Raw genomic sequence first — 121896 nt, 5'->3', positions numbered from 1 at the left:
ACAAAAGTATTAAAGTATTTCAAAACAAGCACGGTATGTAATTCCATGTTACTCTTTAGATTATTGTGAAATGGAACACAAAGATGTGCATAAAAACAATGGATAATATGTTCTTTCTGGAATAGCCATGGACATGAGCAGCTGTTTATTTCTTCTCCATCCTTTAAATGGATGAAAAATAAACATTCCCATAGCATCTCACTTATTTTACTCTCAGCCTGGAGGCAAAGTTCTGAATGTAGACCTAGGAGATGCTGTTGCATGGAACACCAATCCATAATGCTTGCAGGTATCAACAACACCCTTCTGGATGAGTAGCCCAGACATGGGATCTTCCCGATATCTATGAAATCTGTCTTGTCATGTTTTGATCATCAGCCAAGCTTATTAAAGGCTGTTTACTGCCCACCATGCTCAGCAAGAACATTTCACAACAAGACAAACACAGTTCAAGAGCTTTAGCTAGGGAGAACATCTCCACACATTAGGATGCCGCTCAGCTGCTTTTGTCAGAGACATAATTTATTTTTCAGACTCATAAAAAGAAATACTTCTGAAGAGCAAAAGAATTTTAGGAATGAAGCCAGTTATGCAAAAAGAAAGTGAGGAACAAATTGCCGCAGAGAAAACAATTTCCTACTATGAAAACTACAGTATCTTCATTTCTGGCAATTGGGGCAAAATGACTCGATAATAACCTTGGCCCTGCTCTGCTCCCCTGTAAAGATTTTTATGTATGCATCCTGCTAAAACGCTTTAGAACGTCTATTGTCCAAACTGAAAGAAAATAAGGTACAAAATGTAATTTTGAAAAGAGCCAAATAAATTATTTGCAAAAAGGGAAATGATCCCTTCTTCAACCAGCCTCCAGCTTCTGTGCTATTCTTAATAGATCGTTCAATTGCCCTGCTTTAATCCAAAAATTCTCTAGTGATAAATATATTCCCACCGACCTCTTATGATTCTAAAATACAGTAACAAAAAACAGAATAGTTACTATATGCAGTGTAGGAAGAAGTAAAATCAAAAAGATCAACTAACTATGATCAGTTAAATAAAGTTTTAATCTGGGGTGGAAAACAGTAGGAAATTAGTTCCAACCAGTGGTGGGTTGTCCCCAGTTGGGACCTGTTCGCAAGAACCGGTAGTAAAACCGACGGGAGGCCCCACCCACCACCCCGGATGTCATCATTGGCGATCTGTGTGTGCGCAAAAGCAAGGCGAGTGAGCGAAGCAAGCGTGCGCATGCAATCCCATTGCGAACCGGTAGTAAAGATAAGTAGAACCCATCCCTGGTCCCAACTGCACTTCAATGGAGATGGATTTCTTCCATAGAGAATGTTCTCTCTCTCTTCTTAACTCATAATCTTTCTGTCCTAATGACATACCAAATACTGAACTCTTGAGCCATATTTTGGCCTAAGTAGTCATATAACCCTAGCCCATATGGTCAATATATGGTTCAATGTGGTTTGCAAATCCAGAAAACATTTACTATTCAGCAACAACTTTACTACAACTATTTGCATCTTTGTTAGATCTCACCTTTTCTCCAGGAATTTAGGATGGCTTATTTAGAACACCCTCCTCAATTTTCCCCAGATTAACAACTCTGTGGGGTAGGTGGGGCTGTGAAAGAGGGCCTATTCCAAAATCAGCCAATGAGCTTCCATGGCTGAAGGAACAGGAGAACCCGGGTCTCTTTACTCCTAGCCCCAATACCTTAATCAGTGCATTGCCTCTGAGTAACCATGCCAGGCAAGTACAACTTGGACGTCCAAAGAAAAATCGAGGAGAGCATACCCAGGAAGTTTTGTGGCTTGAGGAAACTGTTGTAAAAGTTGCACTTATTTTAAATCAGTTGTTCTGGGCTGCCATGATATATTAATAATCTGTAAAGCCAAACATTTTTAACTACACTAACATGAATAATATTTATTTTTATTTATTTATTTATTTTATTATTCATATTTCTATGCCTCCCACTCTCTGAGGACTCTGGGCGTCTTACACCAAAGACAGTATACTAAATAGCATATTGCCCCCAACAATCTGGGTCCTCGTTTTACCCACCTCGGAAGGATGGAAGGCTGAGTCAACCTTGAGCCGGTGAGATTTGATCTGCTGATCTGCTGAACTAGCAGTCAGCTGAAGTAGCTGCAGTACTGCACTCTAACCACTGCGCCACCTCGGCTAATATAATTTAGCAATCAACATGAATCTCATATTTTTCATACATTCTCCTTCAGTACCATTTTTGTATAAATATAGGAATTACAGACACCATCTACTGTAGATATTGGCAGCTTTGGGAATTTTTATGTGGCTAACATCTTTCCCTTAATATTTGTATTCCCCACCCCCAATGGATTTATTTTTCTTGCATTGCAATCCTATTAGATCTTTGCTCCATTACAGGAGGAAAAAATAGTAGACTCCTCCAGATCTTGGAAGATACTGTGTCTTACTGAATTTAAGCTTGAATGTGGTTAGAGGTGGGAAAAGTACAAATTTGTGCAAATGGCCAGGGACTTGGCTTTGCTTTGTCATTATACTTTTCATCAGTGTTCTTAAGCTGCACTAGCTTTTCTCATCTTGAAGTCTGCATTATATATATTTTTAATAATGTAATAGTTTTGTTTTATCATTTTATATGATGAGACTAAATGATGTTTTTAATTAAAATCTGTTCCTTATCATGGTTGTGTATGGTAGCTTTCCTAGTGTACATTAATAAATATGAAACTTCTGGATGATGAACTCAAAACTATTACCTTCAATGGAAATAAATCTCAGAACACACTGAACACACCTGCCATATTTATATGAACCCAGCCCATTTATGCATTTATTACTCAGTGTACAATATGAACCTAGGAAGATGGGTCCTACTCCCAAAAAAAGGTGCATGGCATCATAGCATGTACAATAAAAATCCTAGGCATATTTGGTAAAATTTGAAGCTGTACTCTTCCTCCTCTTCTTTCTCTTTCACATACTCACTCGGAGTGAATGAAAATGAAATTAAATGGTGAAAAAAGTAAGGTTCTACATTTAGGGAAGAAAAACAAAATGCATGGGTACAGTATAGGTGGTATCTTGCTCAATAGTGGTAACTGTGAGAGGGATCTTGGAGTCCTAGTGGATAATCATTTAGATATGAGCCAGCAGTGTGCTGCAGCTGCCAAAAAAGCCAACACAGTTCTAGGCTGGATAAACAGAGGGATAGAATCAAGATCACGTGAAGTGTTAATACCACTTTATAATGCCTTGGTAAGGCCACACTTGGAATACTGCATCCAGTTTTGTTCGCCACGATGTAAAAAAGATGTGGAGACTCTAAAAAGACTGCAGAGAAGAGCAACAAAGATGATTAGGGGACTGGAGGCTAAAACATATAAAGAATGGTTGCTGGAATTGGGTATGTCTAGTCTGATGAACAGAAAGACTAGGGGTGACATGATAGCAGTGTTCCAATATCTCGGAGGCTGCCACAAAGAAGAGGGAGTCAAGCTATTTTCCAAAGCACCTGAGGGCAGGACAAGAAGCAATGGGTGGAAACAAATTAAGGAGAGAAGCAATTTAGAACTAAGGAGAAATTTCCTGACAGTTAGAACAATTAATCAGTGGAACAACTTGCCTCCAGAAGTTGTAAATCCTCCAACACTGGAATTTTTCAGGAGATTGGATAACCATTTGTCTGAAGTGGTGTAGGGTTTCCTGCCTTAGCAGGGGGTTGGACTATAAGACCGCCTAGGTCCCTTCCAACTCTGTTATTCTAATTCTAAAGGAGTCAGTATTTGGGGCAAATCAGCAGGACGGCTAAATATTGCATCCAAACTTTGCAAGAAACAATAGGCAAAAATTACTCTTCTTTCTTCTGTGTCAACTAAGAAATTGTCTGTTGTCTCCATAACATTCTAGGCAATGGAAGGGGGAACATGTCATCAAGAAGAGGATTGTCTGCACACTCATGTCTTGTAGTTTTCAGCATAATTGAGGGTTTCAGTAGCTTCCAGGCTTATGGCAGTTTCCTTGGTGTGCTCCTTAACCGAATTATCTAACAATCAGAAAGGAGTAATTGCTTATAATAGAAAAGAGAGGATTTGGGCAGGTGCATCTTATTTAAGCAGATTTGGAAAAAAAATGCACCTCTTGCAACTTTGTAAAGGAGCCCTGTTCCTTTCACAACTCATTCATCTTAATTACACACATTTGTGAATTCAGAAAATATTTGCACCTACTTGTTTAACTTGTGGGAGTCTTTCCATTTGGGCAGTCTGCCTCCAAGAACAGTAATTCTAATAGGAGGAAGTAGTCTTCTCTATCTTTCTGGCAAAGGAATGAAGTGTAGAAATTCTGTATGAAGCTCCTGCCCTGCCCTACCCTCCCTCTCTCCTTCCCTAGGCAGGTGATAGCAGGGGAATAACGCTGTGGGATTAGCCAATCTGCACTACATCTGGGGCCAGGACAGGTAGAGATATCCTGAACATTTAGGATTACACCATGAGACTAAGGCGGAAGTTTCCTACATCATCCCAACTCTTCCTCCTAGGCTTTTTGTTCCTCATTCTGTCATTTGCTGCTTACATTGGCTTTGTTGAAAAATATCCATACAGGTAAGAAGAAATTTAACTTCTCAAATGAAAATTATATACTGCATGCTCTAACATGATCAGCTGGTCTTTGATTGGGTACTGAGATGCACTATATGTTGTACTTATCTATATCTTCTCTTTTGTGGATATGGCAATATGTTCTCCAGGCAAGTATTTGTGACTTGTCACAATAGATAGTTATAAAATATAATAGATAGTTATAAAATATCTTCCATTATTTATCCATTATTCCTATAGCTTTGGGATGGGGTCAGGTTTTGTTTTGTTTTTTGCAAGATACGTCTTTTGCATTATCAGGATAGGTCCCAGCAATGTGACTAATTTTGCTCCCAAGGTTAAAAACCAACTTTTGCAATCCTTCCTTCCTTCCTTCCTTCCTTCCTTCCTTCCTTCCTTCCTTCCTTCCTTCCTTCCTTCCTTCCTTCCTTCCTTTCTCTTTCTTTCTTTCTTTCTTTCTTTCTTTCTTTCTTTCTTTCTTTCTTTCTTTCTTTCTTTCCTTTCTTTCTTGGTTCGATTTATATGCCGCCCTTCTCTGGAGAGCGGCTTACAATGTGTTAAGCAATAGCCTTCATAGTTTTGTATATACCTGCTTAGTAGGGCTTTCGGCCCCCCCTAAGTGGTGTTCTTTTTTTATACAAAGTCAGTTTATTGCCTCCACAATCCAGGTCCTCATTTTACCTACCTCGAAAGGATGGAAGGCTGAGTCAACCTTGAGCCTGGTGAGATTTGAACTTGCAGTAATTGCAGGCAGCTGGTGTTACTTAACAGCACTTTAGTCTGCTGCACCACCAAGGCTCTTTCCCCAAATTTGTGCATAATTATAGATAAAACATCAATAAAAATAATGCTGCTCCCAGAGGAGCAGCATTATTATCAACCTCATCCTTGTCTCTTTCAGCCCATGAAAGTCCCTGAAAATCATGCTGTTTTGCTCATAGACTGAGCATGGGCATCTTCCAATCAGTAATATCACTGTGATCATTTTTAAGGGGATTTGGAGAGATTCAGTTCTTGCTTTGCTCTTCTATGTCCAGCCTGAAATTTCTTTTATTGGAACAGAAATAAAAGCAAAGTGATTATGATTCTAGAGAAAGCAGAAATCTAAAAATTTATTAAAATATGTACGTGTCTATGGGTATACACATACCTACCAATTTGTATATGAATGATTAAGTCTAGAAACATATCAGTGTCTGTCCTTTGTGTGTGTTTGCATGTTTAATTGAAAAGTTTCCATCCATTTATAACATATTCCTTAAACAATAGTGACAGGGTAGAATTTATGTAGTTTACCAGATTGCCGAGGTAAATAACTGGTGTAAGTTTTGTTTCAAAAAAGAATGGATAATGGAGTGCAACAAGTATAATTTTCTAAAAATATGTTCTGCAGCGATGAAATGAAAGATCATTTAATTTTCCTAGACTGTTGGTAGTGAACTCTTGTTACATCCCAATATTTTTTTAAAAATAGTATTGGCTCACAAAACAAAAGATGCAGTTTCCTAACTATAAAAGGATAGCACTTTCAGGTGTGCCTATTTTCACTCAAAAATTAGTAAGGAACATGAGTTTAACTCTTCTAAGTAATGACCTGGGTTTTGGTTGTTAGATAAAAAGCAGGAAAATCTTTTAATGTTCCTATTAAGTCAAGAATTATGAACCTGGGAGCAATTCTAGTCCTGCTTTAGCCATGAAAGCTGTCTGACTCTAGTCATTCTCTCTCTAGTAACCCCTCTCAGAGGGTGGTTGTTGTGGGGAAAATAGGAGGAGGAAGTAATGTTGGATATGTTCACTGCCTGGAGTTATTTGTAGGACTAGGAATAATAAGAATAAGAATAGGAATAGAATTTTTTGGCAAGTGTGATTGGACACATAAAGAATTTGTCTCTGGTGCATAGTTCTCAGTGTACATATAAGCAACAAAATCATAAATCGTAAGATACAACAACAAAGTGATAATCATAAGATATCAATAGGAGTAGGTAATAGAAAAGATGAGAAGGATAATAGTAATGCAGCTCTACTATATGGTTAGATATTCTTAAGCATAAGACAGTGCTGTGGGAATTAGGTATTTAGCAGAGTGTCTTTTTTGTCTAGTTGTTTTGTACAGGAGCCCTGTAGTGGCATCCTGAAGGGAGAAGTTGAAATAGTTCATGTCCAGGATGTTAAAGATTAAATAATTGTTTATTGGCCAAGTGTGATTGGTAAAAGAAAAGATACGTTCATCAACAATCATAAGGTACAACAGTTAATGATAGTCATAGGGTACAAATAAGCAATCAAATCATACTAGGAAACAATATAAATCGTAAGAATACAAGCAACAAAGTTCAGTGATACAATCATAAGTGGGAGGAGATGGGTGATAGGAACGATGAGAAGATTAATAGTAATGCAGACTTAGTGAATAGTTTGACAGTGTTAAGGGAATTATTTGTTTAGCAGGATGATGGTGTTCGGGAAAAAACTGTTGTTCTGTCTAGTTCAATGGTAGGTTTCAAAAATTTTTACTATCGGTTCTGTGGGTGTGACTTGATGGGCGTGGCAGGGGAAGGAGCCTCTAAAATCTCCATTTCCATCCCACTCCAGGGGAAGGTTACTGCAAAATCCCCATTTCCTCCCGATCAGCTGGGACTTGGGAGGCAGAGAATAGATGAGGGTGGGACCAGTCAGAATTTTTACTACCAGTTCTCCGAACTACTCAAAATTTCCATTACCGGTTCTCCAGAACTGGTCAGAACCTGCTTAAACCCATCTCCGGTTTTGTTGTTCTGCAGTGCTCTATAGTTCTGGTGTGTTCTGGTGTGCAGTGCTCTATAGTGTCATTTTGAGGGTAGGAGTTGAAACAATTTATGTCCAGGATGCAAGGGGTCTGTAAATATTTTCAGAGCCCTCTTTTTGACTTGTGCAGGATACAGGTCCTCAATGGAAGGCGGGTTGGTAGTAATTGTTTTTTCTGCAGTTCTGTCTTGTTGGGTTGCAGAACCAAACCAGACAGTTATAGAGATGCAGATGACAGACTCAATAATTCCTCTGTAGAACTGTATCAGCAACTCCTTGGGCAGTTTCAGCTTCCTGAGTTGGTGAAGAAAGAACATTCTTTGTTGTGCTTTTTTGATGACCTTTTTGATGTTAGGTTTCCATTTTAGATCTTAAGATATGATAGAACCTAGAAATGTGAGGGGTAAAAGTGTAATATAGTTATAGAGATAGCGATATGGATATTGCAACACTCAGTGATGCCAGAAAATACAGGACTTAAAGCATACAGAAAACCTTTTCCTCCTCCTCTTGGTTCTTCTTCCATTGGTGTAAGAAGACAACAACAAATTTTTTAGCCTCCACAGGAGGAAGAAGTGTTATTCATGCCTGTTATTTCTTGCAAAGTTGGACTGCAATATTTGCTACTTTACCTGACTGGCACAGAGAATAAATTGTATATTCCTTGAATTTATTTGTGTTACTTATATGATGCTTCAATATTTACTAAATGTTCTAAACGTGTTTAACAATTGAAGGCATGCCTATGTAACTGTGTGACTAGAAGCCCTTATATAACCTGTATCCTGTTTTTAAAAGTTGGCATCTTTTTAAGTTTGAAGTTGGTTAATAATATGTCTAAGATTCTCTATTCATTTAGAAAGACTTTATATGTGATCTAAATGTGTGCTCTTAAGCATAAGAAGGGTAGAATAATATTCAGAGAGTGAAGAAATAATACTTCTTTATAAATCAAAGTCTTATGACTACAGCTTGATTATTATTTACAGCAGTGTTTCTCAACTTTGTCAACTTTAATACATGTGGATTTCAGCTCCCAGAATTCCCCACTCAGCATGCTGGCTGGGGAATTCTGGAAGTTGAAGTCTACATGTTTTAAATTTGGCAAGGTTGGGAAACACTGTTCTAGAGTTTAGCCTCTAGAGAATTTGCCACAAAATACAAAGGAAATGCTCTTGGATTAAAGTAGCATTTCCACCATTACTGCACTATCTTGGCATGAAAATAGTACTCTCTGTAATATTAATCTTGGGATGGACCATGTCCAAGAAGAACTGAAAACAAAAGAAAGCAATAACATTGCTTTCAGAATACTTTTCTTTTAGAAAACAATGGGATGGCATTTCTGAACTCAGAAGCAAATTGCCAAGAAAAGTAAAACTGAAGCTGTGGTCCCAGCAGTCAGTTTCCATCCATTGCTTGCAGATGTAGGAGGAAAACATCACATGAAAATTTCCTCTGTTTTGCATATTTGGGTTCTATAAGCCTACTTGTAAATTCACTACTCTGTGAAAGCTAAAGCTACCACGAATGGATTTTTCTGTCCCATAGCATTAGATTCTTGTATTATCAAGGCAGTTTTTCTGCAGCAAAGCAATGGAGGTAAAAAAAATCATGGTAGGCCGGCGTAGGATTGTGAGTCAGAGAGAGGCCAACAATTCTCACAGAGATCATTTTTTAAAAGGCTGGCACCTCAGCAGTGTATTTCCATTGCACTTCCATGAATGATAAATGGGTATATCATCATAATCCTGTTTTTCAAAACTATGGCAAGTTGATGCATATAAAGACTGTTGTAGACTGGATTTTCTTTGATTTCATATCAATATGTCAATCATTGCAGACTATTTTCCACCAAGATCTGGTTTTGTTCCTTTGCCTACCTAATAAATATTTTCATATGTAATTTATGAGCTGAAATGGCAACCCTAGTCATAATTATAAAAGAAGGAAAAACTGCTTTTATAAATCATAACCATCCACTAGACAGTATCTGTACACTGGGGATTTTTTTTCCTTTTGTTAATTTACTGCATTATATCTAAATATATTTATATAAACATATCTGGAGAGGTGAACTGATTATGTTTTCTTACCATCTGAGATACTAATGGATACATATCCTCGTGGATATATGCCCACCAGGCTTCCGTGCATTTCATCAGCCGAGAGCTCAGGGCAGGGGCGGAGGGGTAGTGGTCATTCTAAGAGAAGGTCTTGATCCAAGGGAGACCACTGTACCTCAGATAGCCGGATGTGAGTCTCTTTTTGTGAAGTGGGGTCATGGGGTGCAGATGGGTTTATTGATCACGTACCTGGCTCCCTGCCCAAACTCCTCAATGTCATAGCCGAGGTGGCGGCTGATACTCCCAGACTTGTGGTCATGGAGGATTTCAACCTGCCATCTATTGGTGAAACGTCTGAGGTAGCTCGGGAGTTCATGGCTTCCATGGCGGCCATGGACCTGACCCAAGTAATTCATGGCCCTACTCACATAGGTGGACACACTCTGGACTTAGTTTTTATCTCTGGTCAGTGGTTGAGTGGCCTTGATACAGGGGATATAGACATTGAACCCTTGTCATGGTCTGACCACTCGTTCCTTTGACTTGACTTTCTGACCGCTGCACCCCATCGCAGGGAGGCAGAGCCGACCAGGTGGTTCCGCCCTAGGCGCCTGATGGATCCTGATAGGTTCCAGATGGAGCTTGGGCCACTTCCTGAGATCTGGCTCACGGCTCAGCTGAAGACCTGGTGGCTGCCTGGGACAGTGCGGCCGCCGGGGCTTTGGACCGTGTCGTGCCTTTGCGGCCTCTGACCTGGCACCGAACTCACTTAGCTCCTTGGTTCTCCGAGGAGCTGAGGGAGATGAAGCGCCGGAAAAGACGCCTAGAGAGTGGTTGGAGGGCCAGCCGATCCGAATCTGACTTGACACTGGTAAGGTCTCACATTAAGACCTACCTAGTGGCGATAAAAACGGCAAAATCTAGCTATTTTGCCACTCTTATCGCGTCATCAGATAACTGCCCAGCCGCCCTGTTTAGGGTGACCCGCTCCCTTCTCCATCTGGGAGCGCGGGATGACCCCTTGCAGGGCCGAGCTGAGGATTTTGTACAGTATCTGTATGATAAAATAACTCAGATTCGGGAAGACTTGGCCGCTGACTGGGTTAGTTCAGACGAGATGACTGAGGCAGACCTTGAGAGTGTTATCTGGGAGGAGTTCGATCCTGTGGTTCCCGAGGACGTGGACAGGATCTTGGGACAGCTGAATGCGACCACATGTTTATTGGACCCGTGTCCCTCCTGGTTGGTGCTGGCTTCCCGTGAGGTTACACGAGGCTGGCTCCAGGGGATTATTAACGCTTCTTTGAGTGAGGGTGTCCTGCCGGCCGCTTTGAAAGAGGCGATTGTGAGGCCCCTCCTCAAGAGGCCTTCCCTGGATCCGGCTGTTTTGGCTAACTATCGTCCAGTTTCCAACCTTCATTTTATTGCGAAGGTTGTTGAGAGTGTGGTGGTGTGACAGCTTCCCCGGTACCTGGATAAAGCTGTCTATTTAGATCCGCTCCAGTCCGGCTTCAGACCTAGGTACAGCACGGAAACAGCATTGGTCGCATTGGTGGATGATCTCTGGAGGGCTCGGGGTAGGGGTTATTCCTCTATCCTGGTCCTGTTAGATCTCTCAGCGGCTTTTGATACCATCGACCATGGTATCATGTTGCGCCGGCTGGAGAGACTGGGAGTGGGGGGGCACCGTCTTGCGGTGGTTCTCCTCCTATCTCTCCGACTGGTCGCAATCTGTGTTGACAGGGGGGCAGCGGTCGACCCCGAGGCGCCTTGTTTGTGGGGTGCCACAAGGGTCGGTCCTCTCGCCCCTCCTGTTCAACATTTATGTGAAGCCGCTGGGCGAGATCATCCATGGTTTTGGGGGGGAGTTCCATCAGTATGCTGATGATACTCAGCTGTACATCTCCACCCCAGGCCACCCCAACAATGCCTTGGAAGTGATGTCCCAGTGCCTGGAGACTGTGCAGGTCTGGATGGGGAGAAACAGGCTTCGACTCAACCCTTCCAAGACCAAGTGGCTGTGGCTGCCGATGTCCCAGTATAGCCAGCTGGTGCCATCGCTGGTTATTGGGGGCGAATCATTGGCAACAACAGATCACACAAGCCATTTAATGGGCTCCACCTGGGTTCCCCACGCCCATTGGCAGAACCAGGTCTTCAGCACCTTCCGGAAGATTATTGGATTGCAAAGCATTTCCAATGAACAGAAAGTGTAGTCCGATTTTCTTCATTGTTATCCTTATTCATCTGGTTTGTAAATGCTTTCAACAAATTACTACTTCTGACTAAGTGTGAATTGTGTATTCCATAACTGGGCTTTGGGCTGATAGCCATGAACTGGCCCTAGTTTCTTCTGCTGTGGTGAGAGAAATGGGAACATGTCCAGCAGTAGATGTGCGGTATAAAGTCAATCTGGCAGATACACACAAAAATATTCCTCCCCGGTGCACTCCAGCTTAAATAAGTCCTATGCCATATCTTAAGAGAGACAATTAGGTCTGATTATAATCAAGTCTAGAGGGCAAGATTAATAAGGTAATCCAAATTCTTATAGTTGAAGAAACGGTCAGAATAAGAATGAAGAAAAACTTTTGTATGTTGTGGTCCACCAGCAGTCCGTGGAGCTAGCAGCAGAGTCAGACAGTGAGGAGGCTGGGGAGGACCATGGCCCAGTCCTGGGGAAGGTCCGGACAAGGGCTCTGTGTCAGAGGCAAAGATGGGACCAGGGCCATTTGGGAGTGATGTGCGGACTCTGGAGCCTCCAGAGTCGGACAGCAGAGAGGCAGAGAACAGGAGGAGCCTGTTCCTAGAGCTGCCAGAGGGCAAGAGCAGCTAAAGCAGAAAGGACGACTTGGGAATAAGGTGAGGAGATGATTGGCCCCTCCCATAAGGCTTAAAAGAGCAGCAAAGGCTCTTGGGCTCTTTGTAGGAAAGCAATGTTGCTAAATCTGTTTTCCAGTCAGCGTCTCTTGTTTCTGAACTTTGTGGGGCTTTGCCAAGAAAGGCCTTTGGCAGGGTGCCAAAGAAGATAAAGTTTTGTGATAAGCCCAAAGGACTTTTTCTGAAGGACTTGCTTTAGAATTAATTTGGACTAAGCTGGGAATGAAGTAATTCTCAGCTGTTATAATAAAATAGCTTTGTTTGAGACTAATTGTGTCCTGTAATGACTAAGTGAGCCTAGGTCACAACATTGTAGTCCTCTTCTTGTCTCATCTTTATTATCATATATATGTCTCTGTGTGTGTCTTTCCAGCCTTCCTAAGTCAGTAGGATGAGGCCCCAGATTGTTGGGGGTAAAATGCTGACATTGTAAACTGTCATAGACTGCTGTAAAGCACTGTGGAGCAGCATAAAAGTGCTATCACTATTAGTGACTATTACTTATATAGCTGCCATGTACCAAGGCTGAGGTATGTTGGAATGATCAGGAGGAAGAGCAGCATCCTACAGAGTGGTCTGATAGATGAAATCCGAGTTTGAAGAAAGGGTGGAAAAGACATTTCAGAAGGGATCCTCCTTAGTTTTCAGGAGAGGAAAAGTAAGGGAGGGGAGAGGTACTTTCAGACTTACAAGATTCTATTAATGGAACCTTACAATAAATGTTGAGTAAGTAGTCATTGTTGGTGTTTTTTGTCTGGATTGCCTCAAAGGGCTGACAGTTGGGTATTTATTTCCTTATTGTGGGGTCATGTTTAGTCTTGTCCAACATGTTGAGATAGGTACAAGTACTCAAAATACGAACATAGCCAGGAAAGAAGTAGGTGAAGTCAGAACAAAAGATGGAAGAACAATTAATATTTAATCAATAAATACCAAGATATTCTGCCTCTGAAGGAGATACCCAAGTGCTTCCAAGTGACCTAAAAAGAGAATGTAAAATTTATCAGCCAAGATAGTTTGCTTTATATGCTATATATCACCCATCAGTATTTTTTCTTAAAGAATTTTTCTTGAATTAACTAGATAATAATAAAATATACCTTTAGCAATTTGTAATCAGGTGCAGCATTTAAAAAGATAAAAAGGGATGGTTTAAAAGGCAAACATTTCGGAATAGGAAGTCTGCAATCCAGGTGGGTTCAGGATATTTACTTAGGTTTTTGATTTTTTATCATATGTAGGCACCTGAATTCTAAATGTCATACATATGGACTACTTTAAATAAACACATTTTGAATACAATTATCTTTTTAACTGCATTTCAGCCATTTGTTTAGTTTTCAATATGTCAAAATAGTGCCTCTGTTTGACATCCAAAACAATGTTCAAGAAGTTGTAGCTACCAATCCAAAGATGTTAGAGCTTCCAGATACAAGAGTGGGACCAGGCAGTTCCTCACTGGAGAAAGATCCTGTGAAGAGACCGGCAAACTATAATGCCCATGGAAGGCATGCGGAGTTCCAAGATGCATTAGCATCACTTCAAAAGCAAACCAGGAGTAGGCTTGTCATAGTGGAAACCGGTCAAAAATCAGCCGTGAAGAAAGAAACTCCTTCGTTAAACAAAACTCAAGCCAAAGAGACTAAGGCGATACCAGCAGCAAACCAAAACCATGCCAAAACTTTGGTTGAAATACGATCATTTACTAAAGATGGGAAAAATAATTCACCAGCCTCCAACAAAAAGGAAGAAACAAATAAAGGCATGGCACCAGGAAATGAAGAAAATGAGAAAGCAAAGGCTAAACAGGTGACACCAGTACCCCCAAGAAAGCAGACTACAGGAAAAGCAGCCAGACAACAACAGTTTCTTGGTGAAAATGCCACACTGCCCTCTAGAGCAAATCAAACTCACCTGAGAAAGCAATCCAACAAAACAAACCTAATTAAAGAACACTCTGCCAAGGCATCAATATCTGATGTTCAACAAGTCACACATCCGGCTCCTTTAGCAACAACCCCTAAAAGATTAAAAGCAGCTGACTTTAAATCTGAGCCCCGTTGGGAGTTTGATGACATTTACGTCTTGGATAATTCAACGCCACCGTCGGTAAGTACCATAGCGCGATCTTACCATAAATTTCCTAAAAATGCCTGTGCTTGCTGCAACACACACACATATTAATAATTATATTCTGCGATATAATCAAACAAGGGGTGTCCTTATTGCGATGTATAATGCTTCCTGTTCTCTTTACTTAATGGCACTTAATTTTTCTTGGAAACCATATATTATGAAGGCCCATCCTGGGCTGCAATATCTGCTTAATTTCACTTCTAGCAGAACTCAGTGAGAGTAAATATTATCCTTGCCTGCATGGTTCTTCCAACTTTCAGACAGTTTTGGAATTGAACTCTCCAACCACATCATCCTAATTTACTTATTTTTATTTACTTATCAAATTTAGGCACTGCCCCTCTAGCTATCTAAGTGACTATAGATAGGATTACACAGGACCTTATGGAATGAGAGAAGAGCAATATTTCTTAAAGATACATCGCAACAATCTCTATAGAAGATGATTTTGAAGACTAGTTTGTGTTGTGATTGTGCTGTTGTACCATGTTGGGGAGAAGTAGAAATTCAGTGATTTTTCATCTACAGACATGAATATTAAGTATTCTTCTAATCTAGCATCTACATTAGACTTCCTTACACACATTTAGGGATTCACACTATTAATGTTCTCAAATATTTCACTGACTCTTGTTGATGCCTAACCAAGAATGTTTCCAGACAGATGGTTTCTAGTACAGATAGTCCTCGACTTACGACCTCAATTAAGCTCAAAATTTCTATTGTTAAGCAAAATATTTGTTAAATGAGTTTTGCTCCATTTTATGGCCTTTCTTGCCACAAATGTTAAGTGAATAACTGAAGCTATTAATTAGTAACACAGTTGTTAAGTGAATCTTGTTTTCCCATTGACTTTGCTTGCCAGAAGTTCGCAAAACGGGAATCACATGACTCTGGGACACTGCAACTATCATAAATATGAATCAGTTGCCAATAGTCTGAATTTTGATCATGTGACCATGGGGATGCTGCAAAACAGCATCCTGTGAAAAACAGTCATAAATCACCTTTTTCAGTACTATTTTATTTATTATTTATTTATTAATCAAATTTCTATACCGCCCTACTCCCGAAGGACTCAGGGCGGTGAACAGCCAAGATAAAATACAGACAATACAAATATTAAAAATCCCTTAAAATTATTAAATATTTCGGCCGAAACACAGATTAAAACACCCAATTTATAAAATCACGAATTAAAAAATTTAAAATTTAAGAATTTAAAAGAGGGGAGTTAGGCCAGGCCAGCTTGCTGAAATAGAAAAGTTTTGAGAGCACGGCGAAACGTGCGCAGGTCCGGGATCTTCCGTATCTCTGGGGGGAGCTCGTTCCAGATGGTAGGTGCCCCCACAGAGAAGGCTCTCCCCCTGGGGGCCGCCAGTCGACACTGTTTGGCCGACGGCACCCTGAGGAGCCCCTCTCTATGGGAGCGTACTGGTCGGTGAGAGGCTATTGGTAGCAGAAGGCGGTCTCGTAGATACGCCAGTCCGATGCCATGGAGCGCTCTAAAGGTGGTAACCAAAACCTTGAAGCGCACCCGGAAGACCACCGGGAGCCAGTGCAGCTCGCGCAGGAGGGGGGTCACATGGGAGCGCCACGTCGCTCCCATAACCACCCGCGCGGCCGCATTTCAAATTTTAACTTTGAATGGTCACTAAATGAACTGTTGTAAGAACAGGACTACCTCAGAGGTGGGTTTCAGCAGGTTCTGACCAGTTCTGGAGAACCGATAGCGGAAATTTTGAGTAGTTCGGAGAACCAGTAGTAAAAATTCTGACTGCCACCCCCATCTATTCTCTGCCTCCCAAATCCCAGCTGATTGGGAGGAAATGGGGATTTTGCAGTAACCTTCCCCTGGATTGGGGACGGAATGGAGATTTTGCAGTAACCTTCCCCTGGATTGGGGACGGAATGGAGATTTTACAGTATCCTTCCCCTGCCATGCCCACCAAGCCACACCACACCCACCAAGCCACACCCACAGAACCAGTAGTAAAAAATTTTGAAATCCACCACTGGACTACCTATATTACTAATCTCAAGGAATTTTGCTACTTTTAACAGATAAATTTTTGGTACGAGAAGAGTAGGAAAATATTACAACTGGAGAGCAGTACCTGGACCCCACATAAAATTCTTTGAAGAAAACTTAGTATATGGAGGTATTCTACAGCCATCACCAAAAAGAAAAAGAAAAGGAACACTCCATAGCGGAGAAAAATAAGCAAGAGTACATTTACTTTTTATAAAAAAAAATCACAGCTTTAGGATTATTTATTAGAATACCTGACAGTGTGCAGATCATATTTACTTTGAAATCTCATTCGTATCAATTATTGTCAGAACTCTGTAAAATAGTCAACAAGGATGGAAAGCTGCTGTGATTAGGCAATAGTGTTTTTTTCAAACAGTTGTCTTGTAACTTTTCTTCCCTTCCTTCTCCACTTCTTAGACCTGCCCAGATTCTCTGAAGAACAAGGCTGCTAAATCTGATTGGTTACATGATATTTTCCTACCCAACATCACAGTCTTCATGGACAGGAGTCACTTCAGTGACAGTGAATGGAAGCGTATGGACCATTTTCCTCCACCATTTGGCTTTATGGAGCTAAACTTCTCATGTGAGCATCTCTATTATTGGGTGCATAGTATGGGTTAAAAGCAAGACTACTTCTTCTGGTATAAGGTATTAGAAGTCATATACATTAGAAGTCAGTAATCAATCCACCCAAAACCTGTTCCATGTTTCCCCATCTTGTGATAATGGAAAAGTCCATATTCTCAGCGTGATCCTAAGAAAAGAAGAAACAAAAGTCACTAGATTATTGACATGTGATTCAGGGGTGGGTTCTACTTACCTTTACTACCGGTTCACATCACGCCCACACGCTCTTCTGCGCATGGGCAGAAGCTTCTGCGCATGCGCAGATCATCTATGATGACGTCCGGGTCAGTGGGCGGAGCCTCCCACCGGTTTTACTACCGGTTCTTGTGAACCGGTCCGAACCGAGGACAACCCACCACTGATGTGATTGCATTAATATCTACTACAAAATGTATTGGCAGTAATAGGGTTGGCTTATTATGCACCATAGGATGATACCAACAATTATAGAGGGCGATGCCAACAATTATAGCCTTATTCTATGTCTTAAATTGTCTTATCTCCCAGTGGTGTTCTGCTTCAAAACCTGAGTGCAATATTACTGATCCTCAGAGTACAATGCCATTAAACACACAAGTGGAAAAGGATCCTTCATACAGAAAAATAGTGGGGAAAGACAATGAGAGCAGATAGTAGTCTCTCCTCTGATGACTAAAGCAAGGCATAGGGTCATATGATTATAGCACAGAACCAAGCTATTTGTGGGGGCCCTTATCTCCAATTATTTCTGCCCATCCCACCTGATCTGACATTGCAGGCATGCTCCAGATCTCTTCTGTGAAACAGAGGAATGGGGTCCCAAAAGTATGCCTTCTCTGTCATGGTCCCTACTTTATGGAAACACCCCATCTCTTGGTCTTCCATAAGGCCTTTAAGATCTGGCTATTTCTCCCAACCTTAAGTGAATGTGATTCATATAATTTCAATGTTGGGAGATTTTTTTTTCAGTTAAACCCCAATGAATTGTGCTGTATTGATGGATATTACCTGTACCATTATTTTATTTATTATCATTATTGTTGCTGCTTTAAATTGTTGTTAGTTGCCCAGACTCATATGCTGAGAAAGATGGACATAAATAAAATTCTGCTGAAAGATTTGCCCTGGCTACAATTTATCTACTAGGTATAATTTAATTTTTAAAACACTTAAATGTCTTAGGACACAATTATCTGCAGGAGCACCTCTCCTGCTATGAACCTATCAGGTTACTTAGATTAGCTGGAAAAAAACTCATCTGAAGATGGTTCTGCTGCTAGAAAGTAAACTTTTGGGACTATGGAAAAGGATGTTCTCCTACATGGTTACCAGGCTAAGAAACATGTTCCATAGGAATCATGTTAATGAAGGTGTTTGGCTTTCATTCAGAGTAGAGCAATACCTCCGTGCAATAGAATAGGCATGCAAGGGACCAAATTCCATTACAATGTAATGATATAATTATATGCACATTATAATATTAGGCAAATGATTCACTTTTTGCTATTGCATCTGTGGGCAAATACTACAGAATGCAGGCGGAGGGATTGCTAGAAGGGGATGCATGCTAGGATGTTCAAGTCTCCTGGAATCTTGTACACCATAGCCAAGCTCCTTGGGAGAAAAAGCAGTGGGAGTGATTTACGATCTTCTCTGCCAGCTTCCCCATTGACTTTTCTTATGGGAAGCTAGCAGGGAAGGTTACAAATGACAATCATATGACCATGGAACACTGCAACCATCTTACGTGTGAGCTGGTTGACAGGTGCTTAGATCACAATCCCATGACCGGATGGGTTTGGTCAGAATTTCAAGGATCAGTCATAAGTACCCTTCAGGCAGCACCACTGTAATTTTGAATGGCTGCTGAAAAATCATAAACTGAAGACTGCCTGTATAATAATAGAACAATAGAACAATAGAATAGAAGAATAGAGGAAAAATAGTTTATTTCTCCTTCCTATATATACTCCAGTGATTTTAGGAAAACATTTTAGCTTTTTATTTCCTAGTCAGGGTTATGAGATGGCACCGACAATTCCAGATTCAATTTGTATCAGGGAAGATCACAAGCTCTATGCACAACTGAGCTTTCAATGCCAAGACAAGATGGTCAATGTAATATATTCTAATTTAGTTTTCCGGCTACGCCTGAATTGTTTGTTGTGTCCTTCCCAGTTTGGACCTGTCTGATTTTATGTAACCTGCTAGCCTCTTCCAATGAATAATTGTGTCTCTTTTTTTTTCCAGTGGTAAAAGAAGTGATATCCATGCTTCCCTCTAAACCCTACCATCACATTCTCTTTGCGCACAACAACAGTCAGACCTCCAAGTGCATCACTTGTGCAGTAGTAGGAAATGGAGGGATACTGAATAATTCCAGAATGGGCAAGGAAATTGACTCTCATGATTATGTGTTCCGGTAAGAGGAACTGTAGTTCTGCAGAAGGCCTGAAGTTGTATGCAGCTTTACCTATTAAGATGCCACCTGCACAGTCACAATTCTTCTGCTGTCATCCCTGAAGCATAGCTACCTCCTCCCCTCCACCTTAGCTGCTGCATCATCTATGTTACAGCACGAACTCTTTAGCCAGGTAGCCAGTCACTTTTCAGAAGACTGCTGGAGGCAGAAATAAAAAGTAGCCCCCGAAGTGTACTGGAGTAGCCAAATGTATTGGCCCTCTTTGTATTCTGTGCTACAGCAAGGTTTGCAGGTGCTGGCTATTTCCAGCCCACTTTTCTTACCTCTACGTGGAGGAACAGAACTGGAAAATGGCTCTTCAGCTGCCACTCCATGGGGAGAAGTAAGCTTCTCTGGGAATAGGAGAACTGGCACCAAATATACTTACTTGCCTCCTCCTCTTGCTCCTTTTCTTGTCACCTATTGATTACTAAAAGAGATGGGGGAGGTTTTTTTTTTAATTAAGAGAAATGAGAGAGATGGGGTTTTTTTTAAACACAGAGTGGAAGTTCTGATTTCCCCAGTGCCAGAAAGCAGATGGAGCTAAAAATCAAAGACCAGAGAAAGGTCTGTAGCAGCTTCAGTTGGCCAGTGGACCCTACTTCTAATCTTACCTTAGTCTGATGCTCAGTCTGTCAGTCCAGATCCATAGCTACTGCTGGAGGAAGCTGGAAAATATAACCTTGAAGCAATTGCAGAAGAGACAGGCAGTAGTTACCTTTACAGCAGGGGCAAAATCTAATTTTTTTTGCTACCGGTTCTGTGGGCGTGGCTTAATTAGTGGATGGGGCTTGGTGGTAAGGTGACTGGGAGGGCGTGGCTTGTTGGTCAGGTGGGCGTGGCCACGTCTTTGCCCTTTTTTAACCTACAAAACACAACACAACACAACTGGCTCACCCACAATATAAAAGCAGCTGTGCTAGACCCAAAATGGCCCCTGCAACAAGTAGGAACCTCATACAGCCAAGAAAAGCCCAAAAAAACAACTTTCACATTTTACACACACACAACACAACACAACACAACACAACTGGCTCACCCACAATGTAAAAGCAGCTGTGCTAGACCCAAAATGGCCCCTGCAACAAGCAGGAACCTCACACAGCCACAAAAAGCCCAAAAAAACCAACTTTCACACTTTACACACACAAAATTCCACAAACAGCTTTGTGAGATTTTGTGTGTTTGTGTAGTTAAAGTGACACACTACAGAAACACACTAAATCTCAGAAAGCTGCACAAATATTATTTTATTTTATTTTTATATAAAAGCAGCTAAATTTAAAACTTCATAAACTTTAAATGGCTAGATCTAAAAAAAGAACAACTAAAAAACCCCCCAATTACTGTAACTATTTTTTTAAAGCTCCCAAAGGGGAAAAAGCCTTACCCAATAGCACAGGGGTCTCCAACCTTGGCAATTTTAAGACTTGTAGACTTCAACTCCCAGAATTCCTCAGCCAGCTTTGCTTTGCTGGCTGAGGAATTCTGGGAGTTGAAGTCCACAACTCTCTGCCTGCTTCATTGCAGGCAGGGAGATTCAGTTGCTTGCTGATGCAATGGATTGCAGGCATTACAGCAAGGCGTTGCGACCAGCAGCTAAGGTAAGCAAGCTGAGGGGGGAGGAGAGGGATTTTTGCTACGATTAGCAGGCAACAGCTGAGATTGTCAGAGCTGGGATCGTCAGAGCCATTTAAAAGAAAAAAAAGGCTCTGATGATCACGCGGTTCAGCTGGGCATGGGGGGCAGGGGCAGGGATTTTTGCTACCGGTTCTCCGAACTGGCTGCCGCCATCGCTACCTACTCGCCCGAGCCGGTCCAAACTCGGAGCATTTCACCCCTGCTTTACAGGTGGGACAGAATAGATAGCAGCAGGGGTGGACTGCTGGGGGTTCGCTGGGGTTTGGGAGAACCTCTACCTAAGATTCTGTGCAGTTTGGAGAACCATAAATCCCACTCCTGGCTGGCCCCTCCCACCCCTCTCCTCCCCTCCCAGGGGTCCCCACGTGGCCCATTTTAGATGCAGGTAAGTGCAGGGTGTACATGGAGGGTCGAGAAGGGTGAAAAACAGGCCTACCGGAAGTTCGGGACCTGTCTCTGGCCTCCACAGGGCCTCCAGAGCCTGGGGAGGCCATTTTCATCCTCCCAAAGGCTCAAGGAAAGCCTCTGGAGCCTGGGGAGGGCAATCCCCCCCCGCCCTGGTACAGGAGGCCCACTAGGCTGCGCCCACCATGGCCACACCCGCCCAGCAATTGGGCAGAGAACCCCTAGCTAAAATTTTTGAAGCCCACCCCTGGATAGAGGATAATATTATGTGTTCACATTCTTTACAACCAGTGAGCTATCTTCATGCCATGGCAAGCAGAATGTCAGAATGATTCTTTAGTTTACCCAAACAGGAGCCAAGAATAGCCAGCTTTAGCTCCATTCTGCCAGTACCAATATAATTTTTTGAAAAACAAAGTGACTATTACTCTGATTGTCATATTTGATAGGCTGAGGTTTATTTCATATCTATGCCTGTGGGCAAGGACCTTGGGAAACTGAGCTGATTACCATATTTTTTGGACTATAAGACGCACCGGAGTATAAGACGCACCTTAATTTTGGGGGAGGAAAATAAGAAAAAAGCTGATTGGGGGTGGATCAGCCTACCGGAATACCCCCAATCAGCTGTTCCTGGAGGTGAACTTTAGCAACAGGTTCGTTGGTTGTGAGTTCTGCGCCTTGCTTTTTTTTCAGCCTCTCAAACGGAGGTTTTAGAGGCTTTTTTCAGCCTCTTGAAACCTCTGTTTGGGCTACATTCGGTGTATAAGACTCATCCAAATTTTCACCCTCTTTTAGGGGGGGAAAAGGTGTGTCTTATACTCTGAAAAATATGGTAACTATCAGCTCAGTTCTTCTTCTATATGAGGGCAGTGTTGCAAGTTTCCTTCTAGAGCAGCAAGGAAGATGTGTTCCCATTGATAGAAACTTTCATCTTGTTCCACCTCCTGGTCCCTATAAGTTCTTCCTGCTTCCTAAGATTTTCTGGCACATCTTCCCAGACAACTTCTCCACAGTGACTGGCTGGGTTTGATTTTTTTTTTTCCTTCTTCACATGAAAGAACAGCTGTCTAGCTCCTTTTTTGTACTTTGCCATTGGCCAGCTGGAGGCACCGGAGGATGACTTATTGGAAGTCAGTAATCAGCGCTGTGGAAATTAGACAGCAGGAAAAACTGTTGCTACTGATTGGACACACAAAAAAGCCCACAGTGGTGCTCTGTGAAAGCTTAAAGCTAAGACATTCCCTAAATCCAGCTGGAATTATGAAAGCAATTCTCACTCATCAACCGATGGGTATGCATGTATGGAATGTATCTTAATATTCCTGGAATCTTGCAAATTATGCATATGTATCTGAAGTAGCTCCACTTAGCTAACTTGGTGACTTTATATGATCTCTTTTACCAGAGTGAGCGGAGCTGTGATCAAGGGTTATGAAAAAGATGTGGGAACAAGAACTTCTTTCTATGGATTCACAGCCTTCTCCTTAATGGCTTCAGTTATGATTCTGGGGAATCGTGGATTCAAGAAGATCCCTGCAGGAAAAGTAAGACAGATATCCTTATATTTCTCCTCCTCCTAGTGTGAACAGTAGTTGTGAGAACAACTTAGATTAGAAAACTTTAAACCTTCTTCAAAGTTTCACAAGCCAACTCAGGTTTATCCCTTTCTCACCCAAGTCTAGCAGAAAGTGCCCCGCCCTATTTTTTATGCTGTGGCACTCCATCTGCTGCGCCCCCTCCCAGTGTATTTGTGGCATGTTTCCTAGGAGATCAAGTATCTGCACTTCCTGGAAGGGACAAGAGATTATGAATGGCTGAAAGCTCTTCTGCTGAACACCAATGTCAGGAAGGGATTTTTGGACTATTATGGGTGAGTAGTGCTGTGCTTTCTGGATAAGGACTCCCACAATGGATGGCAAGAGGGGTCAGTTGACAAGACATGCAGTGAGCAAGGTCATCATGCAAATGTTGTGATTTGCATAATCTCAAAAGTTCAGGTGTTGGGATGCAAGTACATAATGGTATTGGAGATGTCTGATGACATTGCCGTGTCATTGTGTGGTTTGCTATGGACGTTGCTGAGGAGGAAAACGCAGAAATGAATATGTATGAATAGAATATGGGCATAAAAATGCCTATTTGAAATGCATAAAAATAATGTAGCATAATATACATCTTCAATTGAAAGCAGGTCCAGATGCAGAGGTTTATCTGTACTGTACTACAGGGAAGGGGCCGGAGAGAATGCCGTTAAATATCTTGACAGCTCAGCGTCATTCCCTGGGGATGGGCAGCCGAAGCGGTGACCGATAGGGGAGGAAGCAACAGGAGCTAAACCTCCATCAATTAACAGGTCTGAAGTAAAAACGACAGAGCTAATTATAGATGGGAGGTGGGTGGAGGGGCCTATCATGCGCGCAATGGCCAAATTGATCAATGATGCATAAAGGCGAATATCTCTTCAATGGTGGTTTTTATACTCTGACGATGTTAGCAGAAGCTAACAAAAGCTAAGTAGATAATATATTTTAAGTTCTGGAGATCGCAATGTCTGTCTCTTATAGCTACACCTGAAACTCGTATTTTTAGGATAGTTCGCAATATATCTCTATCTCTATCATCTCTATATCTATCTATATCTATATTGCTCTATCTCTCTATCTCTATCTATCATCTATCTATCTATCTATCTATCTATCTATCTATCTATCTATCATCTATCTATCTATCTATCTATCTATCTATCTATCTATCATCTATCTATCATCTATCATCTATCATCTATCTATCATATTATCCAGGTTAAGTTCAGATCATCCCCAAAGTATATCTGGATCAGGACAAAGTAGTCCTTTCAGTCTTTATTATCTTGCAATTTTTCTGCCTTGGCAGTGTGGAGAGATTTTCTTGACCTTAGATTGCTGACTCCTTGCAAACATTTTGAAGATCTTTCTCCAGTGTGTAAAACGTTAATGAATAAGGATGGCTGCATTTTCATAATTTATTAACATTTTGGCACACTGTGCCCACATCTCATTTGGCATAACAGAAAAATAACATTCTGAAGTAAGAACTCTGAAAACATTCCCCCACCCTCAGTATTTTAATGAATAATCAGGAGATGAACCAGACAAAATTTAGATTAATTTTGTGTGAGTTCTGCTTTCAAGAATCTCTGGTGGCCCATCAGTTTCCTGTTAATGAAAATAAATGGCAAAGAGCAGTGGTGAAATCCTCCGCAGGTTGCCACCGGTTTGCTGTCCGCGCATGCGTGCTGCATGCTAAATGCACGCTGTGTGCGTGCATGTGCAGTGCATGCCAAACACATGCTGCACGTGTCCGCATGCAGTGTGCACCAAACGCATGCAGTGCACGCATGCACAATGCATGCGAAACGCACACTGGATGCAAGTGCATGCACAGCGCACACCAAATGTGCACTTTGCGCAGAAAAAGGAGCCTTTTGAAGGTAAGTAGAACAGCGAGGGGGGGACCAGCTGTGCCGCGTGATTTAGATTTGCTAGAAATTCCTGCTTTCTAGCGAATATAAATCGTGCGGCACAGATGATCACCGGAAATACCAATTCAGACAAATTGGTAGCTTTTATTACTACTGGTTCACCCGAACCAGTGCAAACCGGTAGCATTTCACCCCGGCAAAGAGATAAAAAATTTTTTTGAGTATAACAATTTCTATTGACTTTTTCGTAGGGCTTATGCCTTCAGCCTTGTTGTGATGTGCTTTCTCCTGTTCTTACAATGGGAGTGAAGCAGTGGTGGGTTGCTCCCGGTTCGCAAGAACCGGTAGTAAAGATTTGTAGTAGTTCGGAGAACCGGTAATAACATTGGCTGGCCAGCCCCCAAACCGATCCCCTGCCCGGTCACCGCTCACTTACCCCGCCCACCTCATCAGAGGCTTTTTTTTTACTTTTAAAAGCATTTTTTCTACAACCTCTTCAGCCGAAGAGATTGTAGGGGGAAAAATGCCTTTAAAAGCCTCTGGCGATCCCAGCTGAGTTGCCTGATCATCAGAGGCTTCTAAAAGCATTTTTTTCTGCAACCTCCTAAGGTTGTAGAAAAAATGCTTTTAAAAGTTAAAAAAAAAAAAAGTTGGCCTCGCCCACCCAGTCACATTATCTCCCCACCAAGCCACGCCCACAAAATAAACCACACCCACAGAACCAGTAGTAAAAAATTTTACTGGAGTGAAGTGTGTTGTTTTGAAACCCACTGTCCAATTTCTCGCCCTCTAGTGCCCTTTCCCTCCCTCACTGGGAATTTACATGGCACTTTGAACAACAACTTTAAGACAGTGGTCTTAAAGTTCCCCTACTGGTTCTGTGGGCATGGCTTGTTGGGGAGAGGTCATGTGACTGGGTCGGCATGGCCAACTCGTCATCACTCACATCGAGGGGCTCCTCACCGGTCCCTCCCTTCCTAGCCACTTGTCTGAGATTGAGGAATGGATGACAGAGAGGAAAATCCCCTTCACCATTTTCCTACCTTTCACGAAAACAGGTCCATTCCAGCTGCTTCCCCCCCCCGGTTCCGCTCCCTCCTGGGGACTATCTTAAAAGGGACAGGCTGCAGCAGTTCCGTTCTGAATGGAGAGAGAAAAGTTAGCATTCTCTCTGCTGCATTTAACATTGAATTCTGTGGCAGAGAGAATGCTAACTTTTCTCCCTCCATTCAGAATGGAGCTGCTGCTCCCTTTATGGTTCCCTCCCGGCCCTCTCCCTCCTGGGGACTACCTTAAAGGGACAGGCTGCAGCAGCTCCGTTCTGAATGGAGGAAGAAAAGTTAGCATTCTCTATGCTGCATTTAATATTGAATTCTGTGGAATATCGAGTGGCCGGAAGAGGTGAGCAGCGACCGGCCAGGCGTGGGTGGGGCCAAGGAGGGCTAATTACTACCGGTTCGGTGAATTGATGCCTATAATCCCTAGTGGTTCGCCCAAACCGGTCGGAACCAGTAGGATTTCACCCCTGCTTTAAGAGCATTCTGATGTTGGTGGCCTAGCTGACTTTCACCATTGCAGTGGCCCTCCCCATTTCTTGCTAAAGACTCATGTTGTGAAATGCCTGGAAATGAATACTTGCAGAGTTAAGGAAGATAAAAGACTGGGATTGCTCCTGTTATTCAATTGTCCATTTCTATTTTGCTGAACGGCCCACTTCCTTTGCCTACAATTTTCAGTTCCCCCACAATTCTGTCAAAAATCAAGTAACATCAAATAACATTCACCATCACAGTAACATTTTAATAATTCCAAAAAGGAGGGGGGGGAAAGCACACAAACACATAAATAAAGGTTGTTGAACAGGTTGACATATTTCTTGTGCACTCCTGCAATGTTCCTTTCATGATTGACTAAGATGGAGGACCAAAGAAGAGAAGGACGAGCAAAGTAACTTTTTGTATCATTGCCCACTTCACAAAGGCCTTCATTGTAGAAGATGCTACAGCAACAGAAAGTCTCAGAAAAGAAAGGTCATTCACAAGGTCAATATTCCCTGAGTTGAAAAAAGAGAAGATTTTAGTGAAGTTTTGTTATTTCTGGCAACCAAAGAAGGAATGACTTTTCCCAATGATAGAGCAAGGTCTTATCATTTGGAGCCCTGAAGGCTGCCAATGTTTCCTAGGAATACAGAATGTTTACACGAATGGTTTTGTTCCATTTTCTGATGGAAAACGTTACTTTCCTTGACCTAATCTCAGCCTACCTCAGGAATGGGATGGCAATATAGAGTAAACTCTGAGGGAAAGAAAAATCCTCCAAAAAGGATAAATGAACATCTCAGAGCCATGCAGATGAACCCACAGTTAGGCTGGGTAGAGTCCTAAGCAAATCAGAGGGAAGCCTGACATATGTTTTATATCACACACATTTTGCCATATGCCTCTGGCCCCTTTTTAAACAATCACATTCCTTAAAATGTTTGCCACCTTCTTTCTTTTCAAAAATAAGACTGTTTTTTTCTCATTTTTCCTTTTAATAATAGCTGTTATTTTATGTCGATGTGACTTTAATCGAATAATACAGTACAAAAATATACACACACTTTGTTTTCCCCATTCTGATCTTAGATACAGTGCGAAAAGATAAGACCTTGCATCATCACTCTAATTTATAGAAAAGCTGGCCAAACCAGCTTTGACTTGAACTGTACATAGTTTGCCTAAAGATATATTTTGTTTTTATAGACCAAGGCCCCGGGATAAATTTGACAATTTCAATTTGGATCAATACTTTGTGATTCATCCAGACTTTCTCAGATACACTAAAAACAGGTAAGACATAAGTGAAGTGAATTTCAAACCTCAAGTACAGTTTCAAGATTTTAAATAAGCAGCATTGGCAGTATGGATAGATGTACAAAACAATGTCTTGTTTCAAATTTGCAACAAAGTACAAAACATTCCATCAGAATTATTACAAGCTGGCTGTATGCTATTGGAATGAAACATAAAACAGGTTGAACATTCAATATCTGGTCAAAAAATATCCCAAAATATTTTGTGTTCTGACTATATAGGAAACAATGAGAACTTGAAGCCAGCTGCTACTGCCTTCTTTTCATTCTAGGATTATAAGAATTAGATGGTGTTGGTAGCATTTTATTGATTTATTTAAACTACAGGTAGTCCTCAACTTACGACCAGAATTGAGCCCCAAATTTTTGTTGCTAAGTGAAACATTCGTTAAGTGAATTTTGCCTTGTTTTATTACCTTTTCTGGCACAGTTGTTAAGTGGATCACTGCAGTTGTTAAATTAATAACACGGTTATGAAATTAATCTGGTTTTCCCATTGATTTTGTTTGTCAGAAGCTCACAAAAGATAATCATATGACCCCAGGACACTGCAACAGTCATAAATGTGAGTCAGTTGCAAAGTGTCAGAATTTTGATCACATGACCATGGGGATGCTACAGTGGTCACAAGTGAAAAACGTTCACAAATCACTTTTTTCAGTGCCATTGTAACTTCAAACAGTCACTAAGTCAACAGTTGTAAATCAGGACTACCTGTATTTATATGGTTACCTGCTTGCTAAATGACTCTGGGTGGCTAACAAGGATCACAAATATCTAGGACAAGGAAAATGATAAAATATAAAATATAATGTGAAACACACTATACCATCAACCAGATACGTAATATATGTTGCACAGCAGGCTCCTCTAACTTCCTGGTCCAGTGCCTGTGTGGGAAGAACTACTCTGTCATTAGGACGACAAACCAGATTGGGGAAGGCTGTTCCACAGGGCAGATGCTGCAACACAGAATGCCACAAAGCTCAAATGGAAGAAAGTATAGAAACAAGTTTTGAAAGCATCTGAAAGTTATATTTAGATTAGCATCTGTTATCAGCTCTTTTTCCATTCCCCTACCTCAGTGATGGTGAACCTTTTAGACACTGAGTGCCCAAACTGCACATGCGCGCATGCCCAAACTGAAAGGTGCATGTGCGCGGACATCAGTAGTGGGTTTCAATTTAGTTTGCTACTGGTTTTCTCATGCACGCTTGCGTGCATACGCAATGCTTCTGCGCATGTGCAGAAGTGTCCGGGCAGGTGAGTGGAGCCTCCCGCCATTGCCGCCGCTACCGCTTCACCAATCTGGGGCGAACCGGTAGCAACTCACCACTGGTGTGTGATGCGCGCATGTGCAATCAAGACCAGCTGGCTGGCAGGAGGCGGGGCATCCCAACAGCAGCAATGCGGCAAGAGGTAAAATCTTTTTCTTTCGTGAGCTTTTGTTTCGTTGTTTGCAGGGAAAAAGCAGCTCACGAAAGAAACGCCACGGAGATCTGACCTGGGGTGACGGTGCACGTGCCACCTCTGGCACACATGCCATAGATTTGCCATCATGGCCCTTCCTCATTCTCAACAGAAAGGACAGATAATGTTTCTTTAAGTTAACCTTCAGGTTCACTTACCCAACACATTAGGAGACAAAGAAAGCAACTAAATTCTCTAGCATTTCTTTCAGTCTTTAGTGATTAATTTGTTTTCTTAACATTTGTTTATGTTTTTGTTTACATTTCCTTAGCTAATTTTCAGAAGGCACAGTTTTTTTATTTTATTTTTCAGCCTGTTTGCCAGGTGCAACCCTAACAAAAGCAACATTATCATTCTGGGATGAACCAGCAGGTTGTTGATTCTTCCTAACTGAAAGAATAATTCATTAATGTTATGATCAGATATGAAAGAGCATGCACAGGACAAAGTTCAGCATGCCAATCCTGTATTATTAATCTTTGTATTTGAATCTCAGGAGCAGTAAATTAAGAACTCTTGTGGAGATGACACAAACCTCTGAATCTTCCCTTTGCATTATTTCCTGGGGGGGGAGGGAATCTCTGTTCTCATAGGATGCAATGCATCCACCCACCCACATGAACTCCAGCTTTCCCAGAACAAAGTTTCTTTAAAAACCAACTAACCACACTAACCTGGAAGGCAAGCAGGCAACTCTGGGCAGCCATTTTCTTCTGCTATGTATTTACCTGCATTTTTTCCCTTTCCCTCTTGATGTTCCACTCTCACATTGCTCCATCCACTCTCTGACAACGGTAGCAGGAACATGAGTAGTTCAAGCTTCTGAACTAGTCAGTATGAAACTTTGAAGGAAGAAGGCCAAACACAAACCACAAAACAGCAGCTCCATCCCAGTATTTGTAAGGTGACCAGACGTCCCGCTTTTGGCGGGACAGTCCCGCTTTTGAGCAATTTGTCCCGCGTCCCGCGGCGTTTTAAAAAAGTCCCAATTTTTCATTCTGCCTCCTGAGTCCCGGCTGCCTCCTGAATCCCCGCTGATGGCTAGAGGGAAAAAAAACTCTTTAAACTCTTGCCGCGGGGCTTCAAAGGGCCGACCTACAGCTGATCAGTGTTAAAAAAAAATGAATAGACCCATGCCTGCAAAAATAGAAAAAACAGCCCCTGTTAACAGCTTCCGCTAGGTTAATTAGCTGCAAAAAGCTGCAAAAAGTTCCTGGAGCAGATTTTTTTCCCCCTAGCTATACTGAAAACAAAGGCGAAAGCGAAACTAAACCTGCAACGTGACAAAATGAGGCAGAGAGAGATTTCTTTCTTTTTCTTTTTCTTTTTCCTCACCAAAAAAGGTAGGTACAAAACTGCAAACAATGGGAAATTTTGGGCAAAAGAGGAGAGTTCAAGATTTTAAAACACAAAAGAAAAAAAGCTCTATTTAACTAGGGAATTGTAATAATTGAGATACTATTAATAATTGTATATTGTGTTGAAAGCAGAAATGGTTAAGTTGTGGTTTGGAGGAATATATGGGGGAAATTATTTGGTTTATTATTATTGGTAAATATAATTAATTGATTTGTAAGAAATTGGATTGCATGGAAATAATTGGAATATTCATGTTCATATTGATTAATATACAAAAAAGATAGTTATATAACTAATTGATTTATATTAAAATGTTGAATTTGTATTAAACAACTGTATTACATAATTACATAATTAACCAATGTGAGGATGGATATAAAAATAGATGACAATGGGAAGGGGTATAATATAGAATAGAAGGGAAAAATTGAATTTGATTAAGATTAGAGATGAGGATGAAGGGTAATATTGTTTTTTTAAAAAAAAATAGATGAGGAATAAATATGGCAAAAAGGAAATATAGAAATTGTAAATTTAATTGAAATGACTAAACGCTGTTTAAATTTGTGAACCAGCCAAATATTCTGTTCAAAGAAAATACATTGTATGTTTGTATGTGTGTTTCTAATTATTGCCATTTATTCATATTTGTTCTCTTTTATTCTTTAAAGTTTAACAATTCATTCTTAATCTTAATATCTTTATATTTGCTTGGGGTTGGCTTTCTTCCCTTTCATCTTTTTTATTGTACAGCAATCTTTCTCCTCAAACCTACCACCACTCTCTTTTCTTTCCTTCTTACTTTCTCTTCCCCCCACCCTCTTTTTCTCCTCCCTACTTCCTCTTCCTTTCTCCTTCTCCTCCTCTCTTCCTCCCTCTCTTACCCTCACTCCTACTCTAATTTCCATTCCTTCATCCCTCTCTATTGCTGTATCCTTTAATGCATATGGACTACTCAGAGGGCTGAAAAAGTTATTTTTGACTGGTCCTCACACTTTTGACCAGTCCTTGAACTTATGACTGTCCTCACATTTTACATTTTTGCCCTATCTTGTCATCATGGTGAAGAGAAGCAGTTGTGAAATGAGTGACATGGTTGTTAAGAATGCTGCATGGGCATAAATATGAGGATGGTCATAAGTGTGAGGACCAGTCAAAAGTGCGAGGACCTGTCAGAAATGACTTTTTTCAGCCCTCTGGTTAGTCCTTTTGTGCATATGGACTACTCAGAGGGCTGAACAAGTTATTTTTGACTGGTCCTCACACTTTTGACCAGTCCTCGAACTTACGACTGTCCTCACATTTTACATTTTTGCCCTATCTTGTCACCATGATGAAGAGAAGCAGTTGTGAAATGAGTGACATGGTTGTTAAGAATACTGCACGGGCATAAATATGAGGATGGTCATAAGTGTGAGGACCAGTCAAAAGTGCGAGGACCTGTCAGAAATGACTTTTTTCAGCCCTCTGGTTAGTCCTTTTGTGCATATGGACTACTCAGAGGGCTGAAAAAGTTATTTTTGACTGGTCCTCACACTTTTGACCAGTCCTCGAACTTACGACTGTCCTCACATTTTACATTTTTGCCCTATCTTGTCACCATGGTGAAGAGAAGCAGTTGTGAAATGAGTGACATGGTTGTTAAGAATACTGCACGGGCATAAATGTGAGGATGGTCATAAGTGTGAGGACCAGTCAAAAGTGTGAGGACCTGTCAGAAATGACTTTTCAGCCCTCTTGAGTAGTCCCTATACACACAGCCATGGCCACCCGGTCACATGACCAGCTAGCCACGCCCACCCAGTCACATGGCCTCCAAGCCACGCCCACACAATAAGTCACGCCCACAATGGTGTCCTTCTTACCAATGTTAAAATCTGTTCACCTTACCCTATACACATAGCCATGGCCACCCGGTCACATGACCAGCTAGCCACGCCCACCCAGTCACATGACCAGCTAGCCACGCCCACCCAGTCACACGACCAGATATCCACGCCCACAAAATAAGCCACGCCCACAATGTCCCTCTTTACCAATGTTAAAATCTGGTCACCTTAAGTATTTGGAGCAGTCAGAACCCTCAAAACTAGGCCACTGCTGAAATTTTCTTTCTCACTTGGAATAAAATAATGGGAGTTTTATTTCATATGCAGAATAAAATTTCTGAAAAGCACCTGCACTCAGAACATTGAAACGGATCTTTTGTGCTTGGCATGTTCCAAGGTTGGAACTTTTTACCATCCCCAGCTGCCAGATTCAGTTCGGGATGGGATTCCTGGAGTTTGAGTAATCAGGCTGGAATTAAGCAAGATTTGTCTAGAATGTAGCTGTGAAAAACTAGTGTGTCTCCTGAAACTATTCCTCCTTCACAGTCTTAAAGGTAGAGGACCCCTGATCAGATTGAACCCAAGACAATTTTAAAAACAAACACCATTCATTGTGAGCATATGTCTATGATCACTTTTAAGAATGCCTTATAAATGCCTTGCAACCTGCTTGTTGAGAGCTGAACAGCAGCTCATTCTCTGAGAAGGCCTCAAGGAGAGGACCTGCTCAGCTTTCATTGTCTCCCAGTGCTACCTTTTTAAATCTCCTTTTGTAACTCACCCCAGGTTTTTGAAATCCAAAACTCTAGAAAAGCCCTACTGGCGGATTTATAGACCTACAACAGGAGCCTTCCTTCTTTTGACTGCACTCCATCTCTGCGATCAGGTAAGGGTTCAAAGATGCTGCATAGAATTTAAAGGTGAGCCACAAAGTTAACAGAGACATTTGTCTCTTGCACCATCCTTTAGGAAAAACGTATTTAGCAATCAGTGGATCTGCTGCTATTTCAACATTTGGGCTTTTTTCTCTCTACTTCACTAGAGAAATGCCTCAGGGCAGGGATATATGCTTTTAGCCCTTGTCCCCCTGCATGACCATTTCTGTGCTGCTGTTCCTTTAATCATATTCTTTCAACCCTTCCTTTTTTTATTTAAAACAACAGAAACCTCAAATTAAAACCCTTTCTGCCTGAGTGAGTTATCCTGGCACTGATTTACTTCATGAACGTCACATCTGCATGCCAGCCACATAATGCAGTTCAAATGCTTAACTTGTGGTTAAACCTTTTCTATTGCATGTCTTTCTTATTGATCGGTAAAAAAATGTTTGAAGGGACTCTGAAAGTCCCGACATCCCCAAGGCTTCCTAAAGAGTAGATTTCAATGAGATAAGCTCATGTCTTTCCTCAACTTCCTCTACAGCTTTCCGAATTCTTGGATTCCTTTGACATCTCCACAGTTAATTCACCATATCCATAGAGGGGCAAAGTCATTTCCCACTCTTCCAAAAGGCTTTGAATTAATCTTGCTTTCTTCCTCTTTCCCTTTCTCTTTCAAATTTCAACTGTTAAGCACCCTTCCCAAGGTTATGTGCTACCCTTCTCCCTCATCTTCCAAAGCCACAATCCTCAGTTGCAGAAGAATGCTGTACTAGCACAGATTTTTCTCCTCATTTGCTTTGCATAGCTAGTTTGAAGTTGCCCGTTTCCCCATCACTCTTGGAAATGTTCTCAGAGGAAGGACAAGGTGTGGATTACCATAGTTTTTGGAGTATAAGATGCACTCCCCCCCCCAAAAGAGGGTGGAAATGTTGGTGTGTCTTATACACCGAATACAGCCATTTTTTGCCTCCCGAAGCCCTGCCCCGTGTGTCCTGTTTTTGTGAAAAACAGGTCCGTTTTTTGCAAAAACAGGGCATGCAGAGGGTTTGGGAGGCCTGCAGAGTGTTCCTGGGGGCCGGGGAGGGCAAAAACCTTTTTTCTTGCTTACCCCTTCGAAATCTTGGTGCGTCTTATATACCTGTGCATCTTATAGTCCGAAAAATATGGCAGTTAATCTTTGAGCAACCACGATCTAAGCTTTACAGGCATTTACTTACTTGAGTGTTAATCAAATTTAAGAATATGTAAGTCAACATCTTAATGGTCACAGCTTTTTGGGCCCAGCTCCTAGTTCTTGTTATTTAAGGAATGCACGTTTTATCTAGATAACAAACATTCATACTTATATGTATGTCTTCATCCATTTGAATTGCCTTTAAACAGCAAGTAGTTCTCCATTTTCTCAAATCAAAGCTCTATAGTCTGTGGATAATGTGTGCCATACTTGGTTAGGTCTGTTGTCTCTTTACTATCTCCTGCAATTTATTCATTGCATTATAAAAGCTGCTTTTAAGATTGGGGAGTCAGTGCTCTGGAGAGGATTGATCCTCCCCCCCCCTCCATAAGAGTAGCGTTTAATGTAGTTTTGCCTTTTCTCCTCCATCTTTCCCTGGGGGAAAGAGCAAATTGCCACTATCCCAGCCTTCCAACAAGCTTCCCATGGAACTATGTCAATAAATCCAATCAGCTCATGTATTTATTTATTAAATATTTCTCATGTATCTAACTAGGCTTTTTTTTTCCCCAAACCAACCACATTTATTTCCCTTGATAATCCTTTGCTTTCCCAGGTAAGCGCTTATGGGTACATCACCGAAGGCTACCAAAAGTATTCAGATCACTATTATGATAAAGAACGGAAGCGTTTAATCTTTTATACCAACCATGACTTCGATCTGGAACGGAAGGTATGGAAACGACTTCATGACGCAAATATTATGAAGCTCTATCAACGAACCTGATGGAAGCAGATTATGAACTCCTGACTGGAGTTGGTTATTTTGCTATAGTGCAGAAACTCTTAAAACAGAGGTGTTATTTGAACATGCTGTTATTAAGATGCACTAGTATTTTTTTTTCTGAATGGTTCCATAACACTTAAGGTATTTCCAAAAATATACATGCCATGAACCATTATTATCCATCTAGGACAAAAAGATTATGCAATTTAAGAGCATAATTTAATGTAGGAATAATTAAATCCTGAGTATTTGATTACACTTAGGAGAGAGGTAGTGTCACAGGCAATTTATGATGTCTGACCACTTTTTTCCAAATGTTCAAAGAGATTCTTGATACTTGAGATTAGAACGAATAAACTTGAATCCAAATAACTACTAAATGGGAGCAAAGGGATACAGATAACTCAGGTGCTACCTAGCAGCCCTCCCTATAATTGGAGCCCTGATACTTGTCCTACCTGAAATACTAGTTTTGAATCCTATCTGCATAAATGTGAACATTTTTTTCTTCTTCACCGGTAGAGAAACAAGAACCATGATTGCTTAGTTTTAATGTGATGCCATTACCTTTTAATATGAAAATGGATTTGGTTTAACAGTAAAAAATGTTTTTCATATGTAGATTGTGAGGAGTGTTCTTTCTTTGCTCTAGAATCAAGTTAGAAAAAATGGTGAAGCTGATATTTTATTTTATTTATTTATTTATTTATTTATATAAATCAAACTTATCAATTGCTCATCTCCCTCACAGATGGGTTCTCATATTTTGCACCTAAAAGGGTCTCATCAGTGGTGGGATTCAAATAATTTAATAACCAGTTCTCTGCCCTAATGACCAGCTGGAAAGGCGTGGCTCGGTGGCCATGTGACCATGTGGGCATGGCCAACTCACGTTTTAATGCCTCAACTGTTACAATGTAGTAAGGGTTAGCCAGAGAGGCAGTTTCTGTAAGCAGGGCAATAAAGATTAGGCTAGAAACAACACCAGAATGTTTCCTTCCTGCCTTCATTACAGGAGTAGCCCTATAAAGTGGAAAAAAACAAAATAAGATTTCTTCCAATAACCGGTTCTTTGAACTGCTTAGAAAGTTAACAACTGGTTCTCCCAAATAGGTGCGAACTGGCTGAATCCCATTACTAAGTCTCATTGAGTCCCTGGAGTTTTAAGAGACCATGAAAAATTACCTTATGACTCCCTGCAAAGCTGCTGGCTAACGGAGTAGGCACAACTAAGCAAGATGACCTAAATTAAGGGACCCTCCTATGTTGGAAAGGAGTAAAATTTATTTCTCTCTTCTTGCTACTGGGAAATTAATGTAACTTTCTAGATTTGCTTAACTTTTTGATTTCCAGCGGAGAACTGCAAATAACAACAGGAATGCCTTTCTTCCTGATATTTGGGGGTGTGAAGTGGGAATTTGCAAAACCATTTGTTACATTTGCCATCTCTCTAATAAAGACTGTTCTCTAGAGAGAGGTTTCCCCATCCTTCACATTTGCTTGCTTGCTCTCAAGAGTAGAGCCTCAAGCTTTTGAGTTCTCAGTAGGGTAGCAAGGAGTTATTGTTCGCCTTCCCACTCTGGAATCCAAATCATGCCACATTGCTCCAGGTTGCTAAGTGACAACTCTGTCCTGGTATTCTTCAAGCCTGAATAGGACCTTTACAATTCCCAATAAGTTTTGTTTTTCAAATGTTTTTCTCTGTAGAGGCCCCTTTCTCCCTTGTATTTTTCTGTTGCAGAGAGGGCATTAATCTTAGTCTCCTTCACAACATGGAAGATGGCGGAAAAGTCCTTTAGAAAATAATTTACAAACCTTGGAATAAATAAGGATATAGAAACATGAAGAAAGTTTATTTGAATGGCCCAGACCATCTCTATATTATTTCATACAAGATCACATAAATGGTTTGAGATCAATAATACTTCTAATGGAATGGAATAGAAATCATGATTTCATAGGATCCAGAAACAGTTAAAATATCACATAAATTTCATCTTTATAGTAAAATTGGAAATTGGATCAACTCTGAAAATTTTATATCAGAAACAGTCTGATGATATTAGGGTGGGTTGGATTCTATTTTATAATTAGAGAGGTACTGAATTTACCAATAACCCAAACATGTAATTGCACGTCATAGTAACAAATGGGTACAGTTGGTGCAGAGATTTTCAATCAGGATTTTTTACACTTCCTATTGGTTGTTCATCTGCTGCAGTCTAGTGTAAGAGATCCCTGTTTCAGGTATCTGGGATATACTGCATATGCTTACTGGCCTTCAATTATGCACAGATAGAAATAAGTGCAGCACAAATCACTTGCTATTGAAGATACATTATTAAATTTCAGTCCTTCCAGGTTCCCATGCTCAAGAAACAAGCAGTGGAGATTCTAAAAATGCTATTTTGTTGTTGTAGGGTATAATCACCGAATCTTGAAGTCTGACAGAGTTTCTCTCTGCCCCATGAAACAGAATCAAAGTGGGGTTATTTTGAATTTCTATCTCATGCATTTTCTTGCGATTAAACTTCTGTTTCTTCTCCATTTATGTTTCATTGCTCTCTTCCCCCTTTCCAAGGCCAGATCCCCATTTTTTTTACAATCAGCAAAAATATATATTCTATTCATATTCTAGGCTAATCTATATAGCTATTACCCAGTTATAGGTAATCTAGCACATAACAAAGAACATTTGTCTACCTGGAGCTTTACTCAGAGCAGAGAGCATGGAAGCTAAGGAGAACTGTTCTCCAGTCTGAAAAGTTTTCTTATATCTGACATGTTTTCCTCTTAAGGATTCTATATCCTAAATTTCACTTTTTGTCAGCATGTTTCAGGAAGCATACACCCATTAAAATTCAAACATGGACAATAGAACAAACCATAGTGAAACCCAACATGCCTTGGCATGATGCATGAAACTAGCTACTGTCCAGGGAGATGATGAATTCTCATCAGAGTTTCAAGCAAAGGCTGACTCACTAAGATTCTATAGCAGCAGACTGCCTGCACTACTGTATGTTTGATATAGATGATCTTTGATGACCTTTCTGATTCTGGATATTTTACTAGAGCTTATTATGAAAATGCAGGAAAAACGGGTTTTATAAATAGCAACGAGTACATGACTAAATTGGACAGAAAGGCAGGGAAGGAAGACAAAGAGAAAATAATAAATCTGATTCTAAAGAAATTTCTTTAGAAACTGGACAGCAGAGCTAAACTCAACAAAGAAATCAATAAGGTTGTTATAATTTGTTTGTATTGTTTATAGTCAAGGCTCTTAATGCTGCTGCACCAGCACCGGGAGCATCACAGATTCCCTACACTTGAAAGGTGGAGAAAACTGGAAAATAGGGCATGATTTTCTGAAATACTCAAATAGGTATTTTTGAATTTGAACATCGAAGGTACAAATAAACATTACTCGGTGGCCAGTTCCCCATCTGACCCTCACATGCCTATTATTTGCCATTTCCACAAGTCTCTTGCTAGTAGTTTAAAACTACTGAACGTAGTTTGGATTTCCTTTGGAATTCATAAAATGGATCAAGATATATGTGTCGGCCACATCTAAAATGAAGGTTAGTGGTATGTTTTCTCCTACTTTTTCACTATTCAGAGGAACTAGTCACTTTTATGAATTCCAAAGGAAACCCAAACTATTGTTTATATATTTTGTCAAAGGTTTTTTCGGCAACTAATGATAAAATTACAAATTGTTCTATTCAAATCTCTTATGTCTATAATTAACCTCATGTTGTCTGCTGCTTGCTGAGTTTTTATAAACCCTGCTTGATCATTCCTAATAACAAACAATATCACTTGTTATATTTGCTAACACTGCTATTAATATTTTTGAATCAATATTAATCAATGAGATTGGATGATAATTAGCACTTGGAGTGTAATCTTTACCTGAGTGTGATCTTTGGTATAACTGTAATATAAGCCTGGTTATATGCTGCTGATAAAATTCCCTTATCAAATATCTCATAATACAATTAACTAAGTTTTGGCACCAAAAGATCTATAAATGTTTTATACCACTGAATAGGGAATGCATCCAATCCTGGTGTTTTACCACTTGCCATGATTAAAATTATTTGTTTACTCTTTACCTTAGTCAGAGGAGCAAATAAAAGTTGTTTTTGTGCAGAATTAAGTGAGGTAAATTAACTTATTTAAAAAAGTTAATATTTTCAATATATTCAATATATTCTCTGGTTTGCTATATAATTCTAAATAGAATTTTAAAAATTGTCAATTTATATCCACTGAAGTTTTATATATTTTCATCTCCAATAAGTGGAATCAGTACACTATTTTTTATTTATTTTTGGTTTAAGTAATTAGCCATAATCTTACTCTTCTCCCAATATCTTTGTCATAAACATATCGGCATAAATTCTGTCTTTGTGATATTATAGTATATTTTGCAATATCCTATACTTATTAGGTTTTGGGGGGGAAATGTGGATTATATAAATATGGTTGTGTAACAAGAGCTAAAACTTTCAGAGGATAACGTTCTTCTGAAATTATATATCTAGTACTTGGAATTTGACAACCAGACAATATACATGGATTCTATGTGCCCTTACTATGGCCAAGACTGATATTGCAGCATTGGAAAGATAAATGTATTGCTCCATTCATTCAATGGAGTGAAGATATGATTCCACTTGCCACCTATGAGCAGATTGCCTATAGACATAGGCTTTGTATGGAAAAGTAAAATGAAATATGGGACATATTTATACAAAATACAGATAGGTTATAAAAAGAGTTATACAGGTGTACTATAAATATATATATATACATGATTAATATTTGCATTGGATAAGTATATATAGCATTGTAAATGTTTACTGTTATATCATACTATTTTCTTGTAATTTTTCACTTTTTTGTTAAAGCACCTTCTGTTTCTTTTTGTCAGTGTATGTATCACAGTTATCTTCATGTTCTTTTTTTTCTTACTTTAAAAGCAATAAATAAATAAAATATATCTGAAACTTACATGTTTTATATTTATTTTTATTAAACTCACTGAGTTTGCCATTTTAATCATAGCAAATCTGAAGATATTATTTTATTTTATTATTATTTGGAGGATTTATATTGCCACTCAATTCAGACGACAGAATTCTGGATTCTTCTTTACAAAATTCTTTTGATTAATTTCTCCTATATAATTTGGTGTTGTCAGTATTCCTGGCTATCTGTCATCCCTAACAAAATTAGTTCCAATGCTGATTTCATGCCACTGTTTGCATTTCTTTGTGAGGGCCTATCTTCTGTTCCAGTTCATGAACAAGTCACTAGTCCATATGAGGGCTTCTCCATTCTTCCCAAGGCTTTTTCAGGGTGACTTTCAATGTAGAATTTCACCAAAAGGTTATTGAAAATGGAAGTAATCATCTGCAAGTATAGTTGTGCACACATGTTGGTTCAGTCTCTCACAAGAACTTTAAATGGTGACTGACTGAGGCAGAGGTTTCCTTTACAGTAGTAGTATGAATTTTATTTTGGTAAGACTGATCATGGCTCTGAGGGATTCTTTTCTCTTTAATAATGTTTTGACCAATTTATAGTAATTTATGTACTATTTAATAATTTATGAGCTAATTAGCCTTTAAAACTTTTCTAAAAATTCTGCTGTAACCAATCAAATGAGGGACAGATTTGCAAAACATAAAAATAAAAATCAGGTGGGACGTTTAACTAAACTCTTGGATAGTTTCTGAACTAGAAATCTTAGGTCAGTTACGTTTCGCTGGAATGGAGATTTTTACCTGACAAACGATGATACGGATGAAGAAAAGGTTTTTATTTATTTGGGAAAGAGATATGGCCACTCATCTTAAGCAAATAATTCTGGATGGATAACAATACAAGCTAATATAAAGCAATAAAAATACAATTTAAAACCACCATAATGCATAGAAAATATACCAGATTATTAGAGGAGCTCACTGAAATGATTTTTTCACCCTATGTCAGCTACTAAAATAAACAGCCCTAGGACAAAATATTAACTTTGGTAGAGATTTATAGAATTATCTCTTGAGACACAAAGAAATTATTTATTCAATCTTAATTGTCGCTCTACAGGGAACTGTTTCACTATCTGGATCTTACACTGGTTTCCCTTACTGTGGTAAGCAATTACACTGTTTATAAAGTTTGGTTTTCTTGTATTGTGTAAACTCAGCTATTATTTATATCCTACTTTTGTTTTATATAACTGAAGGCTGAAAGCCCAGCTTCAATTTTGCCCATAGCAGTGAGGTGGGTGGGGATGAGAGTGGTCCAAAGTCGTCCAGCTGACTTTTATGCCTAAGAGAGGACTTGAACTCACAATCTTCTGGTTTCTAATCTCGGCCTGAACTACTGCACCAAATAAATGTGACAAATTCTTTTCACATTTCATCGTTATGCAAGACTAACCATGGCTTATTCGATAAACATAACTGAACAACATCTGAATTTACTGAGAAAATCAGGAATGGAACAGAACTCAAATCAAATGGAACTAAATTCAGCCAGGTAGCAGACTTCTTGCTAATGTTGACATTTTGATCAATTAGGCTGTGTAAGCTTTGCAAAGAGAGGTCTAAAAGGCTTATAGATATGAAGGTATAGCTGGGCCCAGAATCTTAAAGAGAGAGATAACATCATCTGGTTAAAAAGGTTTTGAATTTGAATTCTCTCAGCCTAGACTACTTCATAGAGTTGTTACAAGGATAAAATTAAGGGAGAACTACATGAGAACTACTGTCAGGTACAAGCAATCACAACAGTTTCAGTAGGTTTCTTTATTGTTGATTGCCAGTTTATAAAAATCTCACCAGATTGTCCGTCTTCCCTTGGGGAAGCCTGAGATGGACATAAGTTTCCTCCCCTGCATGGCCTCTAAGCTGGAGTATCTTTTAACCCTAGATATCTTTTAATATCTTTTAACATTGGGGCTTCATCTCCTTCAACCAATGGTTCCATCAAAACTACCTTGAAGTTGTTGAAAAAGAGCAGAATATAATATGTCCAGCAAAAGCATGATTTTTTTTAAAAAAGCCAAATGTTATCCAGGCAGCTTTATTTGCTATATTTATACCCAGCTCTGGAAAGTACAGGATATTCCAGAAAATAGAATAATAGCTGACTGCAGAATTATCAAAACTAAACATGGGGGCACCCTATTTCCAGACCTATACTGCCTGCTCAGTGGTGGATTTCAAATTTTTTTACTACCAGTTCTATGAGTGTGGCTTGGTGGGCGTGGCATGGCTTGGTGGGTGTGGCAGGGAAGGATACTGTAAAACCTCCATTCCCACCCCACTCCAGGGAAAGGTTACTGCAAAATCCCAATTTCCTCCCGATCAGCTGGGATTTGGGAGGCAGAGAATAGATGGGGGCGGGGCCAGTCAGAATTTTTACTACCAGTTCTCCAAACTACTCAAAATTTCAGCTACAGCTGCTGAAACCCACCTCTGTGCCTGCCCCATATTGTAAAAAGTTAGCACCCACCCCTTTCCTAGAAAAATGAAATGGTTTGAGAAAATTTTTAAAAAGGCAGAATATTATATTTTCCTGGATGAGAAATTGAGAAACATGCTTTTAGAGGGAGAAAGCAGCCCCCACCTTTCTTAATAGCCCACAGCAGATGTCAGCACTTAAGAGATAGAGATAGGTAGCTCTATTCATAGGCAAAGCAAATACTGCAGGCAAAAATCCATTCAAGACAGGATATTTTAAAATTCCCTGCAGCAAGGTCTGAACAAAGATAGAATTAGCCCTCAGCCACAATAGGAATTGCCCAATGCCCCTTTATTGCATCAGCAGTCCAAACCTCAACCAAAAGTAGCTCAGACAAACACGTAGGATTTGTACTTTGCCTATAGAACCAGCTATGACCCCTACATAACCCCTACATGGCCCCATGGGAGCCTGACAACAGCCAATAGAATACATGTTCTTGCACAGGAACAGGAAGCTCAAGTGCAAAGCCCAAGAGAAGGTATAAAAAAAAACCCTCTCTCAACTCCATGTGGTCACCTGCCCAGAACCCATGTGGTTCTGCTTCATCATTAAACCCTCTTTTCAATCAGCCTCCAGCCTGCATTTTGTCTCCAGTGCCTTTCTTCCAGCTTGGAACTGAACCAGATGGATATTTCTTCCAACAATATGAAAATCCCCCCCATCCCCCCCCCCATTTTACTGTTTCATAGTCCTTTTAATCAATATTTATCTTAATTCTGTATGTTCTAGCTATAACTAGCTCTACAGTTGCTTATTTCTGTCAAATTGAGAAAGACTATTTTGCCATTAACTTCTTGACAAATTTATATTCTGACTCCATGCTTTACTATAGTTGAGAACATCAGCAATTCTTACCATCAAATAGAAGGTGAAGAACTCAGTTTTCCTCAGGATGAATTGAAGGGTGGATTTAATCCTTAGAGCGCTGGAAGCTTCCCTCCCCATAATATATACTAGGAATACTCTACCTGTTTTTATCTGCCTGACCTATCCAATAGGGTTGTGGTGGGAAAAACCTGGAAGAGAGGGTCTTATATATACTACCTTATCATATATATACACATACATACATACATACATGCATGCATACATACACACACACAAACACACACTTTTTATCTTGCCCTAATTTTTGGAAGTGACTTTATTTGAAGGTGCAAACATGGTATTTAGAAGCAAAGAAACAAAACAACCCTATAATGGTATCAGTTCTGTTGTTAGAATCACCCAGAGTTGTTGGGAGTCAGGCGGCACACAAGTTTAATAAATTATTATGATTATTATGTTACTGGAATAGCTCTAAATGCAAGACTGGTAGAACTAAAATAAAAATGCTCATCTGGAGGGCTGTGTCATCAGCAATCTGATCTCTGATTGAGGATAGAACATACCCCTCGGCTCCAGTTTAAGATTCAACCCCTTAGGCAGTATTAAGAACACCTCCATACCATATCCTTGGCACGGGTTTGGAACCAACTCTGTACAATTACACAGCAATTTTCGAAAGGTGGGGGATCTACTGAAGTTTTATTTGAAATAGTTCATTGGTGTTTTTTTTGTAATGTGCTGGCTCTGCTGATCTTCTGTAATGTACAGTATTACCATCTAACGATCTACCAAACACGTGCAGAATCTCACATCTCCAGAAATGTGTTTTGCATATCTCTCCTGTTTTCCTAATTGGTGGGAACTGTTGGCTTCATTCTGTCTCTTGATCCTTGGATTTTAATCATTTATTATTTATTGATTATATTTATACCTGTGATGGAATGTAGTGAAGAGATGGATCCCCAGGAGAGAAGAGGTGCATTCGGAGAAGTAAGAAATACTGTAACTCAGTCCGAATATCATGTATGAGAGTAAGAAGGTAACAGCAGCTCCTCTTTAATAGTTCAGAGTATATTGTAGATTCAGTCTTTAATCTCAGACAATTTTGTCTATAGGTGTCAACAATAAAGCATTCAACTTGGAAGAATTTCATTCTTGCTTTTGTGTCTGACAACATCTCCTTGCAGAGATTCACCTCCTCCGCCTGCTGTTTATAAGATATTCTTCTTCTCTATCAACTCAGAACGACAATAGCTATAGCAATAGAACATGCACCCATTTGCAAAATGGTTACCATGCCTTCATTTCCTTGCAGACGGTTTATAAATGCACAAAGAAACTTTTACACCCAGTTTCCACTCTAATCAATTTGGGGTGGCATTTTTGTTTTTGCAACCAGCCAAATACACCCATGAAATAAAAACAGGGTTGGAAACGAGGACTTGAGCAGGGGATATATATTTCCTTTCCTGGAACTGGGATTTTTCTTGCTCCAAAATAGGTGACAACTCCAACTGGGGCAATTTGAATGATGTTCTTTGCACTCTCCTATTGATCACTTGTGTAGGGTACTGGTTGGTTCATAGGGTGTTTAAGCATGTTGGCAGAAAATCCCTCAATTTCCCTGTTCGACGTTAGGCCTTCCCTATGCGACCGCCGTTCGCTGTTGGTTTCTAATGACTGCTCTTTTGGGCAAGCCAAGCCGGCATTATAGTATCGGATCACTCGCTAAATGACTGCCACTAAGCACACTATCAAAGAAGTTTCTTTCCGCTGTCCTTCCCCCCCCCTCCCCCGCCATCTCACTTTTATGCATTGTAGTAGAGAAGTTGGGTGAATTCACGGCGCAGCTTTTCTTTTCCGGATGTACCCCAGCCTTGCGTTTTGCATCGATCCGTGCAAATTGCAAAGTGTGGGTAAACGGGTGACTCTAGAAAAACCGACCGGTTTATATCTCAGTGAACTATCTTATTGGACTACTTCTTTTCAAGGTCGACGTGAAAGAAGAGAAGGGACGTCGAAGGGAATGATTTAAGGCAGCTCCCAGAAGCGTCGCCCCCCTCCACCATTGCAAACGAGTCCGAACCAGTTACCCTGGCGCGGCATTTCTCTCCCCCCCCCTCCGCCCCCCATTTTCTTGCTCTCTTAGCTAACCGGCTGAAGGTGCGTCAAGCAGCGAGCAACAGATGGAAAAGCAGGGAGAAACCAGGCGAGCCCAAAGTCTTTATTGCGGCGCGGCAAGGCACAACACCCGGGCTCTGGAGGAAGACCTTTCTGCTCTGAGCTCCGTAACTTTTCCAAAGAGCGAGGAGGAGGAGGGAGGAGGAGATAAAGCCTCCGCTGTTTAAAGCTTTGGGAGGGGGGGGGGGAAGAGAGAAGGCGTCGCTGGAGAGTGGAGGTGATTTGATTTCTTCCCTAGTCAGAGTTAGGGTGCTCCAGCCTAGTAAGCTAGTAAGAAGAGTCCCCGCGGCGCTGGCGGCGCGTTTCCCCTCAGCGCGCCCTCCTTTTCCTGAATGGGGTCTCCGCGGAGGAAGAGGCTCTGCCTTTTGTTCCTGGTAGGATTAGGGCTCTCTGTCATTTTCCTCGGACATTACTACACGGCGGATTCGCCCCTCTGCGCCGGGACTGCGGCCAGGTAAGAAGACTTGGGGACAGGCTCGAAAGGGAATCTTTCAAAATCAAAGGCTTGGCGGGGGGGACGGGGACTGACTCTTAACGCTGTTGGTGGCTAGGAATAGGAGACTTGCTCGGAAACCTGGGTAGCCACCCTTGTGCTGGATAAGATGAGTGACGGTGGGGAGACAAAATGTAACTCATTTTTATTTTTTTACCTTTTTTTTTTTTTTGGTGAAAACCAACAAATGCACAAGCGTGCCATTGAAGTACCACTTTGCAACCCTGTGGAAGAACAAAGCGCTCAAAGCAGCCAGAAAGGCGGTGGAGCTACTACTTCACCACGTTCTTCACCAGCCTCCCAAGGAAGGTGTTAAAAAGTTTCAAAGTAGGCAGACCCAAAATTCAGAGGACCCGTTTCGTATTTTTCTTTTAAGCCGAAGGGTTTTGAATATATTGTAACGGTAATCGGCTTTCCCCTAACTCTGCGTCCTGCAGATTTGTGTGGACTACAGCTCCCAGAATGCCCAGCCACCGTGGTTAACAGCCCATGCTGGCTAGCAACTGTAATCCCAACATATCTGGGAGCAGCAGGTAAAGGAAAGCTGTGGTAAGGGTTAGAATTGTATTACCTCATATTTGTGGTCTAGCCTTGAGCAAGTAGTACATTCTATGGTTTCTTTGCTTGTAATCAAGAATCCATGTAGGTAGAGAAGTTGCAAATGAACTTAACACTAAAAAAAACCCTTCACTTCGGTATTGGGAAAAAGATGCAGAAATTTAATAGGATGTGGCTCATGATATTTCAAAAGATATGGTCAAGGAGAAATCACACAGTGTATTATCGATTATTTTAGAAATATACTTTTGGGGGAAGGGTGCCTATTTTATAAACCAAGAAGAGTTTAAACATTTAGTTCAGTGCTTCCCAAACCTAGATAAATTACCCCAAATTGGGTAAAAGAGGTGTGTGCTTTTGGGTAATGACACACAAACCCATTAACCAATCACAACAGGGATATTTAAATGGCCTTAAAGTGTTTTGCCTACATTGGGTAAAAAGGACTTTCTGATAAGGAGTTTTGGGCAATGAAAGAAAATGTTTGGGAAGGTTCCGTTTCCTCTAAGATTATTGCAATGTGTATCCTCTTTATACGTGCCTTCCTAGATTTTGAGCTTTTGGAGTTTTAAAATGAATGAAATAGTTGATCCAGCATATTTGGAGATCATTAAGGGGAAAAAAAAAAAGCCTGAATGGTCTGTGGAGGTTCCTTGTGGACAATATAGTCATGTCAGTTGGGTTTTTTAAACTTTGTAAATGACAGTGGCCATTTCTTTACCTATTCTCCATATCACACACACTCAATTTTTTTTTTGCGAAATTAAGAAATAATTAAAATGTTATATCCACATAAAGATGTATGAACTAATACTTCCTTCTTTCCTGCCAAGATAGCATTTGGGAGCAGTGTCCACTCTGTTTCTTACGACATTTTAAAGAAGGATATAATTCTGAAGTGTTATTTTTAAAAATGAAAAGTTCTTGCTTGCTCTGATAGGCACTATATACATAAATGAATAAAACCACAAGTAAACCTTCATTGAGCCTTTTATTTCCTAGATCTCAGAAAAACTTTCTGCACTTGTTTGGTGGCTCCTGAAAATACATTCAGAGAGGAAAGAATGTTCCCATTCTGACAAAATATGCTTATAGCATAACCTATCTCAGATCCATCCTGGCTGTACTCCAATTGTGCCAATTGCTCATATTGGTTTCAACCTATCTAATGGAAGGAAATAACTACAAAAACCACAATAGCACAAAACAATCTAATCCTAGAAAAACTTGCAAAACAGTATCTCTGAGTGGATTCTGAACGAAAAATGCATGAGCTGTATGAGAGAAAATCAGTTAGTGTAATTTTATGTAGGCCTAAAGATAGCTGGGAAACATCTACCTTTGAGAGCAATTGAACTTTCAGACTTTGTCATGCTTATTATGTACAGTCTCCCATTGGAGACTATACATGATAAGTCCCCCATTTTATAACCCTTGTCATAAAATACAGGATAACAGTTTGGAGGGACCTTGCAGATTTTCTAGTCCAACCGCCCTGTCAAGCAGGAGATCCTATACTGTTCCAGAGAAATGGCTGCCCAGTTTCTTTTTAAAAATCTCTAATGATGGAGCACCCAGAACTTTTGGAGGCAAGCAGTCCCACTCAGGAAATTAATCCTTAGTTCTAGGTTGCATCTGTCCTTGATAAATGTCCACCATAAAGTCTTTTGTCTTAAAGACCACTGTTGTCTCCTTACTTGAATGGACTTATCCTTGTGGTTCAGAAGAAATTGAAATCATTCATGTAATGTTGTAACTTTTATAGGTATTTAAGGAACCAATTTATTTTACCTATCTTGCAACAACATCCCAGATAGACAGATCTTTGGCACACACCAGTTCTATGTTCTGATTCTAATGATAGCATCTGTAATTGTGGTCAAATTTTCTGTGGAAGCAATCAAGAAGTCATCAAATAATGTGACCCTGGTTATCATAAATGTAACTTTTTATATTGTATATGCTAATGGGTATGGATTGCTGATTCTAATAAGAATGTAAAATGAAGTGCACTTTTGCAGGACTTCAAAAGAATTTTGGAGATTTACTGGCTGTTCAATTACATCTAGGAAAGATGTGTGTATTCTATAAAAACTCAAAGTCATACTAGGAAACATTATTCCATTAATACTTTGATAATGATTGTATACAGAATCTGTAGTATCAAAAAATACTTTATAATCTTGTCTGAATGGATCAGACATGAATGACTATACTATATAAACTCTGTGAAACTGAAGAGAATGAAGAAATTGTTTCTTTATCTAGATCATCATAGTTTGATAGAACCGAAAGGAATTCATGATTCTTTTTTCAATGTAAAATGAAAGTTATAGTTTAAAAGGTCATACAAGTTCATAATATATTGGAAGCTATGGTTCACTCTTCTACCATTCCATTTTTAAAAACTGTTCTTAACTTTTAATAGTAAACAAGCTATTGGGGGGGTATGGGAATTCAAGGCTGTATTACATAATCTCCTTATCAAAAAGTTACAAAGAAGCCTCATCGCATGTCTCAGAACAGTGGTAAAGTCAGACACAGTATTTATGAGCAACCTTGCTTTTATTAAGCTTAAAGTATGCTTCTTTAAATGTGGGAAAATGAGAGAAAATGATAGTTTGCAGATCTCTGTTAGAATCTGCTGCAAGACTAATGCTTGTTTATTTTCTCCAGGAAAATGAAAAACTTGAAGCTAAGAGTAAGGCTGGACAACTAATCCAGCATATAAAGTGGGAACATTACATATGAAATGCAAATTGCGCAGGCAGGTTCATTTATAGGGCTGAAATGCTGCTAAATATTCCATGTTCAAGCCCTACTTAATTTAATAGTCTTCTCATTTTGTTAGTGGTCATAGTAATTGTCATTTTTGGATTACAATCTTAATTCCACTAAAACAACTTGCAAAATAAGTCAGGCTGAATGATAGTGACTGGCTCAAACTCACCACTGACTTTCCCTAGTTAAGTATGGGCTTGGACCTTCCTCATCTTATTCCCAATCTTACATGACAGAGGACCTGGATATATTTACAGGACCATCTGTCTCCAATTATCTCTGCCCATCCTACAAGGTTTGGCAGGGTTGGTGTGTTCGAGGTCCATCGATTTAACAGTGTCACATAATGGGACTTATTTTAAATATGCAGGTTAATAGATAAGCAGATAAATAAGCAGGGATTAACACCAGACAGACAATCAAGCAGAAAACAATACCCTAATCAAGGAACTATCAAGGAGAAGACTACACCCCTACTAATGCTGGCAAGGCAAGCCACTGTATATAAACAGGGAGCAAATCCCATACTTACTAGTACTGATGATGTTGCTTAGTTGGGTATTCAAATGTCTGCAAGGAAACAACCAAGTACAGAGAGTACCAAGGACTCCACCTTTTTAAAGCCTTTCTTGTAACTAGAGTTATTTGGTGAGTGTCATTTCAATTAATAATTAGAATATATAAAATTTATTTATTTAGCGTGGTTGGTCACACACAGTATTAAAACACTTCATTTTTACAGGTTAAAAACAATTAAAACAATAAAAAAACAGTAAGAAACCTAAAAGGAAAACAGAAATAACATTTCAAATTTTAATGTCGAGTTTGGAGATCCAGTCAGTAGCTGCCGTTGTTATGCAGAGGAAGTCCCTAGAATCTCCTGGATACCTTCTGTTAGGGCATTCCCTCACTATATGCTGGATAGTCTGTTGAGGGGCCCCGCAATCACATTGTGCTGAAGGTGTCTTTCCCCATTTATACAGGGAGTCAGCACACACCCCATGAGTTCTAATTCTATTATATGTCACCCATATGTGTCATATATAAAATAAATTACTCTTATTACCTCTCTATCTTTCAGTGTAATATTAAAAATCTATTCCTGAAAAGATTACAGTAAAATATATTTGACTTCAGTTGTGTTATGTTATAGTGAAGTTTAAGAGTTTATAGTGAAGTTAAGAATTGGGAGAAAAACAATCAACTGTTTTTTGCCTTTTTTCTTTTTAGTCTGAATTTTTAAACTGAAGAAGGCATACAGATTTGCTAGGTCTTTCCTAAAGCCTTCTGACTTTTTTTTTTTTTACTATAAACTATTTATGTTGGATGAAGTAAATTTGGCTCAGAAATTCAGAATTGCCTGAGGTCTGCTAAAGAAGTGATTTATTAGTAATTCTCCACTTTGCTGACAAAAGCTCTGTTTTTCATCTTAGTTCCAAAAAAAGTGTTTTTCATTGTACAATGCATACTTAAAATGTAGAAATCATTGATATCAGATGTGGGGTGATAACCAGTCAAAATAGCTTTAAAAATAGCAGGACAAATCAAGGAAGAATGATCCGCTACCTCTACTGTAGAACAAACTCTTCAGTAGCAGTTCCTGCGTGTGAGCTTCTTAAAAGCATCTGGTTGGCAATTGTATGATACAGAATCCTAGATTAGATGGGCTGTTGCTGTATTGCAGTTAAATTATTGGAGGAATTACCGAGAGGAAGATCAGCTTCAATTTTTTCTTAACATCCCCTCCCCATGGAGTTCTATAGGTAAAAGTACAAAGAATCTTACAAAAGCAAAAGGAAGCCACAGGAAGAGGGGATTTGAAGTAGAAAAATACTCCTACAGAAGCCCTTTTCGCAGAAAGATAAATGATTTAAATTAATAAGCAATTTTCCCCAGCTCTCTAGTGCATTGCTAAAGGCATTGGCTAAGCACACATCTCACTGTTTTAAATACATAGTCCTTTCTCTCACTCATGCATCGCTACTTAGGCTCCCACTCTTTGTCTCTCTTTCATCTAGTTTACTAGATCCAGCTATCCCATTCTTTGATTTACCCCCCCCCTCTCTTTTCACTTTTAAACTTCCCTAAAACTTCCCTATGCCCAGAAGGAAGCACATGGCCTTTTGCCAGGCTTGCCTTTCCTTATCTATTGCTTTTGCAGACTCCCTGAGCTATTGCAGCCCTATCTTGGTCTCCCAGCTTACTTTTTCCATTCCCTCAAGTCATCCCCACCTCTTCTGCTTGCCTCACTGCCATTCTCAAAGCCTTTCCTTTTTAGGTAGTGGTAATGAGATCTGCCTGTCCAGCTTTTCCTTTCTTTTTTGCATGTCTGAAAATGCTTCAGAACAAATCCTCACCTCCAGATACCCACCATCTTTGCTTCTAAAATGGCCTTCTGGTTCCATCTGGAGAGTAAAATAACAGGTGGCTAGATGTCAACCTTTCACTTTGAAGCATCCCTGCCACCATTCTTTAAAAGAAAGTGTGTATAATGCTTAACGAATTCACAACTAATGGTTAATGGAAAAAATGAAAGAGGTTTTAGTTTGGCTTCCTTTGGCTCAACTGTTGATAAACACTGATAGAGAAGTGGGGTTGGAGAAGTGAGGAAGACATTGAATTTAAAAAGATAATATTTCTGTTAAAGATAATACTTTTATGACAGCAAGAATAGTAAATGTAATGCTTTTCCCAGTGAAAATGTAGGGCTATGAATGGTGGTCATTGAGAGAGGAGGGAAAGGAAATGAAAGGCTTTCATGTTTTGGATTTAAAGATGATGAGTTCATAGTTCATTGGCTATAGGAGGCCTGTAGACTGCAAGATGAAACATCCAGACCCTCCTAGATGAAATTTGAATAAATACTGGTTTTCTGATTTTGCTGAAGATATATGGCAAGAACTAGTTAAATTACAGACTCATGTAACATTCTTCTTATCTGAACTAACTGACCATATTGCATCTGTTCAGGAATGAGTTGTACTTCAAGTAACAAAGCAAAGTGTCTCCTTACTTAGTCATATTTGGAAATGTGCTGTCAAGGGACACTTCCAGGCCCTTTAAATCAGGGATTTTTCTCAGCTACTATATTTTGTAGAGAATAATAGGCAACATCTCTAGCATATCTTATTTACAAATTTATTTCACGGCCTTCATTTTATTATCTGGCATCACCAAAATTCATAATTTCTACCTGCTTGCAGTGATACAATCAGTTCTCAAGAAAAACAACAGTGGGGACTTCTGGTGGCACTGTAGGCGCCGAAGACACTCCTTTTGTGAGCGCCAGCCCCGCGATCGCGTAAAGCCACTAGAACAGTGCAAATCAGCTGTCTAGCGGCTTGAAAATTTTCTCCCCGGGAAAAGGGGAGGAAGAGAGCAGACGGGTGCAGATAGAGCTCCCCAAGAAGCCTCAGGAACAATTCTGGGGCTCGAAGGGTGAGAGCTCCCTGGAAGCCCGACAGATCTCCGGATTCAGGACGTTTCTGCCTTAAGCAGAAGACGCCGCGACCACCCCTGCAAACAAGACTTGGAATAAAACATCATTCGGAAGCAGGCTGAGCAAACTCAGGAGAGATCAGATTTGCAAGTACTAAACTTTTAACTCCAAATATGTATTACTTCCTTCTGAATTACTAAGGGGAGAAAGTGAAACCAAGATGGCGATTGAGCTTTAATGGGGCGTGAAAGTGAAAGTTAAAAAGGAAAGTTTCGTTTAGCGCTGGCAGCCCCGGTCTAAAATTAGAGATCTTTGCTTGGAAAGAAAGAAGATTAAAGGCTAAAAAGACTATAGCAGTGTTTTTTTTTAAAAAAAGGATTGATATTATTTAAAGACTGGAAATTTCTGGATTTGGTGGATTTGTTGTTCTGGTTGCTGAATAAATTTAAATTGGAAACTAAAAATGGCTTCAAAACAAATAAAGACTATTGTTCCTAAAAGTGCTGGGAGTTCCCCAGCTCAAACATCCAAATTGCAATCTCTCTCTGTTCCAATGGAACCACCAATATTAACACTTGAAATGTTACAGGAAGCCCTTAAAACACAAGCCTCTGTTATAGAAAAAAAATTACTTCGGTGTTTGAGGATAAAATTTGAGATGTTGCTGAGGAGATGCCTCAAATTAAAGAGTTCATTCAAAAACGAAATCAGGAAATTAGAGAAGATATTATCATGGCAGTCCAAGGTCTGGCAGGCCATATTGAAGCAATAGATGAAAAAGTGGAAGAAATTAAGCAGTCTAATGAGAATTTGGAAAATAAAATGGGAGAGGTCCAGAATAAGATGAAAAGAGCAGAGGCCGATGTGATAATGATACAATATAGAAATATGGAATTTGTTTTGAGAATAAGAGGCCTCAAAGAAAATAAGCAAGAGAATTTGAGAGAGATTTTTTCAGAAGCATTTGCACAGATAATGGGAGATCAAAAAGTAAATCTTGAATGGCAAACTGACAAAATTTACCGTGTCAATTCATGGGTTGCCACATAGAAACATCTACCAAGAGACATTGTAGTCTATTTTACAACAAGGAGAACACGCAATGAAATCCTACAAGTCACTTTTAAAAATAAACTTCAAGTGCAGGGGCAGGAAATTTTAATACTGAAAGAAATCCCCCCCCCAAAATGTTGAGAGCCAGAAGGGATTATGCCTTTCTGGTGGAAGAACTGAGAAACCGTCAGATACAGTACAGATGGGAGGTTCCAGCTGGACTAGTGGTGAACTATTCAGGGGAAAGATATCGTCTTAACTCAGTGTGGAAGGCAAGAGATTTCTACACCAATGTACTAAAGGCTGAATGCCCACAGTCCCCAGAAGCTAGAAGGAAGACAGAAGCAGAGGGGGCAAGAAAGGGGGAGAAGGAAGAATTGTTGGCACAGGCCTAAAGGGGAGCTTTGATTACTCAAGAAGATTTAATACAACTTTCGACTACTGTTCAAGCCTTGGAGGTATTCGAAAAAAATAGAAGAACCTAAGGATCAAAGACAGACCCGAGTGTCAGCCAAGCGTCAAGAAGAATTAAGAGTGCAGCAACTTCAGATGATTCAAGAAACTACAAAAACAGAAGCAGTGGGAGGAGCAAGGCCAAAAAGCAAAATGCATGGAGATTTCCAGCAGATGCTCCAAAAGCTTCAGGGGGCCAAGAATGGTAACTAGATTTCTGACTTGGAATGTTAATGGCCTAAATTCACCACAAAAGAGGAGAAAAATATTTCATTATTTGAAACAGTTTAAAAATGACGTAATCTGTCTACAAGAGACTCGTATTAGAAGGAAAGATCAAAAATATTTAATAAATGCAAGGTTAGGTAAACATTTTGTTGCATCTGCTCCCGAGAAGAAGAATGGTATAGTTATATACCTAAAAAAAGACTTAATTGCCAAATTAATTGAAGCAGATGATCAAGGAAGATTCTTAGCAATTGAACTTTTAATAAAAGGAGAAAAAATACTTTTAATTGGAGTATATGCACCGAACCAACAACAGGAAAAATTTTATAAGCTTTTACATTCCAAGTTACTACAATGGGATTATAAATCATGCATCTTATTGGGCGATTGGAATGGAGTTTTGGACACTAAAAAAGATAAGAAGGGGCTCTTGCAAAGTATCTCAACGCGTGCCAGATTGCCAAAATCGTTTTTTGAAATGATGGATGATATGGAGTTGAGAGATATCTGGCAAGAGAGGAACTCTGAAGAAAAAGACTTTACCTTTTTTTCCGATAGACATCAATCTTTCTCTAGGATTGATTTCATATTAATTACTAATGATCTTTTTTCTAGGGTGAAGAAGGCGAAGATCTGCCCAAGAGTTTGAACGGATCATAGTCCAGTTTGGATGGAATTAGAGTATGGAATGGGATTTAAGAAGTCTTGGAGGTTAAATGAAAATCTGTTTAGATATGAGGAAAATGTAAAAGAATGTAAAAAATTTATGAAAGAATTTTTCATTATAAATATGCATAAGGGTACATCTATGGAAATGGTTTGGGATGCAAGTAAAGCATACATGAGAGGTATCTTGATATATTTGAATAATAAACATAGACGTAAACAGGAAAGAAAAAGGAAGGACTTAGAAGAGGAAATTTTAAAAAAAGAACAGGCTCTGATATTGAATCCAGTAGACAAGAAAATAAAAGAGGCAATTAATTTACTGCGAGGGCAATTTAATATGCTAATGGAAGATCAGGTCGCAACTAATTTGCAATATGCTAAACATAATACTTTTTGCAATGCTAATAAACCAGGGAGATGGTTAGCATATCTGTTAAGGAAAAAACAAAAGTCACGGACCATAGAGAAAATAGAATATAAAGGTAAAGAGGTTTATCAGCAAAATATGATTAAAAAAGCATTTTTAGAATTATATATGAGGTTGTTTGCTAGTGATAAAATTCAAAATATAGATATAGATAGATACTTACAGAAAGAGAATATCCCTATAATTACAAAAGAGCAAAGGGAGAGTCTAAATCAACCAATAACTTCCGAGGAGATTATGTTTGCAATTAAGCAGTTGAAAGTGGGTAAAGCTCCTGGGACGGATGGTTTGACGGCTGCTTATTATAAACACTTGCAGTTAGAAATGGTGGAACCACTCAAAGAATTATTTACTAACATACAATCTGGAGGAGATGTATCCCCATCCTGGAGGACAGCTTTTATTTCTCTGATTCCAAAAGAGGAGCAAGACCACACCCAGCCAAAAAAATATAGGCCTATATCACTTTTAAATACAGATTACAAGATTTTTGCTAAAATACTAGCAAATAGGTTAAAGACAGTCATGCAACAAATGATACATAATGATCAAACTGGTTTTATAAATGGTAGACAAATGAAGAGTTGTTAACCTATTAGAGTATTTGGGGAAGAACAACCAAATCCCTGCAGTGCTAATATTTCTTGATGCGGAGAAAGCATTTGATCAATTGAATTGGCATTTCTTATTGAAAATAATAGAAAAGATGCAGTTTGGAGAATATTTTACACAATCTATTAAGGCAATATATCAGAAACAGTGCAAATAATAATTAATGGTAGTTTAACAGATACTTTTAATATAGAAAAAGGAACAAGACAAGGATGTCCTTTGTCTCCATTATTGTTTATCTTGACTTTGGAATTTTTGTTGAGTAAGATACGTGGGTCGGATAAAATAAATGGAATTAAAATTAGGCAGTATGACTACAGATTACGAGCATTTGCAGACGACTTGGTTGTTACTTTAACCCAGCCATTACAGTCGGTTGTAGGTTTAATGGATATAATTAATCAATATGGACAAGTATCTGGATTTAAAATAAATGCGGGGAAAACGAAAATAATAACTAAAAACATGACTACAAATCAAAAAGATGAATTAGAAAGACTAACAGGATTTGAAATAGTAAAAAAAGTTAAGTATTTAGGGGTTTATATTATGACATCAAATGTGAAATTATTTAAGCATAATTATGATCCGTTGTGGCAAAAAATACAGAGAGAGATGGAAAATTGGAAAAAATTACAATTATCTTTGTTCGGAAGAATAGCAGCAGTAAAAATGAATGTTTTCCCTAAGTTTTTGTTTCTTTTTCAAATGATACCAATATTTAAAAAAGATGAAAATTGGAAGATATGGCAGAAGGGTATTAATAATTTTGTCTGGGCAGGGAAGAGACCGAGAATAAAACAAAAAATAATGCAGGATATACGTGAAAGAGGAGGTCTCAAAATGCCCAATTTAAGATTATATTATGAGGCAGCTGTTCTGTCAGCAATTAGTGACTGGATGAATTTAACAGAAGAAAGAATATTGAATATTGAGGGATATGATTTGGTTTACGGTTGGCATGCTTATTTATTATATGATAAGAAAGTGGACAAGATTTTTAAAAGTCATATATTAAGAAATGCTTTACTGCGTGTCTGGAAAAAGTATCAGTATAAATTAAACGATAAGTTACCAATGTGGGCAATACCCACAAGATGTGATTACTTATAGAGAGCTTCTTAATAAGGAAGGAGGTATATTACAACTAAAATCTTTGAATCAATTAAGAGAAGAAAGGAAAATTCAAACATGGTTTCAGTATGGACAGCTGCAAGCTAGATGGAGAGAAGATCAGAAAATTGGTATCTCGCAAAATGGAGGAGAACTTGGTAAAACAAATTAGAGACCAAAGTCAAATGCATATAAAAAGGTTGTATAATGCATTGGTAGAAATAGATTCAGAAACAGAGCTAGTTAAGGATTGTATGATAAAATGGGCACAAAATATTGAAGAACCAATAATGATGGAAATGTGGGAAAAAATATGGGTTAGAAATGTAAAATTTACGCAAGCCCAAAACTTAAGAGAGAATTTTTATAAAATGTTTTATAGATGGCATCTAGATCTAAAAAGCTAGCCTGTATGTATCCAAGTTTGCAACCTAAGTGTTGGAGATGTGAATGTGATGATGCCACGTATTATCATATATGGTGGACATATAAAAAAATTAAGGCATTTTGGATAGAAATATGGTGGATCATCCAAAACATTCTCAAAAAGAAGATAAAATTTACTCCACAGTTCTTTTTGTTAGGTATAATTACAGATTGTACGGTTATAGAGACTAAATTGATTTTAAATTTAATAACAGCAGCCAGACTTTTGGTGGCACAGTATTGGAAGAAGGAAGACTTAACTACTATTAAAGAATGGACATTAAAAGTAGTGAATTTAGCAGAGATGGCAAAAATTTCGGCATACTTGAAGGACTATTCAAATGAAAGATATATATTGGAATGGAGAAGATGGATTGACTATATTCAAAACAAATATCGGACTAAAAAGTTTCAAATAGCTTATGAATGAAACCAACATTTTCTTTTTGAATTATGTTTTGTTAGTTGAAAGGGGAGTTAAAGAGCAAGAGGGAGTTTGGAGCCTACAGAAAGTTAGCATTTTTTAGTTTATGTTTGTTAAATGTTATACCTTGTATTTGCTCTGGGAAGTCCTGGGTGGGGGGAGGGGGGTTGGAGGGAGAGGGGGGATGAGGGATGGGGGGGTGGAGGAGGGAGGGGAGGAGGGATGGGAAAAAATTGTTGTAATACTTGATAAAACTTTTTTTTAAAAAAAGAAAAACAATAGTTAAGTATTTAGACTGAATTTTAAAGATGCAAAGCTGTGTGTGTGTGTGTGTGTGTACATAAGCTAAGTGTATGAATGAGGTACTTCTTGTTTCTTGGTCTCATGGTTTCTTATGAAGAAACCATGAGACCAAGTAATTTTTGGTCTCATGGTTTCATGAAAAACAACCATTTTTAAAGTAATAATTGAAGTGTACACTTTAGGGCAATCTTTTGATCTGAGGTACATAAAGTGCCGGGAGGGAATTCAAACTAAAATAGGGTAGTATTAAAACATCCACAAATGTGCTTCTGGTGTGTTGAGAATAGAATGGAGATTAGAATGTTTCTTAAAAGTTTTAAATGCCTTTGATGTGGCTTTGGTGCTTCTTATCTTCTTATGAGTCATTTAAATGTGTCTCTGAAATGTTGACAGCCAAAATGAAGAGTGTTAAGAACTGTAGAATCCCCTTTGGCCATGGTATCCGAGTATCTTTAGTCTCTTGCAGCGTAATAATAGAAGCCCTGTGGTACTTAGAGAGTTAAAAGTCTTTTTTCTTGGTGCTGAAATTTATACCAGCATTCTTCAAGCTAATGTCCTCAGATGATTTGGACTACTACTTGCCCTTCACTGATCTTTCCTTCAATTTCCAGCATCTTTTCTCTTGTCTAGATTACCCAACATGTAGAGTGACCATTTTTGAAAATGTCTTTCTCTAATCCAATCATTAGACTATATAGACAGAAGTTCCATAGTCTAATTTAAATGGATCTCTTGCTCTGTCAATTTAAGAGGTCCATTTAAATTGGGAATGGAACTTTTGTCTACATTTCCTAATCTGGGAATCACATGTTTATACTTCTTAATTACTGCAAGCCAAACTGTTAGTTTTCAAATTGCTCTTTCTTCCTGTCAGCTAGAAACCAGATTTTTTGCATTTTGGTGATTATCAAGTTCTCTGTGTGTGTGTTGTGCACTATTTATATATTTCACCAGCAATTACTGAAGTTTTCACATTGGTTCTACTTGGTTCTCATACTTATCTGTTGGACAGCTTCAACACATTACAGAAGATTTGATTACATGCTGCATGGCACACATGAAGAGTTGTGCCTTGAAGTGCATCATTTAGTGGCCCAAGTCCATAGCTCATAGTAGGTAGGGCTCAATCACCTTCATTCACTTACACACCATTCAGGTTTACCTTGCAGTACATGTAGCATGGGACTCTTCTTTGAAAAATACAGAAAAAATCCAATCTGGGTCAGACCCCGGAACCAGTGTTTTTGTCTTTCAAGCTTTTGGACTCATGCTGGAGCCCATCCACAGGGAAACTAGAGAGAGGATGGGTTCCAACACAAGTCCAAAAGCTTGGAAGACAAAATCTCTGATCCCAGAGACCAACCCAGATTGGATCCTGCAACTTTATCCTGGGATACATATATTCGCCTTCATTCATACAGAAAGAAATCCAGGAAGAGGAAGTCATGGAGGAAGAGATATGATATCTTTCTCCCCTGCTTGCATTATAGATAGTACTTGATTTATGACCACAGTTGGGATCAGAATATCTCTTACTAAGCAAGGCAGTGATTAAATGAGTCGTTCCCAATTTTACAACTTTTTTGCCACTGTTGTTAAGTGAATCACAGATTTATTAAGCAAATCCAAGTTTCACCCCATTGACTTTGCTTTTCAGAAGTTTTGCTTTTGAGAAGATTGCAAATGGTGATTACATGACCCAGGGACATAGCAACCATTGTAAATTAATGCTGGTTGCCAAGTGCCCAAATTTTGATTATGTGACTGTGGGATGCTATGACAGTTGTAAGTGCAAAGACCGGGTGCAAATGCAAGGACTGGTTCCAAGTCACTTTTTTCACTGCCATTGTATCTTTGACCACTAAATAAATGGTTGTAACACCTGTATTATATTTTCTCTTGGCTTACAGGAAGAAATATCTGTGTTTCCTGGAGCATAACAATAATCTAGTGAGAGAAGAAACCAAATATTTCCATAGATTCCACTCTCTCAGGTTTTGGAGGAGTAGATTAAGATTTCTCCCAAGGCTTTAGTGGAGCAGATGGGGGAATAACAGAATAACAGATTGGAAGGGGCCATGGAGGTCTTCTACCTCGATCCCTTGCTCAGGCAGGAAACTCCATACTATTTCAGACAAATGGTTGTCCAATCTCTAAAATCTCCACCGTTGGAGCACCCCATAACTTCTGGAGGAAAGTCGTTCCATTGGTTAATTGTCCTAACTGTCAGGAATTTTCTCCTTAGTTCTAGGTTGCTTCTCTCCTTGATTAGTTTCCACCCATTGCTTCTCCTGGCTTCAGGTTCTTTGGAAAAATAGGTTGACCCCCTTTTCTTTGCTTTCAGGGACTGGAAATTATTAATTCCTCAGTAATTTTTGCCTGAGTGTTTTGGGTTTTATTTTATTGTCCAATTAAACTGATGTGATTTACAACACAAATGACTCCTTTTTTGTGCCACACTGCAAGAGAAAAAGCTTCCATATACTAGCCGAAGATGCAGATTACTTGGAGAGTACCATGTTGTGAAATGATGGCCCACTATAATTAACTAATTAGATTACCATTTTTGCCCATCTTCATTTTAGGAGCTGCTAAGCCTGTTTCTGACTACAAAAAATATGAAAAAGTTAAGAGATTTCAGATATACTGCTTATCACCAATCATTTTATCCCTGGCCTGTATTTGCTGTGTAATTCTAAGAATGATTGTGATGGAGCAAACCTAATTAGGAATACCAACCTTCCATCTGCCCAGACTCTTATCTCTCTTTACAATAAACGTTGATCTAAGCATTTATATCAAAGTTTAGTAGTTCATTCAGAGTGTTTTTTGCAAATGTGCTTATTACAATAAGTCATCAACTTAAGTAGAATATGTGTGTCATTAAATATTAATTCAAAGCATATATTCTTGGAAAGGCTAAGAACAACATATGCAGCCAAGAAATAAGTCTAAGCCAAGTTTTAAGACATCAGTGGACATTTTTTCTTAATGGAAATTCTGCTAAAACCTTATATTTTAGTTTTTGTTAGTTTTAAGTTCCCTCTAAAAGCATGGAGATAATATGGAAGATGCTTGAGCAAGTCAAATTATATTAAACTCTGTTTGCTAGCCTAAATAAATTTCTCAAACATTCCCTTATGCAGTAAGACTTTCTTCACTTTTTTTCCTCCAGGAAAAAGAACTTGATCAACTCTGAGAATCATTGGCAACACATAATAGCCAGAAGCTGTGCTCCAATTTGTATATTTCAACTAGTTGCAATTAACATTTTTCCTTATACATTTGCAGAAAAACGATGCATGCCGTAGAAGCAGATGAAAATATACATCAAGGAACAACTTCATTGTTTACTTTGGCTGGCGCTTTCTCTGTACCATTCAACCCTTCATGAAATAACCATATCACATATGCAAAAAGTTGGAGGGTCATTCATCACCTTTGAATAACTCGGCATGAAACATGGGCTCGGAGTAGTTAGTTCTCAAAAATCAGATATTTTAGAAATAAGAGGAAATCCACAATTTCCCTTAATGTTGATTGGGAGCCAACCAGAGTTGATTATAAGATAGCAACGATATAAATATTTTAAATAAGCAAGCAAGCAAGTAACAAAATGACTAAGCAATATCTGACCTCCCAGGTGATGAATTCCAAACTTGCAACAGCCTCAAGCCTTATGGGCACATATTACTGGCCAATAGCATTTGGAAAGCTACAGGTTACTTACCTAAAATCTAGAGAGTATTTTTGTGCTAATACATAGATTTGAAATTTTGAAGGTATACTATAGGCTAGTTTCTGAAGATGGCTGCCAGAGTGGGTGTAATTAATCTGGGGGAAAAAAGTTTAATTTCACAAACGGGAAACTGACTGAAGTTGTTTCTAAAACCACCACCACTATTATTTTATAATCAAGTTTAAGGTTCTGTGTTGAACTTAAAAATGTTCTTGGAATTAAAGTTAACCATAGAGGCGGGTATTTTGCTTTGTGGTCCCAATTGATTTTTAACATGTTCAAATGTTTACACATATTTACAACAATGAAGTTAAGTGAAATAGGGCTATCAGGCTTCAAAGAAGATAGTTGTGGACATAATATGTACCACGGTCATTGAGGCTCTGCTAGAAAGCGTTGCTTGGAAATTCAGACTATTTCGTCGTTTATCCAATATATCTAACAATCACTCTTCTGGTCCTAACAATTTATCCAGAGTCTTGTATTGGTTATATGAATTATATTAAGAATAGCTTTGCTGCATTAGGTAAAACCCTGTATTATTCTAGCATTTTATTTCTCCCTGGGGCCAATCATATGTCTTTTGAGAGCTTTCCAAGCAATAGATGGAGATTTACCCTTAACTGGAATTTGGAGATTCCATTGTTTCCAAGACTGACAGCCGTTAATAAATCTATCCTCAGTGAATTTATAGTTCTCCGAGTTTTAGTGACCATCACTGTGTCTCATACTAATGAATTGCACAACTTAATTAAGGGTACTATCCTCCTGCAATCAAATGCCATTCAGCTGCATTGGCCAGCATATCTTTGAATAACCAAGGAGATGGTTTTCCTGTTTGACTTTGTTTTCTTCTAATTATGATCAGAATTTTTGCAGCCTAGATCTGGTAGTCATAGCTGTAGTTCAATATACTTGGTGAGTACCATAATAAGGAAAAGCTTGATATGAATAACTGAATTTTCAACTCTGACAAAAATATCATAAAACTAAATGAATACCCATGTTACAAAATGTGCCAGCATCTAGGAGAATTATTGTACTGTATGTGTAGAACAATACATTTTATAAGTGTCTAATCTGTACTAGTCAGGTGCTTCTGGATCTAAAATAATATCAACTCTCTTGAAGGACAAAAACAGGCTGTTACTAAGGGAGACAGCCAATTTTGGACAATTGCCACATGTCATCTTGGCCTAGACATGCCTCTGATGGTCTGTTTTATCCCTGTGAAAGTTGTGGAAGCCTATTTATCATCGCAACACAACATAGTGATTATTATTTTTTAAAAACTTGGCTCATTACCTGTTTGCTGTCAGCTTCAGTCTCTAAAAAAGAAAGGACTGAGCGACTGAAAGGAGGTAAAGGTCTAAGTTATAATTATACCCCAGCACCATTAGTTAAAACTAAAGCTTTTTGGTAGGAATTGGTGTTTGTTTCACTTTTAGCTTATTTTGACAACAATGCCAAGTTCTCCGGGAAATGGCTACCTCTTTTTTAAAAAAGGGACAGTGTTGAGCACTAGCTATAGACCCGTTAATCTCTTGGACATAATTATGCTAGACAATTAAGTTAGAAATTCCAGGATTGAATCAGGAAAATAGAAGAGAAGCAAGCTGGGTTTAGAATTGATCAATCCACCACCATTTATTGGGGAACTGGATCTGGATAAAAACATTCCATCAAGCCCAGAATTTCATAGACTTTGTTGATTTCAAAGACAATTTTGGATTTGATCTGAAGAGAAAAATGTACTTCTTCGTATATGAAATATACAACAATTCTGATGTGACTCACAAAACCAGCTACATAATCAGTTTTCAGCATAGAAGAAAGCTAAATAGGTTAGTGTATTAATTCTCTTTATTTATTAGGCATCTTTGGACTTTACAGACCCTTAATTAATTGAGAAATGCCTGTCCACCCATTGTATATTCTTGAGGTTATGACCTCTCATAGTATCTTCCAGGCCTTAAGAAAACCTTAAAGCAGTGATGGTTAACCTTTTTGGTGCCGAGTACCAAAGCATGCGCGCACACGCATGAATGCACATGCGCGTGCCACAAACCCCAAAATGCAATGTAAGTACCCGCTGTGCATGCCCCCTGCGCATGCACGCATGTTCCCTGCGCATGCGCCCTGGGCCCCCGTTTTGGCTTCCAGGTTGGTGCAGGAGGCTTTTTAGGCCCAAAATGGGGTGCAGGGAGGGGGGGAAGCAGCTAGGACTCGATGGGGGTAGAAACTGCAAAGATCGGAGAAGGCACGGAAGGCAGAAGGCAGCTAGGACTTGATGAGGGAGATACTGTGGAGATCGCGTCCTAGCTTTCTCCTGCAGTCTTGCCTTCTCCAATCTTTGCAGTTTCTCCCCCATTGAATCCTAGCTGCCTCCTGCCTTCTCCGATCTCCAAAGTTCTCCCCCCGAGTCCTAGCTGCTCCTGCCTTCTCCGATCTCCAAAGTTTCTCCCCCCCATCAAGTCCTAGCTGTCTCCTGCCTTCCATGATGTCCAAAGTTGCTCCCCCCACCGAGTGCTAGCTGCCTTCTGCCTTCCACAATCTCCAAAGTTTCTCCCCCATTGAATCCTAGCTGCCTCCTGCCTTCCATCATCTCCAAAGTTTCTCCCCCATCAAATCCTAGCTGCCTCCTGCCTTCCATGTCTCCTCCAATCTTTGCAGTTTCTCTCCCCATCGCGTCCTAGCTTTCTCTTGCCTTCCTGCCACGGAGAGGCACTTGCAGAGGGTGCAGAGATCGGGGAAGGCCCCACCCCCGTGCATGCGCGGCAGAGACCCGAAGACCAGCTGGCCGATGGGAGGTGCATGTATGTGCGGTGGAGCTGGGCTGGGGCGACGGCTGGTGTGCCCGCAGAAAGGGCTTTGCGTGCCACCTGTGGCACGTGTGCCATAGGTTCACCATCATGGCCTTAAGGTCTCTTAAAACAATATTGTGCTGCCACTCACCTTTGAATTAGTTATCAAAAGGTAAAAATTAATGGTCTTTGCTAAAAGACCAAGGATATTAAAACCCAGTATTGATGGTAAGGTTATTGATCTAGGTAGATGTTTAAACCCCCCAGGTGCAATATTTCATACTGCAGGAAGCAAGAAAGCTCAAGTCAATTAAGTGACCTTGTTGGCCAAAGAGATGTCAGCTGCTGTTCTGCACTTTTTCCACTTGAAAGGAGTTGATTTTCTACCAGCACTATAAAGTTGTTTGTGACTAAATCACTAGCTCAGTTTCTTTGGGGACTCCAGATAGAGCAATGTTTCACTTTTGCCAACTTTAAGAGAGTTCAATTTAAATTTCTAAGGGCTCTCCTTCAAACCCCAGACTTCTATCTGATAGAAGTTGCTGAACTTGCCTGTTGAAGCTGAAGTGCTTGGAAGCTGAAGTGCTGAACTTGCCTGTCCCAAGTTTGGCTGTCTGGTTAAATTTATATCAAATGCTGTCTGCCTTTTGAGTATCTTAGTTTAAAAATAATAATAATAATTGGACTATTTTCATAACAGTAGTTGTTCAAACTTTGGGAGTATTGTGACTTTCTAATTGCTCCTTTTCCTCATCTGTCGACAGATTTGACAGCCTAGATTTATGTTATTCATTTCCTGACTCCCAACAGTCAACTTCAATCCATCCCCGTCAAATCTATGATCATTCTAATTTTTATACCACATTACTCATCCTGTGTTTATATGGACAAGTTTGAAAATTTTATTGTTGGCGCTATATTATCACTAGCCTATATTCTTGAAAATTATGACCTGTTGGAAAAATATTGCAGTTTAAAAAGGGGTATTTTGTGGGTGCTAAAAAATTTAAACAGTGTGTCCACCTTCTCACCATTTGTCCTCCTTTCCAATTGCCCATATCCTCCTTTGCCTGTTCAGATATCTAAGTTGGTCTATCTTTTTTAGTATTTACTGGTAATAGTCAATTTGAATGAAACTGTATGTATGCTTGTTCTCCAGAGCTCCTACTACCTTGAGTCATGACTGGCCTAGAAACACACTTGGGGTTCGGATTGAGAAATCATGATTTATGCAGAGCTCCCCCTTCCTCCAAATCCAGAATTTGGAGGTCCAATCCCAGCTGAGAACCAGCCTCTTGCCTGTTTTGATTGAGCCTAGATCAGGGGTCGGCAACCTTAAACACTCAAAGAGCCACAAAGGTCCTAACCGGAAGCCCCCCGTTCAATTCTGGAGCCGACTGGAAGTCTGGTTCCCCCACCCTAAAATCTCCTCCTAGCGCGGCTTCCTTTTTCCTCTACCTGTCCTAACTGAAAGCCCTATCAATTGTGGAGCTGACTGGAAAATCTACCCTTTGCTATAGAGTCTCTTCCTGGTGCACTGTGTTTTTCCTCCCTATAACCGAAGCTCCTCTCAAAATTGTGGCGGTGACAGGGAGCCACAGCAGAGGGATGAAAGACCCACACATGGCTCCAGAGCCATGGGTTGCTGACCCCTGGCCTAGATACTAGAAAGGGAGCCAGTGTAGTCTAATAGTTAGGGTCTGTCTTTGAGTCCTAGATAGCAAACAAGGACAAACTATTTCCTAAACCTTGCCAAGAAAATTACAGGAAAGACAACAGGGAGCATGTTTTAATATACTGCCATTTACTTTATTTCTTTATTTCATTGCCAATTACTCAACTATTTGATAATAGATTTAATTATTCCCTTTTTTAATGAACCAATTTCCCCTTGTGATTCTGGAATCCTGGAAATGGTTGGCTGTATTGTCTTAAGCTGTGATATATATATGTGTGTGTGTGTGTGTGTGTGTGTGTGTGTGTGTGTGTGTGTTGCCTTTTTAATGATCTCTTTCTGGATATTCATATGAGTTATTTGCATTCTTTATTTTCTCTCAATTAAGCAGCCTGTTGTTATATACAAGGTAGCGGGATTTGCTAGTAAATAAGCCAACTAAAAATTATTGCAGGTTCACCCATTATCTGTTAATAGGTTGCATGTCTGCTTTGTGTTTTATCTCCGGGATAAATTTTGCTGCTGTTCTGAGGTTGTAATTACCATCTAAGCGATAATAGAGTGAATTTGTATTCCAGAGCGAAAACATTTAAATATTCCCTCTAGCTGAGATCAACTTCTAGTGGGTTACACATGAATGTGATTTGGCACTCCCTTTCTGTGGGATATTTTTAACTTCACAGCCTAGTTTATAGTCTCGATTCTTCCATTTTTCATCCACTCGGATTTACCTTGCTTAGGTCTAGGGGACTACCAAATTTTAATTTATCCTTAACTTGAAATTATTCTCAATTTTTATATATTTATAATATCTAGACCTATGGAAATGGGTTTCTTGAAATCCATTCTAATTGTTACAGCTTAAGGACTTGACCATATGTCAATGTTTGTGTGGCTAGAGCTAGACCAAGTTGTATAGAAAACCTTTGTGATGGCCAGATGGAAATGTGTACATTATTGTACATAATTGTACATTAAGAAACAAAAAAATAAATATATTTGCATGGGCTTCTGCACTAAAGGCTTAAAATGCTAACTTAACTATATATGAAACTTTATATGAAGAATCGATGCAGTTACCCAGCTAGGCTTATCTTTTTGTGTGAAAGGCAGCTGCCAGATCACTGAGGTCAAAACACCAAAGCAGTTAACCAGGATACACAGGTTTATAAACTAGCTCAGTTGTGTTAGGATGTAGAAATTTTTCTCTTAGAACCATTTACTGCTGGCTCCTACTTATGGCACAAATATTCCCTAGCAACAAATATTCGTTGCTGCTATTAATCCACGAGCATTTTCTGGCTTGAGACCAGATAAGCAAACATTTCTTAGTTTGGCCAATAGTCAACAATCTGCTGTTAAAGGGGAAGGTCCTATGTACCTGAGATAGGAGAAACATTAGACACTGTTTTATATGTACCTGACCTAGATCATAATCTGTTGAGTGTTTCCAGGTTAGACAGTCAAAGGTATGAAATACTGTTTGCAGGAGGACAGTACTCCATCAGGAAAGGTGGAAGAATTTGTGCATGAGGGGTTAAGAAGGATGGTCTGTACATTCTAGAAAGGCAGGAGAATGGTTGTGCATGAAAACTTATGAACACTCACACACATGACAACTGTGTACATGTATGGCACAGGAGATTGGGGCATGAGAGTTGCAGAGTACTGCAGAAGATGCCAGACATAGCTGAAGGGCGTAAACCAAAGCCGTGCAAGGTGAACTTAGATTGCGCTGTTTGTAAAGAGGCAAAATCCAGGGTGTATCCTGTGAGTAGTGTTGTAAAAATACCCCAATAAAAAATCCTAAGAAGAAACCACAAGGAATAAATCTTACTTTAAGATTCAGAGGTTTATTCATGAGCAATTTGGAACATGAACAGCTATCATAGCAATGCAATTCCACAACAAAACATACATTATTAAACCATTGCAATGGGTCCAATGACACATAGCAAGTCCTACAAGGACTGCTATTGGGCAAAGGACACCATTCTCATCTCAAGCCACATTTCTTATACCTTTTTTTTTTTTACTGACATACGCATTCCATAGTTTCACTTCCTTGTTCTTTCTTACGTTCTTACTGACCATCACTGTCTGCAAACACCCGTGTACATCTCAAACCTCTATCCACCATCTACTTTCAGTTCCCTATTTCTCACAGTTTCAATGTTCTGATTCCGAATATATCTCAAAAACACGTACTTTGCAGAAAATGCAGCACACACGTCAGCACATTAGAAATATGTCTGGTACATTTTGCAATTATGTTAGTTTAAAACTTTGGTTCAGTGAGGCTGCAAGCCCACTCTTCGGCCTTACTACCTGCAACTTTCCAGTGGATATATTTCTCTTCTCACAGTAGGAAAAACTCAAGGCAAACAAACAGAGTTATACTTAGGAGACCTGAAAGTTGTAATAAAGGTATACCTCCTGAGCGGTTCACTGCAAGTGGGGTTAGAGTAGGTAGTATTCGTAATGAACCCCATAAGTACCAAGTACCAATATGGTCATGGTCATTGCCTAAGGAAAAACAAGATAAATGGAGGAAGTTAAAGATAATGTCAGGCAGACAGATAAACCAAACTGAGGAAACTGAACTAGTTAAAAGAGAAAGTGAAGGTATTCAACCAAGATATGGTAAGCAGGATGTAATAGAAAGTAGTGAGACAGAGTGTACAGGGAGTGTACCATGTGCAGTCTATTATGAACCAGTAGTAAAGGTAAGTAGAACTCGCCCTTGGTTAGTATCTGTTGTGGCCCGTCAGTGGCCTGTGCAGCTAGTAGCTGATTCCGACAGTGAGGAGGCTGCTGTGCTGTGCCAGCAGCCTGTGCAGCTGGCACTTGAGTCAGACAATGTGGAGGCTGGAGAAGATGTGGTGCCAGAGGCGAGGATTCAGCCAGGGCCTTCAGAACCTCCAGAAACTCCTATAAGTGAAGAGGAGGAGCCTCTTCTCGAGGCATGGGCGCGCAGAGCTGCCAAAAGGCAGGAGTGGCTCCTCAGGAGGAGGTCTCCTCGAGAGTAAGGCTTGGGGCTAATTGGCCACTCCCTTAGCTTATTTAAGGAAGGACGATGACTGAAGCAATTTGCAGAGAACAACTTCGTTCATTCTCCTTCGTGTCTGGATCTTAGTTCTCTTATCAGTTTCCTGCAAATTGCTTCTGGGCTTTCTGCCAACCATAGTAAGATTACGATTATTTATTCTTTGGATTCTTGTAGGCTGTTAAGAAAGTTAATTAACAGCCTTTGTTTGAAAAAGACTGATTTAATTTAGTAAACTAAGGTTTGTACAGACTTTGTGTGTGCTGCGCTCTTTGGGGTTCATAGCTGGGGCAGAACAGTATCATAGATGAAGCCAACTCTCACTGGTCAGTGTTTTGAAAGGCAGAAGCTTCTATCTGCTTACCAAATGAAATATTATTTTATTCATTCATTAGAGGTAGTCCTCAACTTAAAACAGTTCATTTAGTGACCGTTCCAAGTTATAATGGCACTGAAAAAAAGTGACATAATCATTTTTCATACTTATGAATGTTGTAGCATCCCCATGGTCACGTGATTTACATTCGGATGCTTAGCAACTGGTTCATATTTATGACGGTTGCAGTGTCCTGGGGTCATGTGATCATCTTTTGCGACCTTCTGACAAGCAAAGCCAATGGGGAAGCCAGATTCACTTAACCACTGGGTTACTAATTTAACAGCGGCACCGATTCACTTAACAAATGTGTCAAGAAAAGTCATAAAATGGGGCAAAACTCACTTAACAAATTTCTCAGCAACATAAATTCTGGCCTGAATTGTGGTTGTAAGTCGAGGACTACCTGTAATTTTATGATTCTGTAATAGTGTAAAATATTGGTGGAGAAAATTATTTTTAAAATGCCCTTTATTTTTTATTATTCATATCAAATCTTTAAAGCATAATGATTTTACAGCTTTCATGTGGCAATACATGAATGTAACAGTAACGGAGTTGGAAGGGACCTTGGAGGTCATTTAGTCCAACCCCCTGCTCACGCAGGAGACCTCTACTAGGGTCTCCTCGAACCGCCGAACTGCCGACCTTTCTGATCGACAAGCTCAGTGTCTTAGCCACTGAGCCACCTAATCAGGCATGAGCCACCTGGATTGTAGATTTTGTTGCTGGTTGGTAAGCTCTGAATGGGGGCATCAGTGGGGGCGGGGGGTAATCAATGGTGACGATCTGGTAGGCATAACGGGGGTTATCAAAGCCTTGCTTCTTTGTATGGTATGCATGCAACACACATTAAAAAAGGAGCAGGGCTTTGATCACTTGGTTCTACCAATCACTTTGACACTGTCGATTTTCTCTACTGATGCCCCTGGCTCTGATGTCCGTAATCAGGGAATGGGCTATTGAATAATAAATTAACATTGTTATTAGCAATCAGGTCTCACCAAAGCTGAAAAGGACTTGAATGCTAAAACACACTATTTCAGGCTAATACTATAGTTAGAAATGCTGTGCAGCTGGACATAAGAATTCTGTTCACATGCATTGTGGTTTAGTGTTTCTGCTGAATGCAAAATCTCGGATCCAGAAAACCTGACTTGCTTCTCAGAGTGTTGAGTTTGTGTGTCGCGAAAGTGCTGCCAGACAGAGTTATCGACTTTGCCAGTTCTGTGTCTAAGGGGTTCTTCTCCTACAGGCAATCAGTGATGCCTGAGCTGAGAATATTAATTATTTGGGTGATGGGCAGCAGTGGTGGGGTGCAAAACTTCCTGAATCAGGATCCATGTCTCCCCTTCGTTTCTAGCCTTTTCAGCATGACGAAGAGTGCAAGGCTTTTAATTCTGCAACTTATGTGTACTATCCCATATTAGTAGGTGATTGTGCAGGGCAGAAAACTTGGTTAGCTATGATTTGATAGACATGGCTTGCAAATTTCACTTGGGACTGATGGCATAAAGAATGACTTTTTGTGGTGACTGGACTTCACTGACGTTCTACACCTCTCTTATAAGTTAGTCTCCCATGGTAATTTTCGTACGACATACCTTTTAAGAGATGGATTTAATTATTTTTTTAAATTCCATTATAGTACTTTTATAAACCACTTTAGGAATATGTGCTATGAGAAACAGCATATAAATACTTTTGTCAAAAAAAAATCAATAACATGCTTCTTTCCTGTCATATTTGCAACATCAGGGAGATTTAAATTTGAATGTAAATTGTTGAGATGATTAAAAAATTGATGTGTTTCAGATTGTTTCTCAACAGTTGTACATGTAGTTTTTGTGAACTTGGGGAGTACTTGGCAAGTTCCAATCATGATTAGAAAGGGAGGCTTGTAAACTTAATGTTCTTTAAAGGGCATTACTGTGGTTGCAAGAAAGTATATTGAGAAAGAGTTATTCTATGGTAAGATGGGCAGCCAATAAATTGGATACATAAATAAATAAGATGGTTGATCATTTCGTCTCCCAGTGCTCAAATCTACAGAAAACTGCTCTCCTGTAGTCTGCTTGCAAGGAGCAGCCGGAGTACTTGTGGGCGATCTCCTATCCTCAGAAGTATGATTGCAGAAACCTGGTATGTCTACTCCAACACAGAGGAGGAGACTACAGGTAGTCCTCAATTTACGGACCACAATTGAGCCCAAAATTTCTTTTCCTAAGCAAGACAGTTGTTAAATAAACCACTGCAATTGTTAAGTAAATCTGGCTTCCCCCATTGACATTGTCAGAAGCCAGCTGGGAAGATTACAAATGGTGATCACATGACCCCAGAACAGAGCAACTGTCACAAATGCATAGCAATAGCACTTAGACTTATATACTGCTTTACAGTGTTTTACAGCCCTCTCTAAACGGTTTACAGACTCAGCATATTGCCCCCCAACAATTTGGGTCCTCATTTTACCCACCTCGGAAGAATGGAAGGCTGAGTCAACCTTGAGCCTGGTGGGATTTCAATTGCCAAATTGCAATGTCAAATTTGAACTACCAAATTGCTTAGCAGTGCCGGTTGCTAAGTGCCTATATTTTGATCACGTGCCCATGGGGATGCTGCAACAGTTGTAAGTGTGAGAACCAGTGATAATGTCACTTTGTTCACTGCTGTTGTAACTTCGAACGGTCACTAAATGAATGGTTGTAACAGTGGTGAAATGTAAAATTAGTTACTACCAGTTCTGTGGGCGTGGCTTGGTGGGGGGGGGGTAATGTGACTGAGTGGGCGTGGCCAACTTTTTTTTTTTACTTTAAAAGCATTTTTTCTACAACCTCTTCGGGCGAAGAGGTTGTAAAAAAAATGCTTTTAAAAGCCTCTGACGATCCCAGCTGAGCCGCGTGATCATCAGAGGCTTTATTTTTTTAACTTTTAAAAGCATTTTTTCGGCTGAAGAGGTTGTAGAAAAAATCCTTTTAAAAATTAAAAAAAAAGCCTCCGATGATCGCGTGGCTCAGCCGGGCATGGGGGGGGCAGGGATTTTTGCTACCGGTTCTCTGGACCACCCACCGCCATCGCTACCGATTGGGCGATCTGGTCCGAACCGGGAGCATTTCACCCCTGGGTTGTAAGTTGAAGACTATCTGTAGGCCAGCAACACCACAAGGCAGTCAGTGGCCTCTTTCCAGCTCACCAATAGGGTACTGCAGAAAACATTAATCGGTGAAGGTCTCATCCCGAGCTGTTTAATTCTCAGAGCAACAAAAACACAATCCCTTTTTCCCCTGCTTCACTTAGAAAGAAAATTGAATAAATTGGTTGCTCTTATATGTCCAAAATGTACTACATGCATTTGTCTATAAATCTCTATGTTGCTATACTTGCTATAAATGAGATGCCATCAAGCTTCCATTCTTTGTTACGCTTAAAAGCTTACTGGAAGTTGTGATGATGAAAGAGAGTATGCTGGTAATTGTACAATCAAATGGTTTCCCCGGTGACTGTAATAGTGGTTGCATTTTTTATAGTGGAGATAAGAGTCTAAATCAGGGATGTGCAACCTTTCGACTTGCCTGGGCCACATTGAATGAAGAGGAATTGTCTTGGGCCACATATAAAATACGTAGTTAATGTATATAAATCACATATTAATGTTAAAGGTTTACATTCTTGTGGAGCTGCATTACTGGCTGTCCATGGCAACCTATGGTGGGCCGTGGGTTGGACACGCTTGGTCTAAATAATGCCAACAGGCAGGGTGCCAAATATTGCTGGGGAGTGGGAGAGACAGTCTATAGGAGAGACTGAAATCCCCTCCGTACAGAAGGAATTGTTCGTACGCACATCCCACATGTGAGGCAGTTGCGCCTTTTTTGTTTTTAAAGGCAACTTGGGACTGTGCAATCAGCTGGTCCCTGGCAGAGACAAAGGGTATAAAAAGACCCCATGCAAAATTCATTCCAATTTTACATAGGCTAATGGCATATTGAGGAACAGTTGCAAGGCTTATCAAAGGGTTAAGCACCCAAAATCAATCCTGGCTGTATTTTGATATGGAACCAGAAGAATGGTCTACACTTGCCTGATTCTTTCCAAAGTAAAAATTTTAGAAATTAATAGGAAGGGAGACTTGCGAAGCTATCGAGCAACCTTTACAGAACTTTCTGCAGGATGCTGTACCTGTGTTGACAGTGCGGAAACTGGGTGGGTGAAGAGTTGCCAATGGGAACAACAAAGAGCTCACAAATTCTGCAGAGCCTCAGCGTTACAAGTGGAAAAGTACATCGGTAAGAGAGAAGTGATTTCAGCTGCACCGTAGCTGAGCCAAAATTAATTAGCTTGGCTGCTGGTCAGAGATAGTAGCATGGAAACACAACTCTGGAACAGAGGATCTGAAGAACTGCAACAAGAACTGGCATGGAAGGGCTTCCTGTCTGGCTTCCGGCGCCGCCAGACGGTCCTCCGTGACCGCCGCCCCGTTGCCTGTAAAGAGCCGCCTTTACACCTGAAAGGCGGCTCAAAAAACTCCATTTCCTGACGGAAATGTGAGTCAGAGCAGGCGAGGGCAGGTAGAGCCCTCTGCGAAGTCCCCAGAGGCTTTTTTTTGACTCTTGGGGACGAGCAGGTTGAGGCTCCCTATTCGCGCTCGCCGTCGCTCCGGGCATCGGGAGAACTCTGCCTTTTTGCAGAGCTAGGCGCTGGAACTGGATTAATCAACGAACTTAACAGATGGATTTATTAAAAAAGATGAGACTTGGATTTGGGACCCTAAATTGCAAATATCCTTAATGAATTTATAAGCATTTCAAAGTGAAAGAGAAAAAAACTTTAAAATGGCGACCGCTGAGGCTTGGGAAGTAGAAGAAAGCCGAAAGTGAGAGTCCTTCCGTAATAGATACAAAGTAGCGGAATATATAGTGCTGGCTACAATTTGGAAGAAAATTAGTTATTTTAAGTTCCTTTCTTCTTGGAGATTTGTACTTGATCTTGTTTGGGGGGGAAAAAAGAGTTTGCTGGCAGGATGGCGTTAAAACTTATAAAGCCTGATAGACAAGCGGGGGGGGGGTGCTCCCCCACTCACAACTGTTTGAACAAGCTTTGAGCCTACAGACTTTGCAGAATGGTTTTAACTTAAAAGAATTTCTTCAGGAGGAAATGGCAAAATATCATGAGACTGTGAACCAGAAATTTGAAAAATTAAGGCAGGAAATTAAAGAAACGATACAACTAAAGTATGACAACTTGCAACGAAAGATTGTAACAGTGACTAATGGTTTTTCAGAAGTTGTTATAAAGTTGGATACAAATATTGAATTACTAGAGTCTAAAATGGAGGAAATTGATGATAAGATTTATAATTTGGACAACAAAATACTAAGAATTGAAAAGGATTTAATAAATATTCAAGACAATAGTTTAGAAGTAAAGTCTAAAGAGGAAGCTGGTCACGAGACTTATAACACAGAAGATATAAAGCAAGGGATTGAAAGAGAAGTTGTAATGATGCAATACAGGTTGACAGAATTTGCGATCAGAATCAGAGGTTTACAGGAAAATAACAGTGATGACCTAAGAAAAATATCTGCTCAAGTTCTGGCTGGGATCTTAAAGGTTCATCCTGAGGAGGTATCCTGTAAAATTGATAAGGCCTATAGAGTAAATTCTTGGATTGCAAAGCAAAGGCAACTGCCTAGAGATGTGGTGATTTATTTTACAGATAAAGAAATAAGAAATGATATTGTGCAAAAATCCTTTAATTCTACTTTACAACTATATGGGAGAAAAATTTGGATATATAAAGAATTGCCACCTAAGATGTTAAGAGATAGAAAGAAATTTGGATTTTTGGTGACTGAGCTAACAAAACAAAATATTTTATTCAGGTGGGATGTCCCAGTGGGTATAATATTGAGATATCAAGGAGTAAGATATCAGTTAAATACTGTTGAAAAAGCGGAAGAATTTTACTACAAGGTCCTTAAAAAGCAAAATCAACAAGAGATAGAAACTCAAGAAAAGCAGAAGGAGATGGCAGTAATGAAGAAACAACAAGTCACAGAGGTCTCCACAGATGAGCCGCTTTTGGATTCTCTCTCAGAGGTCTCTGTTGCATTCATCCTGGTGGGCTTCTCATGAGTAGTCCAGATTAGGAAAAACACAAGACAAGTGTTTTCTCGGGATGAGAGAGCCCAGAGCTGACTCCGTCACCCTCTTTTATTATACCAGGGTATAGGGCGTATCAGAAGGCATGATTACAGCTATACATTCTCATATTACATCTGTGATACAAAGGATTTTCTCCATATCTGGACATAACTTTCACATCCTACCATATTACAGTAAATCACGTGAATTCTAGGAAAGCGATACTAAAGGTAAAAACAAAACTTAATTCTGCCATGTTATCATATTTGGCTTTGTTCCCAGCATCCCATCACCTGCCAACAGAGAGGCCCCGTTCTACAAGGAGATGTCTCTGCTATGCAGGCACAGCCTATGTTCTGAACAAAGAGAGAACGACTAGGGCCCTTTAGAGAGTATCCATATGAACCTGCTTTTCATAGTCAGATTATTTCGGTGCTAAGCTCCATACACGTGTCCAACCAGTTAAACTGGTCTATACATGTACTATGGCCACCGCATTCCCACAGTCTCAGCTGGACTATTTAATATAAGAGAGGCGGTTCCGGATTCTAATGTAATGATTTATCAAGCTACAAACCAGCATGGAAGTCAAATCAGTTGATGTACAATTTACAGAACCAGAAAGATTTAAGCTACAAAAGCAAAACCAACAAGATCAAGTTATAGATCAGCATGAAAACCGAATAGTCGATACACAATCTATAGAAAGGAATTCAGGATGGAGATCCAACCCACAAAAAGTCAAAAAAAGAAGAAGTAGGTCTCACAAAAACAAAAACTTTTAAACTAAACAACAGTGTAATGCCAGTTATTTATGAGAGGACTGAATATATGAAAAGATAATGGGCAAAGTATTGGTTTATTTTATCCTGAGGAGAGTGACAGATCTCTGCAGTGCTGAACTTTTGAGATGTGAAAAGGGTCTTAAATCGAATGGATTTGAAATATCTTTTTCGTTTTTTGGATTTCTTGATAAATATATTACGTTTATGCTGAGTTACATGGCAAGAGATTTACTGGATTGGGGCACGCAGAAGATCTAGTTGTTACCCTATTATGGTGGTTGGAATTAATCTGGATAAAAGACACCTTTATAGACATTATATGGAATATAAATATAAAGTCACTTGGGTGGTTGTTGTGTTCTTTTTTGCAATATGAAGATATTTGTTATGGATGGGGGCAGATGGTAATTGAAGATTGAAGATACTGAAAATACTGTTGGAATTAGGATGTGATGTTACCCTAACATGGGCGATGGAGTTTATCATCCAGCTGAAAGACATTACAGAAGATATTATATGGATTACAAGCTTAAAGTTTTTTTTTAGGATTTTATTTACATAAGGGAATATTTTTCTAGTTGAGTGGGCAGTAGAATAAAGATATTAATATGGTAGTTTTGTAGGAAAGTGGGTGGAGATAGGTTAGGTTATTGATTGTTTCTAGATGTGAATATATGTAAAAGATTTGAGCTAAGAGATATAATGATGGGGGGAAGGAAATGGGTAGCTGAACTGAATAAATGTTAAATTAGGATTTACTATATAGTTTTATAGTGGAAGGTTGTTTTGAAATGTTATATTAATATATATAAAAGATTTGACTTAAGAGATATACGTATGGGGGTAGTAAAAGGGTAGATTATGAGCGGAAATCGCTAAATTGGGAGATATAATAATATTATGTTAAATTAAATTAGGAGTTATTAGATAACGTTATAATAGAATGTCACTTTGAAATGTATAGCATAGTATAGTATAAGGGGGATATGATAATTTTATTAGAAAGAAAGGGTCAGCATATGGAGATGGAGTAAGTGGATGGTAAAGTATGATATAATCTGTTATGAATTTGGGTTTTATTATGAAGAAGTCACAGGGGAAGGGGAGGGTGAGGGGGGGTTAGGGAGGAGGGGGGGAAAAGGGGGAAAAAATCTGTATTTGAAAAACTTTTTCAATAAAGAACTGGCATGGAAGCGCCTTGTATTTTGTTTTGATCCGGCCAGTTCAGTTCCCCTCTTAGCCAAATCACTTTACAGACAGTATCAACTGACTTTAGGGAGCCACAAGTCAAGGTGAAGTTGACACAGCCAGGTGTGGTAGATACTAACAAAGTGTTTTTTAAAGTCTGATAAGTAGGTTTTGATATATTTTCATGGGTTGCTAGCCAGTATCAGATTAATTGTAGTTCTAAATTACATTTGGGTATAGTTTGGAGGAAGGAGATTCAGAAACAAAATTTGAGATGGGGGTTGTAAAATGTGAGGTCAGAAATGTATGCAGCCACAGAATAGCATGACTATTTTTCTAGAAATTTAAACAATATGTTTATCCAGTCTTTATTTTAATGTTACTGCCTCTATTAATTTAATCCAAGTATCAGTCACAAGGGGTACAGCTATACACCATTGTTCTTCGTTGTGAAATGACTACTAACATCATACAAGCCATTGTGGATTGCTTTACTTAATCCATTTGCCTGTTATTTTCCAGAACACAGCAGCAAGAAACATGGGACCTAGAAGATACAGAAATATTGCAAGATGTAAGAAATCGAGACTTGATCAGAAGAGCCATCATGAAGAGGTTAGGCTTCTCATAGAAATGTTGTTTTCTTCTGATAAAATATCTTGGTGTTTCAAACATTATCCCAAAATAGCAGGAGCCTGCAGCTAACTGACTTGTTAGCTAAAATCAGCCTTGCATGTTAAATTTTTACACAGTTAACTGCTACTGTTCCTGTTGCCAAGAGTGACCCAGGTTTCCCCTTAGAAATCAGTGATCAACAATTGTTTCTGCTGGAGTAAATACACAAAATACGTTATGGAGTCAAGGCATGCTTTCAGTGCTCCATAGCTGACCTGATAGAAATCTACAGTATTATGCTAAATTACTCAATGTTTACTCTCAGAATGCTCTGGACATTTTAAAGGCTGAAGCCACTGGCCACTTTCCAGTTTAAATTAAACTAAACAAACTAACAAACTAAAACTGGAGGAAGAGGAGGAAAGCCAATTTTTAGGACCTAATCCAAAGAATAAACCTCATGGCAATCAACCAACTGGTTAGAAGGGGAACTCCACTACAAAGCAGGAGACGTAGGAAGCAAACCTAGGGGTCAGTCAAAAAGGACTCATGCCTATCCACTAACACTCAAAGTATGAGGAACAAACAGAGCAAATTTGAAGTCCTAGAACATGAGGTCAGATATGACATTGTTGCCATTACCCAAACTTGGACGGGTGAAACCCATGTCTGGAATGTACTGCTAGAAGGATTTAAATTGTTCAGAAGAAACAGACCTAAAAGAAGAGGAGGTGGAGTTGCATTATATGTAAGAAATAACTATACCACTATAGAACTGCATAAAAAACAAGGATGAAAACCTTCATGAATGCATCTGGGTTAATATAAAAGGAATGACATTGCCCTAAGTGTGTACCACAAACCACCCAACCAAACAGAGAAAATAGATGAACTTTCTGCTAATCAATTAGCTAGATGTTCAGGAAGCATACCATAATAATAATGAGAGACTCTTAACTATCCTGACATCAATAGGGAGACAAACTCTGCACTAAGTGGGAGATCAAACAGGTTCCTGATGAATCTGGTAGACAGCTCTGTCACCCAAAAGACGAAGGAACTAGAGGGACAGCTGTAGTAGACTTAATTCTTAAATGATTAAATGTTCTGGTTGTTTGCCTCGGTTTGAGATTACCACAGGTTTCATATTCGCAAGTACAATGCAAACAAATGTTGAATTTATTTGATTGTCTACTTAAAAATTAACCATTGTGGAGGAAAAGGCAACAAAATGTACCAATGTGGTGGATTTTCATATTGCCTGTCTATAGCCAATGCTTGTAACAGGGCTGAGAGTTAAATCTAATACTGCTATTTACATGCAGGTCTTTTGATTTGAATTGTAGCAACTATAAGTTCCTCAGAAAATGTTATTGTTTGTTTGTTTGTTTGTTTGTTTATTTGGTTTGTCAAACATGTACAAGATAACGGGTATAAATATAAACATGGACATGAGCACAGGTAATGAGTACAAATAAATGGGGCAGTGGGACAGGAACATTAGGCACGCTGGTGCCCTTACGGATCTCTTAGGAATGGGGTGAGGTCCACGGTAGACAGTTTAAGGTTGAAGCTATGGGGGTTTGAGGATGTAACAATGGAGTCAGGTAGAGCATTCCAGGCATTGACCACTCTGTTGCTGAAGTTGTATTTTCTACAATTGAGTTTAGTCTGTGAATGCAGAATCCATAGTTTTGAACAATGAAAAGCAAGTTTTACTCCTTTTCTTTGTTACTTTATTTTCAGGAGAAATTCAACCAAAGATGTGTCTAACCCTAAGAAGAAGGTAACAAGCATATCATGCATATTTAAATATCTTATTTGTCAGTCTGTTGTTTCAGTGATAATGCTCAAATGACCACTTTGATGCATTAGTAACCATTTTTTGGATTCTCTGCTATACCTCCTTTAGTATGTAGTACTTACTGAAGAAATGAAGGACTTAGGTCTTCTCAGACCCTTATATATAGGGCTGCATACAGATGTAATTGTACTTTAAAAAATGCATCAGGACAAGATTCAGCAGTCCATCTGCATTTAAAAGATAAAGGCCATTCTTTTGAAGACAGCAAAGTCCATATTTTGGACAGAGAGGATGGCTGGTTTGAAAGAGGGGTCAAAGAGGCCATCTGTGCCAAAACTGATTAGCCCCCTCTCAACAGAGAGGGAGAGGGATATGACATCATCTATCTCCAGTCTACCACACAGTCCTTTCAACAGTTCCAAGAAGGCTCCACACCCATTTGCACCACTCAGGTGAGCCTGACAACACAGATAAACCTCCAAGGAGCCTCAATGACCCTCTAAAAGAATGCAAATGACTATCTGCAAGGAGTATAAATCCTTCCATTCCCCACCATCCAGTCAGAGCTGAAGAAGCTTCTTTGATGAGAAGTGAAACATCTTCAAAGAAAAAACAAAGTCCAGTTGCCTCTTGAAAAAGCACCTTTGGGACAACTATGATCTGGATGACTGAGAATCTCCATAGACACTGGAACAGAATGTACCTTCGTACTGCTAAGTTTGTTCAGGATCCCTGCATAAGAGAATTAGTCAAAGAGTTCTTTATTTTTAATATCCAAAGTTTATTGTGACAATATTTTAAGGCAAGAGTTTATTTTCAGCTAGCTTTTTCGTATGTTCTTTAATGATACTGTTCTCCATTTTACATGGATGAGATGCTTATTGTCCTATATGGTTCTTTTAACAGCTATCCCTTTTCAAAAATCAAAGTCACATTGGTTATTTCCCAGTTCTTAGGAATAGAGGTTTCAAGCTTAAAAAAAGGTGTGGGGTTTTTTTGCCATATTTAATTCAAGATTGAAGGAACTGGGATTAAGATTATTGTTTGCAGTTGAATGATATCAGTTTTTTTTTTATTGAAAAGTTTTATGAAAAATACAAACATTTTCACCCCCCCACCCTTCCCCCCTCAACCCCCCCTCCCCTTCCCACCCTCCCTTAAATGAATGATATCAGTCTTATCTGTGTGTTAATTAAGCAGATTAATTAACTTTAAGTATGGGTACGGCCTGGCCTAGACTTGACAACTATTGCCCTTGTAACAGTGAAGGCCAATGATTACTTCTCACATATAAGAAAATTTTCCAAGTAGCAGTAGATACCTACCTTCTTAACTTCATACCAAAGGGAAATCATTCGTTGGGTGATGACTCAGTGTGTTGCATGATCTTTCCAATGTGATTTATTCCAAAAATATGGTTCAGCACAACTACAGCACAATGAGTCTAGACAAACAGTTAATAAACCAGTGCTACTATTCCTGTACATGTTTACATGATTTAAACACATTCGTAATATTCTAGCACTTGTTACTGCTTCTGTATACCCTATTTTGAAGTGCAGGAGGAGATTTCCAGATATTAAAAACCAAACTCCTGGACAATCTCAAATACTCTGAATGTTTCAAAGTGGAATCTATCTTTTAAAAATTGGATTATTTTATTCTGAATCAAGAGTTGGATTTTCTACAAATTACAACAGAAATTACATTTGGGGTACAATTTACGACCAGAATTGAGCCCCAAATTTATGTTGCTAAGTGAGACATTTATTAAGTGAATTTTGCCCCATTTTATGCCTTTTCTTGCCATATTTGTTAAGTGAATTACTGCCATTGTTAAATTAGTCACACAGTTGCTAAGGGAATCTGGTTTCCCCATTGACTTTGCTTGTCAGAAGGTCACAAAAGGGATACATAATCACACTGCAACCATCATAAATATGAGTTGGTCGCCAAGTGTCTGAATTTTGATCACATGGCTATGGGGATGCTGCAATGGTCATAAGTGTGACAAACAGTCCCAAGTCTCTTTTTTCAATGCCATTGTAACTTTAAACAGTCACTAAACAAACTCTTGTAAATCGAGGACTACTTGTATTTTGTGAATTATAATCTATAATGCTATGCTATATTTGGGCTTGTTGGATGCACATTAGTTTGAATGGCCAATGAAAGTAGTCTTTTCAAAAAACTATAGATAGTTTTCTGCCTTTCCTGCCTTTCAAATTTACTTACTTCTAATCTCTCTCAGTCTAGATCATGCCTCTCGTCACTAAAATCTAGAGTGAAGCACAATCCCACATTTGAGAAGCAGTTTGATTTTGATATCCCTGTGTTTCTGTGGGAGCAACACTTCACTCCTGAGACTTGGGGGAGATTGAAGGACCGCAGCGTTCCATATGGTTGGCGTGATGTGCCATATCCAGGTATAGACCCATAGAGAACTTCAGTGGTGGAAGATGGGGCTTTGATGAACGCTGCGTCTTGATGGATCCATGCAGTTGGACCAAATTGTTTGATTGTTGGCCTAACCTCATTGCTGCAACAGATGTCAAAATAGTTAGCAGACAAACCAGTGTTCATGATTCATATAAATTTTCCAAGAATTTTAAATTTTCCAAATTTACAAGACACAGGGCCAGGAGTTGCATATTGGTATATATTTTCTTCAGGGCACCTCCATTCCTTTTTACAGATTTTGACACAGAAGCACATTGCCTTCTTGAAAAACCATGGACTTAAAAAAATTGATACATATCAAAATTGAAATTTTTATTTGAAATGATATAGATACCAGGTGACTTCTACCCCAACATGCATCAGAGATCATATTAAAGATTTAAACCTCTCTTTCTGTTAAAGATGAAGTCTGTCATCATCTGTGTTTGCAAATGGATGTAGTTTTCTCTTAAACTAGAAGCCATAGGGGTAGTGTTTCTCAGCCTTGGCAATTTTAAGCTGTCTGGATGACAATTCCCAGAATTTACCAGTCAGCATTAATCACATCTCAAAGATGTCAAGAAACACTGCACAGAGGTCCATGATTAGGACAGCAGGAAAAGGTAGTTAACACTTTATGTTGCCCAGCTGCCCTAACTAAAAATCTCTCTCTCAAGAAAACTTGCACCTTGAGTCCATAAGGACTGCAATATAAAGGATAAGATTTAGCATCCTGTGATGTACAAATTCAGATTCAATCACCTGCAAACAGTGAGTTATACATCCAGTGGAACTTGGTGTAGATTAAATAGTAGTGGGGCAAGGTAGACTTGTGTTCATACTAGTTGCAGCTCATGCCCCAACTAAGGATCAAAAGAATGTGGCAAATATATCTCGACCTTAAGCTCTGCTAATGTATTGGCCATTGGATTCTGGGAATTGTAGAATAGCAGACAGTAGTGTCTGGGGTAGGTGAATGTGGCTTGTCAAATCAGATGGCTGATTTGTAAGCATGCAATTGAACCCCTGCACCTTTTTTACACATGTTGATGTGTTGATGGTTAGTGCTTAGATTACACTGCCGTGGGCATCCCCTTACCTGTTTTAATCCTCCTGTGGATGCTGCTACTTATAGATCCATAGACAAGAAATTTATTTATTTATTTATTGGTTCGATTTATATGCCGCCCTTCTCCAGAGACTCAGGGCGGCTTACAATGCGTTAAGCAATAGCCTTCATACTTTTGTATATACCTGCTTAGTAGGGCTTTCGGCCCCCCACCCAAGCGGTGTTCTTTTTTATACAAAGTCAGCTTATTGCCCCCACAAACTGGGCTCATTGGGGAAAACTCTCAAACTGTATGTTTATGATTTCCTAAAATGAGAAAATAATGTGTTCAACACCTGTCTCACATGAATAAAGCTTGTTATTAGGCTTAGGCAAGAAATAAACAGGCTCCCTTTGATACATTTTAATATATGTATACGTATGTATGTATGTATGTATGTATGTATGATTGTATGTAGGTATCGGGTGAAATGCTCCCGGTTCGGACCGGATTGCCCAATCTGGTAGCGATGGAGGCGGGTGGTTCGGAGAACCGGTAGCAAAAATCCCTGCCCCCCCCCCCCCATGCCCAGCTGAGCTGCGCAATCATCAGAGGTTTTTTTTTAATTTTTAAAAGCATTTTTTCTACAACCTCTTCGGCCGAAAAAATGCTTTTAAAAATAAAAAAAAAGCCTCTGATGATCGCGCGGCTCAGCTGGGATCGTCAAAGGCTTTTACAAGCGTTTTTTTGTAGAAAAAATGGTTTTAAAAGCCTCTGATGATCCCAGCTGAGTTGCCTGATCTGCAGAGGCTTTTTTTCTTTTAAAAGCCTCTAACGATCCAAGCTGAGTTGCCTGATTGGCAGAGGCTTTTAAAAGAAAAAAAAGCCTCTACCAATCAGGCAACTCAGCTGGGATCGTCAGAGCCTTTTGAAAGCATTTTTTTACAACCTCTTCACCGAAGAGGTTGTAGAAAAAATGGTTTTAAAAGTTTTTTTTAAAAAAATTGGCCACGCCCACTCAGTCACATTATCCTCCCCAGTAAGCCATGCCCACAGAACCAGTAGTAGCAAACTTTAGATTTACCACTGATAGATAGATAGATAGATAGATAGATAGATAGATAGATAGATAGATAGATAGATAGATAGATAATATCAGAGGCAAATGGTTGTCTGATTCTATACAATGAGAGAAAATGTCATTTTCTAATGTCCTGATATGCCAATTTGACCTAGAATAGATAAGGGGAGCAATATCGTTAGGAATACACCATACCTTTGGAATGTGATCACTGTAGTTTCTGGGCACAAGAAGGCGTATACTTTGCTTATAACATTACTCTTTATAAGTTCATTTGACTGGAAAAACCTCTTTCTCTACCTAGTTGCAGCATCCAAACATTTTAACATATTGGATTGCTTAGCACCATTTTTTTATAGTGTTCATGTTGTTTTTCTTTAAAGACTGAGTTCTGGGAGGGGAGAAATCGTAATTGGAAATGCTGGTACTATCCATGTCTTGTGACATTTGTCTGTATCAAAGGTTCCAGTGTCTTTCTGATGACTAACTTGAAGAAAAAGGCTTTGACACAACCCACTCTATTGTTGCTTTTTACCCAGTGACTTCTGGGAATTATCTTGCTTCCTGCCCCATGCCCATTCTTAGTTACTTGCCAAATATCTCTGGCTGATGCCCTGCATCTCTTAGACAGGAGTGAGCAAGGGACACACTTTGAATGAAGAGAAGTGAAGCAGCGTAGGATTAAACTAGCTGAAGAGAACTTTAGGGAAAACGTGAGAATCCCTAGTGTGTTTAGACCTAGAACTTGGTAAAGAATTATTCGCAAAGTTTCTTGTGACATTTCTTGTGTAAAAGTTATTTGATGTACAAGAAAAAGAGGTAGCTCCAATGCCAAGAAAGTAGGAAAGAACAAAGAAATACTTTTCACCACCACTCCTTGCAGGACCTCATGTTAATTCAAAAGGAATTATTAAAGCAGTAAAGCTGAAGTTCAGCGTCTGACATTTTAGAAGCAGGACTGAAACCATTAATCATTTTTGAGACATATAATTCATCAAAGATTGTTACTCAGACTTAAAAATATTTCTGACACAAAAAGACTGTTCATAGTGGACATCAGTATATCTTTTGTTTAGTAGAAATAGTGTTACCTTCATTAAATATGCTCAAACTGTGTTCTTCAGTGTACAACATAGATATATCTGTATAGTATAGATTCATGGATGTCTTGTAGGGTCACATAGGAATTAAGTGTTCGTTTCAATTATGACTCACACCATCATTCTTAAACTACTTCAATATAACAGAGTTGGAAGGGACCTTGGAGGTCTTCTAGTCCAACCCTGCTCGAGCAGGAGACCCCATGCTCTTTCAGACAAATGGCAGTCCAATCAATCTCTTCTTAATAATCTCCAGTGATGGGGCACCCACAATTTCTAGAGGCAAACTATTCTACTGATCAACTGCTCTGTCAGGAAATTTCTCTTTAGTTCTAGGTTGGTTCTCTCCTTGATTAGTTTCCATCATTTGCTTCTTGTCCTACCCTCAGGTGCTTTGGAGAATAAGTTGTCCCCTCTTTCCCCCTTCTTGTGGAAGCTCCTCACATATTGGAACACTGCTATCATGTCACCCCTATTCCTTCTTTTCACTAGACTAGACATTTCCAATTCCTGCAACATTCTTCCTTTGTTTTAGCCTCCAGCCCCCTAATCATCTCTGTTGCTCTTCTCTGCACTCTTTCTAAGTCTCAACATCTTTCTTGTATTATGTTGACCAAAACTGGATGCAATATTCCAAATGTGATCTTACCAAGACATTATAAAGTGGTATTAACACTTTCTGTGATCTTGATTCTATCCCTCTGTTAATGCAGCCTAGGATTATATTGGGGTTTTTTGGTGGCTGCAGCACACTGTTAGCTCATATTGAAATGATTGTTCATTAGGACTCCTAGATTGCTTTCACGATTACTGCTATTGAGCCAGGTACCATCTATTTTGGATCTGGGCATTTGTTTTTTCTTGCCTAAGTGTAAACCTTACTTTTTTGCATATTTCCCTCCATGTAGATGTAGTTCCATTAAAGACTACATGATGAATGTGGTTTGTCAGCCAGTTATGAATCCATCTGGTGGTGATGCTATTTATCCCACCTTTTTCTATCTTATCAAGAATTAGGTTGTGATCTACTTAGTTGAATACCTTACTGAAATCCAAGTATACAATGTCCACAGCATTTCTCTGATCCACTAATTTAGTCATTTTGTCAAAGAATGCAGTAAGATTGCAATGACCTATTTTTGACAAATCCATGTTGGCTTCTGGTTATAATGTTATATGAGTTTGCCTTGAAAACAACTACAAACCTACCATTGATGCAGAATGCAACAATCTCACCTACAAACAGAGAGGGATAGTTCTACGTATAGTAACATATCTTGCAGACACGGCATTCGTTGCAATTGATTTCAAGGCTCAATTCAACGTTCTGATTTTGACCTAAAAGTAGTCCTCAATTTATAACGGCAATTGAGACTGGAATTTCTGTGATTAAGTAACAGCACTTAAAGTTATATACTGCTTCCCAGTGCTTTACAGCCCTCTTTAAGCGGTTTACAGAGTCAGCATATTGCCCTCAACAATCATTTTACTGACCTCAGAAGGATGGAATGCTGAGTCAACTTTGAGCTGGTGAGAATTGAACTGCTGGTACTGCATTAGCCTGCAGTACTGCATTCTAACCACTGCATCACCACAGCTGTATCAATGCAGTTGTAAAGCACAACTACTTTGCTTAGCAACAGCAATCAATCCCTGAAGTCTTGGCTGTTGTGAGTAACTGAATCCTGTGGCTAGCTAAGGCAATTTTCTGCCGGCTTCCTACAACCAAATCAGTGGACAAGCCAGCAGAAAGTTCCAAGTCCCAGGCTGGCAGGCAGATAAATGACTAATTCTAGATGGGATAGGGAGCATGGTGGAGCACTAGAGATGCAGTGTGGATCGGAGAGGATGTGCAAGGGTCAGTGAGGGTGTGGCACAGGCCAGGGAAGGTACATGGGGGTGTCTGAGTGTCTGGTTATGCAAGCATAGAGGGACTGGTGGAGGGTGTGCAGTGGGGGAGACTTATCTCAGTGATTTGCGACCTTCCCTGCTGACTTCCCCTTTGACTTTCTGTGGAATTCAGCAAGAAAGGTTGCAAACTATGATTGAAGAACACTACAGCTGATCATAAGTGGGAACAGGTTGCCAAACGCCCAAATCACAAACAAATGATTGAGGATGCTGAGATGACAGAACTCCAAGGACCAGTTATAATGTTCAATGCCATTGTAATTTCAAACCGTTTCTGAATAAATGATCATAGATCGAGGATTACCTTATAGAGCTAAACCCAGTCCATAACCACAAAATCGTCTTTTTCTCCCTTGGATTTAGCCTAAAATGTCCCATTTCCAAATGAGATGAAAGGTATGGGGTCCTCTGAAGAGCTTGTATTCAGCTATTGAATTGAGTGTTTTGCTTGTCTCATGATAATTAATCTCGGTGTAATTCCCTCTGCTTATTTCTCTTGCCGCCTTGAATCTATAGATAGTGTTTTCATTCTCTTGCTGGAGTTGTTGCTAGAACTTTTTCCTAACTTGCATCATTGCATTGTCTTAATCTGCAGTTATTGCATCCACGGTGCAGCTTCTCACTGAGTCTGTCCACAGCCAGCTAGTCGATGAAACCAGGTTCCTTAACTGTTGCATCTCCTGTGCGGTGGTTGGGAATGGAGGAATTTTGAATGGGTCTCGCCAAGGGAAGAAGATAGATGCTCACGACTTTGTCTTCAGGTAGAAACCCTCTTCCTTTGAAAGGGACAGAGGCACCATTTCTGGGTGGTTATGGAGATTTTAAAACCCCCACAAGATCCATGCTCTTAAACTTTCAGAATAAAATCTCAGACATTTGAGTTATTTACTTAGTTGTGCCTTGTTGATAACTATAAATTCTTGAGGCTTTGCTTCTGTTGTTCCTTACAGGCTTAACGGGGCAGTCACCAAAGGTTTTGAGGAAGACGTTGGGACTAAGACTTCCTTCTATGGCTTTACAGTGAACACTATGAAGAATTCCCTTGTTGCTTATGCAGAATATGGCTTCACACAGATCCCTCAGGGAAAAGTAAAAGCACAACTACATTCTTCTTTTCAATTGCAGGATTGAGGAGTCCTTGGTGCTCACTGAGCTTGCTTGTTTTCTTGCAGACATTTCATTACCCTAACAAGGTAGTATCATCAGTGCTAGTAAGGAGTGCTGTTTGCTATCAGTTTATATTCTGGTGACTTGCCTGTCTGTGTGGGTGGGGGAGGTCTTAGGGATTTTTGGGTTAGGCTGTTTACTGATGGCTCTGTCAGTTTCTGCAATGAAACATCTGCAAGAAAACAAGCAAGCTCAGAGAGCACCAAGGACCCTTAAATTTTAACCCTGGGCTATAAATATTCTCCTTAATTGCAGGATTAGACTAAGATACTATTAACTTCAGTCACATTTGCTCTAATGTAGGTAGCTGGTTTTGCAGATTATTGCCTGTAGAATACTTTTCAGTCCAGGAAAGTTGAACAATAAGAGTTTTTCCAGCTTCACTTTTTAAAATCTTGTATGATTTTCAGTGGTAGGCTTGATGCTAAAACAGCATCAATGTGAAGACTTCCTAAACTAAATCAGCTATTTAAGCATATGTGAAGGCTTTCAAAAACTATCAAATCATGGCTATACAATGCCCACTAAATATTTATTGTAGAAGGAGTAAAAACTGGAAACAGAGATACAAAATGGTTTATCTGGGAAAAGTTATACATAAATCGCTGGAATTATACATGCTTCAGTGCAACATATTTTCCTTTGTCAAACCTCATGCTTACATTTCCTTTTATGTTGGTTGTAGGACATACAGTACATTTTCATTCCATCAAATGTACGAGACTACGTCATGCTTCGGTCTGCCATTTTGGGCAGTCCTGTCCCAGAGGGCTATGACAAGGGTGATACGTAAGTAATTCTGCTTGCACAATTCTTGTTCCTATACTTCATGGTTTTGTACCATATACAATGTTATTTTAATGTTTTTAAACTTCTGGTTCAGCATGTGACCTCACCATCACAAGATCTATTGACCACATGAAGCCCTTATAAACAAAAGAACACTGACATCCCCTAAACTCCGCTGAAGATGTTACCTAGCCTGGTAACAAAATGTTCAGAAACCAATCCACAAGCACGGAGAACGAACCCTCACCCACAGCACTTTCTCTCACTTTTGGGGATTGGATTATACTAATCCTAATCTGCATTCTGTGTTATGTTCCTCTCTCTTTTCAGAAATATCCACTATATTAAAAACTTTCCAGTTATAAAGCAGATTAAACTGTGGGCAACCCAGTACATTTCTTTAGATAGAGTGTTTTCTGTACCACAGAGTCACATATGGTAACATGGACTCTGGAATATGGAAAGTGCATCACAGAGACTGTTGCTGGAATGGGTATTTCTGTCTTACGTGCACATACAACATCAACATAAAACATCATGCACAACTCCCCTACATCCCTTATAAATCATCCTGTTGATAGCACATGTTATAGAAAGAAAGGTGGAAGAGGATAACTCTCCTTGCATGCCATGCTATCCTCTCTCTTGTGCCTCTCTTGAGCTGGAAAAAGTAAGATTATTGAAGAAGTTGATGGCAAAATTTAGCTGGATTAGGGAGGCTTGGTATCCTGATGGGTCAGAGTGAAGGCTTCCATGGGCAGCATTGGAAGTCCCCTTTGACATCTTGACACTAGGCTCCAAATCATGTCTTGAATATTTGGAGTTTCTTTTTTCACTGTGAATACCATTGTTTCAGATCTTGCCAAGAGTGCTATTGTTTAATTTCTCAAATTTCTTTCCAGTTGTGGGGTTGAGTTGCTTAATCACAGAAGTGTTACTAAAGCTTTTTTTCCCCCTTTTGTTTCTTTCCATAGCCCTTGGAAATATTTTGGATCTGAGACATCTGCAGGGAAATTCAAGTTGCTGCACCCAGAATTTATGCATTATCTAAAAGAAAGGTGATGTTTTTAAGTTTTTTATTGCTGCAAGAAAACTTGCTGTTAAGAGCAGTTGATTATTCACTGAATAGCCATTTATGTATCAATAGTAATAGCAGTAGCACTTAGATCTGTGATGGTGAATCCAATGGCACGTGTGCCACAGGTGGCACATGGAGCCCTCTCTGTGGGCACGTGAGCTGTCGCCCAGCTTGGCTTCACCCTGCATGCATGCGCGCCTCCTGCCAGCCAACTGATTTTCATGTCTCTGCTCTGCAGCGCATGTGTAGGGGGCAGGGGGCATCCAGGAGATGTGCGTGCATGCCTGGGGGGTTGCGGGGGGAGCACGGAAGGGTGCTACATCCCCCCCATGGCCCATTTTTTGTCCCAGGAAGCTGCAGGGAGGCCTACTAGGACCAAAACGGGGTGGGGGGTCGTGCGTGCATGCACGGGGGAAATGCGGGGGCAGGGGTTGTCACACGCACATGTGCTGGGGGAGGGGGGTGTCACATGCACTTTGCAATTTGGGTGCCGGCACGTGTGTGCACACACTTTTGGCACGCGATGACAAAAAGGTTAGCCATCACTGACTTAGACTTATATACCGCTTCATAGTGCTTTTACAGCCCTCTCTAAGCGGTTTACAGAGTCAGCATATTGCCTCCAACAATCTGTGTCCACATTTTACCCACCTCGGAAAGATGGAATGCTAAGTAAACCTTGAGTCAGTGAAATTTGAACTGCCGAACTGCAGCTAGCAGTCAGCTGAAGTAGCCTGCAGTATGGCACTCCAACCACTGTGCCTCCTCAGCTCCATGGTACCTTTCACATAACTTTTCACATACGGGGCAGGGGCAAGGCTGAGAAGGGGATCTGAATATTTTGTTGACTGGTATGAACAAATAGCACAGAAGCAAACAACAGCATAGATGCATGTATTATATACCAGTTCATCTTTTGGGTTTCCAATATTTGGGTTTTGTTCAAAACTCCTACTCTTTTTGACCTGGAAACCCTAATGATATTTAATGATTTCCCCCCCCCCCCCCCCAATAATACAAACATGAAAGCAGGCATTTGAAAACACTCCATATCAGATTTTGTTAGTTTGGAAACCTAGCATGACAAGGAGACATGTGAAACCTTTCTAACATATGGAAACCAAGGGAGAGCAAAGTTTTCTGATTTTTCCAATAAAAAATTCCGCTGAACCTGCTTTTTTCTCTTCCCAGGTTTTTAAAATCAGAAATGATTAATTCTCAGTTTGGCCATCTCTACATACCCAGCACTGGAGCACTTATGCTTTTAACAGCTCTACACACTTGTGATCAGGTAATAATTCCCATAGTGTAGTAGTTTTCCAATTTTTGGTAGCTGATTAACAGACAGTGGAGATTTAAAACTACTGGTGGGGTGAATTGGTACCTTACGAAAAACAGTGAGAGAGGCATCAAATGGGAGACTTATCTTTTGCTTACAAGGTGCACTAATTCCCCTTGTATGCTTTGGAGGAAATGGGAATGTTGCTTTTTTGTTTGTTACTCCAAACCATGTACCATTTGGGCATCTGCTTCATGCTGGCTGACATTCCATCTGATGCAGCTTTGTTTCTCCAAGGAAATTCCTTGGCCATGTAAGCAACCAGCATGAAAAACTGTATCTCTTCCTCCATGCCTCTCCCTCGCTCATCCTTTCACTTCCTCTCCTTCGTTAGGTCAGTGCCTATGGATTCATCACGGAGAATTACAAGTTGTTTTCGGATCATTACTACGAGCAGGAGAAAAAGCCCTTGGTGTTCTATGCCAATCATGATATGTTACTAGAAGCCGAGCTATGGAAGAGCTTACATCGAGTTGGCGTCATAAAGCTCTATCAGCGATGAATATTCGGGGGAGAAGGGGGGGGAAAAGGGTGCATCTTCCCTTGACTCTTTGTATGAGAGCTCTTCTCATGAAGAGGAGCCCTTTTTTTGTGTGTGTCCAGAAATGAAACTGATCAGCAGCACACTCCAAACATATTGGACAGTCAAGGACTCTGGGAATCATTCCTATTGGATTTGGTACAGACAGACCCATCTGCTGTTAACAACGGTGCAGCCAGGAGATGCAGCAACATTACTGCTGTACAGGAGAATCTCAAATACAGTTTTATTTTATTTATTGTAGGCAAGCATTCTCCTATGCTTGCGTACATTATGCAGATTTGGGCGTCACTCCACTGTCCCCCCTTTAGGACACATCCAGCTAATCGGTGCTGAGGACTACAGGACTTTGCTTACAACTATCATTTTACAGTCTTAAATGCAGAAGGCCACAACCATCAGAACAGGGCTCCTATTCACAAACTCTGCATGGCCTGCATCCAGAGAAAATGGCTTTATTGAAGGTTAATGTGTTCTAATAAAGTGAATACTATTCCAATAGTTGTTTCTACTAAGAAGGGACATCTTCGCCAGTCTGTCTTGGACTATATAGATCTCTCATCCATCACAAACTTGAACTCAGGGATCCTTTGAGGTGTACAAATATTGGCCCCCTTCTGTTTTCACAATCAGCTGCAATAGTACTGAGTAATTCTTCCACCTCCACAGTGGGAGAGATCAGCCTTCTAACTGGATGTGGTAAGACTTGAAGACTACAACGTTCAAAATCAATCTGTGCTAAGAAAAGTTGTGGGCAATACTTCTATAAATGTTTCAGTAGCCTGGATTTCTCTAAAGACGAATTGTGGCTTGGGAAAAGGGATATTTGCAGATGCAAACCTAACCAAGTGTTCTTATTAAATGTATTTATATATGAAGTAGCAATAAATTTGAGAGTGTCACTGTTATTCAAATGATTCAGTTTTCTTTAAGAGCTAGAGAACACATGTTTTGACACATCTGGAATATCAAAAAGCAAAATATCCCAATGAATAAATAAAAACAGCCAGTTTAATCTAGTGATTAAGGCACCAGGCTAAAACCAGAAGGCTGCAAGTTCTAGTTCCACCTTAATCATGAAAACCAGCTGGGTGACTTTGGGCCAGTCACTCAACCAACAATACCAAGACTTGGGCAACAAACTGGTCAATCAATTCCTGTCATAATCGATGGATCAACACTCAATGATCTGGAAAAATAAAAAATAGACACTGCACTTGTGGAAAAACATTAGGAAGAAAATAACGAGGGATGAACAAGAGGCTAAAGGATCAGGAGGCAGAGTATTAAAGCAAAACATGTGGGACTGTGGCACATGATTGTTCTCACAATATAGCTTGTTACAGTTATCCTTTGTTCCAAACAACCTACTCCCCTTGTTAAATGGCAGCATGAGAGGTTTCCATTGGCCATTATAACTAGCCCTACCAGATATTGTAAAAGAAGTTGGAAGCTTCTCACTTTTCTGGTCTTTAATTTTTCCTCCCTTTGGAGGTTGGCACCTATCAGCCCTTCAGCTGATCCATGTTAGGAATGCCCATATTACTATTACAGTATTATAAGATAATAGAATCTTGCAAGTCTGGATGTGCCTCCCCTCCCCCATTTTCTTCAATGAGAACCAGAGATATCTGAAATGCTTTCTCAAATTACCCTAAACTCAAGATTTCATTTATCTGACTGGCCTTGGCTGTGGCTTTCTCCTTTCCTCAGTATTATTCCTACTGCCCATTACAACACAAGTTTAAGTATCGCTCTTATTTGTTTCCAATTCTTGCACCCATAGGGGTGAAAATAAGACCAGACCGGGACTCCATCTCAGATGAAAATCTTTGAAAGCCTAATGGGAACCCTCAAAGAAGGGAGATGACAATAGAAAGGAGCTGACTGACTGGATGGAGTTACGTTCCCAGAAGATCAGGACTGATAAGGTCAATTGGCTGGGTCAACTAGCTCAGATCTAGAATAGTATATGCAGCGGTTCTCCGGACCACCAGCAGAAATGGTTTTGCACACATAACGTAATCCTGCCCATGTGCAAATGAAGTTTCATATGCTCCCCTTCCACTTGTACAGCCCGGTTCCCAACAGCATGAGTTGTGGACTCCTGCTTACAATGCACTTAAGTCACTTCATGAGAATTAAGCATGTTCTAGCGAAACTAGGATTTATGTTTTCTTCACTAAATTTTTGACAGCAGTTAGGATTTTGTATTTTGCCTTAAGTGTTCCTTGCCATGAAACAGTAGTTAATACTGTTGCTGATTTCACACAATCTCAATTTGGAGACCCAAGGTTGCATAAGGGTGGATTGGGAGGCTGGGATTGCAAATTGCCAACCATTGTGATATAACTTCTGTAATCAATCCTTCATTTGTTCTCATTGTTCTGAATCCAGTTGTTCCAGTCCAAGAATTCTAGAATTTGTTAAAGGATTCCTATCATTTGTACTATAGGTGGGTCAATAGCTAGACATGTGCCACTCCACTGCATCTCCTCTCTTTTGGAAGCAAATGGAGAACTCGGTTTGTTTTTGTTTGCTTCGGTGTTTGCTGCTAGCATTAGGGTCCCATTTGGTCAAAATTGATTGCCTGCCTGCTTTTACAGCTGCATTGAGACATGAAACAACCACAAAGTCTTAAAACCCTTCTGCTATATAATTTCCTCGTTATTGCATGTAGATTATTCAAAATTGACCCTGTCCCTGCAATGTAGCACCACACAATTTCAGGATGCGGAGACCATCCCCCCCCCCCCCAATTGTGCATAGAACTGGCTGCAGATTCTGAATTCCAAACTTTTAAACTTAGGAATTTCAAGGCTTCACATTAAGGAACAAGAGGCTATAAAACACATTCAAATTGCAAACTGACATTAGTGGGATCTTCAGTTCTTTATGATGCTTTCCTTTACTGCTTTCCCAGTCTTTCTCTTCTCCATGGTATTTTAAATAACATCTCTAAAAAATTAGAAGGACTATTAAAACATGCTGTCTTTATATCAAGTTTGAAACTTTGATTTCATAATGATCTGTCTTACTTCAACCCACTTATTGATTTAATCAAAACTCAATAAGTCATTTTCACATGTGTGATTATATTTGTTTAAAAGGCTGGCATAGGGTCAAAGCCAACAATATTTTTTTATCAGGAAAGTAAAACTTTTTTTTCCTAGGATGAAGCTTCAAGGCCTGTGAATAACAAACTGGAGTTGATCTCATCCAAACTAAGTGGGAATGGAATCCCCCAAAATGGGCAGAGCAATATAATTTAAAATAAAATTATAAAAATTTTATTAACAATTATTGAAATTTACTTGTTTTACCATTTACTATATAATCATATTCACCTCCTCTCAGGTTAAAAAATAAAAATTCAATTGCTACTTTTGGAAACGTTTTGGAAGCATCAGCCCAGATGCCATAACAGAATTTGTGGTGAGAAACATGGGTCACTGAATAGGTTTTTTAAAAAAAAATGGAGAAGGGGAAAAAAAATCTAGCGCTACCCAGGTGCATTATGCAATCTGAGCTATGTCATCCCTCTGCCCTTCTACAGGGTGCATGCTTTGTTTCATAGGGCGCACAACTTCATCTAGAAATGTAGTCATATTAAATGAGCGAGAAAACATTGCAGTTAACGGGGAGGGGGGGAATGTACCTAATGAGAGGGGAAGAGTAACTAACTGCGGTCCACATGGGCCAAAATTTCCTGTCAAGCTAATTAAACAACCACTAGGTTCCAAGAAGCAAATGGGATGTTGTTGACACAAGTAACCTTGCGAACACCTCACACTGGTGTTTGTATGATAAGTGTAAATAGCAACGAGAAGATCAGAATCATGTCTTTGTTCTGCTGAAAAGTAATGGCTAGTGACAGAGGGTTGTAAGCACATAAGGGGAATAGATGTAACCTGAAACGTTTTCCCACTTTGTATAATTGCATAAATGTTGAATGATCTTTGTGCTTTTGTTTCTTTTCATGGGGTGGAAGGTGGGACAGAAGAGTAGAAAATTCTGTCCTTCTGACTGAATAAATTAAATCAAAAAGGCCTAGCTGAAGAAGGGGAGGAAAAGAGGAGAAAAACTTGTGCTTTCCGCTCATTATTGTAAAATGAATGAGCATACCCTACTCAGAAAAGGCGTTCAGTCCTGCCCATTAGCTATTTTCTGTGAGTCCTAATACTAAGATAAAAGGAAGTGTGCAATAAAGGGAGCATTTTCAAGCCAGCACAGAATACCACAACCACTGTCCTCATTATCACAAACACAAGAGTTCTCATGATAAGCTTGGCCTGAAGACCCTCAGGCATTGTTTAGAGACTGAGAGTTCAGCGAGGAAATTACTGGTTCCAACCTTGGTTCGCACATGTAACAACCCATTGCCCCCTCCAGTCTGCAATACAAAGATATTCAACTTGCAGAAAGCTTAGGTAGAATAGCACACATATCCAGGGGCGTTGTTTTATGGAAGGCTCAACATGGCTAATGCCCAGTATGCTCCAGAATTCCATTATGAAAGTGTCCAGACTCTTTCTGCTGATTATGTAACACGGATGGCAAGCATTGAATAAAGCAATTATTGAAATAATGGCCATCGCCTACAATTAATTATGTAAAACACTTAACAATGGGATGTGACACTAATTCATTTGGCTACCACATCTCTTGAATCCTAGTTATCTGAGAACATGAAGTGGCAGAGCGATAGTAAAGCTTGAGGGCTTCCTTGATGGACCGGACTGGTAACAAACTACAGGACGAGAGATCTTGTGTAATCTTTTAATGGTCTCCAGCCAGCTTAAAGACTTGAAACATTCTTTCTTTAACAGAGAAAAGGATTCAGCCATTTTCAAAACCAACAAATATTGCTGAAATGTATCCTGCTGTATTCTGATTATACCCATTAAAAAAATGTACATATAACATTTTATTAAAACCTTCCCCCAATCCTTTTTATTTATTTATTTATAATTTAATTTATATACTGCCCTTCTCCCGAAGGGCTCGGGGCAGTGTACAGCCAATTAAAAACACAAGTTACAAACAACAGTTTTAAAATATTTAATTTTGTGCCTGTTCACCGCCCTGAGTCCTTCGGGAGTAGGGCGGTATACAAATCTAATAAATAAATAAATAAATAAATAAATAAATAAATAAAAATAGTTAAAAGTATTAAACAATTTTGACCTGAATTTAAAACCCAATTTAAAATCATTTACATAGATAGCCCTGCCTGGCGGAACAGCAAGGTCTTAAGGGCACAGCAAAACACACGGAGGTCGGAGATCTTGCGTATTTCCGGGGGCAGTTCGTTCCACAGGGCAGTATGTTTAATAAACATACTAAAACCTTATAGAACTGTTGGTGATATTGTTATCCATTCAATCGTGTCAGATCCTTGGTGATTCTATGAGCCAGGCCTCTCTCCACATCATCCAATCCTGCTCTGCTTGCTGTCAGCCTTAACGGTATCTAGCCAGTGTTCTTTGGCGGCCTGATTTCCTTTTACTTCTAATTCTTCCAAACGTAACTACTGTCTCCAGTGAATTCCCCCTGGATGACCTGGCCAAAATAAGTGAGAGACAGTTTCGCAATTTTGCCTTCCAGATACGCCTGGTGTTATCCGTTCCAAAATCATATTCACCTTTCTGTTTCTTTAAATGGGCAATTTATACTTAAACTATAAGAAATTAAGGGGGGAAAATACTATTAACACATGAATTTCACTGGATCACCCACTCTTTGACATGAGAACACGTTACCAACTCAATGTGGCTGGATGCTCTGTAACACTACCAAGCTACCCCTTGCTAACTATACAAATGCAAAGTGAGGCTGACACCCTGGCAGTGCCAAGGCAAGTGCTGCTGATAAAATCTTGATAGCCAGCAGTTTGGGAACCGAGTTAGTTAGTACTGGAGCTTCCCTTTCGTGTGATCATGCAGACCCCGAATGCTCATCTCCAGAGGATCCCCAAACCTCAGAATCACAAATTAAGAACCTACATTGTATTCGCTGGCATAACCTTTAGTTTTGTCTTGAAAAATGCCATGGCATTTAAAACACCTACAGATAACGCAACAAAAGCAATTATGGTTCTTGCACGATATGTGCATCAAACATGCAATTTGCTTACACATTTGCTTTGAAAATGTATACACATACATTGTGTATGTGTATGTATGCACATACAGTGAGGGAAAAAAGTATCTGATCCCCTGCTGATTTTGTATGTTTGTTCACTGACAAAGAAATGATGTCTGTAATTTTAATGGTAGGCTTGTTTTAACAGTGAGATAGAACAAAAAAAATCCAAAAAAAAAAATCCAAAAAAAAAAAAAAAAACACATTTCAAAAGTTATAAATTGACTTGCATTTTAATGAGTGAAATAAGTATTTCACCCCTTCGCAAAACATGACTTAGTACTTGGTAGCAGAACCCTTGTGAGCAATCAGAGGTCAGATGTGTCTTGTAGTTCTCCGGATCTCAGGAGGGATTTTGTCCCACTCCTCTTTGTAGAACCTCTCCAAGTCACTAAGGTTTTGAGGCCGATGTTTAGTAGCTCGAACCTTCTGCTCCCTCCACAGATTTTAAATGCCGTGGCATTTAAAACACCTACAGACAATGCAACAAAAACAATTATGGTCCTTGCAAGATATGTGTATCAAACATGGAATTCATTTTCACAATATTTGCTGGGAAAATGTATACATTTAGGCACATACGTATGCAGGGAAGCAGAATTCTACACACCCACTTTTTTTAACGTTCCATATGAAGCTTGAGGAAATGACTTTTTGATTTGGGGGGAGGGGGGGAGAGAGTGGCCATGCCTTCTTTTCCCATCATTTTGGAAAGTAGGGAAGACATGGAAAATGCCCACTTTGGTTTTGACAAATCTACGTTCTCTGACCAGATCATTTAATTCTGACTGTGCTATGAGATGAGGCTCACCAGACATACTCAGTTCAAAATCTGGATCATTATCATTGTCTGTACCTGACTGGTGCATTGCAGCATCTTTGTCTGTTTCGTTTAAGCTCCTTTTCTCTGGAGGACTCAAGTACTGGCAGATTGTCATCATGTTGCACTGGCCCCAGACTGGGGTAAGTGTCTCCCTCTGAGTCAAATGGCTGCCCAAATACTTCCTCTGGGTATGTATGTGTACTCCTCTTGTATTACAGCTATGCTTGCCTGTACATGCGCATGGGGAAGCACAGGACTGGCAGCACGAATTTTGACCTTGATTATTTGACTGAGTGCCTGTGCGTAGGGAGTCCCGATCTAGAAAGGGGCGTAACTGGCATATCAGACGAACCTGATAAAAAACCTCCCCGGCCACGGCCGTCAAATGATCTTCTAAAGACAGCAGTGCGTCCAGGAGGACGCCCAAGTTACGAGCCCTCTCTGTGGGGGCGAGTGATTCGCCCCCAATAGCCAGCGATGGCGTCAGCTGGCTATATCAGGACGCCGGAAGCCACAGCCACTCGGTCTTGGAGGGGTTGAGTCGGAGCCTGTTTCTCCCCATTCAGGCCGCACGGCCTCCAGGCACTGGGACATCACTTCAAGGGCATCGTTGGGGTGGCGATGTACAGCTGGGTGTCATCAGCGTACTGATGGAACTCCACCCCGAAGCCACGGATGATCTCACCCAGCGGCTTTACATAAATGTTGAACAGAAGGGGCGAGAGGACCGACCCTTGTGGCACCCCACAAGCAAGGTGCCTCGGGGTCAACCGCTGCCCCCGTCAACAGAGATTGCGACCGGTCAGGGAGGTAGGAGGAGAACCACCGCAAAACGGTGCCCCCCACCCCACCCCCTCCAACCGGTGCAACATGATACCATGGTGGATGGTATCAAAAGCCGCTGAGAGGTCTAACAGGACCAGGATAGAGGAGCAACCCCTATCCCGAGCCCTCCAGAGATCATCCACCAACGCGACCAATGCCGTTTCCATGCTGTGCCCAGGCCGGAAGCCGGACTGGAGCGGGTCTAGATAGACAGCTTCATCCAGGTACTGGGGGAGCTGCTGCGCTACCACACTCTCAACAACCTTCGCAACGAAGTGAAGGTTGGAGACTGGACGATAGTTAGCCAAAACAGCCGGATCCAGAGAGGGCTTCTTGAGGAGGGGCCTCACAACCGCTTCTTTCAAAGCATCCGGCAGGACCCCCTCACTCAAAGAAGCGTTAACAATCTTCTGGAGCCAGCCTCGTGTCACCTCCCGGGAAGCCAGTACCAACCAGGAGGGACACGGGTCCAATAAACATGTGGTCGCGTTCAGCCGTCCCAGGACCCTGTCCATGTCCTCGGGAGCCACAGGATCGAACTCCTCCCAGATAACACTCTCAAGACCTGCCTCAGTCATCCCGTCTGGACATACCCAGTCAGAGGCCAGCCCTTCCCGAATCTGAGCGATTTTGTCATACAGATACTGCACAAAATCCTCAGCTCGGCCCTGCAAGGGTCATCCTGCACTTCCAGATGAGGAGGGAGTGGGTCACCCTAAACAGGGCAGCCGGGCGATTATCTGATGACGGGATAAGAGCGGCAAAATAGCTAGATTTCGCCGCTTTTATCGCCACTAGGTAGGTCTTAATATGAGACCTCACCAGTGTTCGGTCGGATTCGGAGCGGCTGGTCCTCCAACTACTCTCCAGGCGTCTTTTCTGGCGCTTCATCTCCCTCAGCTCCTCGGAGAACCAAGGAGCTAGGTGAGTTCGGTGCCGGGTCAGAGGCCACAAAGGCACGACACGGTCCAAAGCCCCGGAGGCCGCACTATCCCAGGCGGCCATCAGGTCTTCAGCCGAGTCATGAGCCAGAGTCTCAGGAAATGGCCCAAGCTCCATCTGGAACCTATCAGGGTCCATCAGGCGCCTGGGGCGGAACCACCTGGTCGGTCCCGCCTCCCTGCGGCGGGGTGCAGCGGTTAGAAAGTCCAGTCGAAGGAGCGAGTGGCCAGACCATGACAAGGGTTCGATGGCTATATCCCCTATATCAAGGCCACTCAACCACTGACCAGAGACAAAAACTAAGTCCAGAGTGTGTCCACCTGTGTGAGTGGGGTCATGAATTAACTGAGTAAGGTCCATGGCTGTCATGGAAGCCATGAACTCTCGAGCCACCTCAGACGTTTCACCGATAGATGGCAGGTTGAAATCCCCCACTGCAATCTTCCGTACCGAATTTAACTCCACATTTTCACTGGGTTAGGTAGAATAGAAGGACCCTAAGCATAAACGTCTTCCTTTATTTCAATGACTGGCAATGTATAATCAAATGACATTATTGCCATATTCATGTTAACCCCCATGAACTGGATTATTCAATTGTCTGAATTCATACAAGACACAGGTCCTCAAGCTAGTCAACCACAATTTAGTGTAATGAGTCTTTGAAACCCAGTCCATGTCAAAGTGCTACTCACATCCAGATGTAATCTTGTCTGTCCCATTCCCAGCAGGCTTACATGGAACTCTGCTTCCAGGAAATGTTTCAGAGGTGGGTTGGGCTGCTTTTCTTACCATCAAACGCTGACATTGTTCTAAAGGGGAAAAAAATACAATTCCTGCGTTTAAGTTGTAACTATCTCGAAAAGTCATTTAATCATTTGCAAAGCAATTGCTACAGAAGACCACTCCCTGGTGGATAGCCTCAGCTGATATTAATTTTCCCTCACGGCTGAATTTTCAGACAGGGATAACATCACATCACAGGCTTGAGTGAACAAGTGCCAAAAGAACTGAAAAGCAGTTAAAATCCAGCTGGAGAAATCAGAACTCTTAAGTTAACACTGACTGATCTCGAAAAACTAAGGCAGGGTGGACTTAGTGCAAACAAGTGAGGACATTTACCAACAGTACCTGGAACCAGGAACTTCCCTGCTAAGTCGGATGGTCATAAAGCAGGATGTCACATTACCACAGACTTATGATAACCATTCCAGCCGTCCAGTTGCTATTAGGTGAATTCCATTTAGTGACAGTGTCTCCGAGTTACATGATTACCATTTGTGAACTCCTTCCAGCTTCCTCTTTTGACTTTGCTTGTTGGAAGCTGGCAGTGAAGGTTAAATATGGTGATCATGTGCAATTAATATCATTAATTGCAAAGTCAGTTGCCAAATGCCTGAATCATAATCACAGGATCATGACACTGGAATGGCTGCAACTATGAGCTTGGGTTGTAAATCCCACTCGTTTAGCACATCATTAGCTTTGAATAGTCACTGAACAAGTGGTTGTTAAATGAGGACTGCCTGTATTTGCATGAGGGACCAGAAAACCCCAGTTATGCCTTTTGTTTTGTCTCAACGCAATATTTAAACCAGCGGTTCTCAACCTGGGGGTTGCGACCCCTTTGGGGGTCGAATGGCCATTTTACAGGGGTCGCCAAATCCCTCTCTTGCCCCCTCCCCCACGCCTTCACTCACCCTCTGCCTCTGTTGGATCGCCCGGTCGCCCGTTCTCTTACCCCGCCCACTCCCAATCTATTGTGTCTCCGGAGTCCCAGCTGATGGCTAGAGGGGAAAAAAACTTTAAATTCTTGCCGCGGGGCTTCAAAGAGCTAGCTGCAAAGAGGTAAATTCCTGGAGCAAATTTTTTCCCCCTAGCTATGCTGAAAAGTGAAATTGAAAGTAAGGAAGCAGGGTCTTTGCTGCAACGTGACAAAATGAGGCAGAGAGATTTCTTTTTCTTTTTCCTCACCAAAAAAGGTAGGTGCAAAACTGCAAACAATGGGAAATTTAGTGCAAGAGGAGGTTCAAGATTTTAAAACACAAAAGAAAAAAAGCTCTATTTAACTAGGGAATTGTAATAATTGAGATACTATTAACTGTATATTGTGTTGAAAGCAGAAATGGTTAAGTTGTGGTTTGGAGGAATATATGGGGGAAATTATTTGGTTTATTATTATTGGTAAATATAATTAATTGATTTGTAAGAAATTGGATTGCATGGAAATAATTGGAATATTCATGTTCATATTGATTAATATACAAAAAAGGTAGTTATATAACTAATTGATTTATATTAAAATGTTGAATTTGTATTAAACAACTATTACATGATTAACCAATGTGAGGAGGGATATAAAAATAGATGACAATGCGAAGGGGTATAATATAGAATAGAAGGGAAAAATTGAATTTAAGATTAGAGATGAGGATGAAGGGTAATATTGGTTTTTTTAAAAAAAATAGATGAGGAATAAATATGGTAAAAAGGAAATATAGAAATTGTAAATTTAATTGAAATGACTAAATACTGTGTTGGAAGAAATATCCTTCTGGGTTCTGCTCCAAGTGGGGAAAAAGACACTGGAAACATGGAGACTGCTTGGAAAGATGGTTTAATGGTGGACAGGATCACATGGCTTGATGGGGCCCATTGTGTTAGTTTCTGTTGCTATTGTGTTGCAAATGTCCTTTGACAAAGGATTGACTTTCTGCCTCTGGCCCATTAACAAAGGGTGGGGGGCAGGAAGGTGGGAGCTGCTTTGTCTGTAAAATATGCTTCTCCATTTCTCATCCAGGGAAATATAATATTCTGCCTTTTTAATATTTCCCAAAATATTTCATTCTTCTAGGAAAGGAGTGGGTGCTAACCTCCTACAACTGTTTAAATTTGTGAACCGGCCAAATACTCTGTTCAAAGAAAATACGTTGTATGTTTGTATGTGTGTTTCTAATTATTGCTATTTATTCCGATTTGTTCCCTTTTATTCTTTAAAGTTTAACAATTCATTCTTTATCTTAATATTTTTATATTTGTTTGGGGTTGGCTTTCTTCCCTTTCATCTTTTTTATTGTACAGCAATCTTTCTCCTCAAACCTACCACCTGTCTTTTCTTTCCTTCTTACTTTCTCTTCCCCACCTCTTCTTCTCCCTACTTCCTCTTTCTTTCTTTCTCCTCCTCTCTTCCTCCCTTTCTTACCCTCACTCCTACTCTAATTTCCCTTCCCTTCCTTCATCCCTCTCTATTGCTGTATCCTTTTATGCATATGGATTACTCAGAGGGCTGAAAAAGTTATTTTTGACTGGTCCTCGCACTTTTGACCAGTCCTCGAACTTACAACTGTCCTCACATTTTACGTTTTTTGCCCTATCTTATACCATGTTGAAGAGAAGCAGTTGTGAAATGAGTGACATGGTTGTTAAGAATGCTACACAGGCATAAATGTGAGGATGGTCATAAGTGTGAGGACCAGTCATAAGTGCGAGGACCTGTCAGAAATGACTTTTTTCAGCCCTGAGTAGTCCCTATACATAGCCACGCCCACTCAGTCACATGACCAGCTAGCCACGCCCACTCAGTCACATGACCTCCAAGCCACACCCACAAAATAAGCCACGCCCACAGAACCGGTAGTAAAAAAATTTAGAACCCACCTGGTTGGGGGTCACCACAACATGAGGAACTGTATTAAAGGGTCGCGGCATTAGGAAGGTTGAGAACCACTGATTTAAACCCTACCACTTGGTTTACAAATTATAAGAATTGTGTAAACCTACCATAATTCAATTTGGTCAACTAACCTGACTAATATACATGGCCCTGAACAAGCTGCCAGCAAGCTACCAATAAGTCACCCAAGATTATGCAAGTGTAATTTGGAGCAAAGTAACAGTTCTTAATCCTCAAGCCGCACAATAATATGTACACCTTACTGACTCTCCAAACAAAAAGAATGCATCCCATTGGATGTGTTTAGAGTATTCCAGCAAGTTACAAACATAGAAGCATTATTTCCTGCTTCTGATTAATACTCTAAATTTTGTTATCTTCAGAATGACTACGAAGTTTTAAAATGGAAAGATTATTGGGTAATTGACTAAGTGGAAAAGTTCAAGAGTTCTCTTGACCACTGAGCTCAGACTAGATTTCTACATGTCAGAACAAAAAAGAAAATCTGTTTGGAGCAGTTGGCCATTTGGCTTTTTCCCCCAGAAACATGGAGCAGCACTCACATTTTTCAAATATTTGAAAATGGCAATTCTCTGCTTTAACAGTATCTGACTTTCATAACTGCAACCCTCAAGTGCATCCAAGCACACACATACCTTGGAATGTAGATCAGAAGAGATGCATCACTAACACTCTTTTCTCCAAAAAGGGATTTTCTTGGGTTTAGAGCTTACAATGAAGTTATGTGACATCTGTATTCCTGCCTGGGTTGACTCCCATGACCAATACCTGCATCCTTGCAAACCTGAGGATCAGTTACACATATTATCAGAGGCAGCTTTATTTTTACATCATTTGCTTTTAAATTTTCCAGGACTGAGCTTCAGAATCCACAATTCCACAAAAAGAATGACATTCTCTTTTCAGACAGGGATAACTCTGAATCATCAGTAGCTCAGTTCTTTATAACTTTGATGAAAGTTACTAAACCAACCCAAATCTTGTCTTTTGAGCAGCAAACAAATCCTAATACTGACCCCTAGTGAATTTTAAACATACCTTATGCATGCAAGATGATGGAGAGTTATGTCCTCCAATCCACAGAGACTTGAGATGCTTCCATGCTGTATGATATGCTATGTTAGGAAATAAATTATATTATTTTTTAATTTTTTATTGAAATTTATTATAATATAATACAAAACAATCAGTCAGACAGTGTTATTTTTCTACACAAGTTGGATTGATTCTTCCTTTACATTTCATCATTCCAAATTCCTATATGCATCTTAAAATTTGTATTAACTTTTATCTATTCTTTATTCGGTTATCAATCCACCTGTACCAATCATCCCACACCATGTGGGGTAAATTATATTATTACTCATACTCGTGAACAGACACCCAAGACATGCTGGGGAGCACACAACCTCTTAACAAAGCTTTTCCAAATTAATTCCCTCCAGGTACATAAAAATTATGGAATTGCAGTCTTATCACACAAGGGGTGGGGATAGAGTTGAACTGAAGAATCCACAAAAATGTACAAATGATAAAACTATTTCTGGTCACCTATTGTTCTGTGTAATCCTCTTTTTTTTTTTTCTTAAAAAAAACCCCACCATGTTCTTTAATCTTTGTGGAATGGTAACTTTCCCAAAATACTGATCTCAATTAAAGGAAGGTCCATAGTTACAGAATAAAAACATAATCAGTGGATTCCCCCCCCCCCAAGTTAAAGAAACAATTAAGTTTGCGTTTTACTAAAGCAGAGGTCTGCCCTCCATTTCGCAGGGCGATCCCGCAGCATCAGCAGCAAAGAGCATTCCATCTCTGACTGCTGCTGTCTAATGATCGTCGGGATCTTTGCAATCTAGATGTGTTACCCTGACCGCCGCCCGCACCATCAGAAAACGCCCGCCCGCACGAGTTTTCCAGCTCCTAGAAGCCAAAGTCTTCTAACCTTAAAAATAACAAAAGTGGCAGACGGAGCCTGTCAACCGATTCATCTTCTCTCTCGCTTCCCTCCCCACCCACCCGCCGTCCTTACTTCGGCCCCGCATCCTCTTAGAAAAAAAACTCCGCGAAGGATTGCATTGGATTCCCGCAAGAAGTCAACGCCTTACCCACCATCGCGCCGCGCCGCTCAAAGAAATGAACTCGCGCCTGCGCAAAATGGATTTTTACTTCCTCCGCCCGGGATGGAAGTCTCGTGGTCTCTCGCGCGACTCCAAAAACTCCCGGCAAGCGCGTGGCTCATTGGGAAGGGTATTTCGATAAGAGGGAATGTTTAGTGATCTGCAAACCTTGGAAGGCGGGCCTTTCTAAATGTAGGGGCTTGCTGCAGGAATATGGTTGCTTCGTCTTCGGCAGACGTTCCTCTGTTTAGAGTAGCGCATGTTTTTTAAGATTTGCCAGGCGGGTTCTGTTAATACGTTGCAAACATCCCCCCCAGAACCTGGAGATATCATAAAAGTTTGTTTATTGTGACATAAAGAGTTTTTTTCCCCCGGATCGCGGTTTATTTAATCCTGTAAGGCACTCTGCATTAGAAATAGGATCTAAGCATCTTTTAAAATAAATTTTAATTTGTTATGTGTTATATTCTTGGGGATCTCAAAGCAGATTACTAACACTTCTACCTCCTTTCCCACCCCCCCTCCCCCGATCTAAATACCGACATGTCATGCATTCACATCTGAATCTGGGGAAGAGTTTCTAATGGTTTCCTAGTGAGGAGATCATTTTTTTTCCCCATAGTTGTGACAAACTGACATTTTTACAAGAATCCATGCAGTTCTCAAGCCCTCTTTTTGCTCTGATCCAGCAGTTTAAGTGAACTTTAGTTGCCTTTCCACAATGCAGTCCCTTTACATCTGCTTTAATAACAAGAGCTACATTTTAATTGTATTGCACATTTTCCACTCTTAAGCAGATCATTTGGAATTCTTTTCTAATCCCTATTTTTAAATTCCCTAAATAAGGTGCAAACAACCCATCTCAAATTGAAAATTCCAGATCATTTATAAATATGTTCATAACTCTTCTCAATGCAGATTCTTGAAAGGCTGTACTGTGTTTACAGCTTCATTGCAAGAGTTGTCGATTTATTCCTATTTTCTGCTTCAAATTCTTTTTAAAGTGATCCAGTGGAGATGATCCAGTGGTGAAATCCAATTTTTTAAAATACCGGTTCTGTGGGCATGGCAGGGGAAGGCTACTGCAAAATCCCCATTCCCTCCCCACTCCTGGGGGAAGGATATTGCAAAATCTCCATTCCCACCCCACTCCTGGGGGAAGGATATTGCAAAATCCCCATTCCCTCCCCACTCCTCGGGGAAGGCTACTGCAAAATCCCCATTCCCTCCCCACTTCTGGGGGAAGGATATTGCAAAATCTCCATTCCCACCCCACTCTGGGGCAAGCCAGTGGTTAACTATTCAAAATTTCTGCTACCAGTTCTCTGAACTACTCGAAATTTCTCCAGAACCTGTCAGAACCTGCTGGATTTCACCCCTGAGATGATCTCAATATCCAGGCAAGTTCACATGTACAGTAAACAGAGACAAAGTTGGAATGCAGTTGTAGCTAAAAATTAAGATCTAGTTCAAATTGAGCCCTCTGTTAATCCTTTAATCTGCTTTATGGAAGGAAACTGACTTCTCTGACTGGTAAATAGGCTATTACAGATAGTCCTCGACTTACAAGGGTTCATTTAGTGACCATTCAAAGTTACAACTGCACTGAAAAAAGTGACTATTTTTCACACAACCTTTGAGGCATCCCCATGATCATGTGATCAAAATTCAGATGCTTGGCAACTGGTTCATGCTTATGACCATTACTGTGTCCCAAGGTCAACCTTTTGACAACAAAATCAATGGGGAAGCCAGATTCACGTAACAACTATGTTACTAACTTATCAAGTGCAGTGATTCACTTAACAACTGTAGCAAGAAAAGTCATAAAATGGAGAAAACTGTCTCACTTAACAAAAAATTTTGGGGCTCAATTGTGGTCATAAGAGCCTTGATAGTACAGTGGTTTAGTGCACCCTGTCATTAACACAGCTGCCTGCAATTTCTGCTGGTTCGAATCTTTCCAAGGCTCAAGGTTGACTCAGCCTTCCATCCTTTCTAAGGTAGGTGAAATAAGGACCCAGTTTGTGGGGGCAATAAGCTGACTTTGTATAAAATATACAAAAGAATGAAGGCTATTGCTTAACGCATTGTAAGCCGCCCTGAGTCTCCGGAGAAGGGCGGCATATAAATAAATAAAAAAAAAAAAGTTGAGGACTACTTGTATTACGTTTATAGAAGTCTCTCAGCAAGAGTGACCAATTCCAAAGTATATGAAATTTGGAGACACAGAATGCGTACAGTGAGGGACAATAGATGTCCAAGTGTATTCTTATAACATTCTTGAAGGCCAGAAAATAGATGGATTTGGGGGATATAGTTATGTTTTCAGGGGTTTTTTTCTTTCTTTCTGAAAAGCATGTTGTAGATTGTACTGTAGTTTTCATGTTATTCCTTCCTATTTGCAGGATTGCCTTTCTTCTAGGCAGTTTTTGCCTACCTCACCAAATTCTAGGAGAGAAGTCATGCCCTGGATCTCTTCTATCAAACAATCTTGTTGGATTTCTTAGTGGCAACATCTATCCGGTGGGAAGATGGCTCCTGCCGCCCCCGCTGCTAACCCCTCCCCAGATCCCTCCAAGTGTAGGAGGCCAGGCAGGATAATATACTATGCAGAGTTTATAGTTATTCTTTGGGTACCACTGTGGGAGAATGTATATGTTTTTAATCTTATAAACTACCAAGAGTCACAAACAAAAATTATTTGCCTGCTTATGTTGAAAAATAATACAATATTAAAATCCCATCAAGCAATTGTGAGAAATGCTAGCAGCACTAAGTGTATTGATTTTTTTATTTTTAATATAGTAAATAATACATATAACCCATAAAAACTTCTTTGGGGGTTGTCCATTGTTTATAAATGTGGGAAAAGTCTTAAGGGGAAAATGTTTAAGAAACATGGCCCTAGATCCGTGATGGCGACCCTATGGCACGTGTGCCAGAGGTGGCAAGCAGTGACCTCTCTGATGGCACGCAAGCCATCACTCCAGTTCAGCTCTGTTGCACATATCGGCCATCTTCAGGTCTCTGCCGCACATGCATGGGGGGTGGGGCGCAGGGGTGGGTTATATTTACCATTACTACCGGTTCGCAATGGGATCGCACGTGCTCACTTCGCTCACGCTCACGCCTTGCTTCTGTGCATGCGCAAATCACTTCTGATGACATCAGGGTCCGTGGGTGGAGCCTCCCACCGGTTTTACTACCGGTTCTATAGAACCAGTCCGAACCAAAGGCAACCCACCACTGGCGGGGCGTGTGCAGGGTGCCACGAATACATGCAGGGGCGCGCGTGTGCCTGCGCAGGGGGTGGGGTGAGGTGCAGATGCATGCAGGGGGCGGGGACCACACGTGCATGCATGGCGGGGCGTATGTGCAGGGGCTGTGCGCACATTGCATTTGGGGGTTTGGGTGCACACGCGCGCACTTTGGGCACTTGGTCCAGAAAAAGTTAACCATCACTGCCCTAGATCAGGGGTCAGCAACTCACAGCTCTGGAGCCACATGTGGCTCCTTCATCCCTCTGCTGCGGCTCCCTGGCACTCAAAATATGCTTCACAACCGCCAATGAGTGACACTCACCGGCACACAATTTATTGAGCTTTTCAACCCCCAGTATGCCAATAAGTTTTTAAATACATAGCATAAAGATAAAAAAGATATCTGCAGGGTTATCTTCACTTTAGATGTCAAAAAGGTTTTGTGGCTCCCAGTGTTTTCTGTGGGAAATGGGTCCAAATGGCTCTTTGAGTGTTTAAGGTTGCTGACCCCTGCCCTAGATTATTATTACTGTAGAATACTCACATTTTGCTTTTTTCATTTTTTATACATATTACCACTAGGGTGCAGTACTGTCACACCCAGATTTCTAACAGTTTCATTTTACTTGTTCTGATGGCTTTTGCGTTATATCATAGAAATTAGCAGGTTTGTCCTGCTACAACATAATCCCCCAAATCAGTTATATGTTTGTTTTTAAATAAAAACTGCAGGCAAGATTCCTTATCAGCTCATTACTACTTGGCAAATAGGAAAAAGCTAACAAACGTTGCATGTTGTATAACACGCTGACATGGATTTAGCATAATTATCTTCAAAAGCATATGCATAAAATTGAAGAATAAGCTGTTTCACTTTTATCTGACACTTATCTGACAATTATTTTGTGAATAACAAAACAGAAAATTCTCTACAAATTAGAACATGTACAAAGTAGTAACAGCATTAAGTATTTATCCCAAGATTTGGATTGAAATGTGATAGACAAGAAGAATTTGTAAACAAAAAATCCAGTGATTTGATTTGCAGTATCAGAAGAACTGAAAGAAACAGCTCATTTGTAAAAAATATGATGCACTGCAAATATTTGTACTGCCATGAGTAAAGTTAATTAGCTGTTTCAAAATCACAAACAGAAGAGAAAAATCCAAATAAAATTCCATAATGTTCACTCATTATTGAAAATAACAGGAGAGATACTGGCTTTTCATTTCACCCCATCTGTTCTGAAGATTTGAACAGCTCATTAGTATATGGAAATTCTGTATGTTCTATAAACATGTGTACATGTGTGGCTTCCATGAATTTGGAACAGGAAATGAACTTCACAAAAAAATTCATAGTGGCACACACTGTTTAGGAGAGCTCATACAAATACATCTCTTCTTAAGGTTAGGTGTCTATGAATTCAGAGAGGAAAACAAATATCACCAATGCATTCAGGGAGGCTCACTATGGTTAAGAGGCTCTTAACATTTTCATTTCTTGGATAAATAAATGAGAAAATCCTATTGGGATGAAAATCCACCTAGGGTTAGGGCTAGGCTTCCATGAATTTGGAGTTTCTCTGTGTTGGTGTGTGTGTGTGTGTGTGTATATAAGAAATGAAAATATAGCTGATATTTTCCAATTGACAGGAGATATCTCCATGCCATATTATTTTGTGTTTATACACAGAAAGACAAAGATAAGAAAAACATAGAAAATAGCATGACTTTTATACATCTCCTGTAGTTCTGATAATACCCTTCACATTTTCTGCTCCTGATAGCTAGTCTGAATTCTTTGCACAGTGGCTCTCTGATACAGCTGCTGCTCCCATGTCCTCCTGAGGCCTAGATTTTCAATCAGAAGCGCTGCTCTGAATGCCATTGGCATCTCACTGTCCTGATTTGCACTGTTTTTGTCCCTCCCTTTTGTTCCCCATGGGCTCCCGTAGCCTAAGCAATGGAAATATTGCAGGAGCCAAAAAAACTCCAGGGCTCACATTCATTGGAGTGTGTGGCTCTCTTCAGACCTTAAATCTCCCTTACTTCCACGCATCTTCCATCTGAATTGGTGCTTTGGTCACCTTTATCTGAATGCAAATCCTGCTCTCTTTGTTGCTTTTGGGCAATGCAAACCTGGGAAAGGCGCTGCATTTCAAACTCGCCCCTTGGAAGCTGCTTTTTGAAGTATGATGGTCCTGACTTTTAAAAGCAAAGGAGTTGCACTGCTTTGTCTGGCTTCCTTTTGCTTCTGAGGCACCCAGCAGAGGCTCCTGTGCTTGTACTGCACATGGGAAGGAACCTAAGGGTTATAATTGGTTGCTGAATGTGCTCTGAATGACAGAAGTCATACATATCATACTGCCAGTGGTGAAATCCAATTTTTTTACTACTGGTTCTGTGGGCGTGGCCTGGTGGGCATGGTGTGGCTTGGTGGGCGTGGCTTGGTGGGCATGGCAGGGGAAGGATACTGCAAAATCCCCATTCCCTCCCCACTCCTGGAGGAAGGATATGGAAAAAACTCCATTCCCACCCCACTCTGGGGCCAGCCAGAGGTGGTATTTGCCGGTTCTCCGAACTACTCAAAATTTCCGCTACTGGTTCTCCAGAACCTGTCAGAACCTGCTGGATTTCACCCCTGCTTACTGCTCTATTCCTCAGTGAAGAGCAGTGTCATCATGGCATGAATTGCCTCTGTCCCCAGTCTGTGGAACATCATTCCCCAGAGGCTGGCCCCAAGCCTATTCACCTTGAAGGCCTTCAAAACAGGGTTTTGCCAACAAACTTGGGGAATCCCATCATAGAGCTTAGCCCATTAGGTGCTTTTATGGTAGGTCACTCTCCGTATACTTTGTCGTCATTCTTTTCTCTTGCCTTTTACTTTAAATTGTAGCTTTAATGGTTTTTATACTTTTTGTTTTGTTATCTATGCTGCCCAGAGTCACTAGGTGAGACAGATGGCTATGCAAATGTGATATATAATAAATACAATAGAAACTAGGCAAATTATAGCAATTCTCACTCACACCATTTTTCAAGTAACTGACGGCTTAAAGGTTAGATAGTCAAATTTTTAGAGAACATATACTGTATTTTTCGGAGTATAAGACGCACCTTTTTCCCCCAAAAAAGAGGGTGAAAATCTGGGTGCGTCTTATACTCTGAATGTAGCCCTGCCCAGCCCCTTAAACGGAGATTTCAGAGGCTGAAAAAAGTCTCTGAAAGAAGCTTCAGAAAAAAAGCCTCTGAAAGAAGTTTCAGAAAAAAAGCCTCCGAAACAGAGCTACAGAAAAAAAGCCTCAGAGGCTTTTTTTCTGAAGTTCTGTTTCGGAGGCTTTCAGAGGCAGAAAAAAGTTTTTTCTGAAACAGAGTTTCAGAAGTTTCAGAGGCTGAAAAAAAAGCAAGGCACAGAGCTCACAACCAAGGAACCTGTTGCTAAAATTCATCTCTGGGAACAGCTGATTGGGGGTAATCCGGGAGGCTGATCCACTGCCAATCATCTTTTTTCTTATTTTCCTCCCCAAAAACTAAGGTACGTCTTATACTCCGAAAAATACGGTACTTTTTAATTGGATTGCTTTGTGTCTTCATTCAAGATGATGTGGGATCACACAAGCTGGAGACAGCCGAGGCATTTTCTAGACTTGATATGGTGGGTTGCCCCTGGTTTGGACCGTTTCACAAGAACCGGTAGCAAAACTGGTGGGAGGCCCCGCCCACCGCCCTGGATGTCATCATCAGCAATCTGTGCATGCGCAGAAGCTTCTGCACATGCGCAGAAGCAAGGCGCGCGCACGAGCGAAGCACGCGCAATCCCGTTGCGAACCAGTGGTAAAGGTAAGTAGAACCCATCCCTGGTTTGGTCTGAGGCTAGCAATTTGCCAGGGTTGCCCAAGGGATGGCTATTGTTTTAAAGCAAATGAAGGCTTCTTCTGTGCATCTCCTGTCTTGCCCCAGTGGAATCTCAAAACAGATTAACCTGCCCCTATATTCCTTTGTGCACAAGAATGTCCCTTTGCTAAAGTTCAGTAGATACCTATTGGCAGGTGACACTGGTGAGGCAAATGTAATAATGTTTAGAAAGCATGTGGCAAATTACAAGTTGCATGTTGGCCAACAATCAAAATACAAGCACATCAAAACAAGCAGACTGTAGAATTTTTGGAGATAATAAAGTTTCTATATGAAACATATTTTGGTGGATGTATTATATGTATTTCAGTTGTTTCCAACTGTATATAGTGAGCTATGCAACATGTGTTTTCATCAGTCTTTCCAACTCCACATATACCCAATTTTATTCCATGGAATACATGCCAATTCAGCTTTATTACGTCCCTCATTCCTCCAAATATGGAAGGTGAGGTAGGGAATCACATCTGTTTAATTGAATGAACAATATCCCAGATATCACCTTGTTTTATTATTATGTCTTAAACTTGTATTGCACACCCTTTGGTGAACAGTTACTAAAAAGTAATGTACAAATATGATATCTAAGACAAAAGTGTTTTGTGTGTAGATGCGATAAAATGTCCACTTGAGTGGGGAAGCAATGGCCCCTAGTTATCTAAAATCATTTAAATCTGGGTCTGTTTTCGACATTGATAATCTAACTGAGGGATTAGCATACAGAAATATCTTATTTTTGTTAAGTTTAAAATTTTTGTAAATTTCTTCAGCAGCCCTACTCCAGTATTGCATTTTCAACAATTTTGTTTAAAACAAAGACAGGGAAGGAAGATAACTAAGTTTAGAAACACAAATATTTACTGCTTGTATCATAATTTGTCTGCAGCCCTTACTTTTACTGAGAAAAACACCCACATATCAGTCTTATGGTGTTACAGTATCATGAAGACTGAAAATAGCTTCACAGTTGGGGGTTAATCCTACTTTCCTCCTCAAACTGTTCAGTAATAGAAATATGTCTACAAATGCTTCCACATAAGGATTCTGTCTCCATTTGGAACAGGTCAATACACAGATATTTCAATACATGGATGGTCAATACACAGACATCTGAGCAATGATAAGTTGAGCTCATTTGTTTCAGGTGTAGTTGAAACAGCAGCAAAACTGACTTTGTTCGTTCATTTGTTCATTTGTTCATCTGCTTTTGGTCTTGCTTTTCTCTTCATGAGGAATTCTTCCTTTGACCCTCCTGGCTCCTGAACTGCAGGTCTGTTAAAAGGAAAGACAGTTGAATAGTTTTGCAGCTCCCTTCTGAAATCCAGACTAGAATAGAGGAATAATTAATTGGATGATTCCTCCTTCTCTTCAGTAGAGATAAGTTAGCAGGCAAAGCACCATGCCACTGGTCTTCTCACATTGCATCTGATCTGTTTAAACTGAAGATGTCAGGGACTGAACTTGGGATCTTCCTGTATGCAAAAAGCACTCATGGCTTCCATAGAAGCATCTGCCTGCCTAATGTCAGACTGATGCTTTCCAAGGCAGCCATCAAGTCTTACACAGCTTCTGTGTAAACATGATTTTTGTGCTCTTTTAAAAGAGCTGCATGGGAAATTGAATTAAACAGCAACTGTGGGCCTGCCAACTCTGTGTGATTTGTTCTTTTTATTTTGTTGTTAGTTGCAAAGTCATGTCTGACCTATCATGACCCCATGGACAACTTTCCTCCAGGCCTTCCTGTCCTCTACCATCCCCTGGAGACCATTTAAGCTCACGCCAACTGCTTCACTGACTCCATCCAGCCACCTCGTTCTTCTTTTGCCCTCAATAGTTCCCAGCATTAGGCTCTTCTCCAGTGAGTCCTTCCTTCCCATTAAGTGGTCAAAGTATTTCAGTTTTATCTTCAGGATCTGGCCTTCTAAAGAGCAATCAGGGTTGATCTCCTCTAGGACTGACTGGTTTGTTCACCTTGCAGTCCAAGGGACTTGCAGGAGTCTTCTCCAGCACCATAGTTCAAAGGCCTCAATTCTTTGACGCTCAGCCTTCCTTATGGTCCAACTTTCACAACCATACATTGCAACCGGGAAAACCATAGCCTTGACTATACGCACTTTTGTTGGCAGGGTGATGTCTCTGTTTTTTTAGTGTGCTGTCTAACCTTGCCATAGCTTTCCTCCCCAGGAGCAAGTGTCTTTTAATTTCTTGGCTGTAGTCCCCATGTGCAGTGATCTTGGAGCCCAGGAAAATAAAATCTGGCACTACCTCTATTTCTTCCCCATCTACTTGTCAGGAGTTGAGAGGGCTGGGAGCCATGATCTTAGTTTTCTTAATGTTGAGTTTCAAGCCAACATTTGCACTCTCCTCCTTCACCCGCATCAGAAGGCTCTTTAGTTCCTCTTCACTTTCTGCCATTAGAGTGGTATCATCTGCATATCTGAGGTTGTTGATATTTCTCCTGGAAATCTTAATTCCAACTTGTGATTCATCTAGCCCCCGCCTTTCTCATGATGTGCTCTGCATATAAGTTAAATAGGCAGGGCAACAGTATACAGCCTTGCCGAACTCCTTTCTCAATTTTGAACCAATCAGTGGCTCCGTGTCCAATTCTCACTGTTGCTTCTTGACCCACATAAAGGTTTCTCAAGAGACAAATAAGATCGTCTGGTACTCCTATCTCTTTGAAAACTTTCCACAATTTGTTGTTATCCACACAATCGAAGGCTTTAGCATGGTCAATGAAGCAGAAGTAGATGTTTTTCTGAAACTCCCTAGCTTTCTCCATGATCCAGCGTATGTTGGCAATTTGATCTCTAGTTCCTCTGCCTCTTCGAAATCCTGCCTGCACTTCTGGTAGTTCTCAGTCCACATACTGCTGGAGCCTAGCTTGTAGGATTTTGAGCATAACTTTGCTAGCAGGTGAAATAAGTGCAATGGTGCGGTAGTTTGAGCATTCTTTGGCATTGCCCTCCTTTGGAATTGGAATGTAAACTGACCTTTTCCAATTCTGTGGCCACTGTTGAGTTTTCCAAATTTGCTGTCATATTAAGTGTAGCACTTTTACTGCATCGTTGTTTACGATTTTGAATAGCTCAGTGAAATACTGTCACCTCCACTAGCTTTGTTGTTGCTCAGACTTCCTAAGTTGACTTCACGTTCCAGGATGTCTGGCTCAAGGTCAGTTCTTTTTATTACAGTTTTCTATTTTGCTTACAAGGAGTTTTCTGTGACTATTTTTTTTGTTGCTGTTTTTATTATTGAAGGTGGAGATACTGTTTGTGTACTTGATTCCAGTTCCACGGCCATCCATAGGCTACTTCTGGGTGTGGCCAGCCACAAAGTTAATATTAAATTCACAGTTTTGCCATTCTTTTATAGCTTTGTCATGGGCAGAGCCCATCAGCTGCTCCCTCTTGCTCCACCCTGTGCCCCTCCTCTGTCTTGTCACCTCTCAGCCAGGCCATTTCTGGACAACGTTTAGCACTTTTTGATAACAATGTTGGATGCATGCTCAGAAATTTCTTGGTTTGGAGTGCCTCCATGCCTATACTCTGTTAGTGAGGCAAACCTACTATTCCGAGCTCTTGTCTGCATTTTCTGCTACCCACATCCATTGGAGAGACAAGTTGATAGTAGTTTTGCCCCTGCCAAAATAGGAAGTGAAATCAGGCAAAACAACCTTAATTTCCCCTGTACAATGGTGCCTTGATATTCAACTGTTTTGACACTCATCAAATTTGGTACCCAACACATTTTGACACAAAAATTTTATCCCGGTACTCATTGTTTGTTTGGTACTTGACTCATAAGCTAGAACTTATTGCAGTTGACTGCCTTATGATTCACTATATTATTAGTTATGGGAAAAATTAGTTTGGTACTCATCATTTTTGGAACTCATCACGCCTCCTGGAATCAATTAACAATGAGTACCAAGGTACCACTGTACTTAAATTGCAGCCCAGGACCAGTCACTGATCTTGTAACTATGACAGAAAAGGAGAGTAAATTCTATATATTTTTTGCTGGCTCAAGGATGGGCTTAAAGGCATCTGACTATGCCCTGAGATATATTGCCAATGGAAATTATATGTAACATTTCTTTTCAGGGACTTTCACTGTTACACCAAACTGAGTCAGTGGGTCAGTGTGGGACCTGGAAATTACAAAGCAACATTTCAGAACAGTTCTCCTGCTGTGAGAGTCATCTCCTGAAACACAAGACCAAGGGATAAGTGACATGTGATGAATTCAGTGGCCTCGTGGCAATAGCACCTTCAGACATCAGTGCACACAGGCGAAAACAGACCGAAGGGTCAGGGGAAACAGAAGCACTGGAGCATCACAGTTACATAGCCTACAGCTGAGGTGAACAGTGACATGTTCAGCTGGAGCTCAGTGGTTCAGGCTTTTGGGTCAGAGGGGGGGAAAAGGAAAAAACAAGATAATTCAGTGCTTTGTTCACCCTTTTAAGTTCTTTTCCCAGCAAAGCAACAGCAAAATCTTGACATGTATTTTTGGTTGCCACCTTTTCTGCTAGTTTTTAAAAATGTGGTGATTCTGGGACTGTGGACCCTGATGAGAAAGCCAAGGGCTAGAAATGTGAATCGGTCTGCCACAGCTTTGATCCTAAACAATTACTATAACTCTATTGGGCAATTGGGCAAAGCAGCTACAGATTTTGGAGCTTTCTCATTCATACACAGCCCCCAACTTTCCTCTCTGATGGCTTTGACAAGTAAACCAGTTTTGAAGGGATAGTCTACATGAGCCTTCCCCACTCTGGATTGAACAGCTCCCATCAGATGTGGACAGGGCTGACATAGCCCTCCCCTTGACTTCCAACACATTGGCACAGAAGTACTGTATTCTTTACTACATCACACTTTTCACTGCATGGCTGAAAATAATGGGTTGCTCAATTACAGCTGGCGAGGGGCTCCAGCAATTCAAACAATATGTGACAGGGACACCAGCAATGAAGCCAAAATGGGGCCATTTTGGTTGGCCAGCTGGACTATTTCTAGTTGAATCCAACCATTTTAGCATTCCAAGCTCTTTTATCTCAGTAGTACACAAATCATCTTTGTGTCCAAGATTAGGAAAGACAAAAGAAAGCAAACAAACTAATAGGATTCAGAATGCAGCCAATTAAATATATTTGTTTAACTTCTGGGAACAGTACGAAGCTATAGGATTCTGTCCAGATGCAATCTAAAATGAACCATTTATGTGCAGGCAGCAATCAAGGCATTTTATACGCCACCATTACTATAGACCACAAGAGGTCCCGAGGTGAGCATTTCATCATGTAGTGAAGTTGTTTCGTTTGCAGAAAATTCTGGAATCTTTGTAATATTATCTTTTGATGTGGTCTGAAGCCTAATTGTAATTTCCCGAATAAGGTTCCCTGGATTGATTGGGACTTGCAAGCCATGTGGACGAGTCCCAGTAAGTATTTGCCAGAGATCCTGCTGCATCCAATAAATAAATGAATGAATGAGTGAGTGAATTAATATGCCATAACGTCACTGAAGAATCGGCTTCATGAAAATAATTATTTGGAAGCTTACCATCCAAGCTTCTGTCTGTCGTTGACAAAACATCTGTACAAAATACAATGTGGATCCTTCAGAGTCACTGTTTAACTTTATTTTCTAAGATTCTGTTTGCTTTGCCTGGACATTACTTTTTAAAGACAGAAGAAAACATTTTAATATACTAAGAAAAAAACTATTATGTGTTTGGGGATAGAAAGAGATTAAATGCAGTCCATCCAATTGTTTTTTATAGTGATTAAATATACAAGGCATCTGAAGTCTCCCCAAGAAGTGGGATACAAGAGGCTAAGAATTCTCCATTTAAAAGTTCCTGGAGTCCAGTAGGAAAGAAGACTAAGTAGCTCAAAATCTATCCAGTAGGTGTTACAGATAGCCCACGAGTTACATCCACAACTGAGCCCAGAATTTATGTTGTTAAGTGAGAAATTTGTTAAATGTGATTTGTCCCATTTTACGACTTTTCTTGACTTTGCTTGTTGGAAGGTCACAAAAGATGGTCACATGACCCCGGGACATTGCAACCGTCATAAATATAAACCAGTTGTCAAGCATCCAAATGTAAATCACATGGCCATGGGGATGCTGCAATGGTCATAAGTGTGAACAATGGTCATAAGTCAGTTTTTACAGTGCTATTGTAATTTCAAACGGTTACTAAACAAACTGTTGTTAAGTCGAGGACTACCTGTATAGATTAATTATGATAGAGGACTTATCCACATGACCAGGTTGCTCCAGAGAAAGTGGGGACCATTTTTCAATTGTAGAAACACACAGTGTCACTCTCTAGGTACCTTTAATCGACAAGGAAGGCAGTATGCACCCATACTTTTCTGCCACACAATGCTTTTTGACATCCAATTCAGGAGCCTTATTTAGTTTATCTGTTGTATTTCACATCTGTTGTGTGTAAGCAAATCACTCCACTCTAATTGGCTACTGGGCACTGTGGC

The 121896-nt window shown here is 40.1% G+C and overlaps 2 protein-coding genes, 1 long non-coding RNA gene and 1 other non-coding gene across 7 annotated transcripts; 2 read left to right on the top strand and 2 right to left on the bottom strand.

The window, feature by feature from the left end:
* The first annotated feature begins 4147 nt into the window (after positions 1-4147).
* ST6GALNAC1 (ST6 N-acetylgalactosaminide alpha-2,6-sialyltransferase 1) lies at positions 4148-36070 on the top strand. Its single transcript, XM_034408564.3, has 9 exons — positions 4148-4619; positions 13675-14458; positions 16938-17106; positions 19380-19551; positions 23045-23183; positions 23406-23509; positions 27844-27930; positions 33398-33497; positions 35283-36070. The coding sequence occupies exons 1-9, from the start codon at positions 4507-4509 to the stop codon at positions 35451-35453; spliced, it is 1839 nt and encodes a 612-aa protein (XP_034264455.2). The 5' UTR covers positions 4148-4506; the 3' UTR covers positions 35454-36070.
* A 9570-nt stretch (positions 36071-45640) lies between these two features.
* On the top strand, positions 45641-94564 carry ST6GALNAC2 (ST6 N-acetylgalactosaminide alpha-2,6-sialyltransferase 2). The gene is made up of 10 exons (XM_034408565.3): positions 45641-46461; positions 79266-79358; positions 81105-81144; positions 83414-83588; positions 89338-89503; positions 89693-89831; positions 90595-90698; positions 91673-91756; positions 92968-93067; positions 93450-94564. Exons 1-10 carry the CDS (start codon positions 46340-46342, stop codon positions 93615-93617), a joined length of 1191 nt encoding a protein of 396 aa, XP_034264456.2. The 5' UTR covers positions 45641-46339; the 3' UTR covers positions 93618-94564.
* Positions 94565-98421: 3857 nt separating this feature from the next.
* On the bottom strand, positions 98422-108242 carry LOC117660469 (uncharacterized). 4 transcript variants are annotated; one of them, XR_004589654.3, is made up of 5 exons: positions 108194-108242; positions 107123-107199; positions 106720-106868; positions 103086-103202; positions 98422-100272 (listed from the first exon to the last, which is right to left on the bottom strand). It is a non-coding gene; the product is annotated as an uncharacterized LOC117660469 (long non-coding RNA). The 4 variants fall into 4 exon arrangements; XR_015732482.1 differs by having other exon boundaries at positions 108190-108228; XR_004589653.3 differs by having other exon boundaries at positions 108114-108205.
* Positions 106940-107022, bottom strand: LOC117660646 (small nucleolar RNA R38). The gene has a single exon (XR_004589758.1). It is a non-coding gene; the product is annotated as a small nucleolar RNA R38 (small nucleolar RNA).
* Positions 108243-121896: the final 13654 nt, after the last annotated feature.

This window comes from Pantherophis guttatus, chromosome 2 (genome assembly GCF_059756535.1).
Source record: "Pantherophis guttatus breed Tessera chromosome 2, ASM5975653v1, whole genome shotgun sequence".
Taxonomy (NCBI): Eukaryota; Metazoa; Chordata; class Lepidosauria; order Squamata; family Colubridae; genus Pantherophis; species Pantherophis guttatus.
Note: the sequence above shows the minus strand (reverse complement) of the source record. Positions and strands in the feature narration are given on the sequence as shown.

What these genes read in the sequence shown, in the direction of transcription:
- ST6GALNAC1 (XM_034408564.3), top strand. Translation starts at nt 4,507, where the DNA reads ATGAGACTAAGGCGGAAGTTTCCTACATCATCCCAACTCTTCCTCCTA. An exon ending in TCTCATGATTATGTGTTCCG is followed by an intron (nt 19,552 to 23,044) that starts GTAAGAGGAACT and finishes CTCTTTTACCAG; the next exon opens with AGTGAGCGGAGCTGTGATCA. An exon ending in CACTCCATCTCTGCGATCAG is followed by an intron (nt 33,498 to 35,282) that starts GTAAGGGTTCAA and finishes TTGCTTTCCCAG; the next exon opens with GTAAGCGCTTATGGGTACAT.
- ST6GALNAC2 (XM_034408565.3), top strand. Translation starts at nt 46,340, where the DNA reads ATGGGGTCTCCGCGGAGGAAGAGGCTCTGCCTTTTGTTCCTGGTAGGA. An exon ending in GCTCACGACTTTGTCTTCAG is followed by an intron (nt 89,504 to 89,692) that starts GTAGAAACCCTC and finishes TGTTCCTTACAG; the next exon opens with GCTTAACGGGGCAGTCACCA. An exon ending in ATGCATTATCTAAAAGAAAG is followed by an intron (nt 91,757 to 92,967) that starts GTGATGTTTTTA and finishes TTCTCTTCCCAG; the next exon opens with GTTTTTAAAATCAGAAATGA.